Raw genomic sequence first — 144,179 nt, forward strand, 5'->3', positions numbered from 1 at the left:
ATGCTGAGGCAGGAAGATAACAAGCTTGAGGCTATCCAGGACTACATAGTGAGATGAAAGAAAGAAAAAATGAAGGAAGGAAGGAATGAACAAAGGAAGGAAGGAACGAATGAATGAATGAAGGTGAGGGGAGGGAGAAAAAGATTATTTCAGATCTTTCTCTGGACCTACTAAATCTAAGTCTCTAGGGTTGGAATCCAGGAATACATAATTTAAACAATCTCTCTAGGTTATTTTTGTGCACATAGGTTTGCATTTCATAGGCCAATATTATCCTACATATTTATTGGAATATTGTTTACTATGTTTTAACATGGCATAATAACATAATATACTTTCATTTGTGCAACATCTAATTTGTTTACAGTGAATTCTCAGGAGGGATACTCTGGAGTCCTGTGATGAAAATAGAAGGGCACTGAATTTGGTTTTCAATTTGGTTTTACTACCCTGCTATGTGGACCTTGGCAGGTTACTGAATTCTTAGAGCCTCCAATTTTTCTTCTTTAAAATAAGAATAATGCTATTCTTATAGGACTGCTGAGAGATAATGGATATAAAATACCTGGCAGGCATTCAGCCTGGCATAGCAAAAGACATGCAACTATTAATTACTGTCATTACCTAGACTAAGATAACTGTTATTTCCATGCCTCTCTCCCTTATCTTATAAAAAGTAGAAATACACTGAATTCTTTATTGTTTCAAGTCTGCTGGGTTGGTGAATTATTTCTGTCCTTTGCTCCTCCTGTTCTTCACTGTCACTTCCTGCCTACTCTTGGCCATGGTACCATTCAGTAGTCTCCTCCAAAAGGAGGAGGAAAGAGAAAAGAAGCAATGTATTTCAAAGCATCCAATTTCCTTGTATGCTATTAGTTTTAGAAAAAGATTTGGTTTGAAGGAAAGTGACTGAGTCACTGGCCAATATAACACTTTTCTGAAAAATTTGAGTTTAACTTACCTGTTTTTTTTTTTCTTGGTAATGGTTCCTCTTTCTGCTCTTATAAATGATAGTCATCCACTTGAAATGCTAACATGCAAAAGCAATGTTTTGTAATCAGATTGCTATAATAAAAGGATATTTATACATTTTTATTTTTGAATCTTGTTTCCTTCTTTTTAGGGAAACCAAGATTTGCTTTAAGGAAAATCATTAAAATCCTACCGAGAAAGAGCCCAAGTATGAAGTAGGTCAAATTCTACCTCTGTGGTCATGCCCTCCAGGCATGCTGGCATGAGTTTAACTCATAGGAGGTGGGTGTGTGGATGGATTCTTTGAGCGCAAAGCTCCTCAGTTTGTGCTCAAAACATAATGAGAAGGTGTCTGCCTAGAGACTACAGCTAGGAGTCTTGCTTTTCTTTTAACATGCTCTCAGCTTGGTATTCTTCCTTTTGAAAACATTATATCCTAGGTAATAGGCATCTTCTGGTTGGAAGGAAGGACAACTACAACTGAGCTGAACAGTGGGACTTGGAAGGTGGTAACAACTCAGAACATCACATAAAGGTGAGTGTGGCGAGAGGAAGATTTTATGTTTACCATTTTGGTGTGTAGTCAGATTCCAGAAGGAGGGTACAGAGCAGGGATGGAGGCTGTTTGGCCTGGTCCTTTTCTCTTCCACACTTTCCCTTGTTTTCACACCTGGGATTTCCAGTGTATCAACATTGGCACTCAGATGGACTAGAAAAGAGAAAAAAAGGAAGAAGAAAGTCATAGGATTATGTTTGGCTTGGTTGAATGAATTGCATTGTCTGAAAAGGGCTTTCTCTTCCATAAATGATTATTCTTTTCTTTTTATGGTACTGGCTATCAAACTCAGGGCCTCATACATGTTAGCAGGACCCTTATCACTGAGTTACATCCCAAATCCTTCTTAAACTTTGAGACAGTGTGCAATAACAGCGTATTTTTTTTTGTCCAAGTCTTCTGAGGTTCCTCCCACTGCTAGGATTCAGGATCTACCCTGGTGGTACTAATACTGGCTAATTGATTAGAATGGAACAACAATGATGATGATGAATAGTAAAAACAGAAAGAGCAACATCTCATATTTATATAGCATGTGTACCATGTGGATTATTTTTTCTAATGCACTTGCAAAAGTTAATAAATGAAAATAATAGTATGATGGCTCCTTGCCATGGCATTGTGAAGCTTGATGCATGGTATCAAGGACTTTCAGTCATAGGAATGTGATGTGAATAGGTCCTAAAGGCAGCTGACTAGGCTAGTTTCGCTAAATTAACCCTGTTTGTATGTGTGTGCATGCACATGCTTGTGTCTGTACGTGCATCCATATTAATTCATAAAGCCTACTCAAAATCATTTAGGTAATAATGTTGATTCTGGGAATTGGGTTGCTAGGTAGAACTGAGTGTAATTTTTACCTTAATATCACATCCTTTTATTCAGATCACAGCTTCCTGGGAAGTTTCCAAAACCAAAAATGCAAATTACATACACATCTCCAGAAATTTCTGTTGGCAGGGTACCAACAAAGGTGAACTAGAACATATTCTTTTAAGAAGTCCCAACCAATCCTGCATTTTATAGACCTGCTATATGACCCTTGTTTTCTCACTTCTGTTTTCTGCTTTAACATTTTATTTCTTGAAGGTAGTTTATTTAAAATCAGAGTTTTAGAGTTACTGTAATGTCCTTGAACATATCCTCTGTAGAAAGGCTATAGATTTTGGAGAAAAGCCTACTTTGCTGGTTTGTACTCCAGCTCTGCTAGTTATGATTTATATGACCTTAGTTAGATAATTCTCTCAACAAATAGAATCCTCTACAAAATGGACAGTGAAATCTCAGGGCCATTGTGAGAACCAACTGAGATATCTGTGTAAAAATTCTTAGTATAATATGGCATATAAAAGATGTATAGTCAGGTGCCAATCATGCCTATAATCATAGCTACTCAAAGTCAGCTGTGCAAAGCCAGCCCTTCCAGGAAAATCTGGGAGGCTCTTAATCTCCAGTTGTCTGGCAAAAAGCCAGAAGTGGAGGTATGGCTCAACTGGTGGGATTCTAGATGAGTAAAAGCACTCAGGGACAGTGCCCAGTCCCTGAATTCAAGCCCAATAGGGCAAACATATACACAAAAAGTGTATACAATTTCTTCTTTTATTACCTAGTCTTATTTACCCTTTCAGGATCCTGCATAGTACAGACAGCCTGAGTACCTGGATATCTCCAGAGTTAGCATCTCAGGACAGCTTTTTTTTTTCTCTCTCTCAGACTATTGTGGCTACAAGTAGACTATATGTTTGTCTGCTCTCTACGTTGCCACAAGCATATTCTCTCTCTCTCTCTGTTACACACACATACACACACAAACACACACAAACACACACACACACACACACACACACACACACACACACACACACACACACCCCTCTTTTATTCTACTCTTGTCTTAGTTTTCCACAGCCTGCAGAAGAAAACATAAGCTCCTTGTCAAAGTATGCAAACCTTCCTCATCTAGCTTTAGATCTGTTGACTCATTTCTTGCTGATCCTGAACTATTTCTTCAACCTTGCCATGCCCTTTTATTTCTCCATGTCTTTGCATATATTTTTCTCAACCCTTAGATTGCCCTTTCTGTCTTCTCCAGCCAGTGAATAATCATTATTTCTTCTTTCAAGGTAAATCTTAAATGCTACCTCATCCTGAAAACATCTCTGAACTACCTAATTCCAAGTTATTAACTCTCTTTTCTGTCTTTCTAGCTCCAATAGCTCTTTGTTTATATCCCTATCATATCAATATTATGTGATGATTAAAATACAAACACCTAGCAATGCCATTATTATTATTTTTTTCTCAGTCATGGGCCTGAACTCTGGGCCTGGGCGCAGTCCCTCAGCTCTTCAGCTCAAGGCTAGCGCTCTACCACTTGAGCCATAGCACCACTTCTGGCTTTTTCTACTTATGTGGTGCTGAAGAATCGAACCTAGGGCCTCATGCATGCAAGGCAAGCACTCTACCACTAAGCCACCTTCCCAGTCCCATCAGTGCCACTTGGTTGTGTGATCTTGGGTAAATACTTAACTTCTATCAGTCTTATTCTCTTTGTTTGGAAGATGAAGGCAGAACCTATGTTGCAGAGTTGTTTTAACTATTTAATGAGGTAATCTATGTAAAATACATAATATTGTGTCTCGAGCATGGTAACTGGGCTATCTGCTTACATATCTCCACTGTAATAGCTTTACAGCTCTGTCGATCTGTCTTTGTTTGACTGTGAGCTACTTTATTTTCATATCTCTAGTATCTAGCCCAAAGCCAGAACACAACAGAGATTTAATACATATTTGTTGGAAGAAGTGAACAAGCATGTTACCTTTCATCTTTACTGACAAAGAGAGATGCTAAAATGTATAGTATTTTGAATGATGATGTATTAGCTGTTCTTTCTGCCATCATTTAAATACTCTTACCAGCTGTAAAATACCAACTAGCTCCTTCCAATGCCTAGCAATTGTATTAGACACTATTTGCAAACATTATAAGGCATTTAGATCTCTGGGTATTTTGGCTATAGAGCTATTCCAATACTGTCTCCTTCTGTCCTCCTAAAAGGAAGAAAATAAGAGTATTTTTGAGGATGTCTATAAGTTGTGAAATTAAAGAAATTTTGCAAAATAGAGATCAAATAAGAAATCTGGGAACATTTTTTAAGTCCCCCAGTTTCTATATATACTTTAATGCTGCTGTTTTTAGGAAATTCAGTTATGCCATTTATAATTTTATTCTGAAGTAACTTTAAAAATGGTACTGTTAGCCAGGTACCAGTGGCTCATTCATATAATCCTAGCTACTCAAGAAGCTGAGATCTGAGGATCACAGTTTGAAGCCAGCCTGGTAAGAAGGTCCAGAGACCCTTACGTCCAGTTAATCACCCAAAAGAAGCCAGAAGTGGAGGTGTGGCTTAAGTGATAGAGCATTTGCTTTGAACAAAAAAGCTCAGGGGCAGTGTCCAGGCCCTGAGAGCAAGCCCAATATAGACACCAAACAAACAAAACAAAAAACAAAAAAAATACAGTGGTCTTTTTGTATTTGAAATTCAAAAGTCAAACCAAACACCATGTTTCTTTGTAATGAACTGTATGTGCCCCTTTATTTTTAAAGGTGAGCTTTAGTAACAGGTGTATGAATTTTGGGTTCTAGTCCTGGAGCAGGTATTGAAAAGCCATTTGTTATAGCTAAGCTTATAATTTAGCATCCTAATACCTTTGCTGATTATTTCTTTAGGTGCTCTGAGGTTTAAAAATTTTATTGTTATTATAAAGGTGATATACAGAGAGGTTACAGTTATATAAGTCAGGTACTAGAGTACATTTATTTTTGGATGATGTCACCCCTTCTGAGATTTTTTAACACTTCATTTTTTCTGCATTTCAAGTTAATCATTTGTAAATAGTGAGATAAAGACTAAATGTGATGGTTGAATAGTCTATGTACTTAAAATATGTAATGTAGTGATTGATGGGCAGTAGATGTCAAACAAATGTTATTTTATTTCTGATAAGAATTTTGTTTATAACATTATGTTTTGTTCAGATTCACTTGTTTATGTATGAGTCAAACACACTGTAATGTGAGCTCATCCAGGGCAGGGATCATATAAATCTCAGCTGTAGATTTGTAGCAAGGAACATACTTGAAATATAATTGATGTTTAGTGAATATTTATGGAAAGCAGGAAAGTGGACAGAAAGAAAAGGATTGAAAAACAAGTGAAAAGGGAAGAGAGAGAGTGAGAGAGAAAGAGAGAGAGGAAGCAGTAAGTACTAGGCAAACTGAGTACCATCAATCAAGCATCCCTGTACTTTAGGGATTTATTAATTTTAATATTTCTAAGAAGATCCAGTATTACAGAAGTATATTTGAATATGCCTTAACAGTTTTGAATGAAATGAAAAACCCCATAAATATCCTTTTAGTTTTATGCCAATGAATAAGCATCACTGAATGAAAATTGCTTGTCAAAAAAATGTAACAGATGTGAGATTGGGCTGTGATTTTGATGGTATGTGTCATTTCTGTCTGCAAAATGTGGAGTTCACCATGTTTCAGGACTCTGATGTGCCACTTAGAAAAAACTTTGCAGTCTGCAATCTACTTGTTCTGTGACCTAAAATGCATGTGTTTAATGTCTTTTTCTGTGACATACTTGACACTGTGTAAAAAGATACAATCTGTGTAGTCTAAAGTTGCAATGCATACCAATCAGAGGTGTTATGGTTTGGGATTATACAATTTGGTATCTGAAAATATCTGACATCAAGAAAAGAACAAGAAGGTGACACTGAGAGATACTTTTCGGCCTTCTCAAGTAAAGGAGTAGAGAGAGGAAAGATGGGCAAATGCAGTTATAATATTCGATGTATACATATGAGAAAATGGAGCTATGTAAATTGAGGGGGTGAATGGGGTTGGGAGAAATGGGGGAATTATGAAAGAGGTGACATAGATCAAAATTTGTTGTACTCACAAACTGACACGGTGAACTGAAATCCCTTTCTATTACCATTTAAGGATATATTTTTAAAATTAGGCTTCTAGTACCTCTTCCCTAATATGAACTATTGATCCAGACCATCTTTGTTTTGGAGTATTGATTGCTATTGTTATTCTTGTCCCTTGGTTAACAATTGGTGAATAATTAATGTGTGTGTGTATGTGTGTGTATATGGTTTTTTAATTCTATAAAATCTTTCATCATAAAAAATTTAAATAATATAAAAACAAGTGAAATAACAAAATTTTCTTTGCTATCTCTGTACCATTTTCTTTGGGTATACATCCTTCCAAACCTTTTCCCATATATTAAGTATATAAATATATATATATATATATATATATACACATATGCAGATATATATTTGTTCAGATAAATGTTCTCCAGCTACATATACTATTTATTATATTATTACTCAACATTCTTCTTTACATTTAGTCATATATTTGAATTTTTATGTTAGTACACATGAATAGAATTTGTTCTTTCTAATAGTTACATGCCATTCCATATTAGATATAACACAATTTATTTAACCCTTCCTCTTTCAATAAGAACTTTTCTTCTTCATCTTTTTCACTAATAAAAACAGTATAGTAATGGATAGTCTTGTCTATTTACCTTTCCACAGGATACAGTTATGGAAGTAGAACTGATTTGTTAAAGGGCTACCTAGAACAATCTATTTTATTACATCATGATAGCTCTTGTTTTGTTAATCTTTACTGTCTTTTATCAGTTGGTAATTCTGCTCTGCTTTAACTGCACCTTCAAACGTATTGAGATATCATTAAAAGGAGCCTTAGGGTCAACCTGTATCCCTATTTAAGCATTTTTTCCCTTTCCCTCCCCAAATTAGAGACCCATTGTAACAATGAAATGCACAAGGCACTATGTTGAAAAATGAACTTTACAATTTAGGTAGGTTGGAAGGGGGTGGGAGTGGGCAGTGGAGGGGAGTGTAATTGTGGAAGTGGGAGGGAAGGGATGGTAGGGGAAAAACAAAAGGAAGAGGTAACAATGCTGGATAGGAAATGTACTCATTACCTTGCTCATGTAACTGTAACCCCTCTGTACAGTATTTTTACAATAAAAATGTATAAAAAAAGAAGCCTTAGGTTCTTAAGCTGAAGATAGACAAAGGAAAAATTGTGTTTCATTTTTTAAAAACTATTATTATTATTGTTATAAAGGTTATGCACAAAGGGATTACAGTTACATAAGTCAGGTAATTAGTTTTTTTCTTTTTGGACCATCACACGTTTTCCTCATTCTCTCCCAGTTTTTCCCTACTATCTCCACCCACAAGTTGTATAGTTCATTTTCAACACAGTGTCCAGTGAGTATTGCTGCTGCATTTGTTCACCCTGTCCGTGCTCCTCACTAACTCTCCCAAAAATATAGAAACAAATAATTAAGACAAAATGAAAGAAAACAAAATCAACAGTAAAGAAAAAAATCTCTTGTTTCCATTTCTTGGAGTTGACTTTGATAACTATTATTTAATATAAGCAGAGGCACGTAGGCATTGTGCCTTTATGTGTCTCCCCTAGGAAAGTCCTCCTTTGGTCTCACTGTGTGTGTTTAGCATCTTATATAATTTATCATGTTCTAGTGTATTTTTAGATCTAGTTTCCACATATGAGAGAAAGCATGTGCCATTTGTCTCTCTGAGCTTAGCTTACCTCACTTAACATGATTTGTTCTAGTTCTATCCATTTACCTGCAAATGATGTAATATTATTCTTTCTAATGGCTGTGTAAATTTCCATTGTATATAGGTACCTCATTTTTTGATCCACTGTTGTAGGGCATCTGGGCCATTTCCACAATGGAGCTATTGTGAATAGTGTACTAATAAATATGGATGTGCAGGTGTCTTTATGATGCCCTGGCTTGTGATGTTCTGGGTGGACGCCCAGGAGTGGTATGGCTGGGTTGAAGGGAAGATCTATGTTTAGTTTTTTTGAGGAATCTCCAGACTGCAATCTAAAGTGATTGTGTTAGTTTATATTCTCACCAGCAATATAATAGAGTTTCTTTTTCTCCTTGTGTCACTTTTGTTAATTTAGCCAAAAAATTTAGTGGTATCTTAATATTTGGGGTTTTCTCATAAGATTTGTTCCAAAGTTGTGTTCAATTTCAGTTTATATCTATTCATCTTGTACCACATTCAAAGAGAAGTAAATTATTTAAATGAAGTATTCATTTAAACATTTTCAGCCTGGGGTTGGGAAGGTGGCTCAGTGGTAGAGTGCTTGCCTTGCATGCATACGGCCCTGGGTTTGATTCCTCAGCACCACATAAGCAGAAAAGGCCGGAAGTGGTGCTGTGGCTCAAGTGGTAGAACACTAGAGGGTCAGAGCCCAGGCCCAGAGTTCCGGCCCCATGACTGATGACAAAAAAAAAAAAAAAAATCAGCCTTAGTCAGATGCTGGTGGTACTCCCAGCTTCTTAGGAAGCTACAATCTGAGGATCACAGTTCAAAGCCAGACCATGTAGAATAGTATGTGAGACTCTTATCTCCAATTGACCACCAAAACACCAGAAGTAGAACTATGGCTCAAGTGGTAGAGTGCTAGCCTTGAGCAAAAAAGCTCAAGAACAGTGTCCAGGCCCTGAGTTCAATCTCCAGCACTGATACACACACCACCACCACCACCACCACCACCACAACTCAAATCAGACTGGTGCTAGTAGCTCACACTTGTAATCTTAGCTACACAGGAGGCTGAGATCTGAGGATTGCAGTTCAAAACCATCCTATGCGGAAAAGTGTGAGAGACTCTCCAATTAATCAGCAAAAGGCCATAAGTATTTTACAGAAAGGGATAGAGGAAACACTAGAGCTCCTTGGCAGGGATTGTAAGATCCAGAATCACAATATCAAAGAAAGACTGGATAAATGGGATTGTATCAAACTGAAGTTTCTGCATGGCAAAGGACATAGCTAGTGAGATAAATTGAAAGCCCACAGATTGAGAGATGATCTTTACTAGCTATGCATCAGACAAGGGCCTCATATCTAAATATACATAGAGCTTAAAAAAATTAACCCCCCCCAAAAAAAACATCCTCAAAGAAAGAACCACCCAACTAGTAAATGAGCTAAAGACTTAAAGAGAAACTTCTCGGAAGAAGAAGTAAAAATGGCCAATAGATACATGAAGAAATATCCAATGTGTGGCCATAAAAGAAATTCAAATCAAGACAACACTGAGATTCCACCTCATCTCAGATAGAATGGTAATTATCAAGAAAACTAACCATCACAGATGCTGGTAGGAATGTGGCCAAAAAAGAACACTACCTCACTGATGGAGAGAATGCCTACTTGTTCAACCACTCTGGAAAGCAGTATGGAAGCTCCTCAAAAGACTAAACTTAGAGCTTCCCTATGACCCAGCAATTCCACTCCTGGGCATTTATCCAACCAGGCTACACACTAAACCGTGTTCATTGCAGCATTGTTTAACATAGCTAAGATATGGAATCAGCCCCGATACCTCTCGGTGGTAGAGTGTTTGCCTACCATGCATGAAGCCCTAGTTTCAATTCCTCAGTACCACATAAACATAAAAATCTGGAAGTCTCACTGTGACTCAAGTGAGAGTGTGCTAGCCTTGAGCAAAAGAAGCTCAGGGACAGTGCCTAGGCCCTAAGTTCAAGCCCCAGGAATGGCAAAAAAGAAAAAAGAAAAAGAAAGAAAAGAAAATGTGGTATATATAAACAATAGTATTATACTGTGCTTCCATCAGAAAGAATGACATTACTCATTCATAAGGAAATGAAAGATTTGAGAAAATTATATTAAACAAAATAAGTCAGATTCAAAGAAATATAGGTTGCATGGTTTCCCTCATTTGTAATGATTAGAATGTGCCTATAAATCTACAAGTAGGGGCTCAGTGGTAGAGCGCTTGCCTTGCATGCCTGAGGCCCTGGGTTCGATTCCTCAGCACCACATAAGCAAAAAAAGAAAAAAGCCAGAGGTGGCGCTGTGGCTCAAGTGGTAGAGCGCTAGCCTTGAGGTGAAGAGCTGAGGGACAGCGCCCAGGCCCAGAGTTCAGGCCCCACAACCAGACCCAAAAATAAATAAATAAATAAATAATAAAAAATAAAAAATTGTTTAAAAAAGTCTACAAGTAAACCCAATGGATAGTAAAAGACAAAAAATTACACTTAGACATGATAAATTAAGCAGGATTCTAAACATTCATACAATAAGATCAAAGGAAGATATTCTTAGGAGAGGATCGCAAGGCTCAATAGCTAAGTGCATACGAAAATATATACAATAACGCATATGAAAATTAACTCCAAGACATGGAAACAAAAGGGACCCTTTTTCCACATTAAACTTTTCTGATTTTTGATACTGTAGCACGGGTTTAACAATAAATGTGATGAAGAAGGTCAACTCTCCTTTGTGGCCATAACAGACAGGATAGGATGGGAAAAGGCACAAAAATAATAGAAGAAATACAAGAGGCATTTCCAAATGACCCATGTTTAAGCCATCATCCAACAAGTCTTTCTCTGGCCTGCAGCAATAAAATTATGAGCAGCAGTCTAGTGTAGTCACAAGCCATTTGTCCTTTCTTTTACCTTTTTTTCATTTTTAAAGAAAATAGGAGATAATAAAACCAGAATGAAATAAAATAAAATCAGAATTCAAACAACCCCCATCCTCCTCACCTTATACACAAGTGCTTATTCTTTAGTCCTTACCTACTCTATTTGCTGTGATTGCTTCTTTCTCTTCCTTCAGCCTCTGGGTAGTCATAACTTCAAGGAAGTATATATTATTTTTTACGGCAGTGGACTGTATTCCTCCATGATGAATATAATGGTTGTCTGAAATTATCCACATTAAGCTATGTGGATGGGGATTAATTATCTTCATATATTTAGAACCAAGATCAACATGGAGCACCAAGTAACTAAATGATGGTTAAATAAATGGATCAATAAATAATTGACTGAACAAGAAGTTCTTACTTAGATATCATAAGTGTATTTTCATCTGGTGGAGAAAGGAAGGATTAAAGGTCCCAATCTACTTTCTAACTCTGTATTGAAACTATAGTTGTAATACTTAAATGTTTTGATGTGATTATGTAAAGGAGTGTTATAGTTGGCTTACATGCCTCATTTGGATCTTAAAGGTCCTTATACAAATAAAGGCTTGGTTGGTAGCTTGTGGTACTATTTGAGATGTGATGTATCTTTAAGGGGTGGGGCCTATTGGGAAGAAGTTTGGTCATTGGAGGTGTATTCTTAAAGAGGATTTTAGGACCTTGGCTCTTCCTTTTTCTCTGTTTTGCTTCCTCAGCATGAGATCAGATCTACCCTACCACACATTCTCCCTCTGATTTGATGAACTGTGCACCATTGGTTCAAAGTGATGAGGTCGAATGAGCTAAAACCTATGAAATGGTGTAAACTGAAATGAATCTTAACTCCTTTATTTTATTTGTTAGGATGAGTATAAGAATGATAAGACCTGTTTCAAAACCAAATATTCTGTTGAAATTGCTCAACAGTGGCATTTCGAAAATATAGTTGTGGGGGATTTTTTTTTAATCATTAAATTGAAATAGGATTAGTAAAAATTTGAGTTCGATTAGCATGAAATTAATTTCTGAACAAGGACATTATCTTGTTTCATTTAACTGTTTTTTGTGTGATTCTGTAAAGCTGAAATTAATTTCTAAATTTTTTTTCTTCTAGCCTTGAAAACTAGTAGTGCTTCTCAACTTTTTATTTGTATCTGTGACTAGAATTACTTTTGCTATCACCTTCATCATGCAGAAGCTAATCAAGGGCCTATTTATACCCTATGAGTTCCTGACTGGTTGCTTCTGACCCTAATTATCTCACACAGCACTTTCCAGTTTGGATCTGAACCATTTCCTACTCAGTGTATTTTTAGGAAGATCTTTCTCTGCTGACTCTGCCTAGCAATCCTGGGAGAGCTTTTGGAAGAGACTGCTCAGCATCCTTAATCTGCATGTGCTTAATCAGGATGCAAAACTATTCTACTGGTTTGAAGAGTCATTTTCTAAGAATGCATCGATCTCCACACAGCCAAGTGAACTGTGAAGGGAGTTGACCTCTTAATGTGGCTCAGTATTCCTGTTTCACTCAGGAACGAAACATAGAAGGAAGGCATGAGGTGACAGAGGTCATAGTACCACACTTCTGGTTGTGTGGAAGTTCTGGATTTAAGTTTCTCCTGTTTTATGCTCTGTTTTTCTCCTTCCCTGCCAGTGACCCCCTGGACCTTTGTCATGCTTGTCTCCTCATGACATAACTCCTTAGCTTCTTAATCAATACCTGTGTGAAATGCAAACATACTAAGCCCTTGTTAAGCTGGTATTGATTTAATCTAGAGTGTAGTTCTATTGTCTCAAATTGAAAGCACTGGGTGCTCAGTTGCTCTTAAAATACTGGCTATTCTATTTGTTGGCATGAAAATTTGTTCATCTTTACATGCTCAGTATTTTATTTCTTAATTTAAATTTAAATTTTATTGTCAAGGTGATATACATAGGGGTTACAGTTACATAAGGAAGGTAGTGAATACATTTCTTGTTGAATTTGTTACCCCCCCTCATTTTTTCTCCCACTTTCCCTCCCTCTCAACCCCGCAGCCCCAAGCTGTCCCAGTCATTTCCAACATATTGTCTTGTAAGTATCCCCGTTGCATAGCTTTCTCCTTTGCCCTTTAAAAAAATTCCTATAATTCAAGTTTATAATGATGGAATGTTTAGGAATAGAAATATTCTTGTGGTCACCTAAAATATCCACTCATGATTCAAAATGATTAATCAAAGGCATTTAGATATATATTATCTATTAGAGATTATATACATAGTTATATACATAGTAGTATATATTTGTGTGTAAAGTCATTAGTTTTTTTTATACAAAGTCACACGAAAACATGGTCAGAAGAGTAAAATAAAAGATGCTGATAACTCGGAAATCATGAGCTAACTAAGAAAAGTGAACATATAAAATAGGCCTATACATTAAAATTAAAATATGACTAATTATTATTGAAATTTCTAATAAAAATTTCTAAACATAAAATTTTTTTTGAAATTTCTTCTAATAATTTACCAGAATTTATTAAGAACAGCAGTTATTCTAATTTTACTAAATTCCTCAAACATGTTTCTGAAAGTGATATTTATATAAGTAATAATAAATTCATAATATTTTAAAGTATCAATAAAAAGTATATAAGAACCATGATACTAATGTATTACCATCTTATTTATAATCAAGTGGCCTAAACCACATGAATGCAAAATTAATAGTCATTGGAAATTAGGTGAATGGTAGTTTTGGAGAAAAAAATCACCTACAATTGCTATTTCAATAACTTACTCATTACTATGGAGAAAATATAAACAGGTTTTTAGTATGCTTTGTAAAAATTACCTATTAATGAGAAAACTGTTCTGATCTCTGTTGTTAATTTACTATGTTATTTATTAGAGAGATGTCAATGTTTTCATATTTCTGTTGTTTGTAAATTACCCAGACTGTGGTATCTTTATTGGATTAAGACATTGACTAAATGGAATATTAAAGATGGCATACTATCTATAACATATCCTAAACATATAAGATACAAATGTATAGATTGTTCTTGTTATTTGGTGGTGTTTTAAGACAGTTTCACTACATAGCCCAATCTGGCCTCAAGCAGATAAATTTTTTTCTCCTACCATGAAAAGCACATTTAAGTGAAGTAAGCCAGACCCAAAGAAACATAGGTCCCATGGTTTCCCTTATTTGTAATAATTAGTATAAATCTAGGATAATCTTAGCAGGTGAGCAGAATAGTTCAATAGGTATGTACTTATGACATATAAAATGATGCTGAGCAAAATGAATATCAAAACATGGACATAAGAGGTTTTTCTTTGTTGTTATTTTTTAGTGTACTATGTGATTTTTTTTCCTTTTGTTTTTCCCCGTATGGTTTATCCCGTTGTATTTGATTTTGGTACCCTGGCTCTTGTATATACGTTTATCTGAATTAGGGAAGGGAAGGGGAACAACAGAATGGTGAGACAAAGGACAAAGTGGGAACCAATGCAACAGCAATAGTCACAAGACAATATGTTGGAAATGATCTGTACAACTTGGGGGTTTGGGGTGGGAAAGTGGGAGAAAAATGAAGGAGTGGGTGACAAGTTTGACAAGAAATGTACTCACTACCTTACTTATATAACTAACCCCTATGTACATCACCTTGACAATAAAATTAAAATAATTAAAAATTTAGAAAAAGAAAAGCACATTAACATTGTTACACACTGACATTTAAATCCAGCTGTGGACTGTTGCTGAAGAAAGGACCCGATATAATTAAAGAAAATTTGAACCTCAAAGAAGTCGAAAAACTGGCTAGTCGAACCTTCTTAATTTTTAGATGAGAATATTAAGGTACTAAAATGATCAGCTCTAGTTAAATTTAACATGTGGGTTTAGAGCCCTTCAAGGACTGACTTGCGATGGAGCTTCCAGTATGCATACCAAGCATAGCGTGCAGACTTACAATATAGTCTCCCAAAGGTCCCGTTTTTCAAATATACATAGGTGCCATGAGATTTTTTTTTAAAGTCTCTGTGTGTGTGTGTGTGTGTGTGTGTGTGTGTGTGTGTGTGTGCATAGTTCGTGTGTGTGTGCACGTGCCAATATGGAGCGTGACCTGAACTCTTATTCAATAAACTTGCTAGACATCCACAGTCTGAATATTCTGTTCCCTTTGTAGGTTCCATTCCACTTGGACACATGTCTCTTTATCCCTATTAACTCTCATATTACAAGCATATCAAGAAACATATCTTCCATATGTAGAGAGCTGTCATGAGCTGTGTTCAGAAGCAAGATACAGCATGTCTTTGTTACATAAGAAAGTAGCCAGTATCTTCCTTCAGGCTGCCTCTCCAAAGTGGAATGTGCCCCTCTGGGGTTTTTGTTTTTGTCAGTTGTGGGGCTTGAACTTTGGGCTCAAGATGTTGTCTTCAAGCTCTAGCGCTTGAGCTACTGCGCCACTTCCGGTTTTCTGGTGGTTTATTGGACATAAGAGTTTCACAGACTTTCCTGCCCAGGCTGGCTTTGAACTATGATCCTTAGATCTCAGCCTCTTGAGAGCAGCTAGTATTACAGGCATGAGCCACCAGCACCCGGCCTCCACTCTGTTTTTCTTTGTATTTCGAGGGAATGAGTTCCAAGTCAGCCTCTGTATTTAAAAAAAAAAAAAAAAAAGATTTTTAGATTAAAAAAATTTAGCCACATAGAAAAACTTACTTTGGTTTCAATAGTTTTATATATAGCAATAGTTTTATATATAGTTATTAGTATTGAATCTAACTTAATTTTACGGCCAGAGTTTTCTAAATTCACCTAAGAGTGTTGATATTTTAAGTATTTAACTGTATCGTGATTTTTAAAAAATTTTTTCACTACTACTACTGCGGATTCTACAGCTACTTATGAATATAACCAGGAGGACTTGTTTGTGTAAAAATTCTGTGTTATGCTTGTCTTAAAACCCCTCCCTTTATCACTTTTCTTGGAATGTTCTCCTCAAAGCTGAGTTATATTGAAGAAAATGGAAACCGTATATGAAGGAGGCATGGCTTTTATGAAATGGAATTTGTGGAATGCCCTTATTTTGGATGAGTTGCAGACTTCCAAATTCCACAGAAACCGAAATAAAAACCGTTTTCTGCCAGTGAAAACAAGACCTCACTCAGTCTCAGAAAGGCCTCTATTTTACTTGGTGCCATGGCCCTAACTTGAAGACTATAGAAAACCAAAACTAAGAGATGACAAGCTTGACAATAGAAAAGAAAGATGACAATATTGATTCAAAGTATTTTTAACATTCAAAATATGATTTTGGTGATTCATAAAAGTGATGATTTGAGTGAATTGTTGTCACATCACAAATGTGATTTTAATAAGTCGTTGATCATTTTGATAAGAGAGAAATTATCAATTCAAATTTGTCCCTCTCCAGAAGACTATCTATCTATCTATCTATCTATCTGTCTGTCTATCTATTTATCTACCTATATATCTATCTATTCATCTATCTATCATATTTTCTGGCTATATTTTAATGAGAAATTGAAAAGATGTAGCTTTATGGTGTAACAGAAGTTGGAAGACTGTTCGTTTTTCACTAAAAGATGTAATCACTAGGCCTACTTCTTAGTTAAGTTCCAGTCCTAAAACAAGAAATGAGCTTGCTGCAGGCAAGAATCATGTCTTTCATCTTTCTATATCTGGCCTGAGCAGAGTCTTTGCACAAACTGGGTATAAATAGACAATTAGTAGATGAAAGAACATCTCAAAGAAGTAATTTGAGAAAATTTACTTAAGACTCAAAACTTGTATTGATGACATTGTCCCACTTAGTGTAATATTAAGGAATGTTTTGGATAAAAGATATAATGAGCACGAGTAATACCACATTTTTTAATTCTCAGGAATTAAATTCTCAGGAATTAAGCAACCCTCAGGAATATAACAAAATGCATAAAAGGAATAAATTAATTTTTGGAAAATTATCTGGAAATGGCTACTGTTAATAATTTAATGTGTTTTCTTCCAGGTTATTTATTTACATTTTTGTATTTGTAAAACTTGGGATCACAGTGAACTTTCAGAATATATAAAATCCTAAATATAGCCTATCTGTAAATATTCCACAGGAAGAAAGGAGTTAGTAGAAGTAGCTAAAGAGAGTTCTTGATTTGTGGGTTGTTAATATTCCTAAAATATTTCTATTTTGTATAAAGACTCCATTTTCAATTGAGGACATTTCCTCTTTAATTTACAGAGTATTCTCTATGTCTTAGGAAAAATCTAATAGCCAGGGTTCTAAGCTGGTAGTATATATAATGACAACTGATCAGAAAAGACATTTTTGCAAATATCCATTATTGTGATAATTTAGTTAAACAGGTTTATTCAAATGGTGGGTTTCAGCAGTAAATTATTATGAGTTAACTGCTGAGGTGATTGGGAAAGTGAAAAATTTTACCCTCTGGTGCATTCAAAGATTGTCAGCAGCCTGTTCCGTTACAAGGCAAACATAAAGAACACTGTGAAAGCCAGAGCTCTTTTATTAGAATTAGGATGACACTTGGGATGTGTACCACAGTAACAAAGCCACAGGCCACACTGTGGGCATACGTATAGTTAAATCAGAAGTGAGTATCCAAACGACAGTAACCTCTCTTCCTTCTAATCCCTAAATCACTGTGGCATATGATTTCTTTGGGGCCAACAAGTTGCTTTGTACTGAAAACATTAAACGGCAAGCCAGTATTCTGAGGCAACAAATGAAAGATCAGTTTGAACTGCTTGAAAATTATACTCTGTTGGCTTAAAAGAGTTAATTTTCCTTCAAAGACACTAACTGAAAATGAATTAGATTCTAAGGAGAAGGCTAGTCATAGTCACTCCCTTTTGACTGATAGGCCTCAAAAGTCTTGCTCAAGACTCATGTTATTGAGATAGTGATCCTAATTGTAAGTGGGCCAGGGAGCATATTGCATACTGTTTAATAGTTCTTCACTTTCACTTCAAATAGAAAAACTGGCAGTGTGCTCTCCTGTTTGAACAAGGAAAAATAGGAAAAGTCTAAACAACCAGTTATTGCCAAAGAAATGGAATGGCTCTAAAAATGCTTTTAAAAAGAGAGTATTCTATTCAATTACATTGTAACTTTTATATTATTTCTGCAAGTTAGGAGAAAGAAGTACTACTAACATACAAGGAAATGAATCTTGAGAGGTATTGCAGGGAATATTAAAGTTAATACTTAGTTTAAGAACAACTTTAATGATTTTTGAAAAATTAGCCCAAGAATTAAGATCTAAAGAGGGAGCTCAACTGGCCAGGTCCCTGGTGGAAAATGCTAATAATCCTAGCTACTTAGGAGGCTGAGATCTGAGGATCACAGTTCAAAGGCAGATCAGTCAGGCATGAAAGTCTAGGTCCTGGGAAGTGTGAGATCCAAAGAAACTCAATTCTAAGTCACAACTCCAATTCCATTTGAAAATTTGCAAAAGATTTAGGGGATATCAATGACTAATAAGCACAGAAGATGTGTAACATATCTTATCCTAAAAGGAAATGTGAGTTCAAACAGTAATGAGATTCCAATTTATACCTATAATAAAATAGACAATAAAGGTGTTGGGGAGAATTTTGAACATTCATACATTGCGGGTGGAAATATAAAATGGTATATGGCATTTTCTTGTAAGGTTAAACATAAATTTATCTTACAAGTTTTCAATTCTACACAAGAGAAATGAAAAGATACATCGATGTAAACATTTGTATATAATTATTCATAACAGCATTGCCCATAATGGCTAAAAAAAGATGAAAGTAATCTAAATGTCAATTAACCAGTGAATGGATAAACAAAAAAATAGCATATTCATGCAATGGAATGCTGTTCCACATTGAACAGGAAGTTCTAGCATGCTAAAACATATATGAATCTTACAAGTATTAGATTATGTAAAAGAAGCCAAATCCTTAAGATCACATATGGTATAATTTCATTCATATGAAATGTTCAGAATAGGCAAATTTGTAGAAAAAGAAAGTAGATTAGTGGTTGTCTGGACTAAGGATGGAAAGAAGACTGAAAACAAAGCAACAAAAGGGAGAATAAACATGGCCTGATTAGATTTACCAAAGAGGGTTATTAAGACCTTGAATGAGCTATTGCATGCTTTGGATTGTATTGCTTGGAGGGCAAAGGATGAATACATTTGTGGAGTTTTCAAAACTGTGGACTTAGACATATAAAGCACCCTTTGGCAAAGAAAGTACAGAGCAGATAACTTTATAACAGAATGGTACAAGAGGTCTGAGAAGTCTGGAAATCCAAATCCAATGAAAAATCGATTTTAGGAGTTTGAAAGAACATAAATTTACTTGGTTTCAGCAGAATGAAGGATTTCTCTTGGTCTGTGTTATTTTGTTTGTTTTTCATCTTTTGAGGAAGGCGTGGAGTAAGATCCCCAAACAAAACCAAAAGGGAAGCTGAAGCTAAGAGTAATGGCTTTGTCCTAGGTGAGGTATTGGGTGTGGGTGTGTTAAATTAAGTGCAACCTAGCAAGAAGTAAAGTCTGGTCTGTGGACTAGACTATACAAAAAACTTCAACTAAATAATGTTAGTTTGGCAAAAGGACTAGTTTCTGAATGAGGAAATTTCAGCTTAGGAAAATGCAATTACTTTTGAAGATCACAACAGTAAGTAGAACCACAGATAAAATTCAGGTATCCTGATTCCCCAGCTCAATGGTCTTTCCCATATAGACGAATTTGTACATGTAAACTCCTTTGCACTTCAGTGAGGCCATCTTCACCTTTTCTTTGAACTGGTCAGTAATTGTGCTGTGCTAAGGAATATGTGGAGGTAGAATAGCTCTATAATGCCCCAACTTGGAAAAGTTCAATTATTTGAGGTGGTAGAATGAAAAGGTAAAACAAGTGTCACCAAATCTAGGTGGGAAGTTATCCAAATGAAACGTATTTGACCCAAAGAGAAATAACAGCCTATAACACTATGAGCTTAGCTTTATCAATATTATTTATTGTCTATACCTAAACACATCATTTGCAATATTCACAGTGCTATTGATTGGCAGATTTACACATTTAAAAATAAAAAGAGCCATTAAACATAATAAAATGTATGTTGTTGGCTTGATATATTTTGGTCTTTAAGAACAATAGCAAATATTTTTTTAAAGAGAAAAAAAGAACAATAACAAAAAGTCACCAAAGACAATACAGTCTAGTGGTGGCAAAAATACCTTTACTTAGACTATTTTATTCCCATATATTAGAGATTGCTGTAAACAGAAGGTGATAATGCGCTAGGTGGCCTGTAAGTGTCCAAGAGATAAGGGGGGGGGGGAGGAAGGGAAGAATGGAGGAAGGGAGGGAAAAGGGGAAGGAAGGAGGGAAGAGAGAAAAAGAAAGAGAAAGAAAAGAAAGAAAAAGAAAGAGGGAAGGAGGGAAAAAAGAAAGAAGAAAGAATATAATAAACTAAAAGGAAACAAAAAAGGAATAAGAAAAAGAGGAAAAGGGTAGGCAAAGGAGAAGATAAACATATCTGTGCCAAGTAGTTCAGTTGCTTTAAGCAATTTACCTTATCCTGCTTTATGCTCAATTCTACCAAAATTCAAATGTATTGATAGAAGAAATAATATGCTCATTGCAGAAAATTAGGAAATACAGAAAAATAAAAAGAAAATAAACCTTATGTACAATTTCAACATCTAGCTTAAATCTCTATTAACATGTTGGTCAATAATATTGTCATCTTGTTTTCACACATTTTCATTTTACAAAATCATCTTGCCTTTATTGCTTTGTAGCCTGACTTTGCATTCTCTATTAAAAAAAAAACTATAGCTGTTTTTCTACTTCAAGGAATATATAGTTCTAAAACACCATTTTAAATAATTGCCTTTAGTGTTGGGGTTAGGACTTAATGATAAAAGGTTTGCCTAGTGTTTATAGGGCCCTGTGTTTTATCCCCACAACCACTAGCACACACACACACCCCACTTAAAAATTGTATAAAAATTGATTTGTAGGGTACATATAGCTCTATAAATGTGTACCACATCACTTTTATTTTTTCATATTTATAAAGTCTCAGAATTCCTAATAAATACTTTTGTGGCAGAGAATAAAAAGAAATTGTTTAATGTCCATTCCTATAGGGACTAGCACTAGAAACAAAGGAAGTTATTTAACATGAGCCAGTCTCATGTGCTCACAAAGGATGGGAAATCTAATTGGCGAAAAGAATATGACTGTTATTATCCTTTACTACCTAATAGATGTACATGAAGGAAGCTGTCCATCAGAAAAGTCACAATGTCCTTTGAGAAGTATAGAAGTATATGTTATTGAACCAGAAAAGTAGACATGATATTTTTGGAGAAAATGCAGAAGCATAGACTGGCACAGTAAATCTTTATCATCTATGTTAGTTTATAATAATTGGAAAAACTGACCTAGCCTTAATTGTAGAGTGATTAGCTATCTTATTGCTGATACATTCTTCTATTGTACCAGTGCTTTAGAATGTTCCCTGATGTTTCAGACCTACAGATATTTGTTAATAGTAACTCACATTTCCTTAGAGAGAGATATTATATGAAGAAGTGTTGGATGTTCTTGTGGTAAGACAGCCAACTCAACTTTCACAATTCAGCAATTTCTTTAAATGATTTGTTTTTCCAAAGTGATTATCTCAGCTGGTGCTTCAAAACATAATCTAAATCCTTCTGTTAGCAGTAAATCCACAGAAATCTATAAAACCTAAAGTGTTTCTGATTATTATCAAACATTTGTTGAGCTTTTGACTAATGATCTTCTATTTTAGTATTGTTTAGAGACAAACATTTATTTGAATTTCCTATCCAGAGAAACTCGTAATACAAATTTGGTTTAAAGAGTGAAAATAAGGGAATTTTACAAAAATTAAAATAATGTTCCTGTGGTTAAATACTCAAACAATACAAGTTTTTTCCTATTGAAATGATTTACAAATGACAATCGTAATAAAGTCAAAAGAAAAATTGAAGTCCTTCAGTTAGCAACCCTTGCAATTATTTTTTAGCTTTATAGGGTTAACCTTATTGGGTTGATTAAATTCAAGCTGCGATCTTTCATAAAAACCCAATGGAGGGTCCAGATGGCCCAACAATACCTCCTTTTGTGAGAGGAAATAACTTGAAGATTTTTGTCTAATTAAAGTATTTGTGCTGGTGGGACCTGAATGAATTGTTATTCTTTTAAGAGGAGTCTACATTACAAGTAATTTTTATAAAATAGTAATGGTTTCAAAAGAGAGTGCTGTTTTCACTGTTTTAGATATGTCCTAGAACTAGAGTAGTATGCACATGACATTTTGACGCTAGAGTCTGATACCATCTTCGGGATTTCAGTCTGAAAATACCATTCTGGAAAATCAACAGAACAAGGCTCTGTGGAACAAAATGCCAAGAAGGTCAATGCATTACTTTCCTCTTGTTCCAGTCCCATGCTTACGATTACCTTAACTCTTGTCAAAATATTTTCTACAGTAACAGCCAAAGCATAATTAGCACCTTTTCTTTATGTTGAAAATACCATTGGTAATCATAAAACAAATCTGAAGAAAGCCTTTAAGCACCTTAACTCAGCAAATGGCTACTAGGGGTGCTATTGGCACTGTTGTTTGTGCCCTCTAACCCCCTCCTCCCCCGACACCTGCAGTAGTAATACTTTATCTTAACTTTCCCACGCCAGTAGCTTTACCTGTATGAAATAGAATTCTAGACAAGAGATGATGATGTTAGGAAGGGTGGGGAATGAGTTGAGAAATGTAGTAGGAAATTAGACAATAATCTAGTAAGGCTTTGAGTAGTAGTATGCATCATTATTCTGTCTTTTGTGTTTTTCCTATAATCAAGATGATATTTTGAGGCAGTTCATTCTCCAGAAGCCCATCGACAGAAAAAATATATTGGCCAATTTTGTCATGATTGAAAACGTCCTCCATTTGCCTTTTCTTACGTTTTCTATTGGGGCTACAAAAACCAAAGTTGTTATGATCAAAGATTTCCAGCAGGGGGTGTAGCCGCTTCGGTAGGGTAAATTCTTTTGAAGTCGTATTACATTCATTCATTTGGATATTGCCATTACTGAGGGATTACTATAACATTTTTTGTATAACTGTCACCTCTTTTGATCCAAAAAAGATCGTGCATATTAATACTTTATTAGAATATGTTGAGCTAGAAATTTGTGGAGAATAAAATGCTTGACTGAAATCTTAATCCTTTGCCAAGTTTTTCAGGGTAAGTTGAAGAACAAAGCTTTGGGTGGTGATTTTAATTATCCAGCACAGCAGAACAAGTGCTTGTGCTTAAATTTTTTCTAGAGATGTTGATGTGAGAGGCCTTGGTATTATTTATTCCATCTCCCCTATGTTTGCACTCATGAATATAAAGAATAAATTCCTTATGTCTCAGAATATCTCCTTTAGGTGTGGGTGGGTGAATGTTCTAAAGCTTCTCTGAAGGAGTGGCTCCTGATCAAGTTTAAGAAATGACGTTTATTCCCTTTTTTCCATTCTGCATTGTAATGCTTTTTACTTGTAAATACACAAACATCAACACTCACAGCCTTTTGGCTCCCAATTCCCATTTTCAGATTTGTTGGTACAGGAAAACGCATGCTTTGATTTTTGGAGAAAATCGAGTAACATAAAAATGATTAAAAAATAATAGCTTAGTTTCCAGACCCTTTAAATCAGGATGATGTAGGACAAAAACGTCAGCTATGAATTTTTTTTTTTAAAAAAACAATTTTAGTGCCTTAACAAAATGAGATTTAAAATCTTTTTCTTCCTCAATGTCATGCCCTGTAACTGAAAATTATGCCTTTTTATGTTAATATTTCCTTTAAAGCCCCAATTTATTTGCCTTGATGAAGGTCCATGGTTAAAAATCATTTCAGGGTGGACATGCTATAGTGTTTAATATTTTACTAAGGTTATGACTTTTCATTGACCGTGTAATTTTTTCCTTTTTTACCCCTACTTCTGTTTTTTAATATTGTTATTTATTAGGGTGTTGTACAGAGAAGGGGGTTATCATTTCATAAAGTCAGGTAATGAGTAGACTTTATGTAATTTTAAAGGCTTTCAGTAGAGATTTTAAAAAGCATTTAAATATATTGGCTTTCCAGCTCATATGGTATGAGTAAAGGGTATCAGATTTTGCTGTTTGGGGCCCTTCTTCCCAATATCCTTTTCTCTTCCTCTTTTCCCTTAGTTTTTACTTTTACTGCAAGTTTTCTTCAGTGTCCTTTTCCTTTTCGGTTACATTGTAACTGAAGCAGCTACTTTTTTGCTTGACATCATTCGGATACAAGGAAGAGGCAGAAAAATGAATTTTAGTCTTTGGTGCTTTTGTCTGTTCAATTTACCTTTGAGAAATATGGACAGTGGAGGGACATGGGGGAAAGAACAAACGAACAGAATTTCTGCTGGAATATTGTGACAGATTTACTGACAAATATTTTCTAACAGATTCTTACCAACCGGCAGTTTTTGTTTTCTTTACTGACAGATCGTAAACGTACTTCTGGTTGGCAGCAGCTGCACCATTATAGCACTAAAAAGCAACCTTGGCCAACTTCAGTACCTTATGTAACACAGCATAAGAAATAGAGTAACATGAATTCTCTAGAATTACTTTTTTACATGTTAACTTTCTAAGATCAACTTTACAGTGCAAGAAATAAATTTTTTCCCAAAGAAAAATCCCCAATTAATTCTTTCAAATGTATAAAAAAAACCATTTAGAACAATGATGTGGGGGTGGATTGGTGGTTTTTCTTTCTTTTTTAATCTGGAGGCAATCATTTTGAAGAGTATTCTATGTAAGAATCTGATGACCTTGGAGGAGTCACAGTACTTAGTTTCTTCAATAGCAAAAAGATGGTACTTTGCACACGGTGTATACACTCTGCCATTCAGTGTCGATGCATAGAAGAGAAATACCCAGCGTACTCCAAAACTTGTGAAATTTCTGAAAATACACACACACACACACACACACACACACACACACATATGGCATAATGAAACCAGGTGACCGACAGACCGTAACGTGGAACTTATTAGAGGTGTGGGCAGGGGTGGTTTTGGGTCACCCTAAAACCCACCCCAAATCTGGACGTCTCGCTCAACTTCCAGAAGAATCTAGGGCCTACACAAGCCCAGTCCGGTGTGGATGGAGAAGTGGACTCCTCTGGCCGCTCCCGTGGAGTTCTGGCTTGTAGGTGAGGGTAGCACCAGGTCCTGGGCGGGTGAGGTCCCCGGTAGGCGACAGATTTCCCCGGGCACTCCCGCCGGAGAGCCCGTCCCCGCGGGCGGGCGCGGGCGCAGGTCACCCCCCGGAGCCCCCCGAGGACGCACCGACCGGCCATGCGCGCCCTGGCCATCTTTCGCAGCCGCGAACACATCCAGTTCCTTCGCGGGGTCGTGGCGTGCTCTTGAGTTACGGCCAAAAAGCCGGCACGAAAGAAAAGAAAAGGGAGAAAGCCGTGAGCGGCCGTCGGGCAGCCGGCGAAGAGTGGAGGAGGGGACGGAGGAGGAGCGGGAGCGCCGAGAAAGGAGAACGCGGAGCAGACACACTCACGCCAATGGGTAACCGGGAAAAGGTGAGAAGAAATGGAGTAGGAGAGCGAACCAATGGGCGGGAGAGGCGGAGGAAGACGGGGGAGGGGCGGGAGCCAATGGGGGAGTGGGGACGCGAGCGAGGACGCGGCCCCGCGCGCTCGCTCCCCTCCCTCCGGCGCGGTTGCTCGCGCCTTCCCGGGCTCCCGGGAGACGAGGGCAGGGGCGGGGCCCAGCCGTGCGCGCGGCGCGGGAGGGAGGGAGGGAGGCGTCGCGAGGTGAGGGCAGCGAGGACGGTAGTTGGGGAGCAGTAGGATTTGTGGGGCGGGGAGCGCGGGAGCGCGCAGGCGCGCACCCGACTCTGGACTGCGCCGCCGCTCCGCCCCCAGCCGGGTGTGAGTGTGTGTGTGTGTGTGTGTGTGTGTGTGTGTGTGTGTGTGTCTGTGCGCGCATGGCCGTGCGCGCGGCCGTGCGCGCGCGCGCGTGCGTTCCGGCGGTGCGCGCCGAGAAGAGATGCTGAGGTAAAGTTCGGGAGAGAGGGAGAAGAGAGCCGTCAGCGCGAGGGAACCCGAGTGGCCGCCATTACTGAGCCCGGCGCGGCCGCGGGCGCAGGGGGACGCGGCGGGGGAGGGTCGGGCCGCCGCTGGTGGCCGGGCCGAGCGGGCGGGAGGGCTCCCCGGCCGCGAGTGCCGCCGGGATCCGGGTTTCGGGGCGTGTGTGCCGGGGAGGGCGGGGGTGGAGGGGTGTGTGTGTGTGTGTGTGTGTGTGTGTGTGTGGAGGTGGCGGGAGGTTTCTCGGCGCTCGGTGAGCGCGCCGGGGACGAGAGGCGAGTCGAGAGTGGAGGAGGAGGAGGAGGCGGCGGCGGCGGGAGCGCTCCCCAGGAATGTCGCTGCTGCCGCCGCCAGCGCCGCGGCCGCTGCCGCCGAGGAGGAGACGGCGGAGACAGACGCTGTTAGGTAGGGACCTTGAGAGCCCGGCTCCCGGGGCCTTCCCGGCCCCCGCCCCGTCACGCCACGGACCCTCGCGCCGCCGCCGCCGCCGGCCGGCCGGAGCCAGTTCAGCCGGGCCGGGGCCCCCCGCGGCCGCCGAGGAGAAGCCTGGCGCCGTGCTCGGTCCTCAGGCCGGGCGGTCGCGGCGGGAAGACGGTCGGCGTGAAGGGCAGAGAGGCCGGGGAGGGGGCGCTTCTCTCTTTCTCTCCCTCTTTCTCTCTCTCTCTTCCCCCCCTCCTTCCCCTCCCCGTCCCCCCTCCCTCTCTCTCTCTCTCTCTACAGGTGACGGGGCTGGGGTCGGCCTCACGCCGGCCCCGCCAGGCGTCCGCTCCCCCTCGCCGCCCTCACTTGCCCGGGCCTGGAAAGGGCTGGCGGGGAAGGAAAGGTGGCGGGGCGCTCGTTGTGTTAACGAGTTCCACCTGGAAAAGGAAGGTTGGGGCGGGCGGGCCCGGGGGGGGGTGTTGGGGGAGACGACGGGTGGGCGCCGATCGGCGGAAACGCGACCTCGGCTGCAAACTTAAACCTCTAGCCTGGCCCGGGGATCGGCCCTTTCACTTTTTCCTTATCGGCCCGGCTCCTCCCTAGGTTCTTCTGGCCGCGGAATTCCCATCTGCTGCTCCGAAGCCGGGAGTGGGGTTGGCGAGAAGTTGCCCGGCGCCAGCTAAAACCTCCGGACCCACCCGATCGGTGGGGGTCTGTGACTTGGGTTGGGGCTTGGATCTCGAGTTTTCGCTGCAATAACCTCTAGATTCTTCTTCTCCCTCGGTCCACTAAAGAAAAGTATCGGGTGGGGGTGGGGAGCACCGCGGGAGCGCGCGTGCACTTATCCACACATAAATACGCTCCCTCCCTCCCTCGCACCCTCCCTCCAGCTTTATTAGAAATGCAAGGGAGGTGGAGGCTCTGCGTGCAGCCCGGGGCTGAGAGGTGCTCCGAAGTGAGGGCCAACTATACTAGGGCGCTTAGGAAAATTCCGAGAAAGTTGTAGGAGAGATGCTTATACTTTTTATCATGTGGTTGATAGGAAACCAGTTTGGACCAGTGTTTAATAAATGAGAATTTTAGTGTTTGTAAGTGTTAAAATACACACGGGCCTGTGTGCTTCTAAAATGAAAACTTAACATCGATAATTTGCTCTTTTCTTTTGTGATAAATCGGGCACAATGACATTTTTCAAAAGGTTCAAGTGTAACGCCGGGAGCTACTTTCCTGTATTTACTAGTTTTTACAAATATGCTCTCTTCGACAGGTGTTGGAGAATCCACTTAAGTCTCAAACCAGTGGCCAGTTAGGGGATGTTTCTTAGGACTGGTGATCTCACTTTGTGGGAGATTTCTCTAAAATCTCTAGCAGAAAATACATCTAGGTGTAACTGTTCGGAAAAATGTTTTGGATTAAGGATAAACTAGTAAGATGAGTTTGGAAATGTTTTTACTATCAATTCTAGTTCATTTACACTTTAATAGTAAAATGGAACTCTTAGAATTTTTCTGCATATACTTGTGGTGTATAGATACATATCGGTTCTTTATAATTAACCCACATACCTAGTTATCTGTTAAACAGAAGAGAGTAGCACGTGTGGGCCACCAAAAACGTGTGAAGACTACATTTTATAACTAAGCACATTATGTTCAAGAGCTGTTGATCGCGCTGACAGGGAGAATCAGTTAGATAGTACATATTATTATATATTATAGACAACTATGGGTTTGATTGGCTTGTATAGGTTACAATATTTAACCCCAGTCAGTGTGTCTTATTTTACCATTCTCTGTACATTAATTATTAAGAGCATTGGGAGTGGAATAGTGTCCTTCTGCCCATATAAAATGTTAGCAATTCTTAAAAATGTGCTGCAAAATAATCATCTTAATTCTGTCATGTGGCACCCTGAATATCTTGAAAATAGTCTCCTTTTTTATTCCGTTGGAGAAGACAGATTATTTTGACCTTGAAAAGTTACGGATTTGAAATACGGTACAGTATAAATTAAGTGTCATAATTCATTGTTTTTAAATTGAAGTACCCTTATTAAGTACTTTCATGAAGAGTACTAAAGTTTTTAGCATTATCAGGACATAGAGAAAACATTGCATTTGATGTTCACTTCTCAGATATGAAGTAGCACAATAAAGATGTTTTATCACAACTTAAAGAGATACGATTTTAACGTTCCCTGAGATATATGACCCATACTTATTCTTTGCAGATCACAAAGGCAATATAATATAATAAGGTAATATAATCGTGAATCATTATATAGTGTTCTGTTTTAGGTTTGTAAGATATATTTAAAGTATGCTAGGGAAATTAGGTTTCTGAAAGAATTGTGAAGGAATTTTTTTTGGGGGGGGGTGGTCAGTCATGGGGCCTGAACTCTAGGCCTGGGCATTGTCCCTCAGCTCTTCAGCTCAAGGCTAGCGCTTTACAATTTGAGCCTTTGCACCACTTCTGGCTTTTTCTGCTTATGTGGTGCTGAGGAATCGAACCCAGGGCCTCATGCATGCTAGGCAAGCACTCTACCACTGAGCCACCTTCCCAGCCCTTGTGAAGGAATTTTAATAAAATGTTCCATCATTTGGTAGTTGGAGTTGAGATGCTTTTTAAAAAAAAAATCATTTTATCAAATTAGGAAAAGTATTAGAAATTAAGAAAAATAGCATAATGCTAAGACAAATACGAATTTATTTCATTTTTCAAACTCACTTCCTAAAAAACGTACAGGTTTTTTTTCCCCCCAGGCTAGAGATGACTTGAGACAAGCATCTTGACAAGCCATGCTCTGCAACCAAGGCTGCTTTTTGTTTTTATCTGTGAAGATTATCCACATTAAGAAAAAAAGTTAAACCCATGATGTGTTATTCATTACCACTGTCCATGTACATGGCCCTGGGAATACAAAGATAAATAAAATACAAAAATTAAGGATAGCTTTAGTTAAGAGAGGTGGCAACTATAAAGGAGTAAATAGATAAAAGTACAATGAGATGTAGAAAAGAGAACAACTATTTCTATCATAGCCTTTTTGGCAGTTCTTCACAGAAGAAGAAACATTGTGAGTGTAAGAGGACTTTGAGTGTAAGAGAATCAAGGAGTGTCTTTCTTCATTCTTTGAAGCTGATTATCTGCAATGCGGTGAAACACATTGTGAACTTTTGACTTTATTTGTGGGTTTATTCCATAGAATTACAGGTATTACTTGGGGGGAAAAGTTATAACTTTGTGATTTCATGTCTAGAATATTGCTAAGATGTGTCACCTGGTTAGGTTCTCTAGCATTTATCATGAAGACTTAATAGTAAAAGTGAGTTTTTGTTTTTCTGGCTTCTTACTAGATTTATCCTATTTCATTATCCCTAGCAAATTTTTTATAAGTGAGCCAGCTAGGCACTATGAGTAGAATAAGAAAGTATAAAAGATTTCTTTTTTGCCTGTTGTGAGGCCTGAACTCTGGGCCTACGCACTGTCCCTCAGCTGTTCCAGCTAAGGGCTAGAGTTCTACCACTTGAGCCAAAGCACCACTTTGGGCTTTTTCTGCTTATGTGGTGCTGAGGAATCAAACCCTGGGCCTCATGCATGCAAGGCAAGCGCTCTACCACTGAGCCATCTTCCCAGCCTAGGTTTCTTTCTTAAAGCTCCTTTCAGAGCCTATAGCTTTGATGGAGAGACTATGACAAAATAGGAATACATTGCCAGTTCAATACAGAATAAATGAGCTATAATTTAAAATTAGGTGTAAGGTAACTTAAATAGGACTTGGAAGTAGCACAGGGTGAGGATAATAAGGGGGGCATAAGAAGTTTAGGTTTGTTAGTGACTGAATCAAAAGTACTGGAAAGTTCAGGGTGCTGGTGGTTCACGCCTATATTCCTAGCTACTCAGGAGGCTGAGATCTTAGAAATTGCAGTTGGAAGCCAGCCCAGCAGTTGGAAGCCAGCCTGGGCAGGAAAAATCCATGAGACTCATTTCCAATTAACCACCACAAAATCAGAATTGGAGCTGTGGCTTAAAGTGGTAGCTTGAGCACAAAAGCTCAGGGACAAGTACCCAGGCCCTCATTTCAAGCCCCGTGACTGACCAAAAAAAAAAAAAAAAAATTACTGCCAAGTGTTAGGGCAGATTGACAAATGAGAAAAAAATACAAGGTAAAAATGTAGGAGCAGAAGTTTGTACCTATGATCCAAATTGAAATATTTGAGGAAAACCTCACAAACCTGTATAACTGTCTATTCTAGCTCTATTTGAAATTGCTAGTCTTCGGAGGGAGGGGAAGCCTTAGCCTCTGATATGGGATATTATGTCTTCTTGTTAATCATGTCCTCTTAGTGTTTTAAGTATGTTTGTTGTTTATATGCTTATTTTTTCAGAGCCAAGATGATGCCTGTTTTTTCTTGTTGACTGTTCATGTAATGAGTAGAAAAGTAACATTTCTATGATCTGGAATTGGAAAATTCAGGTGTTTGTATTAACCAAGAATATAACATTTTACATGTTTCTAAGAGTATTAGTGATTTCTTAGGTAATTTTCTGAAGTATATGGTTTGTCTGTAGAAATAATACCTGAAACCCAGGTGATAGCACCATCTGTTGCTCAAACTGATTACTTTTTCATTAAGAAACATTCATTTTTCTTTTATCTTTTACGTCTTGCACCAGTCACTAAGCTCCATCTTAGATTGCTCTTTTCAATTCTTATGGCTTGCAGTATTTGTCTGTTTCTTACACTTTGTGCCCAACCAGATTTTTGTCTTATATTTTACTTTCAAACTAAGCCGTTGTTTATTACAGGTTCTAAACTCTTGTTTGTCCTTGAAGAGTATATATCTTACACAATTTATATCTAGCCATATTTCTTTCACAATTCTTTGCTTATTTGTTTTTGTGCTGATACTGGGGTATGAACTCAGAGCCTTGGTGATTGAGGCTTGAGCTTTGGACCTGGGCACTGTCTCTTTTTATGTTCAGCATTGGCTCGTTACCACATGAGTCACAGCTCCACTTCAGCTTTCTTTCCTTTTTGGTCATTAATTGGAGATGAGTCGCATAGATTTCTACCTGCCCAGCTGGCTTCAAACCTCAGTCCTCAGAACTCAGCCTCCTGAGTAACTAGGATTATAGGAGTGAGCTACCAGCACTGGAGGGTTTTGCTTGTTTGAGACAGGCTGTATGTAGTTCAGGCTGGCCTCAAACTCCTCATCCTCCTACCATAATCTCCAAAGTGCTGGGATTGCAGACATTTGTTACCATATCCAGCTTTCTTTCCAGTATGGCTACTGTGCTCCGTCAATACCCTGTTCACACAGTTGGAATGAATTCTCTTGAAAAAACCAAACCTAGTCAATTTTCAAGGTTCATTCCTTTCATTTATTGAAATTCAGTGTATTGCAGGGATTTGCAAACTATGGCCTGTGGGGCAAGCTGATATCTATTTTCATATAATGGCTTTTGCATTTTGAAATGTTTGGCAACAAAATTACAGGAATACTATTTTGTAAAGTGAGAAATTAAATGAAATTCAAGTATCTTATCCCTAAATAAAGTTTACACAGCCATATCCATTCATTTAAGTATTACTTTTACTTCAGTACTTTTACACTTTGATGTCCGAGTTAAGTTGTGTGACAGACCTCTATAGCAATACAAAGCCAAACTATTTATTGCCTATCCCTTTATAGAAAAAGTTTTTTTTTTAATTTTATTGTAAAGATGTTGTACAGAGGGGTTAGTTACATGAGTAAGGCAATGAGTGTATTACTTATCAATCATTGTTACCCCTTCCCTTGTTATTATCCCGCTATTCCTTCCATCCCCCACATCCCACACTACTCCTCACCCTGTCCGAAGTTGTAAAGTTCGTTTCCAATATACTGTCCTGTAGGTATCATTGTTGCAATGGGTCATTCTGTGTCCTTGTTTCACTGTTGTTATTCCCCTTCCCCTCCCCAGATTAGACCACTGTGTATACAAGATGCAGGGTACCAAAATCAAGTACAGCAACAACACGGGTATACCATTGGAGGAAGAACAAACAAAAGAACAACAACAAAAATCACATAGTACATTTCAAACAACTACAAAGACAGGTCTCCTGTGTCCATATCTTGGGGTTCATTTCACTTAGCATCATCTTTTCTTTTTTTTTTTTTTTTTGGTCCGGTCGTGGGTCCTGAACTCTGGGCCTGGGCACTGTCCCTCAGCTCTTCAGCTCAAGGCTAGCCCTCTACCACTTGAGCCACAACACCACTTCCGGCTTTTTTGTTTTTGCTTATGTGGTGCTGAGGAATTGAACCCAGGGCCTCATGCATGCAAGGCAAGCACTCTACCACTGAGCCACCTTCCCAGCCCCTTAGCATCATCTTATATGATCATAGCGTTTGAGCTTTTCAGCTCATCTGATAAGATTATCCTATATGTACACTAATTATTGCAAATAAGGAAAACCATGGGACCTAAATTTCTTTGAGACTGGCTTACTTCACTTAATATGATTTAGAAAAACAGTTTTCTAAAGCCTGATCTATTCCAGTTTGTACTTATCTCGCCTTTGAATTTGTAATGTGTTATCAGTGTAGCTTATTGCCTTTATCTCTTCAGCTGTGGTACTATATTCTTAAAAATACTGTGGGTAAGCCGGGCACTGGAGATTCATGCCTGTAATCCTAGCTACTCAGGAGGCTGAGATCTGAGGATCACAGTTCAAAGCCAGCCCAGGCAACAAAGTCTGTGAGATTCTTATCTCCAGTAAACTACTAGAAAACCAGAAGTGGTGCTGTGGCTCAAGTGGTAGAGCTGAAGAGTTGAGAGACACCGCCCCTCAACTGACCAAAAAAAAAAAATTGTGGGTAAAAATGCTGTTCAACCCCACCATCTATCTTTTAAAAAAAACTATGATTTTAATTCTATTCCCCTTCCTCTGATTATTTGACCTGTTAATATTTTTATCACCAAAAAGTTGTTAGGACCTACCCCAAGTCATTTACATAATAAAAATAATTCCTGTTCTGAATAGCAGTACAATATTAAATGACAAATTATGCCCATCTTCTACTTAGCTCTGCACAGTGATGGAGAGGACTCCGATTGAGGAAAGATGATGAGCTTATTCATAATATTATTTTAATGGACTTACCTCTACATGCCTTTGAACCTTTTAAAAATTGATATAAGCAGGCACTGGTGGTTCACACCTGTAATCCTAGCTACTCACGAGGCTGAAATCTGAGGATCATAGTTGGGAGGGAGCCAGAGCCAGCCTGGGCAGGAAAGTCTGAGACTCTTATCTCCAATTAACCACAAAAAAGCTGGAAATGGAGATGTGGCCCCCAAAAAGCTGGAAGTGGAGCTGTGATTCAAGGAGCATTATCCTTGAGCAAAAAAAAAAAAAAAAAAAAAAAAAAGCAAAACTGAAAGGATGGTCCCCAGGCCCTGAGTTCAAGCCCCAATACTGGAGTGCACATAACTGTGCACATACACAAACACATACACATTGATGTAAGGCTAAGCAGATAGTAGCTGAACATGTACATATTGTTTTCTAGGTGAAAATGACCTTTGGGTCTTAACGTTTTTACCACTAAATAAGATAGTGGACTAGGAAGAATTTGGAATATCTCATACCCAGGTCTAGGGATCATGTTATTAGAGGAAGGTATAGATGAGTAAATAATAGGCAGTAAAGCTGTATAACTTGATTGGGACATATTTTTGACAATGAAACTTTTCAAATGGTAATTTGAAATTTGAGGAGATAAAAATGGATAAAAAGAGCTTGGTAAGGTCCCAGAGTCCTGCCAGTTTGGAGCCTTCTGAAAGTATTTTCACAGAATCTTGAGGCTTATAAACATTATAAACTCATAATCTGTATTAATACACTGTAGATTTTAAAACTTGAACTTTTAATATTAACATATACTGTATTAGAGTTTATTGACCCATAACAGTATGTGCTTTTTATTAGTTATGTCTGTAATTGTGACTTTTAGGATTGTTGAATGGTTTTAGGACCAAGGGTTCTCATTTATTCATCAAATATTTGTTGAGCATTCATTGTGTATCAGGCCCTCTGGGTTCTGGAGATTCAGTACAAAAGGAAAACAAAATTCCTTTGCTTTCAGGTAATTTTATCACTACATAAATTGTGGAAATTTTTTATAGGTTCTTTTTATTCACATGACTGTAGTCTTATCTAAGAGTAGTTTATAGGAATGATGACTTAGATTCCTTTAAATCCAAATATTGTGTGCTTTTGTGGTAGGTATCTTGGTTTAAAGGTAAATATATGAATGTGATTATTGCCTTGTTGAATTACTTAGTTGTCATACATATGCTCAAATGTCAGTTTTTTTTTCTTACCACATTATTGATGAATTTGCCATTCTTAATAAGCAGTTAGAAAAGTAACATTTGAATTACCATATTCTTTTATTATACAAGGTCTTTATATGAATTCTTAAACTACTAAAAAAGTTTGCATTATATTGTGAAATATATATGATAATTTGAGTTTGTCTTTTTTGAGTGTTTGTTTATATAAAGGATATTTATTTTGACAAGACAATGGATAAGTTGAAAAGACCCCTTCAGTGTAATTATGTCTTAGAAATAGATTTTTTAAAAAGTCTTTATATTGCCAGATATTCTGAATAAACTATATTGGGGTTATATGTTCATTTTCTTAAAATAAAAATTTTATTCTGACTGAACACATCATTACAGATCAGAGTTTGTCTTCATTATGATGCCTTCATTTTTTAATATACTTTTTGTTTTAATATTAAGGATTTATACTTTATTGAGAACCATTATATATATCACTGCTCTGTAGGCTCTTAGATATAGAATAAATATAGATATGTGCCTTTCTGGCCCTTTTATTAAATCTACAGTGGCGTGAGGAGAGAGCGAGAGCTAATGAAGAATGATAAATAAGTTGTGTAGTATCTTTGGAGGTATGGGGGAAAGTAAGTACAAAGGCAAGAACGTGCTTAGCATGTGTTCCTCAGTGTGACAGTGGGGAAAATGGTATTAGACTAGACAAGAAAAGACTGGAAAGGGCAGACCTTGTAGTAGCAGGTCCTTGAAAAGACATCTTTTACTTTAAGAACACTGGAAAGTTGGGCTGGGAAGGTGGCTCAGTGGTAGAGCATGTGCCTTGCATGCATGAGGCCCTGGGTTTGATTCCTCAGCACCACATAAGCAAAAAGAAAAAAAGCCGGAAGTGGCACTGTGGCTCAAGTGGTAGAGCGCTAGCCTTGAGCTGAAGAGCTGAGGGACAGCGCCCAGGCCCAGAGTTCAGGCCCCAGGACCGGACCCCCCCCCCCAAAAAAAAAAAAAAAAAAAAACACTGGAAAGTTTAGGATGGAAGGTTCTACTTTCTGCTTTATAAAGAACATTTGGCTGCCCTGATTTGAATGAAGGAGAAGAGAGCAGGATGAAGCAGGAAAATTACAAAGCTTTCAGAGTAATTTTGAACCATACCTGATGATATATAGGATCAGGTATCACAGTAAAAGTAGGAAATTACAAAGGCTAGAAAATTACAAGTTTTGTTGTTTTTTTTTTTAAAGATAAGAATAGAAATTTCCTGACATAACATGATAACTTAAAAGCAAGAATTTAAAAAAATTATACTCTTTGTTAATGAATGCAACAATGTTTTGTGAAGGCACATTTTATTATTAAATTTTTATATCTTAAATTATAAATGAGATTCAGCAAAGACTTCTAGTACATGAATGCAATATATAATGCATGATTAGGTCAGAATAATTGGCACATCTATCTCTTCAAGCACTTTTTGTGTTGGGAACATACAAAGTTAGTTAATTTGAAATATTGTGGTTGTCTTTCTGTACTATAGAATACTAGAAGCTATTTCTACTATCTAGCTTCATCCTTTATAAACACCACCCTATCTAATTTTTCTTTCTCCATATCCTCTCCAGGCACTGGTAACTAGTATTCTGTCTCTAAAAACATTTAAGTTTAAATTGTGAATTACTAAGAATCTATTTTTTTTATTTTTCTGGATTCTTTGTGCAATTTTTTTAATTTTAGAAAGCTGCCTTGTGAGCATACAATATTTGAATAGTAAACTACCTTAGAAAACAGTTATTTTCATAAACTAATTTCAGTTGGTGAATATAAATTACTACCCAGTTAATGTATTATGCTTACTTTTCTGCAAACATAAATAGTGTAGTATAATTGTTCTTTTGCATATTTTGGGTAAAAAATGTTAAACTTGGTGCTAGATACAGTATTCAGATTAAAATTTTTTAAAATTTTAATAGAATTGGTTAAGACTGCTTCAGTTTCCTTCATCTTTTATTGTATTTATATTGTCAGATTGTACATTTTAATTACATCCTTTTCATAAGTTTTGTGCAGCTTCCCATAGTTCCAAGAACCAAATTAAGAAATGGAACCAGCATTTATTACATCCCTTTTATTTGCTAGGTACTTCACATTTTAAATAATTGTTTAGTTTGTGAAAATAAGTAAATACCCTTGTTTTATAGATGAGAGAACCATGTTTTAGGTTTTAGGGCTTTGCCATTGCCACCAAATAGTAAATAATAAATTTTGAAACCAGTTTACTAATGCTACACCTAGTGCTTGGTGCTGTGGTACATACATGTAATCCTAGCTTCTTTGGTGTTAGAGATTAGTAGGATCGTGGTTTGAAGTCAGCCTAGGCAAAAGGGGAGGCCTTCAACCTCAGCCAACATTGTGTGAATCAAGAGAATTTAAAAACAACTTTATAGTAATTTTAATTGTCTTGAATCTAAAAAAATTGAAGTATAGATGTGTGTGAGTGTGGGTGGGTGTTTGTGCCAGTGCCAGTTCTGGGCCTTGAATTCAAGGTTGGAGCTCTGTCCCTGAGATTTTGCTCTAAGCTAGTTCTCTATTCTTTGAGCCATAACCATGTTCAGCTTCTTTGGTAGTTTATTGAGATAAGAGTCTCTGACTTTCCTGCCCTGTCTAGCTTTAAACTGCGATCCTTAGATTTCAGCCTCCAGAGTAGCTAGGATTACTGGCATGAGCATGGATTTTTTTTTTTTAAAGTCCATGTATTGTGTTGTACACTTGGCCTTATAGATAGGAAATAAAAATCAGTCTTTTAGTATGAGATCTACTGACTTATTTAATAGCTGTCATTGTATCATTCTGTGTCTCCTCCTCTTTCTCTCTCTTTTTTTTTTATTCTGATGTTAGAAATCAAGCCTAGGAAATTGTGCATGCTAAACTTGTGCTCTACTATTGAACCATATCTACAGACCTTACCCATTTTTTCTGTTTCCTGTTAAAGTATTTGCATATCCTTAATAGATTTTGGTAGAAAATTTGATCGATTTTACAGAAATGTTGACACTTACTGAAAAGTTTTTCTTTTAAGTTTAGAAGTTTGTTAAATTTATACAGAATTCTGCTTTAGGGAATAAGTTTTAAGGAATTCAGAAAGCAGGTAGTACTTCATTTTTAAAAAGTAAGGAAAACAGGGATACAGTTTGGTGATAAAGTTCTTAATACTCATAAGACTTGGGTTTTAGTCCTTGGCATGGTTAAGCAAAATTGAGTGAAATTCGTAAAGGAATTGTTAAAATAACCAGTACATTTTAGCTATCAGCATCGCCTCATAGAAGGCAGTAATATTAAGAGTGGGAAGAATTAGTTGTTTGTCAACCCCATTGGAAGGAGCAGAGCTAAAATTCACATTTGATTACTATGAGTTCATTTTAAAGTTTGTGATCCATTACATTAAAGTTTTGTAGATTTGCCTTAAATTTTGAGGTTATTTTCATTTTATGAGTAAATTAAAACATTTCTTAAGATACATTGACATTAGAATTAGTAATTTTTTGTGGGGGGGGGGGCTGAACTCTGGGCCTGGGCGCTGTCCCTCAGCTCTTCAGCTCAAGGCTAGCGCTCTACCACTTGAGTCACAGAGCCACTTCCAGCTTTTTTTCTTTTTGCTTACGTGGTGCTGAGGACTCAAACCCAGGGCCTCATGCATGCAAGGCAAGCGCTCTACCACTGAGCCACCTTCCCAGTTCCTAGAATTATTAATTTTGCATGAGCATTTGTTATATGTAATTCCTGGTTAAAACTTGTCTTTTTTCCATCTTTCTAGGGAGATGATCCATCTGATTTTGAAGACCTTTCTGAGGAAATGAGGGAAATATGAAGAACCAAATATAATTTTGAAATTCAGGATCTGTATTTTGAGATGACTTTATTTTCAGAATGAAAAGCTTATGTGGTTACCTTTATGAATGTAGAGACATGAGAAGAAAGTTATGATGGCAAAAAACAAAGAGCCTCGTCCCCCATCCTATACTATCAGTGTAGTTGGACTCTCTGGAACTGAAAAAGACAAAGGTAACTGTGGAGTTGGAAAGTCTTGTTTGTGCAATAGATTTGTACGCTCAAAAGCAGATGAATATTATCCAGAGCATACTTCTGTGCTTAGCACCATTGACTTTGGAGGAAGAGTAGTAAACAATGATCACTTTTTATATTGGGGTGACATAATACAAAGTGGTGAAGATGGAGTAGAATGCAAAATTCATGTCATTGAACAGACAGAGTTCATTGATGACCAGACTTTCTTGCCTCATCGGAGTACAAATTTGCAACCATATATAAAACGTGCAGCTGCCACTAAATTACAGTCAGCAGAAAAACTGATGTATATTTGCACTGATCAACTTGGCTTGGAGCAAGACTTTGAGCAGAAGCAAATGCCAGAAGGGAAGCTCAATGTAGATGGATTTTTATTGTGCATTGATGTAAGTCAAGGATGTAATAGGAAATTTGATGATCAACTTAAATTTGTCAATAACCTTTTTGTCCAGCTATCAAAATCAAAAAAACCTGTAATAATAGCAGCAACTAAATGTGACGAATGTGTGGATCATTATCTTAGAGAAGTTCAAGCATTTGCTTCAAACAAAAAGAACCTTCTTGTAGTGGAAACATCAGCACGATTTAATGTCAACATTGAGACATGTTTCATTGCACTGGTACAAATGTTGGATAAAACTCGTGGCAAACCTAAAATTATTCCCTATCTGGATGCTTATAAAACACAGAGACAACTTGTTGTCACAGCAACAGATAAGTTTGAAAAACTTGTACAGACGGTGAGAGACTATCATGCAACTTGGAAAACTGTTAGTAATAAATTAAAAAATCATCCTGATTATGAAGAATACATCAACTTAGAGGGAACGAGAAAGGCCAGAAATACGTTCTCAAAACACATAGAACAACTTAAACAGGAACATATAAGAAAAAGAAGAGAAGAATATATAAATACCTTACCAAGAGCTTTTAATACTCTTTTGCCAAACTTGGAGGAGATAGAACATTTGAATTGGTCAGAAGCTTTGAAATTAATGGAGAAAAGAGCAGATTTCCAGTTATGTTTTGTGGTGCTAGAAAAAACACCTTGGGATGAAACTGACCATATAGACAAAATTAATGATAGACGAATCCCATTTGACCTCTTGGGCACTTTAGAAGCTGAAAAGGTCTATCAGAACCATGTACAACATCTAATATCAGAGAAAAGGCGAATTGAAATGAAGGAAAAATTTAAGAAGACTTTGGAAAAAATTCAGTTCATTTCACCTGGGCAGCCATGGGAGGAAGTTATGTGCTTTGTTATGGAGGATGAAGCCTTCAAATACATCACTGAGGCTGACAGCAAAGAGGTGTATGGTAGGCATCAGCGAGAGATAGTTGAAAAAGCCAAAGAAGAGTTCCAGGAAATGCTTTTTGAGCATTCTGAACTTTTTTATGATTTAGACCTTAATGCAACACCAAGTTCAGATAAAATGAGTGAAATTCATACAGTTCTGAGTGAAGAACCTAGGTACAAAGCTTTACAGAAACTTGCACCTGATAGGGAATCGCTTCTCCTTAAACACATAGGATTTGTTTATCATCCCACTAAAGAAACATGCCTTAGTGGCCAAAATTGTACAGACATTAAAGTGGAGCACTTACTTGCCAGTAGTCTCTTACAGTTGGATCATGGACGCTTACGCTTATATCATGATAGTACCAATATTGATAAAGTTAACCTTTTCATTTTAGGGAAAGATGGTCTTGCCCAAGAACTAGCAAATGAGATAAGGACGCAATCCACTGATGATGAATATGCCTTAGATGGAAAAATTTATGAACTTGATCTTCGGCCAGTTGATGCCAAATCGCCTTACATTTTGAGTCAATTATGGACTGCCGCCTTTAAACCACATGGGTGCTTCTGTGTATTTAATTCCATTGAGTCATTGAGTTTGATTGGGGAATTTATTGGAAAAGTGAGAACTGAAGCTTCTCAGATCAGAAAAGATACATATATGGCTAATCTTCCATTTACATTAATTTTGGCTAATCAGCGAGATTCCATTAGTAAGAATCTACCCATTCTCAGGCACCAAGGACAGCAGTTGGCAAACAAGTTACAGTGTCCTTTTGTAGATGTACCTGCTGGTACATATCCTCGTAAATTTAATGAATCCCAAATAAAGCAAGCTCTAAGAGGAGTCTTGGAATCAGTTAAACACAATTTAGATGTGGTAAGCCCAGTTCCTACCAATAAAGATGTATCAGAAGCTGACTTGAGAATTGTCATGTGTGCCATGTGTGGTGATCCATTTAGTGTAGACCTTATTTTATCACCCTTCCTTGATTCTCATTCTTGTAGCGCTGCTCAAGCTGGTCAGAATAATTCCCTAATGCTTGACAAAATTATTGGTGAAAAAAGAAGGCGGATACAGATCACAATATTATCGTACCACTCCTCAATTGGAGTAAGGAAAGATGAACTGGTTCATGGGTATATATTAGTTTACTCTGCAAAACGGAAAGCATCAATGGGAATGCTTAGAGCATTTCTGTCAGAAGTTCAGGACACCATTCCGGTACAACTGGTGGCAGTTACTGACAGCCAAGCAGATTTTTTTGAAAATGAGGCTATCAAAGAATTAATGACTGAAGGAGAACATATTGCAACTGAGATCACTGCTAAATTTACAGCATTATATTCTTTATCTCAGTATCATCGGCAGACAGAAGTCTTTACTCTGTTTTTCAGTGATGTCCTAGAGAAAAAAAATATGATAGAAAATTCCTATTTGTCTGATAATACAAGGGAATCAGCCCATCAAAGTGAGGATGTTTTTCTACCATCCCCCAGAGACTGTTTTCCCTATAACAACTACCCTGATTCAGATGATGACACCGAAGCACCACCTCCTTATAGTCCAATTGGGGATGATGTACAGTTGCTTCCAACACCTAGTGACCGTTCCAGATACAGGTTAGATTTGGAAGGAAATGAATATCCTATTCATAGCACCCCGAACTGTCATGATCATGAACGCAACCATAAAGTGCCTCCACCTATTAAACCTAAACCAGTTGTACCTAAGACAAATGTGAAGAAACTGGATCCAAACCTTTTAAAAACAATTGAAGCTGGTATTGGTAAAAATCCAAGAAAACAGATTTCTCGGGTTCCTTTGGCACATCCTGAAGATATGGATTCTTCAGATAACTATGCGGAACCTATTGACACCATTTTCAAACAGAAGGGCTACTCTGATGAGATTTATGTTGTCCCAGAAGATAGTCAAAATCGAATTATTAAAATTCGAAACTCATTTGTAAATAACACCCAAGGAGATGAAGAAAATGGGTTTTCAGATAGAACCTCAAAGGGTCATGGGGAACGGAGACCTTCAAAATACAAATATAAATCTAAAACTTTATTTAGCAAAGCCAAGTCATATTATAGAAGAACACATTCAGATGCAAGTGATGATGAGGCTTTCACTACTTCTAAAACAAAAAGAAAAGGAAGACATCGTGGAAGTGAAGAAGATCCACTACTTTCTCCTGTTGAAACTTGGAAAGGTGGAATTGATAATCCTGCTATCACTTCTGACCAGGAGGTAGATGATAAGAAGCTGAAGAAGAAAACCCACAAAGTAAAAGAGGATAAAAAGGTAAGTTCCTTAGATAAGTTTATAATTATGTTTATACTTGTGATCTTAGCTACTCAGGAGGTTGAGATCTGAGCATTGCGGTTCAAGATAGTACTGGCTGGACAGGAAAATCCTTGAGACTCTTAATCTCCAAATAACCATCAAAAGCTGATAGAGCTGTGGTTCAAGAAGTAGAGCACTAGCCTTAAAAATGAGATAGCTCAAGAACAGTGCCCACACTGTGAGTTCAAGCCCCAGAACCAGCACCAAGAAAAAAAAGTATATTTTAAGGATAAAAAAATCTGACAGGATTTGTTACAAAGCTATCTTATTTGGTAAATGTAATCCTTACATGTTGAGTTTTACAAATGTCTTCGGGAGAAAGTTATTTTCATAATTTCTGTGCCTTTTGTTATTTTACTTAGAGCAGGTTTGCCTTCATATACTTAAGCATAAAAAGTTGAAGTGAATGCTTGTTTCTGTAGAAGCTCAGATATGAAGTGACTTGTTCTTTTTCCTCGGTAATTCTGTTTTCCATTGTGACCACCAGTTTTGCAATATTAATTTGATATACCTGCTTCAGTCAGGGATACAATTAGAATAAAATACTAACAGTTTTATAGTTGTGGAGATTTACTAACACTTCTAGGAAGGTCTTTTGTGTTTTGAGGTGTAAGTTTCTGAAATTTCATTTGTAGAATTCTGGTTTAATTGGTTTCTGTCTTTTATATGTTTAATAGATGTTAAATCATCTGATAGTATTAAGTATTAAAAGTGTAAACATACATTTCTGTTAAACTTGTGTTTAGTACTTTTCATCAGTTAAGTGTATAGTCTTGTAAATTATCAATACATATTTCCTATAGCTGATTACTGTTAATCAGGCTCAAATAAGATATAAATATTTTGGAAAGCTTAGTCTGCACGTTTTTCCTATGTACAATAACTTAGCATTATAGTTGAATAAAATACATTTTATTTTCAAAGTTTGAGCTGTAGTATTTATTTTATCACTATTCCTTAGAGTAGGTATATAAATACTTTCAAGACTTACCTAGACATACTTGCTCATGATATATACTACTATTAGTCAATATCTCTGGCAACGCTCCCACTCCAAAAACGAGTGTTTTTTCTTTAGTTTGCATTTATAGGTTGAGCATGTTAAATCTGAAAATCCAAACTCTGAAATGCTCCAAAATCTGAACTCTTGAACCCCAACATGATGCATGCCATATGTGGAAAGCACCACATGTATAAAACTCTATACTTGACCTTACATAGTTAAAATAAAATGCAGGTACGCTAAAAATGTTGCAAAGAATTACTGTATATGTATGAGGCATTTATGAAACATAAGTGAATTTAGAGTTTATATTTATGCCTCATCCCTATGTGATACTGTATATGCAAATATACAGTAAAATTTTGTAAAAATGGGAAAAAATTAAAATCTGAAACACTTCAGGCATTTCAGATAAGGAATATTTAATTAAATCTATATTACTAAAACTATCAAACGCTAACAAAAATCGAGAATCTATAGTATTTCCCTTTTTAAATTACATGTATATGTGTTGCCAGTTTTGCTCACAAATCTAATTATTTTGGTGGGTTTTTTTTGCTTTAGGTATAATTTCAATGTAGATAATTTTAAGAATACTAAATGAACCTGACACCAGTGACTCACCCCTGTAATCCTAGCTACTCAGGAAACTGAGATCTGAAGATGGTAGTAAGCCAGCCTGGGCTCAAGTGGTAATCACCAGCCTGGAGGGAAGAAAGCTAAAAGACTGTGCCTTAGCTCTGAGTTCAAGCCCCAGTACTGGCACAAACACATGCACACAATCACTCCCCTCCCCCCCCACATACGTGTGCACGTGCATGCACACTCACACACAAAGCATAATAAAAGAGTTCACACACACACACACACACACACAGCATAGTAAAGGAGTTCCTATATATCCTTAATGCAGATTTATCAGTTGTTCACAGTTTGCCCCCCTGCTTATGTAGTGTGAGTGTATTTGTTTGAGATTCAGTTGCAGATACTGCATTCTCTGCCATTAAAAACTTCATTGAGTATTCCTTAAGCAAAAACGTTTTAATAACAGTATAGCCATGTTGTCCCAAGATACACAGGTAGTTAGGCACCATATAGTTTTTCAGGTTTTTAATAAAAATGGTTGATCAGATTTCCAGATTTTTCATTTTGCTGTCATTTTTTAAAAAATGTGATCTGTTTTCATGAAAGTTTGTTTCTTCAGAATTATTCTTTTAGGATAAATATACAACAGTGTAATTACTAGCTTGAAAGAACTTGAGTATTTCAGAGGTTCATTAGTACTACAGTTATTTAATGTTAACTGCTCAACTCTGATCACTTTGAGGGCAAGGAATGTGCCAGATTTATATTCTGGAATTTTTAGCATGACCTTTAATCCCAGTTAATGTATAGATAGTACTTTTCTTGAATTTAATGTTACTGTTCTTTGAATTGAACTCAGCTTCCTCAGACCTGATTTGTCCCATATAGTGACTTAACTATGTTTCATTGATTCTAAAGTCTTTATTTATTTATTTATTTATTTATTTATTTATTTATTTATTTTTGGTCTGGTTGTGGGGCCTGAACTCTGGGCCTGGGCACTGTCCCTCAGCTCTTCAGCTCAAGGCTAGCACTCTACCACTTGAGCCACAGCACCACTTCCGGCTTTTTTCTTTTTGCTTATGTGGTGCTGAGGAATCAAACCCAGGGCCTCATGCATGCAAGGCAAGCGCTCTACCACTGAGCCACCTTCCCAGCCCCTAAAGTCTTTATTTTTTTCAGATGTGAAATCTGGATGTATCAAAAGTTGATAGCATAGTCATAATTGAGATGATGTGTAGTTTTTTAAAATTCCTTTTCAGAGGCACATAAAATAACAGTGCTGTTTATAGTCATTGGCTTCTTAGATGAACCAAATAACATAAACGTTGTGTTTAATGTTTGTAACTATTTAATACCTTTGCACTTTGTGTCAGTCTTTTCATCATTTACACTAACATGGTAAATGCTTTCTTTTCTTTCCTTTTGTTCTCTTTTTAGTACTAGGATTTGAACTCGGGGACTTAATGCTTGTTGGGCTTGCTTGCTTAACTGGTACTCTACCCTTTGAGACACACTTCCAGTTCAGTTCTTTGCTGATTATTTTGGAGAGGAAGACTCTTGCCCTTTTCTGCCTGGGCTGGCTTTGAGCTTTAATCTTCCAGGACTCAACTTTCTGAGTAATGAAAATTTAAGATGTGAGCTACCAGCACCCAGCCATAAATTGGCTTTAAATCATACTTTTATTACTTTCAGTTGATTAAAGTCACATTCTCAGCTTTCTTTTTTCTCAGTTTTTTAGTTGCTTTGCACAAAAGTGTATGTGTCTATATATATATGTATGCATATAATATCTATCTTATAAAAAGAAGCTTCGTATAACATTGCTTTAACAGATTCATGTATTACATTTGTTTTTCCCTTTTTTGATAGTACTGGAGTTTAAACGTGTGGGACCTTATACTTGCTAGGCAGACAGCCACTAAGCCAGGCTTCCAATCTTCTTTTTTTTCCACTATTAGTTATGTTGAGAATAGGATCCCCTGGGCTCAGGCCTGAATTATGATTTGCTCGATTTATGCTTCCCATCATAGCCAAGATAGCAGGTGCATGCCACCATGTCCAGCTTCTTCCATTGATGAAATCCTCCCAATCTCAGCTTCTATTTGGTAGGATGGCACCATGCCTAGTTACTGACTGAAAAAAGTAGTCTTGTGTGTATGTCCGGGCTGCCCTCAAACCACAACCCTCCAGATTTCAGTCTCCCCAGAAGCTTAAAGGTCTGAGCCACTGGCCTTCAGCTTAGGCATTATATTTTGAATTCTAAGAACATTGAATAAATTGCTTTAAGTATATCTATATAGTTAACATCTCTCTATGACATTTTTTATTCATTGTAGAATGCCTAGAGAGCACTGTTATACCACTTAGTTTGCCTAAAAATCGCCCCCTGCCCCACCACCCCAACACACACATGGTAGTATGGAGCTAACATAGGGTCTGTGCATGCTTGCCAAATACTCTGCCACTGATCTACATCCCTAGCCCTGTAAAAATTGTTTCCATAGTGTAAACTGGACTTGAGTAATTGAACTTATATTTCAAGAAGCTAAAATGTTAACTTGGTAGACTGACCCTGTGCTTGGTCAAGATTAAGAAAATACTTTTAGAACAATTGAAAGATATGTGATTAAGATTATAACATGGTGGAGGCCCATTGTCTTAAAACCAGTCTTCTGGGGTTTGAATTCAGGTGAATCCACTTAACTGCCTATATTACTATATAATTTCTCCATACCTCCATCTAGGAAAGTGGAAGTAATCTTAAGGCTACTCTGAGAAATAAATTAATATTTGTTTAGAACAATGCTTTGAACATGGTAAATTTGTTGAATAAAAAATAATTCTTTTATAATAGTCTGTGGGTGTACATGTGTGTTTAAGGAACATTAAGGATAGGGAAAGTATGATTCTAGTTTTATAGAACATTATGAAAAAGAAAAGCATTTGTTTTTATTTTTTAAGGATATTTTATGTGGTGAAAGTCAATTGTATAGCGGCATAAAACTGACATGTAGTATGATAAGGAAGCTCTCCTAGTCATGAATAACTGAAATAGCATTACATTTATGAGGGTCTTTTCTAAACTGAAGAACTATTTAGAGAACTAAAATTGGTTGGTTACGCAGAGTTTGTGCCAAAAGGAATGCTGTTCTAGAATTCAAGTTGTAATGAAGGAAGAGATTAGTGTTATGTAATCTAGTTTCGAGGTAGATATAAACTTGTTAGAGAGTGATAGATTCAGAGGCTACATACATGAGCAAGCAAAAAAGCTTAAGTTGACTCTTTGAAGAGCGTAGACAAACTTGGCAACATTGATGACAAAACAAAAGACAAAGTCAAAGAGTGAATAATACAGTAATTCACTGGGAAATGTTCATGTTTGTATATGATGCATTGAAACTAGTTTGCTGAATTTGTTACATATTGTTCAGTTTTGGAACTATACATAATTGCTACTGTCAAAAAATGTTTGAATTCTGAAGCTTATGTTGCTCCGAGGGTTTTTGTTATATTTTACTTATATTTAACAAATTAGTTATATTCAACAAATTAGTTTCTAAGTGTAGTACATCTTGGTCAATGTCTTCCCTTCCATTTTTCTCCTTCATCCCATCTTTCCCAATCTTACTATCCCTACAATTTACATCGTTCCATTTTTGCTTCAAGGGTTTTTAAATAAGGGACTGTGGACTATTAATAGCCAAAAACATCCAACAGTATACACAGGGAAAAATCTTATCCAATTTGGATTTGTAACTACATATGCAAAAAAAATCACTTAATATTAGAAAATTGTATTTATTTTCCCTCAAAACACATTAAAGGTGAAATAATATGAAAATGACTGTAGAAGTCATGCTTATAAAATTAATAAAACTATAGGCAGACTACTAAATTAGGGACAGATTTTTTTTTTTTTCCTAATGAGTTTAAACTGCCACATGCTTACTTGGCTTGCTTGCTTACTTGGGGCTTGTGCTTTACCACTTGACCATGCCTGCCGCCCTGCTTTATGCTGGTTATTTTAGAGATGGAGTCTCACAGACTTTTGCCCTGGCTAGTTTTGAACCTGATCCTCTAGAAGGATCTATACAGGCAAATTCATGATCAATAATAGTTTGGTTAGCAGAATAAGCTAGCTGAAAGATGAATAACCAAAAAGTACTTGTATCTCTATACATCAACAACAGATAACTTGAAAAAGTAATTAAGGGTGATGCCCTTAGCAGAAGCATGGCAAATTATCAAATCACCAGGAGTGACTACACTATGTAAACTTCTGCCACAACAAAATCAAAAAAGCACTGTTGAAAGGCATGAAAGACATAACAAATGGTGGAGCTCTTGTCTTCCTGTATATAAATATATTGCATTATAGAGAACTTAATGTTCTCAGACTGAAGTATAGATTGTGCTGTTTCTTTGAAAGTTCCAAGAGTTCCTAAGAAACTTGGAACACTGACTTGCATTAGCATATTTAGACAGGATTCAGAGTTGCAAGGCCCCTTCTTCCTTCCTTCCTTCTTTCCTTCCTTCCTTCCTTCCTTCCTTCCTTCCTTCCTTCCTTCCTTCCTTCCTTCCTTCCTTCCTTCCTTCCTATCTTTCTTTCTTTCTTTTGCCAGTCCTGGCCCTTGATCTCAGGGCCTAGATACTCCCTGAGCTTTTTTGGTCAGGGCTACTACTCTATCACTTGAGCCACAGCTCCATTTCTAGCTTTTTGGTGGTTAATTGGGTGATAAAGAATATGACAGACTTCCCTGATAGACTGTCTTGGAACCACAGTTCTCAGACTTCAGTTAGGATTATATATGTGAGCCACTTGCACCTGGCTCTGGATAGATCTTAGCTACGAAGATCTATCAGGAGAGTGGACTTGAGATTATTTAATTCTGAATGAATAGCACACCCATTCTATTACCACATGTGGTGAAGAGAACATAGTATATCAAAGGAGGTCACTGTTCTGTTATTTGTCTAGGGTAGCAATATTCCTGTAAAGAGCCAGTAAATATCTTAGGCTTTAAGATTATACATTCTGCTTAATTGGTCAGATCTGATACTGTAGTGCTAAAATAGCCATCAATAACATGTAAACTAATAAGCATGTCTGTGTTCTAATAAAGTTTTTCCAAAACAGGTGACAGGCTGGATTTGGGCTCCAGGTTGTAAAATTTTCTGGCATTCTATTAGAATAAGTAGAATAAGAAGACCAAATTCTGAGTCCTGTTAACAGTGAATTTTTATTTAGCCTAAAAGTAATTTGAAGGTAGAGAGTAACTAGATTTATTTCTTGCGATGGCTTTATTGCAGTATGGAGAATGGGTTGAAGACTAGATAGGTTGAAGACCTAATTTAGTATATTAACAGTAGTCTTAGGAAAATTTATAAAAGCTTAGAGTAGGGCTGGGAAGGTGGCTCAGTGGTAGAGTGCTTGCCTTGCATGCCTGAGGCCCTGGGTTCGATTCCTCAGCATCACATAAGCAAAAAGAAAAAAGCCGAAGTGGCACTGTGGCTCAAGTGGTAGAGCGCTAGCCTTGAGCTGAAGAGCTGAGGGACAGCGCCCAGGCCCAGAGTTCAGGCCCCACGACTGGACCCCCCCCCAAAAAAAAAAAAGCTTAGAGTACTTGGAGTAAGGACAGGAGAATGGGATGGATTTGAAAGATAATTCAAATTTGTAAAGATTTGACAATGTATTGCATATAGGAGTAAGGATATTGAGAGGTCTGAAAGACACTTCTAACGTTTCTGTCTTGTTTATGACTTCCTCAATAATTATGCTATTCATGAAATAGAGCATTAGAAACTTGCCAGGTTTGACGTTGGTAAGTTGAGCTGTTTGGAGTCCAAGTGAAAATGTCAAATAGGCAGTTGAGTTAGAGATTCATATTTAGGAAACAATTAAATAGACATGTTAATGGATGAAAATCCCTTGGGAGTGAATGCAGATACTTGCCTAACCGTTTTTTTTAAACAATAATACAGGGTTTAAACCCAGGTTCTTATGCTTGCTTGGCAGGTGCTATGCCACTTGAGTCTACCTCCAACCCTAACTTAGATCTTTGAGGAAGTGCCAGTACTGATGGCTCAATAAAAGAGATAATCCTAAAGAAGCATACTAAGAATAAACCACAGGGACTTGGGTATGGCTCAGTGATGAGCATTTTTCTAGGATGAAAAAGCCCCTATTCTTCAGCTCTCTGTAAATTGAAAATAATATAACTGATCGTTTCTTAGCTTAACTCCTATAAAAATTAGGAGTTAATTATTTAGTTTTGAATTATGATAGAAATTGGGAATGTATTTCAAGTGTCTGGCATGTAGAATTGCTCAAGAAATGGTATTACAGTGTGAGGCAGGCTCGAAATAGTTCATTGTATTCTTTCTGTATTTCATAACAATCATTTATCCCATTTGTTGGATTCATTTGCTGACTCATTTTAAAATTAAATATGCCTATGACTTTTCATTCTGTTTATGAATTCCTTTGAGAGCATTATTTTTACTTTATTTTTTGAGTCTAAGGTGGGAACCATAGTCTATGAATCTTTGTCTCAGATTTCCTTATCTGGAAAATCATAACTTACAGGTATTACTGGCATCTAAAGATGATTTAGAGGTCCATTTCTTCTTTTTTATTTATTTATTTATTTATTTGCTGGTTGACCTGACCTCTGGGCCTGAGCGCTGTCCCTCAGCTCTTCAGCTCAAGGTGAGCTCTCTACCGCTTGAGCCACAGCGCCACATCTGACTTTTTCTGTTTATGTGGTGCTGAGGAATCGAACCCTGGGCCTCATGCATGCAAGGCAAGCACTCTACCACTGAGCTACCTTTCCAGTCCAGGTCCATTTCTTTTAAACTGAACATAGTTGCCATTTCTGCCAGAGAAAGATTTTCATGCTTAGCAGCCTGTTCTATATTCCAAAATGAGTTTTAGTGTTTCAGGAACAAATCTCTAAGACAATCATTGTTGCAACCAGCAGTAAGAAGTTTTTAAAAATCATAACTAATCATATATAAGCATTTCTGCATAACAAATGAAATTTCAAAATGCTGTGTGATTTATTTTGATTTTCTGTTAAACTAAAAAAAGAAATGCTGGCTGTGACCTATTGATTGGGTTTTATAAAAGAAAGAAGTGCTTTAAGAAAAATTGAATGAGGAAAGTTATGTCATGTTAAGAAATGGCCAGTTCTTAACTGGCTAGTGGAGATGAGAGTGGCATACCCACATATATATATATATATATATATATATATATATATATATATATATTTTTTTTTTTTTTTTTTCTTCAGTATCTACTCCACTTTTGTTAGCTTGATTAAGGTCCAGAGTAAAATACTTTGGAGGTCTATGGTAAGTGGATAAGCTAGTTTGTAAGTTAGATATTAATATGTAGGTCATGTAGAATGTAGTAAACCTTATGTTTAAAGTTATTTGGCTTGTGCCTTTTTTTTGTTTGATTTTGGTGCCATACTGGGGCTTGGACTCACAGCTTGGGTACTGTCCATTAGCTTTTTCTCTTAAGGCTAGTACTCTACCACTTGAGCCACACCTCCATTGTTGGCTTTTTAGGGTTAAGTAAAGATGAGTCTCATAGACTTCCTGCCCAGGCTGGCTTAGAATCATGATCCTTAGATCTCAGTCTTCTGAGTAGATAGGATTACAGGCATGAGCTATTAGTGCCCAGCTTGATTTGTGACTTCTAAAACCTGACAGTATTTATTAAGTAAAATATCATTTTAAAATAATTGATGTGCTATGTGCCAGTGGCTCACACCTATAATCCTACCTACTCAGGAGCTTGAGATCTGAGGATCACAGTTCAAAGCCAGCCCAGCAGGAAAATCCATGAGACTCTCATGGATTTTCTCTCTCCAATAAACCACAGTAAAATGGAAGTGGCTCTGTAGCTCAAGTAGTAGAGTGTTAGCCTTGAGCTGAAGACCTGAGGGACAGCGCCCAGGCCCAGAGTTCAAGTCCTATGACCAACAACAACAACAAAAAATTGCTGTGCCCAGCACTACTTGCTTACTGTAGAAAGACAAATTTTCCAGATCCAGTGGGGCAGGCTTACACTTTGATCAAGAAGTTCTCATTTAACAAAAACCTTATTTTCGGGGCATTACCATGCGTAAATTAGTTGGGAGTTGATTAAAGGTATTAATTGTAACTTAATAGGACAGAATGAGAGTCATTTCTATATAGAAAGTGCGCTAAGAAAAATGAGAAAATTTCAAATGTCATTCTTCAAATGTCATCTTTTCTAGTCTCTCTTTATCCTAAGCTCCGTCTAACCTCTGGTCAGAGAAATGGAATTATACTAATGAACTTAGTTCTGAGCTTTTATGTAGGTGAAGTTATCAGGATGAAGTTGGCTTTTTTCCAAATAGGGTAATTTCTAAAGAATGAGATCTATAGGATACTATGGGTAAGATTTATATCCTGTTTAAAGTTCATCCCCTTTCCCTAGCACAGTATTTTGTACTGTGGTCTTGGTTTTATACTGTTAATAATAGATCTAATAAAGGGTCTGTTGAATGTCAGTTTATTTTGTGTCAAAAAAACTCGTTCAATAAACTACTTAGGAGGCTGATGCAAGAAGATTACTTGAGCCCTAGAGTTTGAAACCAGCTTGGGCAGCATAGATATTGTGAATGAATAAATCAACGTATGGAAGAACAGATGGATGGAGTCTTAAATTTGGCTTCTTGAATAGCATTTCTGTGTACACAGCCACACCAATTTATGGTACTATATAAGTACAGATAGTGTACTTACTTGCACTTAGATCTATGCCTAAGTTTGCTGTTTCTACACAAAGCTTCACATATGCTAGGCAAGTGCTCTTTTTGCTTGAGCCACATCCTATTTATTTAGTAGTTATTTATGTAGGTTTTTTTTTTAAGCAGTGTTGAAGTTTAACCCAGCTCCTTGTGCTTGCTAGATTCTCTACCACTTAAGCCATACCCCAGCTCTCCAGTATGTTTCTGATGTAAGTGTTCTAATAGATTATTTTAATATGGATTACCAATTTTATGGACTAAAAAATCTGGTATACTACAAATTGTTCTACTCCAAGAAGAGTTATTTTAGATCATTTTATTTCTATTTTGTTTTACACACACACACGCGCGCGTGCGCACGCCAGCTGATCTCTCAAAGAGACAGGGTTTAATTTGTAACTTTTAGTGAAGAATTCTTGATGTTTCTAGTTCTTAGAACAGAATATAAGGATGTGACAAAGGAACTTTATGATTGTATCTTAATTTTGTCTATATAGTACACCTTGCATACTTTATATAAAATAATTGTTTTTAACTATTTTAGGATTTTTTAAACATAGTTGTTATTAAGGTATTATTTGGAGGAGTTACCACAACATAATTCGAAACTGTTTTAGCTTTTGAAAAATCTGAGGAAAAATTTGCATATACTCCCTGGAAAAATACACATGCACAAAGTTTTAACTAGAGCTTTAAAGATTGCACGTCCTTCCTAAAGACCAACTTATCAAACTTGGATTTGTTCTTGATCCAAGTCTTAACACAGTGGTTCTCTACCAGAGTCTGTATTGCCCTCCAGGGAATTCTGGAGGCAATGTCTGGAGACAGTGTTAGCTGTTACAAGTGGGTATAAGGAATGCATCTAGTCAATAAAAGTAAGGGTAGCTGCTAAACATTCAAAATTCACTGGCTATTTCCTACAATAAGATTATGCTACCCAAAATGCTGAAGTTATGATACCTTGGTATAGCAGAATATAGTCTTTTTAAAAAATTTTTTTTAATTGTGAGAATAGGAGTTACAATTACATGGGCAAGATAACGAGTACATTTCTTATCAAGCATTGTTGCCTCCTCTTTGTTTCCCCTTCCCATCCCTTCCCATAATCCCCCCCTCTCCCCACCTGATCCTCCCCCTCCACCAAAATTGTAAAATTCATTTTTCGACATAACGACTTGTACATCTCATTGTTGCAATGAGTCTACCTGTATCCCTAGTTAAACGATTTGTTTTTTTCCCTTCCCCTCCACAAATTATACCAACATCAAATTACACAGTGAAAGCAGGGGTTATACCGTGGGGGAGGGACATACAAAGCAACATAGAAACCATCTTATAAATATGTTAGAAACAATTGCATGAAAAGAAAAAAAAAACAAAAAAGATTTGAATACTTACCTTGGGATTCATTCCCCTAATATCAACTTATCTGACCTTTTCAGCAGAATATAGTCTTTAAGGAAATATTTAGTAGTTGGGTGTACATGGCTTGCTTGTACCTGTTAGTAGGAAAGCCAGATTTTTTTTCTCTCATAGATTGTAGCTTTTAATTCCCATGATTGAGTATGTATATGCCTTTAGGAAAGTAGATCAGAGCTACATACTATTGCTCTTTAACATATGACTTTTGTTGTTGTTTTTTGTTTCAAAATGTGTTGATTCTATCCTACTGTCAGAGTCCTATGGAGGTTGGCATTCTTGCCTGCATTATTGCATTGACCTTTGTTTTTTTTTCTTTTTTAACATTTTATTTTGAGATAATTGCAGACTTACAAATCTGCAGTTACTTACATATTACATATGTCTTTACGTATGACATAATACAAAGATCTCAATGCAATTTTCCTAGTTTCCCAAATGTTAGAACATCTTGTATCAATGCATTATTGCATTGACCTTTGTTTTTTTTCTTATTTAATGTTTTATTTTGAGATAATTGCAGACTTACAAATCTGCAGTTACTTACATATTACATATGTCTTTACGTATGACATAATACAAAGATCTCATGTGCTATTTTCCTAGTTTCCCAAATGTTAGAACATCTTGTATCAATACTGTGAGTGAGGTATGACAGTAGAATCCACAGGTGTAATTTAGAGTTTCTCAATTTTACTTGTATATGCGTATATTTAATTTGCTAAAGTTTCTCACACTTACATGTATCTATGCCACTACAGTAATAATGTAAAACCAATTCCATTAAATTATTGGAAGGCATAGGTTCCTGTCTCCAGCTTTTTTTTTTACACTTATGGATAAAGTTGCTGTGAACATTTAAGTATAGATTTTTGTGTGATAGTGGGGTTTTAGTTTACAGAAATGTCAAATAATAGCGATGTTGGAATGTTGTTAGGATAAATCTTGTGCACCATCCAAGTTCTTAATATGTAGTAAAATGTAAACAAATGGTAATTTTTAGTTTCTTGTGTTCTTATCCTTACATATAGTAGCCAGTCAAAAGTTTAGGTGAATAAATGGCTTATAGACCTTCTGACTTTCAGAAATGTTCCTAAATATTTCCCTTCTTACATGTAAAGTTTACAGGTTTTTTTTGTTTGTTTGTTTGTTTTGTTTTTTGTAGTCATGGGGCTTGTACTTTGGGCCTGGGCACTGTCCCTGAGCTCTTCAGCTCAAGGCAAGTGCTCTACCACTTGAGCCACAACGCCACTTCTGGTTTTCTGGTGGTTTATTGGAGTCTCACGGACTTTCCTGCCAAGGCTGGCTTTAAACCATGATCCTCAGATCTCAGCCTCCTGAGTAGCTAGGATTTCAGGTGTGAGCCACTGGCTCCCAACTAAGATTTACCTTTTAAACACTGGGCTTAAGCCTTACATTTAGTTATTTTGACATTTGCATACTAGTTTAGATTACATATTACATATGTCTTTGAATGACATAATACAAAGGTCTCATGTGCTGTTTTCCTAGTTTGTTTCCTACATATGTGTTACTACATATCTGGTAGTGAAGTGATGTTTCTTCATTATAAAGTGTATGTTACTTGAGGGCATTAATTTTCATTGTTTTTTGTATCTTTCATAGTAACCTAGCATGTTTTATACATACCAAATTTTCTTGTTCTTACACGTTGAAAATACCTAACTTTATCCAAATGAATTCACTGAGAAATGGCTATTTATTCTTGTAACTTCATAACAAGTGGAGTTTTGGTTTTGGTTTGTTTGTTTTTGGTGAATCCTGAAACAGTATGCCTAAGCTTGGACATATTATCTAGTGAATCTGAAGAGAATGAAAAAATAAGGTAAATGAAACTTTTTTTAAGCTGATAAATGAATTAGCAATACTTTAAGGATTCCTGAAGTTATTGCTTAGTTTGTTTACTTCTTTCAAAGATTACCAAGTATGTACTATGAGCTAGAGAGATACTGTGCCTGATCCTGGAACTTAAAAGAGAGAAAGTTAACTGTGTTCTAGATACTATTTTAGAAGTAGACATTGTCATGCTAATCTATCCCAGACTAGCTAGTAGCTTGAAGACTCAGGCTGGCCTCAGTCTCTAATATTGCTGGGATTACAAGCATGTGACACCATGCCCAGCTTCTTTTGTGTTTTCTTCTAGTATTTTCAGGACAAACATTTAGATCTTTGATGTGTTTTGTGATTTTTTTTTTTCTACAAGTGAAGAGATGGGGGTGAAATTTTTATCTTCTGATAGTAGAAATCAAATTTTCCCATTCCCATTTATTGAGGAAGTTTTCCTTTCTGTAGTATATGTTTTTTCTGTTGGTCTGAAGTCTCTATTCTATTCCATTGTTCCTTTGACTTTTATGCTAGGACCTTGCTGTTTTTATTGCTGTGGCTTAGTGAATCTCTTGGAATCAGGTATTGTAATGACTCGTTTTGTTTATTTTGCTGTAGATTGCTTTGGGTCTTCAGTATCTTGTGCTTTTATATAAATTTTTAATGCTTTTTTTTTCTAGCTCTATGGAAGAGGTCATTGGTTTTGTGTATGTGTGTTTGTGAGCGAGTGTGTGTGTATGAGTGTGTGTGTACATGCTCTACTATTAAGGCCTGAACTCTGAGCCTCATCTGTTGGATCTGCTTTTTTACTCATAGGGGTGCTTTACCACTTGAACAGCACCTCAAGTTTTAGCTTTTTTATGAGTTAGTTGGAGATAAGAGTCATCTGAATAGCTAGGATTATAAGCATTAACTACCAGCTGTCAAGGGGTAATTTTGTTGTTTTGTTTTCGGTTTTATGCCAGTGCTAATGAAGGCCTCGGGCTCTTGGCTTTTTCATTCAAGGCTGGCATTCTACCACTTGAGCCATACCGCCCCTTTCTCATTGCTATTTTTATAGGGATTACATTGAATCTCTAGATTCACTTTGAGTGGTTTGAGTGTTTCAACAATGTTTATTCTTCTGACCCATTAAACATGGCAGGTCTTTCCATCTTTTTCCTTCAATTACTTTTTCTTAAGTGTTTTTGTAATTTCTGTACTATATATCTTTGATTTTCTTCATTAATTTTACTCCTAGATATTTTATTTAATTGTGCCTATTGTGAATGGGATTACTCTAATGATTTTGTCCTCAGCAAATTTATTACTGATGTGTACAAAAGCTACTGATTTTTATATACCAAATATGTATCCTAGTCCTTAATTCTTGCAACACTTCTAAAAGCTTGTTGGAGTCTTTAAGTGTTTCTCTACATAAAATAATAATCAATGATATAATTTGACTTTTCTCCTTTCCTATTTGTGTGCCCTTTATTTCTTTCCCTTGCCAGATTGCTCTGGCTAAAAGTTTTAGTCCTGGATTGAATAAGGTTGAGGAGAGTATACACTGTTGTCTTGTTTCTGATCTTAGAAAATGTATTTAGCTAGTTTTGTGCTTTTTGTGGAAAGACAGTCCTTGTATTTTAAAGGCTGGTGCAATTTCACTAAACTATGCCTCCAAACATATTTTTGCTTCACTCCAGAGCACATGATTATTTTGGGCTTCCCATCATTTCTGGGATCATGGTTTCTCTCCATGAAGATAGAAAGTCTCAGACATTTTCACCTGGGCTGGCCTGGAATCAATGATCATCCCAATCTCAGTTCCCCATATGTCATGTGACATATGGGAGTTGAGTTGATATGCTGTGCCACTGTTCCCAGTTATAGATTGAGATGAGTCTTATTAACCTTTCTGCAATGCTGGCCTTGAACCACATTTTCCCCCTCTCCTGTTCTTAGCCTCCCTAAGTAGTTTGGATAATAGGTATGAGCCACCTGCACCTAGACCTTTCAGTTTTTTCCCATTCAATATGATATTTCTATGGGTCTGTTATTATAGCCTTTATTATGTTAAAAGGGAATCCTTCTACACCTAATTTGTTAAGTTGGGCATCATTTTATTCTTTGCACTGTCTTTAAGTAGCTTCTGGTTAGTTGGGTTTGTTTTTATACCAAGTCAGACTTTTATAGCTAATTTATTTCATTTGTATTTATTTTTATATACTTCAGTTTCTTTTTTCTCTTAATGTATTTATCATTAGCAAAGAAAAAGAAATATGCATTCACATATAGTTTTGTTTTTTATTTGCACCAGTAGTGGGGCTTGAACTAAGAGTCTGGGCATAGTTTTTTGCCACAAGGCTGGTGCTCTACCAGCTGAGCTACAGCTCCATTTCAGTTAATTGGAGATGAGTCCCATGAAATTCCTGTCCTGGCTGGCTTCAAACCACAATCCTCAGACCTCAGCCTCCTCAGTAGTTAGGACTACAGGTGTGAGCCACTGGAACCCTGCCAGTTTATTTTTAAGTACAAAGCCCTATTTCATTTTGTCATTTTTAACCCCTCCCCACAAACAGTATGTCACAATACCCTGTCATCATTCACTAACCTACATTATCTCATATACTACCCTGTATCACTCCACTTTTAAATAGGTCATAGCTTTTGGTTCTTTATAGTTTTTTGTTTTGTTTTTTTGTTTTGTCTGTCGTGGGGCTTGAACTCTGGGCTTGGGTGCTATCCCTCAGCTCTTCAGCTAGTGATCTACCGCTTGAGCCACAGCGCCACTTCCAGTTTTTTTTTCCTGGGGGTTTATTGGAGATAATAGTCTCACAGTTTCCTGCCCAGGCTGGCTTTGAACCATGATCCTCAGATCTCAGCCTCCTGAGTAGCTAGGATTACAGGTGTGAGCCACTGGCGCCTGGCTCTTAATATAAAGTTCTTATACATTGTAACTTGAAAAATTATATCATTTGTGAGTTTTCAGGTTTTCCAAGTCAGTTAGACTAAAGAAATTCAAGACATGATGAAGGTGGATGTTCATGCTTTCTTCAAAGCTCTCCTGTTTACCAGATTCATCAGCAAACAGCAACATCAGCACACAGCATAATAGCATCCTATTCGCTGACTCATCCCAGCAAAGACTCACGGACTCTGCATAGCTTCATTCTGTCCATAGGTTCACATTCTGCCCACCAGCACCATCATTCTGCCCCCCACCCCCTCCTGGGTCAGCACCATCGTCACATCCTGTTTTCTAGTGGTGTGGGTACTCTCCATAGGCGTCTGGTGAACAACTATGGTTCCATAAGGCAGTACGTGCATACTTAGTATCAAGGTTATTACCTAAGGTAGTGCATGCATACACGACTCAGTTCCATGAATATGTTGAATCAGCTGAATCCTACTCCTTTTAAAGTGCAGGCCCCAAATTCTCTGGAACTTATGGTAAAAGAAGGCTGACTTGCTCCATTTAAAGATTATATTTTATTTCATTGCCATACTGCAGTTATTTAAAATTAGTTTTATATTTAAGTGTATATAGTGTTCATTTTTATGTTTTTATAGCATAAATTCACCAAATACAAGTTCTTTTTTGATATTTATTTTGTTGCATATTTATGATTTTACATAATACTGTAACTAAATTTGTTGCATATTTGATAGCTTTCTAAAAATTTATAATTGGTAGTTACCTATGCCTAAATGACATTCTGAACTTTGGTATTTTTGTTGTTGTTTGGTTATTTTTGGAAGTGGGTTTGAACTTACTGCAAATACTCACACTTGAACTATATCCTCTATTTTTGCTTTTAATTTTTCTTATATGGTTTTGTGCTTTTGCTTGTGGACTTGATACTCCTACCTCTTTAGTAGCTGGCATTTCAGGTGTGCACCTGGCCCCATATAAAGAATTCTTGACCTGTCTTTTTCCTATGAATGTCCCTGTAGAGGAGTCTTCTAGCTTCTAATTTTACTGAGAACTCTGAAACTAGCCTGGTATTTTCTCTTGACTGTTGGTTGTTTGCTTCTTCTGATGATTCACTATTTGTTACTTGTCTTTCTTAGTACATAGTGAGTTCATCATTTAAGAAGAGACCTCAAATATCTTTTAGGACCATTTGTACTATTTGTTTCACATACTGTTCCAGATTTTTGGGAATACGTTGGATGTTGGTAATAGATAATGGAAGATAGATAAAAATTCCTTCCTTTGTGTGAAGCTTGTGGTACACCAGGAAGAGCCTCCTCTCCCCAAAGAAAAGATGAGACATGAGTGAATTATGTAGTGTGTGGGGAGAAAAAGCAAGAGGAACTGGAGCTAGAGAAGACATCAATATTGCTATTTCTAGTAGGCTGGTCATTCTGGGTATCATTAAGAAAATAAAGGGAACTGCCGTTGTGTAAGTCATGAGTAAAAAAACATTTTTGGCATGTTAAAATTGTAAGGAAGCATTGTGGTTCTTTGAAGTAAATGATGAAGTAGAATGAAGTCAGAATGTAAAGGGACACTGGAAGACATACAGATTATATGTAACATTGCAGACCATTAGTTGAAAAGTCAGTCTTTCTGATTGCTCTTGAGAATGGGCAATAGGGAATTAAGGTATAAGCAGTTAATGCAGTAATCAACATACATGAAGGGATGGTAGCTTTATGGACTAAGGAGTTTACAGTAAAGATAGTGGAAATGGAGTTTATATCTATCCACTTGCTTAACGGTTAGAAGGAATGGGATATGAGAGGAAAAGAAGAGACCAAGTATGACTCAAAAATCTTAAACCCATGTGACTTAAAAGGAATAAATTTTTAAAAATGAGATGAAAAGAGAAGACAGGAATTTTGGACACATTAAGAAAAAAAATCAGACTTTCAAATGAGTTTGTTTCATATTAATCTAGCATTTAGGAGAAAGAAGTAAACTCAGAGTATTAATTTGGCTTGGTGAGTAGATAATGTTTCCAAAGGGTTGAGTATAGATGGAAAAGAAAAGGCAAGAAGGGAATGGGGCTCCGATACTCACATTACAAAAGAGACTGAGAAAGTTAAAGAGGGGAGAGAAAAAGTTTCTTCCAAGTCCAGTGAAGAAAGATACTGCTAAAAGTCAAGTAAGATGAGAACAGAGAACCTAGTCATTGCCAAACAATAATTAGTGAACTTAATAAGATCAGGTTTAGAGTAATGTTGAGAGGGACAGACTCACTTTGAGTAAAAGAAAGGAGAAGAATTGAAACCAGTGTTGTCTACCAAAGATGATAGCATCTTGGAGCAACATCTAGCAAGGAGAGGAAACATTGCAACTTTTTCAAACCTCCTTGCAACCTTTTGCAAACCTCCACTTAATATATAAGTATATATTACTTATATATTTATATATATTTGATTATATACTTTGGTTATATTATGTATTACAATAGTGGTATAATAGAGTAATTTAGCTGTCTTTTCCATTTTATTCCTTTTAAAATACTGTGTTGTAAAGGTGATAACAGATAAGTTAATTATTGAGTACATTTCTTTTTGAACAGTGCCATCTCATCCTTCATTTCCTGTTTTTTCCCTCTTGATGCCCTTGCCCCCAAGTTGTATAGTTCAGTTCCAAAATAGTGTCTAGTGAGTATCACTGCTGAATTAGTTCACCCTTTGTCCCACTGTTTCTATGCTTCCCCTTCTGCTCCCCAATTAAACTTACATACAAGACAAGGGATGCAGAAATTTTAAAACAGTGCCAAAAAGGAAAAACAGAAAAAAAAAAGAAAACTGTACAGTATTCATTTTATTCTTAGTGATTTAATTATAGGTAAATGTTCTACATGCTATTTCTAAAGAGATTTTTATAGATAGATTTTTTTCAGGTACTTTACATTTCTTATTGTCCCATTTCTTTATTTTTTTTATTTCAAAAATTAATTTTCTTGGTTTGGTTTGCTGGGCTTAAGTTTTGTTTATGTTTTTTGGTTACCAGTGTGTGGACTTCAGAAACAAAACTTTTTTTTTTTTTAAGTACTAGAGATTTACCTTAGGGCCTCACATTTGCTAAAGTGGCACTGTACCACTTAAACCACTCCTCAAACCTTTTTCCAAATAATATCTTAACACTTTTTCCCCAGGTTGGCCTCAGACTATGATCCCCCCACTAGTGCCTCATCAGTACTGGAATTAAACATACCATCACACCAGATTTTTTTTTTTTTTTTAGTTGTAAAGATACTGTACAGAGGGCTTACAGTTACATGAGTAAGGCAATTGAGTACCTTTCCTATTGAGCATTGTTACCCCCTCCTTTGTTTATCCCCTCTATCCCTTCCCACCCCACCTTCCTAAAACCTTCCTCCTCCCCCTGCCCAAGTTGTAAAGTTCGTTTTCAACATAGTGTCTTGTACATCTCATTGTTGCAGTGGGTCAACCTGTGTCCTGTTTCAGCATTTTATTTCCCTTCCCTCCCCAAATTAGAAAAATGTATATACAAGATGCAAGGCACTGGAATGAAATACAGTGACTACAGGAGTTATACCATGGGGGAAGAACATACAAAAGAAAGAAAATCACCAAGTACATTAAAAACAACGGTGACAAAGAAAAAACCTCTTGTGTCCCTATGTTGGGGTTCATCTCACTTAGCATCATCTTATATGGTCATATATACATAGCTTTTGATCTTTTCTGCTTGTCTGATAAGATTATCTTAGACGTATACTATTAATTGAAGATAAGGGAAACCATGGGACCTGTGTTTCTTTGGGTCTGGCATACTTAATAGAATTTTTTCCAAGTCTTTCCATTTCCTAACATGGGGCAGTGCCATTCTTTCTGATGGAAGCATAGAATACACACACACACACACACACACACACACACACACACACACACACACTCTCTCTCTCTCTCTCTCTCTCTCTCTCTCTCTCTCTCTCTCTCTTGATAGAATTTTTTCCAAGTCCATTTCCTACCATTCTTTCTGATGGAAGCATAGAATACACACACACACACACACACACACACACACACACACTCTCTCTCTCTCTCTCTCTCTCTCTCTCTCTCTCTCTCTCTCTCTCTCTCTCTCTCTCTCTCTCTCTCTCTTGATAGAATTTTTTCCAAGTCCATTTCCTAACAAATGGGGCAGTGCCATTCTTTATACACACACACACACCATTTCCTAACAAATGGGGCAGTGCCATTCTTTCTGATGGAAGCATAGAATTCGATTACTTACACACACACACACACACACACACACACACACACACACACATTCTCTTGATCCATTCATCTACTGAGAGGCATCTGGGTTGGTTCCATATCTTCGCTATGGTGAATAATGCTGTGATAAACATGGTTGTGCTGGTAGCTTTAGTATGGCCTTGTTTGTGATCATTTGAGTAAATACCCAGAAGTGGGATTGCTGGGTCATAGGGGAGCTCTATGTGGAGTCTTTTGAGGAACTTCGATACTGCTTTCCAGAGTGGTTGAACAAGTTTACTCCCACCAGCAATGCAGTAGGGTTCCCTCTTGGCCACATCCCCTCCAGCATCTGTGGTTAGGTTTCTTGATCATAGCCATTCTAACTGGGGTGAGGTGAAATCTCACTGTTGTTTTGGTTTGCATTTCTTTTATGGCTAGAGAGGTTGAGCATTTCTTCATGTGTCTATTGGCCATTCTTAATTCCTCTTCAGAAAAGTCTCTCTTTACCCCACTTATTAATGGGGCAGTTGTTTCTTTGAGGACTTGTTTTTTGGGGATTTAATTTTTTGAGTTCTAGGTATATTTTAGATATGAGGCCCTTGTCTGTTGTATGACTAGTGGAGATCTCCCAATTTGTGGGCTTTCTGTTGATCTTGCTAGCTATGTTCTTTGCCATGCAGAAGCCTACTTTCCCTAAAATCTCACATAGATTTAGATTGTTTTTTGAGATAGGATCTTACCAACTTTTTCTTAGGGCTTGTTAATGCTGCTCTCCTCCCCATTTCTGCCTCCAGAGAAACTGGAGGTGAGAGCTACTACATATAGCTATGCTTTATAATGTTACCAATTACAATATTATTTGAGGATATTTCTGATATTACTGAAGTAACAGGAGCATTTTCATATTCTGGAATGAGCTATTTATATTCCTCTTCCTGATCCTATTTACATTTACTGAGAATTATATCTGCTGGACACTTAATTGATAATATTGTTTATATTGTTTGCAAATGAGATGTTTATTTTACTTTGGGTATGCTTTTGAAGACATAAGATTTGCTTAAGTTTCTAGAAAAAAAGACTGGATATTTATATTTAAGCAGAAATTAAGATGAACTCATGAAAGTAGTAAGTAAATAAAAAGTGGATTATTGTTGATAAGTGAGATCTTGTTTTCAAAAGATAAGTATTTGATTATAGACATTCCTGACTGAAGGTTTGTCAGAAATCATCTGTGTAAGCAATACATCGTACTACTCATTTTTCTTTTGCGTTTCAGAGAAACTTAGTAACCAACTAGTCTCAATTTATAAAAGAGGTTATGAATTACATCAATCATTTTGAGTTGATATAAGTTTATAACTTGTAGTAGTTGGCAACTGTTGGCTGAGGGATGGATCACAGAATGACTCATTCCTGACTCATAGTCCTATGTTTGAAAGAACTACCTGAAGTGAGTTGAGAACTATGGGTTACAGGGTTAGAGTCATGTCTCAAGTGGTAAACACTAGCCCAGCAAGCAAGCTGGTAAGCAAGCACAGATAGCCAGTATTCGTGGTTTCCTAGGTAAGGTTTAGGTATCACTTTTTTTCTTCTTTATCCCAAAGGGTAAGGATAGAATAGTGTCATTAATTCCAGAGTTTTGATTGATTTCCAGAAATAGTACTAAAAAGGTTTCTAAGATTTGGTTGACAAAGTTACAACTAAGTAACTAGTTAGCTTTTCTTATAACTTTGTGGTGCTTGAGTCATTTTTGCCTTAGATTTCACTTTTCCAATAAAAAATGATGCAGTTTGTAGTTTGCAAATTGTGAAGCAGGCTTCCAAGGGAAAAGAAAAAGTGTCAGCCATTTTACCCTCTGCTTTGAAGTTATAGACGCTTCCTTTCTATTCTTACACATGGTTCTATTTTGGTGATGTGATGATCATTTATAAAGAATAAGGATCCAGAGCATTTGACTAGGTGGGTTAGATTTTGAGCCAACACTCCAATATCCTGTTGATAATATTCAAAGCACCTACATATACTGTGTTTAGTCTGTGTATATAAGCTAAACCAGATAATGTTGTATATGAGGGTTTAGAAGTTAAGATTTCATGAGCTCTGTGCTGGAAGGAACAATCTGAAATGGAAAGGGCTTTGGTTCAAGGTAACTGCTCGTGAACATGAAAGCACTTAAGTATTGAAGATACCCTAAAAAAGAATATTAAATGAACTATCCAAAGGAAAAAAACTCCTAGAAAAAAATGGGAAACTTAAGATGAGAACTTTTTTAAACCTTGGATGGTGTGCTTGTTTGCCCTCTCTTGTTCTTTCCTCTCTACTTCTATGACTAGAAATAGTGTTTTTTGTAAGTAATGATACTTTATACCAGAGACAATAAAAGTTTCCAGAAAAACTAAACTTTTTGAAAAGGGAACCAGAGGTATCAATAAAAATGCTCTCACATCCTCCTAAACTTTCTGACAACTGGACTGGGAATGTGGCTTTGCGGTAGAGTGCTTGTCTAGCAGGCATGAAGCCTTGGGTTTGATTCCTCAGTATCACATAAACAGAAAAGCCAGAAGTGGCACTGTGGCTCAAGTGGTAGAGCACTAGCCTTGAGCACAGACAGGCTCAGGGACGGTGCCCAAGCCCTGAGTTTAAGCCCCAGATCTAGCCCCCCCCCCCCCCCCAAAAAAAAAAAATTCTGACAACTTTCTCATTTCCCTATACTTCCTTCAGAGACTTTTGTTGGTGGTGGTAGTCTTGGGGCTTGAACTCTGGGCCTGGGCACTGTCCCTGCGCTCTTCAGCTCAAGGTTAGCACTCTACCTCTTTAGCCACAGCACCACTTCCAGTTTTCTAGTGGTTTATTGGAGATCAGAATCTCACGGACTTTTCTACCCAGGCTGGCTTTGAACCATGATCCTCAGATCTCCAGTCTCCTGAGTAGCTAGGATTACAAGCGTGAGCCACAGCACCCAGCTTCAGAGATTTCTTAAACTGATTGTATACAATGAAATATCTATACTGATGTCTGATACACTTTACTTCAGAAAAGATTAACACAGACTTAGCAATTTGTATTCAGACAATTCAAATTAATCCATTTTCTCTCTAATACTAACTTAAATTCTGAAAATTCTTAATTTTGTTTTTTACTATTGTGAAAATGTTTTATGCATTCTTGCAAAAATTATGTTGGCATTTAAGAAATAGTAGATAGGAAAAAATTAGAAAAAAGGATAAACTGGGGGTACTAAATAGAGTTATTTAGCTTCACTATATAATCAATCATAATGTATTTGTTCTTACAAATGTAATTTACACAAAAGCTCATTGTATGTACTTCAAAGGCCAGATTAACAGACCACACAAACTGAACTGGACATTGCTTACTCCTAATTTGTCCTTTGAGTTGGCATTGAAAAAATGATGCTTTCTACTGTCCCCCTACATTATCTTTCTAGTCTCTACCTATCTAGTCTTACTAGTTGCAAAAGAGCTTTTCCTTCTAGTCAGCTGTTCATCCCCCTACCCTTGTTGGCTTTCGTGTGTCCATTGTTCAGAATTTAATCAAGCCTTTATTGATGGACATTGATTGGATGTGTCTTTTAAATATTTCTTTTGATCCAAAAGTGTGTATTTATATTGCTTGATAATCTGAAGGAAATTAATACTAATAGTTTTAACTTGAATATGTTTTCTTATAGCAGAAAAAGAAAATTAAGAACTTCAATCCACCAACACGTAGAAATTGGGAAAGTAATTACTTTGGGATGCCCCTCCAGGATCTGGTTACAGCTGAGAAGCCCATACCACTATTTGTTGAAAAATGTGTGGAATTTATTGAAGATACAGGTAGGATAGAAGTACCAACACAAGAGAATTGATTTGAAAATTTGTTTCACCAACAGTTTGTCTCATGTTTGGGAGTTGATAGGCTAAAATTTGAAGGAGATTTATATTTGTCATTAGCATAGTCTTGAGTATTTACTCTTATATAACCATCTGATATTTGAAAGAAGTTTTGTGGTCTTCTCATGAGTCTAATAAATGGCTAAGTTGAAAACTAAAATTTTAAACTTACCTAATTCTAGAATTTAGAATGACTTCATTACTATCTTAAGCTATTCTTAGGTCATTTGATTTGAACCATTAATTTTTAAAGTTTTCAGTATTTTCAATCTAATACTAGTTAACTGTTTCACACAAGAAATTTTTTTTCCTCTAAAAATTTAAGTCAAGCCAGGCACTGGTGGCTCACACCTATAATCCTAGCTTCTTGGGAGGCTGAGATCTGAGGATTACGGTTCAAAGCCAGCCAGGGCAGGAAACTCTGAGACTCATCTCCAGTTAACCACCAGAAAACCAGAAGTGGCTCTGTGGCTCAAGTGGTAGAGCGCTTGCCTTGAGCTGAAGAGCTCAGGGACAGTGCCCAGGCCCAAAGTTCAAGACCCACTACCAACACCAAAACAAAAACACAAACAAAAAAACTTATAGGTACACAAAAAGCAGCTCACTGTATTTGTGACATTACTGTTTATTTAGTCCCAGCTATTGTGGTTTTTACATGGTTTGAGTTAAAATATTGAGAATGTGCAGATATCGTTTTAATAATAAACTTGTTTTTAGGATTATTTTGCATGATATAAATTAAAATGAAAAACAGTTTGACAGTCAAAGGTAAGGAATGAGGTCAAAGATTGTTATGCTTGGGTATATTTAAAATGAATGCAGGTTAACTTTGAAACTAGTGATTGAACAAACTACAGATTTTAAATGATGTAAAAAATATGAGCTGTCAGTTTTAGCTTTATTTGTACTTAATGAACTTTTTTTTGATAAATAAGCATTGTTTTGTCTAAAAATAGTATACCCATGTGTGAACTAAATAATCAAGCTCATTTTTGCTCCTCTGAGTGCCTTGCCCTTTCAATTATCAATTGAGTTCTACACTCACTGGTTTGTCTATTTGGTGAGGAACTTATAGATTCAATAAGGATGTGGAATTAGTATTCTAGTTGAATTCATTAGTATTCTAGTATTCATTAGTATTCTAGTTGAAATAGCAAGTATCCTCTTCCTTGAGTTATTAAGTGTTATAGAGCCTACATTGTATATATTGTTATTCTTTTTCATTCAGTTAATACTTGAGAGATGTGTTTTGGGCAAATTTCTTTTTTGTATTTTTGTTACTTTTGTGTGTGTGTGCTGGTACTAGAGCTTGAACACAGAGCCTCATGGTCTTGCCTAGCTTTTTCCTCAAGGGTGGTACTCTACTATTTGAATCACGCTTCCATTTCTGGCTTTTTGTTGGGTAATTTAAATTAGAGTTAATGGACTTTTCTGCCTGGGTTGTCTTTGAACCTCACTCCTCAGGTTTAACCTCCAAAGGTGTTAGGATTACAGTGTGAGCCACTAGCACCTGACTGTTCATCTTTAGTACAGAAGAAATACAAAGATTCTTCTTGTTTTTTGTTATTGTTGTTTTTGGGGTTTTTTTTCTTTTTGTTTTGCTGGTCCTGGGGCTTGAACTCAGGGCTTGGGCTCTGTCCCTGAGCCTCTCCCTACTCAAGGCTAGCGCTCTACCACTTGAGACACTATACCACTTCTGGCTTTTTCTTTTTTCTTTCTTTTTTTTGCTGTCCCTGCACTCTTCAGCTCAAGCCGAGCGCTCTACGGCTTGAGCCATAATGCCACTTCCGGTTTTCTAGTGGTTTATTGGAGATAAGAGTCTCATGGACTTTCCTGCCCAGGCTGGCTTTGAACTGTGATCCTCAGATCTTAGCTTCCTGAGTAGCTAGGATTACAGGCATGAGGCACCAGCACCCAACTAACTTCTGGCTTTTTCTGAATAGTTTATTAGAGATAAGAGTCTCATGGACTTTCCTCCCGGGCTGGCTTTGAACCATGATTCTCAGATCTCAGCCTCCTGAATAGCTAGAATTACAGGCATGAACCACTGGCACCCAGCTCAAAGATTCTTATAGTATTAGTTTTCCTGGTTTGGATTTGAATAATTCTCATTTTCTTCAGCAGTGTAATTAAGCCTAGTGGATATGAATGAATGGTTGTAAAATAACTTTAGGGATTGAAAATAACTATGAATTACTACTTATTAATATAATTGAAATTTCTATTACTATATTTAAGAATTTTGGTTTCTTGAATATTTTCATAATGATTGAAAGATTTGGCTCGATGAAAATCAATTTCAGGTGCAAGATAAAATGAAATTCTGATCTAACTCTTACTACAGCTTAAATTAGTCCAGGTCAGCTAATAAGTAGTTCATTCATTTAAGTGCTTTGATAGAAATATACTGAGGTACTGTAAGACTAAGAATAGAAAAAAAATAGTACCAATGCTCTTGTAGTATTATAACTTGATTCTATTACTAATTTTAAAGCTGCTGGGCAGTTTTAGCACAAATTTTCCAAGTGCTTAAGAGTTCCATTTATGTGCTGAATATGGTGATACATTCTGACTGAACTGAAGAAGCAAGAATTGAATCCCAGACTGGACTGCATTGCAAAGTTGTCTTTAAAAAACAAAACATACCAGTTTTCAATTGGCAACTCGCAATGTGGACTGTATATATAGCATAGCCATCTTTAGGCTTAATTTGTAGTCATGGAAATACCTTGCAGTTGCCCTTTTTTATTGTCAAGGTGATGTACAGAGGGATTACAGTTACATAAGTAGGGTAATAAGTACATTTCTTGTCAAACTTGTTACCCTTTCCCTCATTTTTCTCCTGCTTTCCCATTATTTTAAAATTGTACTTTGCTTCTTTATGTGGTACTGTAGTTTGAATTCAGAACCTCATACTTGTTAGGCAGACACTCTTGTGCTGAACCAGGTCTTCTGGCCTGTTGTTCAGTTTATATTTTTTGTTTGTTTGTTTTTTGCACCAGTCCTGGGGCTTGAATTCAAGGCCTAGGCCCTAAACCTGAGCTTCTTTTAATCAAGGCTAGCACTCTACCACTTGAGTCACAGCACCACTTCTGGTTTTTCTGTTTATGAGGAATTGAACCCAAGGCTTCATTTGCTAGGCAAGCACTCTACCACTAAGACACATTTCTAGCTTCAGTTTATATTTTTGAGATAAGGTCTTACTTACTGTTATTATATATACACCTGGATGGCAGACTGCTTATTTTAGGCTTCCTGTCATTGCTAGGATGGCAGGAGTGCATCATCATATCTAGTTACCTCCATTGACATAGATTCTTCTTTGCTCAGGATGGCCTTTAACCTCAGTTCAACCCTCCAAAACAGTTGTATGCTGAGTTGGCCTCAAAACAGTAGTCTTTCTATTCTTATCCTCCCAAGTAGCTAAATGTGAGCAGTATCTAGATGCCCAGCAATATTTTTTTCTTTTTATAAATTCTGAAATACAATGATATAAATGACATTGTTCTTGTTATAATGAAGTTCAAAAAGCTAAACTTTTTTGAACAACCTTAAAATAGAGTGGTAGTTTTAAGTCAGTTTATTACTTTTTATTGTAATTTATATATAATAACTTTTATATACTTTAATTGTACAGTATGAGGTTTGATAGCTTTATGGCCCTGTAACCACCATTTCACACTTAAGATATAGACTATTGGTAGCACCTAATTTTTTTAACTTTATTTTTTTAGAAATTATTCTTGTAAAGGTGATTTACAGAGGGGTTAGTTACATAAGTACATTTGGTTTTGAACAGTCACCCCTTCCCTAGCTTTCTCCCAAGTTTTTCCTTCCTGTCCCTTCACAATTTCTATAGTTTCTTTTCAATATGTCTAGTCGGTATGACTCCTGCATTTGTTTACCCTTTGTCCCACCATTTCTGTACTCCCCCTTACCCTCCCCAAAACAGATACACTTGCATACAAGTGTATCTTGTATAGATAGATATAGAAAGGTATAGAAAACAAAAACAGCAACAAAGGAGGAAAAAAATAACACAAAAGCTCTTGTTACCATTTCTTGGAGTTCATTTTGATAAGCATAATTTTATATGATCATCTGCATATAGCTTTTGGGCCTTGAATGTCTAGAGTTCTGTATAATTTATTATGTCCATGTGTATTTCTTCTCTTTTACCATCCAGTGTGTTTAATTGTACATTTATAGGCACTTTCTAGTTACAAAAATGAGGGAAACCATGGAAACTATGTTTCTTTGGCATCAAAGAAAATGATGCTATCTACTGTCTCCCTACATAATCTTTCTCTCTGACATTGTCAATATATATCTATATTAATAAAAACTTCATGTTTATAGAATTTAGGGACAGCATTAGAGTGAGAAGAAAAGTAACATGCTGTACAAGAGAGGGGCCTTAAAACACTAATGAGCACAAAAAATTTAACAAAGAGGCATAGATAGCAACATTAAATGACTTGCAGCGATTTTTTTTCACATTTTTACATGTACAGGTCTTTGGGTCTGACTTCACTTAATCTGATTTTTTTCCAAGTCGTTCCATTTCCTTATGAATGGTACGATATCATTCTTTCTGGTGGAAGCAGATAATTTCTTCTGTGTATATATACCACATTTTCTTGATCTGTTCGTCCACACCATTGGCTTTGGTAAACAATGTTGTAATGAACATGATTGTGCTGGTAGCTTTAGTGTAGTCTTTTTTGTGGTTTATGGGATAAATTGCTAGTTCATAGGAAGCTCTATGTTTAGTCTTTTGAGGAACCTCCTCCATACTGCTTTCTAGAGTGGTTGAACAAGTTTACATTCCCACCAACAGTGTGTATCAGTGTTCTCTTTTGGCCACATCCTCGCCAGCATCTGTAATAGTTTTTTTGATAATTGACATTCTAACTAGGATGGGGGAAGTACCTAATTTTTATAATAAAGTATATGTGTAAGGTTAGCTATTGGGTTGTTGTTGTGTGTGTTTGGGTTTTTTTTAACAGTGCTTGTCCCTTGTCACATGCTGAGGAAGCCCTCTGCCACTGAATTATACTCAGTCTTGTTGTTATTTTTAGGCATTTTGTTGGCTTGAGAAAATACTCTTTAACATTCCTAATTTGCTGAGTTTTTCTCCCACATGAGTACTGATTTTGTGATGTGGTCTTTCTGCATTTGTTGATATTACTGTAATAGTTTTTTTTGTATATATTTTTTATTGTAAAAATACTGTACAGAAGGGTTACAGTTACATAGGTAGGGTAATGAGTACATTTCCTATCGAGTGTTGTTACCTCCTCCTTTGTTTTTCCCCTACCATCCCTTCCCTCCACACCTCTCCAACTCCTCCCTCCACCCCCCCCCCAACTAAGTTGTTGTAATAGGGTTTTTTTTTACCTTTTTTTTTTTTTTTAGCAATGGGTCATCCTGTGCTTTTTACAGTTTATATAGAGAATTGTGTCAGTTGATTTTCAAATGTCAAACACCATTTGATCATAGTGTTTTATCCTTTTTATATGTTGCTATTGGATACACTTCGCTAAAATGTTCACGATTTCGAGTGGCCTTTATTCTGAAACTTACTTAGACCTACAGTAATGCAGCAAATTTTACTTATTGCCCTATTACTAAAAGATATTTCAAGAATAATTTTCAGCTTCTGGGTTCAGGAACTGTATGTGCAACACTCAACAAAAATTCCAGGGGCTTTTCTACATGCCTACATGTATCTGAGGCTTTTTGTATATGTCTCCCCCCTCTACCCCATTTTGTATTCTGTGCCGCAAATTCTAGCCTTCTTAGCCTTTCCACACTGGTGATCTGCCGGGTTTTCATCTCCCTTTTACTATCACTTAAACACTCCAGGCGAGAAGTTGGATCATTCAGACAGCTTTCCTCATTTGTTTTTCCTTATGGATCATAGTTTCAAGCTACCTGTTCAGTACCTAAAATATGTTACGTATGGTTTTTCTAGTGTTTAGTTGTTTACTGCTGAAGGACAATTTTTATAGCAGTTAATCCTTCATGGTAGAAGCTTATGTCCCTCTATGTATAATAATAGTGCTAAGCTCCAGTCAGGAAATACTGCTGTAAGTTTTAAAGTAGTAGTAGTAGTAGTAGTAGTAGTAATAGTAGTAGTAGTAGTAGTAGTATAGAAAAGAGAAACTGAAAATGGAATAATTGACTTTCAGGAATTAAGATTTAAAAAAAAAAAAAAAACCAGGTAAGTGTAGGATTAAAAGAGGACTCAAAAATGCCTCAGATTATTAGGGTAATCGTAGTTGGTATTCCGTTAAGAAGTTAGAGTGTGAAAACAGATTTGGCAATTTCATGATGAATTTGTTTTAGGCCTATTGAATCTTACGATGCCTTTAGAATATATAAAAGGCTAGTAGTATTGCACATATGACCACAATGCCCTGACATTGTCAATGTGTAGATAATAAGCTTTATGTTTATAAAACTTAGGGACAACATTAGAGTGAGAAGGAAAGTTCATAATCTTTAACATGCTATACAAAAGAGAGGGGCCCCAAAACGCTAACAAGCACAAAAATTTCATACAGAAGCGTAGTTAGCAACATGTAATAATTATTCTGCCATGGTTCTAAAAGCTAGAAGTCTAAAATTAAGATGTCAGCAGGATCTGTCCTTTCTGTGAAACTGAGTAGAATCCTTCCTTGTTCTTGATTCTAGTCCTATTCCTTGCTTTGTGGCTATATCACTCCACTGCCTTTAGCATGTGGTTTTTATGGATACCGGTTACATTGGGTTTAAATAATACCAATAGGGCTGGGAAGTTGGCTCTGTAGTAGAGTGCTTACCTCGCATGCGTGCGGCTCTGGGTTCAATTCCTCAACACCACATAAGCAGAAAAAAGATGGAAGTGGCACTGTGGCTCTAGTGGTAGACCGCTAGCCTTGAGCTGAAGAGCTGAGGGACAGTGCCCAGGCCCAACAAAAATAAAAATAAAAAAATAACATCAATATCAGCTGGTAGGATCTTATCTTGACTTACTATATCGTCAAAGAGCTTATATCCAAATAGTTAACCTTCTGAGGTTTTGGAGGCTGAGATAATTCAACCCATAGTATGTTTTATACCTGTTTTATAATGGTTTTGGGTAGTGTGTGTGTGTGTGTGTGTGTGTGTGTGTGTGTGTGTGTGTGTGTGTGTGTGTGTGTGTGTGTGTGTGTGTGTGTGTGTGTGTGTGTGTGTGTGTGTGTGTGTGTGTGTGTGTGTGGCATGAAGATGTTGCTTTTATTGAATTTTCTGTATCAACTGAGATAATTGTGTGGATATTTTTTCTTCTATTAATGTGTGTTACATATAAAATCTGTTGGATTCATTTTCCTAGCATTTTGTTGGGGAGCTTTAGGTTTATTGTTGTTGACATTGATTTTGTTTTGTCTTTTAGCTTTTCTATGTTTTTGTCTGACTTTAGTGTTAATGCCTTATAGAGTTTAGAAGTGTTTCCTCCTTCAGAATGGTCGTTTATTTATGTGCTGGTCCTTGGGCTTGAACACAGGACCTAAATGCTGTACCCTAGTTTTTTCTACTCAAAGCTACCATTCTACCACTTCAGCCACAGCTCCACTTGTAGCTTTGGGGTGATTAGTTGGAGATAAAAATCTTACAGACTTTACTGCCTGGGCTGGCTTTAATCCATGATTCTCAGATCTCAGCCACCTGAGTAGCTAAGATTACAGAATGGTATTTTAATGATACATTTACTGGCTTTATAAGTGTGCCTTCTTCAGAATTCAAGACATTCTTACGTTACACTTAAACTCTCTAGTTTATTTTCCTGCATTTTATAGTTTTCAGTATCCTGTTTTGTTACCAGACATACCTCTCACTGCTGCTAATCTCATTTTTTAAAAAATTTGAAGTTTCTGATGAGCTTTGGGTTAGCAAAAATTGTGCTGAATCTAGAAAATTGAGGTGTTTCTCCTCTAAAGAAATTATATATGTTATTGTTAGGGTATTATGATATCTTTTGACAGTGGCCACTTGTAGTTCTTTGTATTCAATTTTTTTTCTTTATAATATGTGATCACATACATGATCAGGCTAAGTAGATGTGGCATTCTTCTACTTACCTAAATTTATATTTCCATATGAACATAACTCATCTGGAATGCCCCACTATTGCAATTGCATTATAAAGAAGTAGAGACTTTTTTTTTTTAATTCTGTATTTCTGGTAAACTGAATTGGAAGAATAAATACTAATAGCCTTTTCTATATATTGGTCTGAATATCATGTGTTGTTTCAACACATCAGTAGTGGGTGAAATAACTAAAGTAAAGTAAGTAGATGCTTGTATCTTTGTGTGTTTTTTTCAGGGACCAGATGGAAGGACACTGCTAATGTATTTACCATTGCGTAGAACATACTCTGTTAAGTACATTATGGAAAGTAGTTATTGGTAATACTGTAGTTACAGATAAAGTGTTGATGCTTCTAAAAAAGAAGAAATTAGAGTTGGAGGGAAAGTGTCACTGAGACATGGGTGTTTTTTGTATGCATTAAGAACTAATAATAGAATTCACAAAAGGAAGAAAAACTTTATGTAGAGAATAATGAGATGTAGTTCATTTTGTAGGTAACATAGATAGGTAATATAAATGACATAGAGGGAAAAGGACACTTTGGAACTAGGCTATAACTCTTTAACAAAACATAGTGTTATAAACACAGGAGGAATTTCTTCTTCCTCCAGGAAACCCTAGTTTTGTTACTTAATGTTGTGTTTTTTTAAAAAATTTATTGTGAAGGTGATGAACAGGGGTTACAGTTACATAAGTAAGTAAATGAATACATTTCTTTCAAACACTGTTACCCCCTCCCTCATTTTTTCCCGATTACCATTCCCCACTCCCCTCCCATTCCTGTTGTTTTTTAACTGATTAAGTCAGTCCACTGTTAGATTAACTGTTGACTAACTGTTGTCACTTAACTATATGACATATAAAATTGACCATTATGCTATCTATACTTAACAAAATTAGTAAATCAGTATATGAGCCAGGCACTGGTGGCTTATGCCTATACTCCTAGCTTCTAAGGATGCTGAGATCTGAGGATCACAGTTCAAAGCTAGCCTGGTCAGGAAAGTTCATGAGGCTCTATTAATCTTCAACTCTGGAAATGGAGCTGTGGCTTAAGTGATATTACCCAGGGACAATACCCAGTCCCTGAGTTCAGGCCACAGGACACACACACATACATACATACATACACACAAAATCAACATATTTGAATTTTTTTGTTTTTTTATTGTAAAAATAGTGTACAGGGGGGTTACAGTTACATGAATAAGGTAATGAGTACATTTCCTATCCAGCATTGTTACTTCTGCCCTTGTTTTTCCCCTCCTGTCCTGTCCCTTCCCTCCTCACCTGCCTATTTCCCCCTCCCCATATTTTAATTTTTTAAAATTTCTTTAATTGTATAAAGGAGTTGTTATTCACCAAAGTTTTCACTTCTTTTATAAATAGATCTGTGAACTGCCTAGTTTCAAACTAATAAAATGTTTGGATTTATGGAAGCTCTCAGATAAAGAACTGACTATAAGAACTAAAAAAAAAACAAACCTTACTTGCTGGGTGCTGGTGGCTCAGGCCTGTAATCTGAGCTACTTAGAAAAATTGTGGTTTGAAGCCAGTCAGACAGGAAAGGCCCTTCTTTCTTTTTGGGGGGCGTCTGGTCGTGGGGCCTGACCTCTGTCTGGGCCTGGGCGCTGTCCCCCATTCTTCAGCTCAAGGCTAGCACTCTACCACTTGAGCCACAGCGCCACTTCCGGCTTTTTTCTTTTTTTTGCCTATGTGGTGCTGAGGAATCGAACCCAGGGCCTCATTCATGCCAGGCAAGCACTCTACCACTGAGCCACCTTCCCAGCCCCTGGAAAGGCCCTTATTTCTAATTAACCATCAGAGAACCAGAAATGAAGCTGTGGCTTGGGTTGGTAGTATACTGGCCTTGACCAAAAGAACTCAAGAACAGGGCCCAGGCCCTGAATTTAAGCCTCATAATCCACCCAGCAAAAAACAAACAACAACAACAAAAAACTTATAGAGTGTGTGTGTGTGTGTATGTGTAATGTTATTTGCTTGGTTTTAAAGTAATTTCATCTCAAAAAGTCATGTGTATGTGTGTGTGTTTTTTTCCCCTCAGGGTTTTGAGTTATACTTAGTGGGAGGAGGAATAGGTATAAATTATCTCATCTTGTTTTTGTTTGAAGCTGGATATCTTAAATGGTTTCAAATAAGAAATGGTCCATTGAGAGCTTATTTTAAAATAATCAAAAATATTTTGAAAAATATTTTATCTTGTTTTTGGTAAGTTATTAAGGATTTAAGGTTAAGTGCATTCTTTGTTATACCAGTATTTAGAATTAAATACATTGTGGACATATGTGTATTTGTAGAAACGTGTGTATTTCTTTTTTTCTCATAGGATTATGTACTGAAGGACTGTATCGTGTTAGTGGAAACAAAACTGATCAAGACAATATTCAAAAGCAGTTTGATCAAGGTAAGATGACTATTGTGTAAAGTTAAATCATTGTTTAGATGTTTCCCTTATTGGAGTTTTGTGGTTTGTATTTAAAACTAATGAAATAAATGGCTAAGAAGAGAGTTTCAAAGTACTATCTGCCACAGTAAAGGACAGGAGAGGTAGGAAAGTTGTCTTTACATTAGGATTCTAGGCAATTACAAGAAGTTGAAATACGAAACTTTTATAACACAATAGGATAAAAATGAAAGGCAGAAACAGTTTGAGAAAATATAGTATTCTTCTTACACATATATATGAGAGAGAGAGATCTCAGTATGGAACATCACAAGTTCAGGCTAATCTTGAACTTGCAGTTCTCCTTTTCAGTCCTCCTGTCTTCACCTCTCAAGTGCTAAGATTGTATTCCTCTTATTTGTAATGTAAGAATGAAGGCAAAAGAGAGACCTTCTAGGGCTGGGAAAGTGGCTCGATGGTAGAGTGCTTGCCTTGCATTCATGAGGCCTTGGGTTTGAATCCTCAGCACCACATAAGCAAAAAAAGGTGGAAATGGCTCCATGGCTCAGGTAGCAGAGTGCTAGCCTTGAGCTGAAGAGCTGAGGGAACACCGTCCAGGCCCAGAGTTCAGGCCCCACAACCAACCAAAAAAAAAAAAAAAAGGAGAGAAAGAGAGACCATCTTCTTTCTTCCATAAAAAAGGAAATACTTAAAAGCACTGTATTGGAACAGAGTCTGTCATAAGCCCAGAATAAATAGTATGAAGGCAAATATATAGGTTTTGTTTTAGGAATAATCAGAATCTATTTCATGTCCTAAGACTGCAAGGAATACTATAAAACACTGTTTTGAGGAAGGATAAGGGATATGATGGCTCAGGTACTCTCCATTTTTCCTCATGTTTTATACTCTTATCCCAATAATCAATTCACATATAAATATAAAAGGTTATATAATCTATCAACACAATTAGGAAGGCAGTAAACTGACTTACAATGGATTAGCGTCTTTGTATATCAAAGGCCTGTGAGAAAATTTTTTTCATAATGTTGGAGAATTTAACATTAAGAGTAAAAACAACTGATTTGCCTATTCATAAATAAATTACATATACAGTCAAGGATTTACATGTAGAAGAATGAAAAACAAAAACACTTGAATGAAAATGAGCATTTTTATAGTGTTGAGTAGGAAAAGCCTAAACTTGATAGGAAACCAAAAATGCCTGAACTACCCAAAGATGCAGAAATTCTGTAAGAGGATATAAATAAAGCATAGATAAAATCCATGACAAATGCACTCTTGGGGAGGATGTGGAATAACTATACTAAAGCAGTTTATTGCAGAAAAAAGCTATTAGTAAATATTTGAAAAAGTCCTTAGCCTTAAGATTGTATTTATTATCAGAGTGAAAAAGGTTATTAGTAGACTGTAGGCAAATAGGTATCATATACACTGGTTATGAATACCTTTTGAGAGGCAGTTTTTGAATATCTATTAAAATTCAAGTAACTTTGTTAGAGACATTCTACTTCAAGGAGTTTATGTTAGAGAAGACTTTGCTTAAGCTTATAAAGAGCATTTGCTGTAGCATTGTTTGTAGTTGGGACAGGGGAAGGTAGAGGCAAATCTCCTGAGTATTAATGTTTAATTTTGTTAGTCATGTAAAATAATATATGTTTGATACCATGGTAAAATATCAAGTTGTTGAGTGGTATATATATATATATATATATATATATATATATATATGGCGCTATATGGTGGTATGTATGTATGTATATACTCTTTAGCTGTGTTGTCAAAGAATGCTATAGCCCATTTTTTAGTTTTAAATCTTCATTAGAGAAACTGTAGAATTTATAATTTATATATTTCACTTCTGGTAATGAAGGCCAGGATAGTGGTTAATTCCAAAGCTCTTGAATTTGACTCTTTGATTTTGTTTTCTAATTTTTTCACTTTCTTTCTTTGTGTATCAGGTACGTTTATCTTTCTAAATTTCAATTTCTTCATCTGTGCAAAGGGTTGGGACACATTAAGTGTGAATAATGCATGTGAAGAATTTTAAGAGAGGTTGAGATACAGGAAGATTTTCCCTAGCTAGTCAGGGAAAAGGTTTGTGAGATCTTCATTTCAACTCATAGTCAATTAGCTACACAGGGGTAAGGTTGGGCAGATCAAAGCTGGTTGGAGGCAGGGCTTGAGCAATAGACTGCCTACCTAATAATGTTGACTAGTTAATCACTAATACTATGTAAGTTAATCAATCTGAGGAAACATTTTTAACTATTGAAATCATTTATGTATAGGAGCACTCCTGTAATCCCAACTTTTCAAGAGGCAGGGTTTGAAGCATTGTAGTTCAAGTTCATCACAGGCAAAAAGTTAGCATGACTTTATCTCAGCCAATAAGTTGGGTCTATAATTTTAGCTACTTGGAGGCATAATTAGGCATAAAAAGGAGAGTCAGTTTAAGCTGCCTGTACAAAAAGTGAAATCTCATGCCTGCAATCCTAGTTACTCAGGAGGCTGAGATGAGAGAATCTTGGTTCAAAGCTAACTTGGGCAAAAAAATCTAAGAGACTCTGTCTCCAATGAACCTGCAAAGTAGCAGACTGGAGGTAATGGCCAAGTGGTGGAGCAACAGCCTTGAGCAAGAAAGCCAAGCAAGAATGTGAACTCCTGAGTTTAAGAGACACATACACACCAAAAAACCTGGATGGGAGTATAGCTCAAGTGGTACACACACACACACACACACACACACACACATGCATGCACGCACGCACGCGCGCTTGCACGAGCATAGCTCAAGTGGTAGAGTACTTACCTATAATCACAAGGCCCTGAGTTCAAACCTCAATACTGATGGGTCAAAAATAAACCTGCTTGGGCTGAGAAGGTGGCTCAGTGGTAGAGTGCTTAACTTGCATGCATGAGGCCCTGTTTTCGATTCCTCAGCACTACATAAGCAGAAAAAGCTGGAAGTGGTGCTGTGGCTCAACTGGTAGAGAGCTAGCCTTGAGTTGAAGAGCTGAGGGACAGCGCCCAGGTCCAGAGTTCAGGCCCCGCGACTGGCAAAAAAATAAATAAATAAACCTGCTTATATGAAGTATAGTGTTAATTGATGATTCTGGGTTACATACATGAACTTTGTTTGCCAGTTTTCCAGTATAAACAAAATGTTTTTTAAAGCTTGGATAATACCTTAAAAATGAAATAAAGTATAGAATATATAGAATAGGTATTTGTTTTTTCCTTTAAGTGATGGAAAAACTAAAGGAATTATAAACATGATTGTTTCTAGGTGATAGGAATTTTTTCTATTTTCTAGTCTATCTTAGATTTAAATGATTTATTAATCTCAGATACATTTTATGACACACCTTTAGTATGTTCCATTCTTTTTTTCTCTTTTAGTTCAGTATACTGATAAGACAATTACTTAAATTTAGACTTTTTAGAAAATTGTTAAATAGTTTCTTTCTGGTTTCTTATGGATTCTTTAAAAGATGCCTGTGGAAGCAGAAGAAATTAAGATAGGTATTTTTAAAAAGAAAACAACAATTTCTTGCTTGGTTTTCTTTTCCCTGATCAATATAGTCTTGTCAACCTCTGAAGAACAGGATGTAGTGAGAAATTTCAAATCTTTTAATCTAGAGGTACCTATTGAGCTTAACTTCTACAATAAATTAAAATTTCATTATATAAGGTAAAATTTTACTTTTGTCTTATAGATCATAATATCAGTCTAGTATCAATGGAAGTGACAGTAAATGCTGTAGCTGGAGCTCTTAAAGCTTTCTTTGCAGATCTACCAGATCCTTTAATTCCATATCCACTCCATCCAGAGCTATTGGCAGCAGCAAGTAAGTATAAATTTACTTTCTTGAGAAGGATGATATAGTAATTTTTGAGTAGTAATTGAAGTCAGTCATGCACTAGGATTTTAACTATGAAAATTCAGCTGTCACCTGGTGTCAGTGGCTCACGCCTGAGCTACTCAGGAGATCTGGAGATTGCAGTTTATTTTTTTTTGTCGGTCGTGGGGCTTGAACTCTGGGCCTGGGCGTTGTCCCTTAGCTCTTCAGCTCAAGGCGAGCGCTCTACCACTTGAGCTACAGCGCCACTTCCGGTTTTCTGGTGGTTTTATTGGAGATAGGAGTCTCACGGTCTCTCCTGCCCGGGCTGGCTTTGAACCGCGATCCTCAGATCTCAGCCTCCTGAGTAGCTAGGATTACAGGCGTGAGCCACCAGTGCCTGGCTGCAGGCAGATTCTTATCTCCAGAAGTGGATCTGTGCTTGAAGTGGTAGAGCACAAAAGCTCAGGGATACTGCCCCAGGCCCTGAATTCAAGCCCCAGGATATGGGGGGGGTGGGGTGGGGGAAATCAGCTGTCTTAGAGGTAAAATTAGAATCCCCGTGGATGGAACCCAGGAATATGCAGTTTTAGATATCCTGCCAGATCAGTACTCTGAGAAGTTAATTAAATGTATACATGGAGGTATTTATATTTTTTAGGTATTTTTACTTTTTAGCATTTTTTATTTATTAGCTTACAATAGTTACACATTATTTATATTCCGTGTGTTTATAATCTATTCTCAATCTCATTGTCTTTTTGCTTTCCTATTCCCCTTCCCAAAACGATTTCAGTAGCTTTCCTTGTATTTTCATAGTTGCAAACAATCTATTTCAACCATAATTACCTTCTTTCAAAATTATTCTCCCAAATTTGAAGTATTTTTAATTCTAACTCAAAAGTATTACAAGAAAAATGTTTCAAATAAATGTATGTTATGGACTTCAGTAAAATACTATCCTATATTTGGTCAACATATATGTATCTTTACTTTTTTTAATCAAATTTATGTTTGCTTTACATCTGAAGTAATTTTTGGAAAACAATAAGCCAGGAACATATAGAGTACATAACAATAGAAGTAAATTGTGGACAAATGAGAATTTTAAGTACTTGATTATACTCCCATGATGATGTAATGTCCACATTAACCTCAAATGAAAAAGAATAGGAAAGCAGTCTTTTATTTCCATTATTTCAGGAAGAAGTTTCAGATTCCATGATATAATGTGCCTAAACTGGGAGAGTAACTAACTATATTAAATGTTTATACTGTTTATAAAGGACATTTATTTTTTTGATAGACAGATTACAAGAGAGCCATATATATTCAGCCTACCACTGTTTTTGAAGGGCTGTTGAACTGAGAATTATTTTTACATCAATTTCATTGGTACACTAAAAATACATAAAATTCTAATTTAAAAGGCTTATTGTAGAAGACAGCCTATGCTCATAAGTTAAATATTGTCTTTTGTTCTCACTACTGAGTAATTGTATAGTCTGAAATAATATACTCTTTGTACCAGGACTATTAAAAGACTTACCAATCCATTTCTCAGATTGATTAACTTACATAATATCAGTGATTAACTAATATTAGTGAACATTAGTAATAGTTTTATAAAATACATAAAGTCAGTTACTAATACACTTTTATCAGTGCTGAATCACTTTGGTCTTTAGTAAATAGCTTTACTTATAGTAGGGCTGTTGGAATAGATGGTGTAATTGGGAATGTTCATTGAAATGATTTCTTAATTTAGATTAGTGGGTCTTTTGGCATTATGTTTTGTTGCTGTTTACTTAATATGCTTCAAGAACATCCTTAATTTTTTTATAGTGTTAGCAAGAAGCTTTTATCAAGTATTTTAAATATATGAGTATCATGCAGATTTTTGCTACTTTCACAGAAATTCCAGATAAAATAGAACGCCTTCATGTCTTGAAAGAAATTGTTAAGAAATTTCATCCTGTAAACTATGAGGTATTCAGATACGTGATAACACATCTGAACAGGTACTTGTTTTGTTTTTGCAGTATAAAATTCACTGTAGATTTCAAACATGTTAATTTCATTAATTGGGTAATTAGAAGATTTTTTTTCAAAAAAGCAACATTCGAAGCATGGTTCAGTTTTGGCTTTCCTTAATGATTATCTGTATTTTCTTATTTATATCTAAAAAGCTATATGATTATGGTTTTATGCGTGTAATAGTTATATGTGATAACCTGATATAATTTTGTCTTTAGTATTGACTTCTATAGACTCTTAGAATTTTTATTATAAAATAAGTTAAATAACCACATCAATCTATTTGGAGTTGGAAAAACTAGAATCAATCCAAGTTTTAAGTAATTCATTTTGCCTCTTCTATTTTGTTTAGCTGTTGTATAAAGTTTTGTTTAGGTATTACACAAAAATATTTTACTACAAACCTACCCAGTTACTTGAAATACAGGGCACAAGTTTTTGTATTATCACTAGATTTGTTAAGTTTATGTTTGAATGTAAAAAGGTACTTCTAGGATTAAGTGACACTGTTGCATTAATGATTGGAAGTTTCAGGCAATGGAATCAAGCAAGGGTCTACTTGTAATATTAATAGTTCTGTTACATTGGAGAGAATTACCTTCCTATCTTTATTTTTGTCTACTATATAACAAGTGGGAAAGATAGCACTTCACAAAATTGCTCTGGCAACTTAGTATTTACAACATGGAATTGCAAATGTATATTTTGTAATATTTTCTGGTTAATGGTAGAGCTTTACCTAGCATGTATGAGACCCTGGGTTCAGTCTCTAGTGCGAAAAAACTAAACTGCAGTTTATTTTAACTAATAATATCAAGGCTCAATCGAGCACATTTTAGTTCATGCTATTTAAAAGAGTATTAACCAATGTTTGAAGCTTTATTATTACTTTAGTGTCTTAATGTAAATTTGCATTCTCATTATTTATATTCCTCTTAAGAAAATACTACTCAGCATATAGTATTTAGACTTAGAATTTCCCTTTTTGAAAAGTTGGGTGTTTGATGTTATGACAATAGTGTGCATGGATATTGTAGGATACCTTACTTGTGAAATATAGGAATAATTTGCAAATATATTATTTGACTGAAATAAGAATTCAACCTCATTAAGATGATTTGGGGAAAAGAGGGCATATTCAGTATTTGTCCACTATCAAAATTTTCTAAATTACTTACTATTCCCCAGCACTGCTCTTAGCTCTGGTGATAACCATAACAAGCAATGTAGTCAAAATATATCTGATGCATTGAGGAGCAGCAAAGAAGCTAAAAACTGGGGCCATACTTTATTTTTTTAAAAAGCTGCATGATTTACACCGAGATTCACTGGAGGTATAGCAGAATAATACAATCAGATCTAAGTCTGTATAAAAGGAATGCTTGGGGCTGGGAAGGTGGCTCAGTGGTAGAGCGCTTGCCTTGCATGCTCGAGGCCCTGGGTTCGATCCCTCAGCACCACATAAGCAAAAAGAAAAAAGCCGGAAGTGGCGCTGTGGCTCATAGTGGTAGAGCGCTAGCCTTGAGCTGAAGAGCTGAGGGACAGCGCCCAGGCTCAGAGTTCAGGCCCCACGACCGGACCCAAAAAAAAAAAAAAAAAAAAAAAGGAATGCTTAATTAAACATCAGTGTTGTTGTTCACACAGGGAGACCTGGGAACATGGTGTCTGGTAGGCAGAAAGGGACCATACCATGCGGGTGTAGACAAAGATTATTAAAACATCATATGCTTATATAGGGCATAGGGGCATAGAAGGTAAGTCTGTAGTCATGGGACAGTCACGGGACAGAAAGTTGACCTTAAACAGTTCTTGGGGAATGTGGACAATTAGCAACTTTTAATCAGTGAAAGGTGCAGGTGGGGCTCCATTAAGAAACACAAAAGGAATCTTGAGGCATAAGTCTACACAATTAACTAGGCGGAGCACGAATAGCACTTCTGGAAAACCAACACCTGAATCTGGCACTGCCATCGGACCTTTGCCCCACATGGAGGAAAGGGTGTCCTCCTCCTCCCCCAGAGGAATGCATGCCAGCACGTACCCTCACGGCACACAGGAGCTTAGATGGGGCCTTGGGAGTCAATGCTTCCAACACTACAATAAGCGTGGTTTTTCCTATTCTCCATTTTCTTTCCCTTACCACTGCTTTATTACTGTTTCTTGTTTAGGAAACTAGCTTTGTTACAGTTGTTCTTGTAGCTTTTATTATAATTGCCAATTTTTCCTCCTCTTGATTTTGATGCCAGAGGATATTTTTTAAGTATTCTATAAAGACCACTTATGATTGAATATCTGGGCTTCAGTTGGTGGCTCATGCCTGTAATCTTAGCTGTTCAGGAGGCTGGGATTTGAGGATAGTAGTTCAAAGCCAGCTGGAGCAGGAACGTCTGTGAGATTATTTTTATTTAAACACCAAAAGCCAGAAGTGAAACTTTTTCTCAAGTAGTAGAGCACCAGCCTTGAGCGAAAAGTTGAGGGACAAGCACCCAGGCCCTGATTTAATACTTTAAGCCCCAAATACTCTTCCTACCCCATACACAAAAGAATCCAAGCCGTTTAACAATAGTGATTCAAATTTCTTTTGCCCCATACATGAACTAAGTGTTGCTGTATTGAATTTAATAGTAGTTGACTAAGGGTATCAAGATCATATATTGACATGACTACCTCAGATAGTTCTCAAAGTATGGCTCCAAAACAGAAGCAGCAGCATTACCTGGGAATTTGTTAGGAATGCAGGTAACTACTAGTTACCCCAGAATCAGAAACAACAAATATTTTTTAGCAGTTTATACAGGCCTGCTAAGAGGTTTTCATAAATGCTAAAATTAACTGTGTTTTAACTGAATTTTCCTACCTATATACCATTCATCCCACATCCATCACCTTTGATGTAACTAAAACATCATCTCTTGCCCTCTTTGAAGCATTCTCTAGCCACCCTCATTTCAAACTGACATAGTAGCTTTCCTCAGATATTTCCAGTGCCTGTTACTTGCCTACTACATGAATGCCAAACTGCCTTTAATAGCTCCTACCATCTATTAACAAAAGTTGACTTTATTCTGATTTTCCAGTAAGTCTCTCAATGAATATAATAGCTTTTAACACAGAACATTTTTTCCCACCCAGTGCTCAGTATCAAAACCATGGCCTCACACATGCTTGGCAAACATTCTACTACCACTTTGCTATTTCCTTAGCCCCACAGCTTGTGAACTTATTTTGGTCATTACTGGCTCTGTATTACTTGAGCAATGCCTCCAGTCTAGCATTTTGCTAGATAAATGGCAATGGAGTCTTGAGGCCTTTTTTCTACCTGGTCATACTTTGAACCTCAGTTCTCCAGGTTTCAGCCTCCTGAGATTGCAGGCATAAGCCCAGGAGTCTGGCTCAGAACATTTTTTTAGGCCACTTACTTTACTGCAGAGAAACTTTAGTATTCCAAGAATGTTTGTTTTGTATGTGCTAGTACTAGTTTTTAGCTCCTCACATTCTAGCTTAACTTTTTTGCTCGTAGCTGACCTTTTACCACTTGAGCCCTGGCTTTTGTTGGTAATTTGGAAATGAGTCTTGAATTTGTCCGCCCAAGCTGGCTTCAAAATAACTCTCAGATCTCAGCCTCTTGAGTAGCAAGGATTCTAAGTATGAGCCACTGGCACCTGGCCAGGAGTTTCTTTTGCTTCTGATTTATTTTTTTTTTAATATACAAATTTAAGGGTTTTCTCCTGTCCTTTATGTTTCTGGACTGTTTGTTTATATCTGAAAAAAGGAGATTGTATAGACTCCCAATAATCTCCTCCAATTTAATAATTTTGAATTACAGTGTGAGATTTGCCTTGTATTTCTTGATATGAAAGATAATGATGGGGCTGGGAAGTTGGCTCAGTGGTAAAGCGCTTGCCTTGCATGCCTGAGGCCCTGGGTTCGATTCCTCAGCACCACATAAGCAAAAAGAAAAAAGCCGGAAGTGGTGCTGTGGCTCAAGTGGTAGAGCGCTAGCCTTGAGCTGAAGAGCTGAGGGATAGCACCCAGGCCCAGAGTTCAGGCGCCGCAACCGGACCCAAAAAAAAAAAAAAAAAAGAAAGATAATGATGTATGGCCATTTGTAAATTATTAACTCAAGTAATTTAAAGATAGAGTGTATTACAAACTGAGTTATTTTTCAAATAGTCTATAATACTATACAAGGTAATGATTTAAAATGGTTTTATGGACTACTAGAAATAATTTTAAAAGTAAAATATTTTTGGTTAAGTGGATTATGGTAAAGTGATTTACCCAAATCTGGTTTAAAGACATGGCATACTATGTTTATTTTAATATCTCCAGTAGTCTAAGAATTCAAATGAACTATTTGGAAACCTACTAGTTTTTGTCTTCTGGCCCTCTTACCCTGGAGGGAAATGTTTGAATTTCCCAGGCAAATTAAAACTTCTATATGTTAAATTTTAATGGGATGCTAAAAGACTGGCAATCTCATTTTTAAAAAAATCAAGAGTTTTATTGCTCTCTTCTATTTTAAAATGTAGTTGAATGTAGAAACCAAGAAAAACAAGGTTCTAAGTGTAAAGGTTAAAAAAAAGGTAACACTAAATAAAATGAAATATTTTCTAAATAATCTAAAATCTTTCCTAGTTTTGGGATTCTGTTATTTACGTAATGAGTTCTGATTTGTATTTTTTCCTTTCATAATTTTCAGGGTCAGTCAGCAAAATAAAATCAACCTAATGACAGCAGACAACTTATCCATCTGTTTTTGGCCAACGTTGATGAGACCTGATTTTGAAAATCGAGAGTTTCTGTCTACTACTAAGATCCATCAATCTGTTGTTGAAACATTCATTCAACAGTGTCAGTTTTTCTTTTATAATGGAGAAATTATAGAAACTGTGAATGCTGTGGCTCCTCTACCACCTACAAACCCTGGACAATTAGTGGAATCAATGGTGCCACTTCAGTTACCACCACCATTGCAACCTCAGCTGATTCAACCACAATTACAGACAGATCCTCTTGGTATTATATAAGTAGAAACTGATTGCATACAGCCTGAAATTGGACAAAAAAGTCTAGACATGCATGTTTCAGGGTTCAGTAGTATACTTCATATTTCATAAAAATAATTCACATTTAAAATGAGATTTTCTCTTTGAACTATATTATATTCCTTATTCACTTCCATTACAAATCAAAGACCATATGGTAAGCATGACTGGAGAGGTTTAATTTTTATAAACAAAAATAGCTATAAAATACAAAGCTGCTGCTGCATGCAACCTTATTGCAATCAGTATATCATTCCTGTGGCAATTTCTGTCACATTATATTGTGAATAAAATTTTTCTATAGAAATTAAATGATTTAAAGACTCACATATATGAAACATTTAATGCTTCTCAGCCTGCTTTATGGCTGGTTTTGTTACTCAATGTGCTAATTTGGGTATCTTAATTTACATTCTAGCAGTCTGTAGATAACTAAAAGCCCAGTTAAGTATTTTATAATTTCAGGCTACTTATGCCATGCTTGGGATGTTGTTTGAAAGAAAGAAAGAAAGAAAAAAATGTAACATTTCATATTTCTGCACCTTCATTTGTACTTCTAAGTAAACCTGTGGATAATTTGATGAGGTATAAATGAGCCTTTTTCTTTTACACATATACCAAGGACATGCTTGTGGCTAAAGTGAGTTGATAATGTGGTACAAAGGGTAGTTATCACCAACCCATTTCTTTATGGTCTATAATAAAAGAACCATTTTGTATACTGTTAATTCTGTAAACAGATGCATGTTCAAAAGATCTATGATGGTCTTATAATCTTAATCTAATATATTTTAGATGTTTTAATTTTTTCCCTCTTAGGGAATACATTTAGTATAGTGTAGAAAATGCTTCATGACATTTTCATATAAGGTTATATAACTTTTCATACATAAACATAAAATTTGTTGTAGAAAATTCTTTAAACCAAATTTTAATCTAGGACTTCAATTTAATCTGTTCCCTGAATCTATTTTTATGTGGCCCTTAAGAACATATCCAAAATATCCATTGCTAATATAGCAATAAAAATACTTTGGGTACTGACAGACTCATTGGAGTGTGTATATATAAAATCACAAACTTGCATTCATATCTTTTCTGTGATCTGTTGTGTTAAAATCCAAAATGGCTTTTGCACCATTTTTTAAACCAGTTGTTTTCTTTTGATGTTGGTACCGGATTTGCTATAAATGACTGCTGCTTTTAGAGTTACGTTTGTTAATGAAGATACAACCAGAGCACTAAGTTACAGGAAAATTTTTTCAGTACTGGTAGCACAGGTAAATTTTGTTTGACTTCATTTAAAATTCTTTCATTATCAAGCCACCAATTTTTTTTCTGGTAAGGGAAAATAAGGTTTTTCCATTACTAGATATGTAATGAAGAAGAAATTAACTGGTTATTGTTATAATCTTCATACTGCAGTTTTTAAAGTTACCGTGTGTGTAAATAGATGATTTTGAGATTCAAGGCTCCTAACAGTTTGATTTACTTCATTTTTTCCCTAAAATAAATATTTCCTAGAATTGTACTTCCAGTTTTCACTTCAGAACCAAGATGTCAATATGAACCAGGCTGCTGTTGAAATACATGTATATTATAAATTATCTTATTTGTGTTATAATCTTACATGTTATATTATCTTTTCTAAGAAAACAAAGTCCCTATTATTCCTATTGCAAAGCACACAGGAATTAAGAAAGTACAGTAATTTTTAAAAAAAATATCCGGTAAATGTAGTATTCTTAACTTGTTCTATATTACTTATGCCTATTGTCTATATAGCTTTAATTTATAGCTGTCAGTTTAACATTGGCATGTCTGGCAAAGAAAATTAAAACTTTAAGAGTTTTATAAACTGTTTCTAGGTTGCTAAAGAATTTATTTTTCTACTATATATGGTATAGACAAAGCATCAAACTATGTACAGGGAAAAAAAAGCCTGACTATTTCTATTGGAAGTAGGCTGAAAAGAGAATTTTCAGAACTGTTCTTGTCTTTGGTTCAGTCTATCATAACTTGGCTATTGTAATATGTGAATTCAGTTTATTTAAGCTGTTCTCTTTTTATACCATGTTAATTTAACATTCATTTGCATTTAGTACCATTTTGTTACTACAATTAGTATTTATCCTTTTCCACATTTAACCACCTTACACCTTTCCTAAAACTTTTTCTGCTTTCTATGCATTCTATCATTGATTTGACACACTTCATAGTGAGTCGTTTAAATGTTCTACATTTGGTTCAATTAATAGGTTACAGTTATTAAAAATTAAAGTCCAATTTAAAGCTCAGTCTGTTACACTGAATTGTGTTTGTTTTTGCCAAGGGTTTAGCAATGTTTTTAAATACTAGAAAAAATAATTCTAAGAACAGAGTAACAATTATTTTCCGATGAGTTACTGAAACATTTCACATTTTAGGGGGACATACTATATATGAGACTAATTAAAAGATTAAACGAATAGTCTCATGGATAAACATTAAGTCATTTTACAATAGTAAATAAAATTCCATCTACATACATTGCCATTGTTTAATTTAAAGTTCAGTGCTTAGAGTTATTACAATATTGGACTTAACAATATCTAGATTTAACAGTATAAAATTCATAGTGGTACTGTTTCAAACTTTCAGTAGCATTTTAGAGGTCAAATTCTATTCAACAGACACTTAGGAAATACAAATAATTTACAGACAAAATGCAGGCAGAATATTTTTGTTTCATACTATATTTTTAGTAGTGCTTTTCCCCTTTAACATTAACAAAATTGTAAATACTTTAGGTAACAGCAATCTAATTTAGCCAAAAAGCATCTTTTATTTTCCACATTGTTTATAAATAATATAGATCTTTTTAGAATTTTTTTTGAGGTACTAGAATCTAATTTCTAATATCTCTTAGATATAAATAAAAGGGAGCGATTGAAATAAGAACTTAGGCCTTAGGTTCCATAGTGACTTTTAGTTTTTTTATACGGTAATAATTGTGATGCTATTTGTCAACTGAATATAAATATATATATAATTTTAAAGTCAAAAGTGGTTTGTTTCTTTGTTATAACAGATATGCTTCACCCAGAGGATGCTGCAGTAAATTGTCAGTGAAGCCTCTTAATGTAGAATACTATGAATAAGACATTAAGAAAGCACATAAATTTTAATTTATAATTGCCTCTATTTAGTTTTTTTATAAAAGGCAAACATTAATTTTTCAAGTAAAATATGAAAAATAAGTTTAGTCAATATAATGAGAATTTTATTAGCGAACCCTTTCATCATTAGCTTTCACTTCACAATGAAAGGAGATTAAAATTCATTCTGATGTCTATGAAAATTGGATATAAGTCATCAGGAAAATGAGAATGTATAATTTCTAAGATTTTTACCTAAATCTGAATTTTTGAGGTGTGGCTAAGCATTATTTTGAACCATTGGAAATATTTTTAAGCTTGTTCTACTTACAGCAGAGCTCCTAATGTCAAAGAATGTAAATTTTTTTTTCTCTTCATGGTTTGGAAATTCTAAGCCAAACTTCATGGGTATATGCTAGACCTGTCAGATTATATGGATTTGATGAGGTCTTTTTAGCTTGAATTTTTTTATTTTGCTTTTAATTATGTAATTTATTTTTTTTTTGTCAGTGTTTAGTACTTGAATTCAGGACTTCATGCTTGTTAGGCAGGCATTCTACCATCTGAGCCATTCCATTCTTCCAGCCCAAATAATTTTTAGAGGAAAATGTTTGTTTTAATACATTATGGGAGATGTTTACTTTTTATTATATTTGAGTTCTTGAAATTCTTTGCCTTTCTAGGTTGCCAAATATTTGAAAATAAATGTTCTGGAGGTATCATAAGGCAAAGGAATACTCTTAAATCATTTTTTATTAGGTAGCATCTGTATGTACGTTTTTGAAGACTATGCATTAATATCTCATTCTAACATCCTATAGTTGATGTGATCAACATGTACATAGAGCAGTTCATATCTACTTGGGAGCTTTCACTAGTTGAACCTAATCATCATCCTTTGAACATGACCCCCAGACAAAACACAGTTTGTCTTTCAGGAGGAAAGAGGAGTGGAGAGCCATAGAATCTCATGTTCATGTCTTAGTTAAATGGTGTAATATGAGTCATTTGTGGAATTTGCCCACACAGTAAGAATGAGTTTTTAAAAGCTAATCTATAACAGTGAAACTTAACATTTTTATTTCACATGGTTATTCTGAAAAAATTAATAATAGCCTTAATAGTTACTTAACATATAGTTTTTAACTCTTAGTGTTTCAGTCAATTTTTTTCTAATTTCTGTATTGTTTTATTTCAATATAAGTAATTAGGATTTATACCCAAGTTGGTTTTAAATATGTGTCAGTCTTTTCTCATCAGATCATTTTCTTGTGTCCTTAACTGTAAATGGTTTGTCCTATATTCTAAATACTTGCTGTGATTTTTTTTTTTTTTTAAGATTTTACCAGTTTTAGATTTGGAGCTCTGATGTTCCTTTTCTCCAGATATTTGGTATCTTTTTATCCAAATAAATGTATTAGGTGTTCAAGAAGCAGGCTTATAGTATTTGATTTCCTAAAATAATAAGTAAAATAAGAATCAATATACACTATCCAACACTTATTCTGTATAACTCAGATTATTTTCAAATACATAAATGAAGTAAGAGTACCTGTCTGGAAGGACTTGTTCTTAGATATCTTCCCAGAAACAGTTCTTAGAGGTTTCATTGCTAGACTTTTCATTTGTTGGAAACTAGGCATAGCTACTGAATATTTTTTAATTATAATACTTGAAGGGGAATACTTTTTTTTAATCCCTTCAGTACTGTGGTTTGAATACTTCGTAGGCAAGTATTCTACACTTGAGCAACACTTCCAGCTTCAGCTACCATGGTCTTTCCCTATACCTCCCATGAAGCTAGGATTACAGTCCTGAACCACCATACCCAATTTATTTGTTGAGATGGATCTCACTGTTTGCCTTGGCTGGTATCAAACCATAATCCTCCCTATATCAGCTTCTGTAGGACTGGAGTCACAGACAGATATGAGCCACCATTACTTTAGCAATGTACTTTAAAAATAAAAGCTCACCTTTTGTTGAATTACAAAATGACTGTTGGATTGCCTTAAAATTTTTCTAAAGTATTCATAATGTACATCAGAATTTAGCAAACTTGTCCAGGCACTGATGGCTCACACATGTTAAGCCTACCTTCTCATGAAGCTGAGATCTAAGAATTAAGGTTTGAAAGCCAACTTGAGTATGAATGTGAGGCTTTTGTCTCCATTTAAACACCAAAAAGCTGCAAGCAGAGTTGTGACTCAAGTGCTAGAGTACCATCCCTGAGCAAAAAAGGGACAATGCCCAGGCCCTGATTTTAAGCCCTGGTACTGCACTCCACAAACCCCCTTGCCCCAAAAAAGCAAACTTGGGAAATGTCAGCCAGTAAAGATTTAATATTTTACAGGCCATAAGATTGTTGTGGTACTACATAGAACTGCTGTTGTGTAAAGTGCCATAAACAACATAGAAATTATGAGTATGATCAATTGACTTGGATCACAGATCGTAGTCTGCTGGTCCCTGGCAGGTTTAGTATACTTGAAAGCTAATTTTATCAACATGGGATAGTTTTAACATAATTCAAGATGGTACGTGGTGGACTAAAATTTGACAAAACCATAGTACCCTTTATTCTGACACTTCTCCAAAGGACATTTTGTTTTGTTAAGAAATCACTATTTGGAAGGTTTTGTTTGATTGTTTAAGATCTTAGCTGAGTGCTGGTGGCTCATGCCTACTGTAGTCCTGGCTACTGGGGAGGCTAAGATTCGAGGATCACAGTTTGAAGCGAGCTCAGGCTGGAAAGTCTGTGAGGCCCTTATCTCCAATTAACTACCAAAAAGCTGAAAGTGGAGCTGTGGTTTAAGTGATACAGTGCAAGCCTTGAGCAAAATGGACAAAGAGTTCAAGGCCTTGAATTTAAGCGCCCCCAGTACTTGGGACTTAAAAAAGCTGAGCCCTGGTGGCTCATGTGTGTAATCATAGATGGACCAGGAGGCAAAACCCTAGAGGATTAATTTGAAGTCACCTTGTGCAGAAAAATCCAACTAACCAGCAAAAAGCTGAAACTGGAGGCATGATTCTGGTTGTGAGCAAAAAAGTCAAGCAAGAGTGCAGCCCTGACTGCAATGAAACCCTGGAAGCACAATAAAGTTCAAACTATTAATGCATATATGTTAGAATATATGACATGCACAATTGTATGTATTAGTATTTATTGAATTATTTTCACAGGCTATTTCTAAAGGATGGGTTAAAAATCTTTGAAGGTAGTTGCATCTTCATATACTATACATGATTCTTTCCTACAGCGTATTTCTGTGAATTCTACATAGATTAATGAAGCCACAAACACGTTACCCTAAAAGTCAAAAGTCATGCTCATAGTGAGTCTAAAAGTCTGACAGTTACTTAATGAATACTCTTTCCCACATGTTGGCCTTACATAAAAAGTACGTGGGTTCCTTTGAAAAGTTCATATGGAGAGAAATAGTGTCACAGTGGTGATCAGGACTTCTTTCAGAAGGCATGTATTGTTGAGAATTCCTAAAGTTACACCTGTTACTTGCCCTAAGTATAGAAAGTGTTAAATACAGAGTGTCACTAAAGAATCAGATTGGTCTGCCCACCATAATGTCAGCCTTGGAGTTTGTACATCTGAGATTCACTGGCTATATGAATGGACTGACCATGGAATACATGGAAGATCTTGTTTTCATATCCTTAAATACTCCCTACTTCATTTTACCAAGATTGATCTGTGTGTACACAAGCATATTCTAACATTAAGCGCCAATGTAATTAAAATTAAGCCAGCAGTTTCACAACTTCTTTAACAAAATCTAAACCCAAGTTTCCTAGGATTCTATACCCTTCTTGAACTACTGATATCTTAATAGAAAGCCAGATGCTTGTACAGTTAACAATTTTAAATGACTTTAACAGGAAGAGATTTTTCCTTGTTAAATAATCTGGGCCAACCTTCCAACTGAGACATCTAGAGGGGGGGGGGGGGGGGAAGGAGAATTGCTTGGAAAAGTCAATTTGGAAACCATCACAAAGCTAGTAAGATAGTACAGAATTACAGCCAGGGTATGGAGAAGAATTAAAAGGCCCAGGTAGAGGAACTTGGTTTTGGGAACACTTTCCTTGGGTTCCTATTTTTAAATTGAGACTTGACAATTCTGGAAGAGAGCTCAAGTATATCTTCACATACAGGTGGACAAGAATTAGCGTTTAAGGCCTTGCAAATTGTTTAGTTTTTCAGTTTAGATATGTACCATAAGGCATACTTCCAGTGAAGTTTCAGAGCCAACGTATTAGCTGAAATTAGAATACAGTGCATAGTGAAGGAAACAATACAGTGAAAGGCCTCAGAAGAAGGAGAAATACTTCAAAATATGACCAGTTAATACCCAGAAAATACAAGGAACTCTTAAAAACAAAAGCCCAGCTCTGGTGGCTCATGCTTATAATCCTAGTTAAACAAGAAGCTGAGTTCTGAGGATCATAGTTTGAAACCAGCTCAGCTAATGAAGTCCAAGAGACATCTGCAATTAACCATCCAAAATCTGGAAGTGGAGTTAATGGCCAATTTGAACAAAAAAGCTAAGGGCACCCAGCTGGGCCCCTGAGTTCAAGCCCCAGTACAGGCACACAGACACAAATGTTGAACAATAGAAAAACATTTCTAATGAAATCAAACCAGTTTGTCAAACATTGGCATCTCATGTTCATTGTACCACCACTCAGAATTAACAAGAAATTGGAGTGTTAAAAGATGATGGAGTACCTTTCTCTTACCTGATTGTGAAAGAGAAGAGACTGGGTAATGAGACAACATTCAGAAAAGCAAAGCTGAAGATCTTGCACTGAGAACCACATGAAAGAAGTAAGGTAGCTGAAAAGAGGCAAAACAAAAAGCAACAGAATTAGTGAACAGTTTTCAGCTTCAACCCTGGCACTCCTGGTAGAGGAGGAGAAATTGAAACCACTACCCCTAGGTAAGCCTGGTGGCCTCCGTAACAGACAAACAAAGCTAACTATGAGACAAATCTGCACCTGCAAGTATTGGAATAAGAATAACGAATTGCTTCCCTATTTCTTGAAGATGTAGTGAGCTGCCATCTTGAGAGAGGGTTTCCTTCTGGATATGGAGCTGCTTGGGAGATAGATTACATTAGCTGCATGCCAGGCCTTGAGACAGATACAACCATGAGCATGGAAACAAATAATTGGTGATTGGTGTTTCCTGGTATACCAGCAGCCACCATAGTCATACATGGAGAGATAGTCTTCAGATGGGACTCAGCAGTGGGTGGTCTCATCCTGCCTATGACAGCAACTTCACTGCCTGAGGGCCATTTCTGTTTTCAAGAGCTGCTATACCCTGGGAGTTTGGAAAATAAGGAATAGTCATCAAAGCATAGCTACAAAAAGTAGTCAAGGAGAGGAGGGAAGTTTAGACTTAGGCAAGCTGAGATTCCAAACGAATTCAAGTAGTAAAGGGACTGGAAGTTGCTATTATGTGGGGCTGAAATCTGTAACATAAGATACACCCCAACCTCAGCTTTCCCATACAATGACTGTTGTGCAGGGTCTAAAGAACTGAGATATGCAGATGGAATGGCTGAGTCAGTTCTCCACAAGAACTCAGTGAGTTATTCCTCCAACTTTCAGGCACAGTAAGAGGACCTGCTAAATGGTCCATACCCTACCTCAGTTGGCACAACAGAATGACCTGTGCAGCAAGTGGGAGAGTGACCAGTCAACAGATTAAAAAGAACTGTGCTACCAGCAGTGGCTTCTAGATGCAAACAAAAAAGGTAATCTCCCAAAGTGGAAGAACAAAAGTAGAAAACTGACTCGACTCAAAAGAACTCAAACACAAGGATAAACAAGAGACCCCAACCAGTTCTCTATTCAAGTGGTGCTGAGGGAACAGGCCTGGTGCCCTAAGCATATGGGCAGAAGCTTACATATACTCTTGGTTCTGTGGGGAGAAGATACACTGAAATCCTCCCAGTACACAATCCTGCCTCCGAATTGTAAACACTTTGACTGCAAATCTTCAAATGATTACAATCTCCAACAAACAAATTGGCCTCAGATGCATAAATCTCAAGAAATATGATAAAACAAGGCAGAATGACATCTCCAAAGACCAAACAATGCCACAGTAGATGTTAAGGATAGCCAAGTAAGGCCACAGAACTCAAAAACATGATTATAAAATGATGAATGAAATGAAAGAAGACATGAATAAAATGATGAATTAGTCTAAAGACACTAGAAATAAACAGCTATAGAATTCAAAGAAAATACAAGTTTAACACCGGACGAAATAAGACAATTCAAACTATGAAAGAGGAATTCAATAAAGATGTGGGTGAAAAAGAATCAATCTAAAATTCTCAAAATGTAAAGCTCAATTTAAAAATAACAGTAGAAATTCTCTTCAATAAATTGGATCAAATTGAAGACAGATGATTAGGGCTCAAGGAAAAGGTAGTTGAATTAGAACAGGCAAAATACTAGTAAAATATGTAAAACGTCTAGGACATTATGAAAAGACCGAACCCAAGAATCATGGCACTAAGAAGAAGTCTTGCAAGTTAAAGAGATAGAAAACATTTGATAAAATAAGAGAAAAAAGTAAAATATATTGAGAAGGAAGCAGCTTTTAGTATGCCAAATACACTAGAACAGCAAAGAATTACCACATCATGATTTAACATCATAGTTAAAACATGAAGTGTCCAGAATAAGGAAAGAATGAAAAGTGCTAAATTACATATCATGGCAAACCTATCAGAATAACAGCTGACTACTTACCAAAAAACTTAAAAGCAAAGAAGGCATAAGGTGATGTATTTCAAGTGCTAAATGAAAACAGTTACCAACTCAGATTAGTCTAACCTACAAAGCTATGGTTAATACTAAAGGACAAATAAAAACCTTCTGTGATAACCAAAAACTAAATTATGACTACTAAGCCAGCATTGCCAAAGGTACTTAAAGGTATCCTTCACACAGAAAAGGAAGATAAATGTAATCATTAAAATAAGGAAGAAGATGGTTGGGTAATAGTGGTTCACACCTGTGATCCTAGCTCAGGAGGCTAAGATCTGAAGATCATGGTTTGAAGTCAGTCCAGGCAGAAATGTCCATGTGGCTCTTATCTCTAAATTAGACAAGAAAAAGCCAGTAGTATAAAACAAGCAAGAACACTCTGACCCCGAGTGTGCCCCAGTATCGGCACAAAAACAGAAAACAAACACAAAGAAGATAAATCTCACCAGACAAGAATGTAAATTTTAAAAAAGAAAAAAAAAGCCTTTCAATAATAACAGTGAATTTTAATAATTTCAATCTCCAATCAAAAGACATAGAATAGCAAGTTGAATTAAAATTTAAGACCCAAGGGCTGGGAAAGTGGCTCAATGGTAGAGTGCTTGCCTTGCATACATGAGGCCCTGGGTTTGATTCCTCAGCACCACGTAAGCAAAAAAAAAAAAAAAAAACACGCCGGAAGTGGTGCTATGGCTCAGTGGTAGAGTGCTTGCCTTGAGCTGAAGAGCTGAGGGACAGTGCCCAGGCCCAGAGTTCAAGCCCTACGACAGATTTAAAAAAAAAAAATTAAGAGCCAATCATTTATTGTCTACAAAAAAAAAACACATCTTTCTGACAAAAATAAACATTAGGACAGAAGTGTAGAAAAAGGTGTCTGATAAAGTGCACTCCAAAAGTATGCTGGTATAGCTATACTAATATCTGATAGACTTAAAATCAAAATTAGAAGAAACAAAGTCATTTCATATTAATAAAGGAAACAGTCCTTCAAGAGAAAATAGAAAAAAAGGAAATAACAATTGTTAACATATATTCCGAATGATGATGTACCCACCTTCCTTAACATACTACTAAAATTAAAAGTACTCATAGACCACAACACAACAATAGTGGGAAGTTTCAAAACTCCATTCTTACCACTAGATAGGCCATGTAGGCCATGCAGACAAAATGTCAACAAATAAAACCTCACAATTAAATGACACCACTGAACAACTCTATTAACAGACATACAGAGGATTTCATTCAGCAGCTGCACAATAAACATTCTTCTCAGCTCACCAAAGAACTTTCTCCAAAATAGATTATAATTTAGGATATAAAGCAAGTCTCAGAAATTGTACAAAAAATACCCTCTATTCTAGATGACCACAATTGAGATATAATACATCAGCAAAACAAATCACAGAATATAAATAAGTTAATAATATAATCCAGCTTAGAAAGAGACGAAGTACAAAAATCAGATGATCATCTCAATTGATGCAGAAAAATCTTTGACAAAACTCAACATTCTTCTATGGTAAAAGCGCTGAAGAAATTAGAAATAGATTTAATGTGCTTTAACATAATAAAAACTATAAAGTTAAACCTATAGCCTAATAAACCCCTCTTTAAAGAGGGAAAAATTGGAATCATTTCCACTAAAGTCAAGAACAAAACCAGGGCATCTACTTGCCTCACTCCTATTCAACATACTACTAGAATTATGACAAATATAACAACTGAAAGAATTTTTTAATGTCCAATAAGGAAGATACCAAATTATCCCTATTCATAGATTATAGGATTCTATATTTAAAGATCCCTAAAGATTTCACCAAAAAAATTAGATCTGGTAAACACAAGCAAGATACAAGTAACATACAAAAAATAATTAACTTTTCTATTTACTGAATTTGAACAGGCTGAAACAAATTAGGAAAACAATTTCATAATAGCCTCAAAAGAAAAATAAAATTAGATATAAACATAATCAAAGATGTGAAAGATTTCTACAACTAAAACCTTGAAGAAAGAAAGATGACATCAGCAGTTGGCAAGACACCCCCCATGTTCAGATTAGCAGAATGAATATCATGAAAATGACCATACTGAGGCTGGGAAGGTGCCTCAGTGGTAGAGCGCTTGCCTTGCATGCCTGAGGCCCTGGGTCCGATTCCTCAGCACCACATAAGCAAAAAGAAAAAAAAGCCGGAAGTGATGCTGTGCCTCAAGTGGTAGAGCGCTAGCCTTGAGCTGAAGAGCTGAGCTGAGGGACAGCGCCCAGGCCCAGAGTTCAGGCCCCACGACCGGACCCCCCCCCCAAAAAAAAAAAAGAAAAAAAGAAAATGACCATACTACCAAAGCAACTTATAGATTCAAAGCAATGCCTATCAAAGTTCCAGTTCCATTCTTTGTAGAAATAGGAAAATCAATCCTAAAAATCATATGAAAACATAAAAATTCTGAATAGTAAAAGCAATCCTGAACAAAATGTATTGCTGGAGGTAACACAATACCAGACTTAAAATTATATTAATATATAATTATATGTAATATATAATTAACATAGTACTGGCACAAAAACAGACATGAATACCATTGAAATAAAATATTAGATCCAGAAATATAACTACTACAACCACCTGAACTTTGACAAAATAGCTAAAAGCATACCCTGGAGAAAAGACAGTCTCTTCAACAATGGTTCTGGGAAAACTGATCATGTAAATGTAGTAGACTGAAACTAAGAGTCTTATCTCTTATCCTGAACAAAAATTAACTCCCAAGTACATCAAAGTGCAGGCATTTTGAGGTGATACCTAGGGAAGATGCACTTAGAGAGATAGAATGATTATAAGTAGTGATCTGATGAAGCAGGTCATACAGATTTCTCCGAAAGGATGAAGCCACTGGTCTGAGATTCAGGAATATGATTCTAGTACTTTAGAGCATTAATGAGGATAAGACTCAAGCCACAAAATAGGAGAAGAAAAAAAAGGAAGCAAATGATGCAACAGTTACGTAGATCTGAAAGTCGGGATTTAGGCAGAGAATTCATCACAATGGACAGTGCATTGCCCTAATTTCTAGAAACAGTGGAGTTTAGGATAGGACAATTTGGTTTAATTCAGAGCTCCCGTACATCTGTTGATAAGATTCCTTTATTCGCTTGTCCTTGGGTGTGATGTAACATTAAACCTGCAGGAAAAAGCTAACTGACCCTGGACATATCTTTAATAAACACTAATGACAAATATTGCAGTTTTCTTTCATTGTTACAAGAACTAATCACACCTATTCTATGACAGTAGAAGCTGAGACACTTCTAGGAAAATCAATTCTGGATTCTAGGACACAAGTTTATAAGGAACTCAATTCAAAATTCATCTACAGCAGTGAAGCTGTGGCCAAATCAGAATGAATTTTCAGTCTTGCGTTTGGAAAGCAGAGTATCTCTTTACAACCATCTGCTTTCTAACAGGAAATATCAACCAGACTGGAGTGTTGGCAGAGTTTTCCTTCATCTTTTTTGCTTGTATCTCCACCCCTTTTAGCCTTTCCAATTTCTTCTAACAGAAAATTTCAAATCTTTATACCTGGCACTTTAATGTTCATTTTCTCAAACCAGAACCATTCTAGTCAAATACAAATAAATGTATAAGCCCCAATACCTCCAAAAGTATATCATAGTATTTTGGCAAAATTGATTCTTCTGTTTGGCAGTATGTTTTTTGGAGTCAGAGATACATTTTATTTTGGCCCTAAAAAAAAAAAAAACCTCAGGATTTTTCTGGAATAATAAAAAGTGAAGAGAGTAGGAGTGTATGTAAAAGTGCCTCGTAGCTAATATAGTAAGTAAGCCAGTGTTCTGCCTTCAACCCACACTCCTTAATCCATTGTGAGGACAATGATAGGACAATAAAGGGAGAGATGAGACCATCATACTACGAAGTTTGATGAAACCTTAAAGATTCTCTTCATTTCATCCCTGAGGTATCTCAGACTAGAGATGTGACACCTTAACTAAAATCATTGGAAGGTCAGTTATTCCTATGGAATATGATTATACATGGTTCTAGGAGTATTGAGTACTATTGGGACAGTACATTAGAGGCTTTTACAGACTATTTTCATATGTATGAAAAAGTGACTTACAAACTTGAACAATGGTAACATTGGAAACCACCCACTTTGTGGAGGAATGTGTTATGGGCTGTCACATTTTGTAAACATTGGAGACAATTGCCTCTCTGGTCCCATACTGAACAGTACTAGTTTTTCTACAAGGAACAACAGCTTTCATTCTTATTTGAACAGAACCCACAGTAAAAAATATTGTTTTCCAATATTTTCTCTAGACTTTTTTTTGTTTAGTATTCCTCATAATTGTCTGGTGATAGTTGTAGCTCCTCAGCAGATTTCAGAACTCAGTAACAGCTTAGATCCTACAATATATATATATTTATATATATATAAATTTTTATATATTTATCTATATAAATTGTAGGATATATATATATATAATTTGAGAATTATAGGCCTAATAAATTCTCAAGTCTAAAAGTGGTTTGATAGCCATATGAACATTTGAGATTAATTTTCAAAATATGAACTATTTATTACAAGATAATTGGTCAGGGTAAAAATATATTTCTCACTGGGGGAAATATATCTTTAAAGGTATAAAGCAGGCCAGTCTATGAAAGTATCTTTCCACACATTGATTCACTAGATGGGCAGATATTTGGGAGCTGGCAGCCAATCATCTTCACTGATGGTCTGTCTTCTTATATTGTCTTCTTCTATAATCCCAAAGGCAAATCTCCTAAAACTGAAGCATTTGGTCCTCATAGTAGGATTATTACATATGTGAGGTTTGGAACTTCCTAGTTTCCTAACTTCTAGACCTTAGGAGAATCATTTCCATTACGTGTGATTTTGACACACTGAGAAGGAGCAGGGGACAGGAACTTACTATAGAATAACTCCTTCCGGCTATTTTCTGTATTGAACTTAGTAATTCTGTGAACATTCTTGTCTCATAGATTTCAAACCCACTACACAAAACACACAGTGGGTGAAATCTTGTTTTTCTGATTCCAAATCCTGTGGTGTTTTTTTTTTTTTTTTTTTTTGGTTGGTCATGGGGCCTGAACTCTGGGCCTGGGCGCTGTCCCTCAGCTCTTCAGCTCAAGGCGAGCGCTCTACCACTTGAGCTACAGCACCACTTCCGGTTTTCTGGTGGTTTATTGGAGATAGGAATCTCACGGTCTCTCCTGCCTGGGCTGGCTTTGAACCGCGATCCTCAGATCTCAGCCTCCTGAGTAGCTAGGATTACAGGCGTGAGCCACCAGCGCCAGGCTCCAAATCCTGTGTTCTTGGAGGTAAACCACTGCTGTTCTTTCAGTTTTGATCAAATTGGTAAAAGTCTAACCCCCAAACCCAAAATTGCTGGATTTCTGAGGTTGTATAAAATAATAAAAATGAGAGGTGCTCTTCCATGACATATATGGCCTACTATGGTTGAGAAAGGTGCTATTTGTAAACATTCCTTTTTTTACATCACTCCTCAGATATTTTCCTTTTACTATACCATTAGAACTAAGTTTCATATGACATTTGGTAATTCAGCCAATTCTCCTTGGAAGATTCCTTTGATTGAGTGTGGAAACTCTTAGTGAACTTACAATGTAACATTCTGTAATATATTAATCTGATGTGATTGGTAATATTTTCTATGAATTTCTATCACCTATGTTTTCAAATTTATTGGCAAAAAGTAGTTCGAAGTTTCTATTTTCCATTTGATTTTTGCATTTATTCTCTTTGTCTTGATTCATTTTGCCAGGCATTTGTATATTTTATTAATATTTAAAAAATCAATCTTTTACTGTATTGGGTCTTTCTACTAGTCTTTGTTTGCTGCTTCATTCATTTCTATTTTTATCCCTGGTGTTTTCTTCTTTCTACTTGATTTGAGTTTCTGTGTTATTTTTCTACTTCTTCATTGTTTGTTCTCTTCATTAATGTTTAGCATCTCATTTTATTTTGTTTATTTCTCTGTGCCAGTATTGATGCTTGAAGTTAGGGCCCTGAACTCTTGCTTGGCTGGCTGGCAATTTACCACTTGAGTCACTTTTGCTATTTGATGATTAATTGTAGACAAGAATCTCAAGGATTTGTCATCCTGGGCTTGCTTCAAACCATAGTTCACAGATCTCAGCTTCTGAAGTAGCTAGGGTTATAAATGTGAGCCACTGATACCTGGCTGGGTTCCCTAAAATTCTTAGGAGTGATATATACATACTTACCTCTGAATAGAGGGTGGATATGGTCAAATAATGAAATTTTCATGTATGAAATCTATTATTTTTGTTACATATAACATAAATAGATATAGATATGCTATCACAATAATAAAGATATGTTGTGAGAAATATATTGATTTTATTGTGCAAACATCACAGTGTGCACTGGATGGTATAGCCTACTACACATCTGGCTATATTGTATATGCTATTGCTTATAGGCTACAAACTTGTTATATTTCTGAAGACTGTAACACTGACCAGTATTTGTTGTCAGAAAAATGTACTTGTGAAAATACATTGTAAAAAAGAAATAGCAGTAACCTCTCTAGGGCACGTCCCATGAATGAAGCTCTCAGGGTATGCTGTGGGCTTGCTGTAAGTGAGTGAATTGTGAGTGAATGTGATGGTGAAGGACATTATTCTACAATAGTGTGGAATTTTTATAAACAATGTTCACTGCATTTAATTTATTCATCTTTTTTGCTCTTCAAAAGCTATAGCTTTCATAACTCTTTTACTTTATAAGTTTTTTCTTTGCTCTTTTGGAATATGGTTAGCTTAAAGCCAACACATTGTACACCTGTCCAAAAATATTTTCTTCCTTTAGGTCCTGATTCTATAATTAAATTCTCTTTATTGCCACGTGCCAGTGGCTCATGCATATAATCTTAGCCACTCAGAAGGCTGAGATCTGAGGATTGTAGTTCAAAGCCATCCTGGAGAGATTCTTCTCTCCAATTAGCCAGCAAAAAGCTGTAAATGGAGGTGTGACTCAAGTGGTAGAGGTATGATTCATGAGCAAAGAAGCTAAGTAAGAGTGCAAAGCCCCTAATTCAAGCCCTACACTTGCATGAAATAATAAATTAATTCTTTGTGCATTTTAACCTGCTTTTGTTAAAAATGACAAGAAATATACATATTAACATAGGCCTATACAGAATCCGGATTATTAGTTTCACTGTATTCCACCTCTGTGGAATACAGAAGTGTTCAGTGTAATATCATGCTGTCATCTCCTGTGACAAGACCTTTGGTAATACTCCCTGAAGGACCAGCCTGAAGCTCTTGCTAAGGAGGTGTCACTTCAGAAATATGTCCCCTGGGGTTTTCTTGGGGACATATTGTTTTTCCATTATAGATTGCTTGTAAGAAGATAATACTCCAATATCCTTCTTTATTAGTGAAAACCTCTTAAAAGTTGGAATCATATTTTCTAACTTTTTAAAGGAGCTCCCTGAGGAAAAGCTTCTGTTAAACTGTTCTCAGAATTTTCTTGGGAGTTCCTCTTTTTTCTTCTTTTGCAGTTTTCTCATCCTTGGTTCTTCTTTAGCCATGTGTCCTCTTCCAGTTCCACTTTGGTCTTCTAAGATCACCATTGTTTTTGTGGCCTGCCATTGACTGGAATGTGAAGTCACATGACTGGACAATATATTCTAGAAATCTGTTGTTACTTGTAATAGATGCCCAGTTCACAGATGGTAGGAAAATGTGGCTGCTTTTTCCCTGGGCTCATCTAAACACACATGTCACAAACTAATTCAGAACAAAAGCAAAGCCTCAGCAGAATCATGAAAACAGACTAATCAATCCTGCTGACGGAAAAGGACATCAGTTTCAGTGAATGTTCCAGAATGACACTTCTAAAAATAAAAGCAGCCAATTTATTGGAGTAAGGAGATATTACTGAGCATTTCATTTCACTAAATTGCTACATGTATGCTGAGTTACAAGAAATAATATTCAATACATTGTTTCCAAGTGCCTACTCAGTCTAGAGCACCATGTCTGGAGGGTTCCTGGAGATAATAAATGAATAAACAAACACATAAGTGAGCTACCATTTTAATCATTATAGAAGTAGTCTAATGAGGGGCAAAGATAAAACATACCCAGAAAACTAATGATACCAGGCACTGCATGATAAGAACTATGAGAAAGAAGTGGTGGGGAAGAGAAATAATAGTTATTTGAGTATCTTTCATGAGCCAGGGATGTTTCATCCTAACTTTTCATCAATATTATTAAGTAGGTTTGATTCTTAGTTCAAGGAATGGTGAGCAAGAACAAAGAACTCAGGATTATAGTAGTTAAGATCCCACTCCAGGTATGTCTTGTTCCCAAACATGTTTCCAACAACCTCACAGTAGAAAAAGTCATGTGAGCTGAAGGAAAGAGGTATTTTTGTTGCTGTTGTTATTTGTTTGTTGGTGCTCCAGATTGAATATAGGATTTCACATGTATTAGGCAAACACTCTACCATTGAGCTACATTTCCAACTCAGGAGATCATTACTGATTTTCTGAGAGTGATGAAGGAAAAAAAAGGTAAAACTTTTTTTTTTTTTCTTTTGACCTGCACGTCTTTATTCTAGAAAAAACTTTTTTTTTTTTTTTGGCTTGTCCTGAGGCGTGAACTCCACCTGGGCGTTGTCCTTTTGCTCAAGAATAGCACTCTACCACTCTACCACTTGAGCAACTTCTAGCTTTTTCTGTGATTTAATTGGAAATAAGAATCTCACCGACTTTCCTACTGGGACTGGCTTCAAACCGCAATCCTCAGATCTCAGACTCCCAAGTTGCTAGGACTACAGGTGTGAGCCACCAGCTCCCAGCTAAAATGATTTTAAATATCAGTGTATTTGTGTAACATCCAATGGTGAAGTGGAATTCTTTTCCTAAGCTGGAGTGAGACTTTTCTTAGCTTGACATAGGACAACAGGCATTTCTCTACCCTTCTTATCAGCCTCAAACTCTGGCTTTAAATGGTACAAGCCAGTAATCCTAGCTTCTGGTTCAAAGCCAGCCTGGATAGAACAGTCTGTGAGATTCTTATCTCCAATTAACCACCAGCCAGCATTGAGCAAAAAAGCTAAGAGACAGTGCCCAGGCCCTGATTTCAAGCCCTAGACCCAGCAAGGACAAAACCCAAGAAACAAAAGATACAACTAATTGAGTTTTATTATTCACATGAGTACCAAGTCTTTTAATACATTTTCATGAAACAGAAGAAAATAAAACAGCCTTACAGTATAAAGTAATAGGGGGCCATTTTTCTTATTAGTATTATAATTTAAATAAATGAACATTTTGTTCTTAGTTTCCTTTTTCTTTTTCTTTTTGCTCAAATGACTATGTAGCTCCAGTCCTCAATTTGAACTGCTTTCTTTCATTTGTCTACTGGTTCCATGGTTTCTCTAGTGCTACCATCACTATTTTCACCATTATTTTCCAAGGCAAATGAACAGGAATATAGACTTTCCTCATAAATAGACTCAGCTAACATCAGCATATGGTGTAGAGGAGATAGTTGATTCCTTCAGACAGGGCAATTTAGTACTCTTTGGCTTAATTTCTATTCTCCTTTGCAAAATCTGTTGCCTGCTTACAGGGTTTCTGTTTCCAAGCAGGCAATGACTCATGCCTGTTACTTGTGTCATCCTTGGAGTGCTAAGGAAAAAAAAGGTTACTAATGAAAGACAGTACTCATTTCTCAAAATGGTATATTCCAGAGTAGGAACAAAAATTATAGGAAATAATTTCATTTGTGTCTCATGTTTTACCTTGTAGGGTTCTTCTTGGCCATGAGGACACCGTTTTTGTCAATATTTGAGATTGCTACAATTTTAGCTTTTTGTTGATGCCAAATATAGATAATACTAATGGCTAGAATCTACTTTCGTCCCTCTACTGATGAGAACCAACATAAACATTGTGTACTAACAGATGCTTAAAAGCTGGTGAAATAGTGTTAATTATATGGCTTAAAGAATTCCATACAAGGTGCTTACAAGAGTTTTAATCTAGAACTTTTGCTTCCTGTGTTGTGCATGATATGACTAATGAGGGGATGATATATAGCCTGATTTTCATGAGTCAATTCTCAGTCAGTGACTGATATTCAAGCCTTGAGGAAAAAGCGAGAATTCCAGTGACACTGAGTGATCATGGTAGATCTTAACAGGTTAGTATACTTTTTTAAAACATACTCTTAATTTGTGTGTAATGATCTGGCATATGTCAATCTCGGTTTTTTTTAAAATAATAATAGGTTTATAAATGTGCATGGGTGAAATATGACTTTATGTTCTCATGTTTTCAATTTTGTTGTTATTGTTGTTTGGTGCATATATTAGGACTTGGGTCAAAGGTGGTACTTTGCCACTTAAACCAGAGCTCCATTTCTGATTTTTTTTTTAATTTTTTTTTTTTATCCGGTCGTGGGGCCTGAACTCTGGGCCTGGGCGCTGTCCCTCAGCTCTTCAGCTCAAGGCTAGCGCTCTACCACTTGAGCCACAGCACCACTTCCGGCTTTTTTCTTTTTGCTTATGTGGTGCTGAGGAATCGAACCCAGGGCCTCAGGCATGCAAGGCAAGCGCTCTACCACTGAGCCACCTTCCCAGCCCATCCATTTCTGATTTTTTGGTGGTTTATTGGAGATAAGTATCTCATGGACTTTCTTGCTTGGTTGGCTTCAAACCGAGATCTTTATATCTCAGCCTATTTAGTAGCTAAAGGATGATAGGTATGAGCCACCAGTACCAGATCAAATGGTTTTTTAATCATGTAGTAAAAACAAAAATATGTGAGAATTAATCTTGAAATCATAGTGGAGTTGAATATAATGTAATTTAACATGTGTGATTCACACATCCATTCTTAGAAGTGAGTAAAATGTTGTTGCATATTTTATTTTCTAAATATTTACTTTTTATTGGTCACCATCTTAAGATGATCTTTTATTTGGACACCTTTGCCTTTTCTCTACTCAAGTAAAACTTTGTGAGACCAAGGGTATAAAGTTTTGGTTATTGCTGTACATCTGGTGCCAAGACCCTTTCCTTGTATGTATATAGTTGGTCAGTACTTACTAAACAAAATAATTAACATAAATTGAAATATATTTAGTAACTTCTACAAGTGCAACATTTACCAGCTAAAATGACTTGTTTGTCAAACAGGATAACTGTGTAATAAAAGAGTAGAAATGTGTATAAAGTTCCAGAAAACATGGTACACTGGCTAGAAACAGCAAATTCTTCATTATTAGACTTGAGCAGTTGTTTTATTATTTTTTTCCTCGGGCCTTCTTCTTTTTATTTAATAATTCTTTTTTGCAGTATAATTTACAATGGTGATACTAAGATATCAAATATATACTTGGTGTATTTTGACAAATAAATACAACTTAGATGCAATCTACATGCTGATCAATATATAGAATTTTATGACATTCTAGAAAGTTATTTTACCATTTTCTATTCAAGTCTCCATTTTACCCTTCCAGGCATTGCTGTTCTGATTTCTGTCACCATTAGATTAACATTGCTGTTGATAACTTATAACAATGGAGCTATAGTTTATGTACTTTTAAAATTTTGACTCCTTTTGGGCAGTATCTATGAAGTTCATTCATGCCATATATGCCAGTAATATATTTCTTTTCATTTCTATGTAATAATCTTGTAGGTAAACTGTGTAGTAATCTTGCAGGTAAAATGCTTATTAAGTAGTCAGTTCTTGATAAATATTAGTTCTTGCTATTTCCTCCCCACACAACATTTTAAAATTGTTATTGTAAAGGTGATGTACAGAGAGGTTACAGTTACATAAATCAGATAGAGTACATTTCCCTCACTCTTGCCCACTTTTTCCTTCCTGTCCCCACCCACAAGTTATATAGTTCATTTTCAACATAGTGTCTAGTGAGTATCACTGCTGCATTTGTTCACCCTTTGTCCCACCATTTCTGTGCCCTCCCCTAGCCCTTCCAAATGATGAATGAACAAACAAGACAAAAAGAAAAGGAGACAAAAACAGCAACAAAGAAAAAAAACCCTGTGCCCTCCCCTAACCCTTCCAAATGATGAATGAACAAATAAGACAAAAAGAAAAGGAGACAAAAACAGCAACAAAGAAAAAAAAAACCCTCTTGTTTCCATTTCTTGGAGTTCATTTTCATAAATATTATTTTATATGATCAGATACACATAGTTATTGTGCCTTTGTGGTCCTGTTCTAAGAAAATACTCCTCAGATCTCACTGTGCCATACAACTTTTTTTCTGTTTTTAATTCTTGAGCCATTCTTTTCAGAAAAGAATATATATGTATATATGCATATATATATATACATACATAAACACTGAAATTAAATTTTTTTATATCAGCTCATAGAGTATTTCTCAATCCAGGACCTGAAACCCATTGAAGTGTTCAGATAAATTCTTAAGGGACACATATATACACACAGGGTGTATGCATACTGTGTGTATATGTACTGGAGCTTGAACTCAGGAAGTTGTTCCCTGAGTTCTCACTTCCCTTTTTTGCTCACAGCTGGCACTTTATCACTTAAGCAACACATCCAGTTCCATTAAGGGATGTTTTTAGAGTTTTTATTGGGATAATAATCTTAAAGATATTAAGACATTTAGGGCTTTGTTGTGATTTATGTGGTAGAGCACTTGCTTAGCATGTTTGACTTCAAATCATAGTACCACCAAGAGAAAAAAAAGTGTGTATGTGAAACGGAATCTGAAACATCTGGATATATAACTCTCATGATAAGATTTCCATATGAGTCTGTTTGTATACTTTCTAGGTCATCATACTGAACTAAAGGACAAAAATGGGACAGTTCTTTTTTTTAACAGGTTGTTAGTATATCCTACTATCTAAAGGATAGCAATAGTCACTGTCTGCCAGTCCTCATGTTGAATGACTTGTCCATAGAGGCAAAACTTCTTTTCTTTGTCAAAATGACTTGTGTTTCTTATATTTTTAACAACTCAAACCTCTGATTTTACACCATGAAAACTGCATTCAACCAAGTCAGGTAGTACTTCCCAGGGGCGAATGAGCACTGTGCAGAGGCAAATAGAATGATGTAAATAATGTATCAGCACTAAGCAAAACCCAAATGCTTTCAGATCATGCTGTACAAATGAAAGCTTAACTAATTTGAATACTCAAAATTGGAAATAGAATGAAAACAAAAGTAATAAAATTTTGTCTATAATTAACTTTGAAACATTGTAAATGACTTACTTTCAATATCAAATTGAGTATCTAATTGTCTTCATGAATTTCTGCTTTTTCTAGACTCATTCAGAGATGTGACACTGAGCTTATTTTAAAAAAACAGAAGATGATGCCTATGTAAAAACTAGTTTCACTACAGGAACCTGTCTGCCTTGTTTTGGGGCTAAGAGGGAATTTTTGAGTACACAGACTCAGTCTGGTAATCCTTTTTTTCTCTTGCCAATAATTGTTGAAATATAGCCAAATTGAGAAACTCTGCTCCTGTTTTGCCTTTGACAGTTGACTCAGGTTTGAAACTAAAACAAAAAATCTTTCCTAATTCAAATTTCAGCAAAACTCTATTGGCTCTATTTAGTACTAATTTCAATTATATTGTTATGCTAATTCCATGTTGAGTTAAATCTAGCTTTCAAAGTTGTAAATAATATATTGGCACTTAGAGGCTTTCTTATGGCAGTTTTAAGTTAGAGGCTTGATCTTCTCTTTTCTCCTTCCCTTCTTTCACCTCTTTATTTTTTTTCCTGCTCTCCTTTTTCTTTGTAACTCTATGTTTTTTTTTATCTAGTCATTTGTTTCTTATCCAAACACTCATACAGACTAGCTTGTAAAGATCTGACCACTGGAATCCAAGTCATTGGGTTTTTCTTAGTAATTAAGAAATTTTTAAAAATAATTCTAAATAAGAAAATCATTAATTTAAGATTCATTTCTTAAACTTCTTTATATCATAGACTCTCAGATCCCATTATTGTGTGCACTATCCAGAGACTATTATCTTTCTGCTAGCAAGCTCAGTAGTGGTGATTTCATTAGGCCAAACTACAATAAATTGTTACTAATTTGAATTTGTTGTATTCTAGTTTTGCATTCAATTTGTAAATCTACTTTGCTTTTAGAGTTGTATAACAGCTATAAACAAATAAGGAGCATATGGGGGGGTCTGTTTATATATGTAAGTAATTATTTAAGTCATTTCTGTAATCTAAGGGGAATTTCTTGCTTTACAGGGGGTCATGTATAGATCATTTGTGAAAATTTCTGTTCTAGTTCTTTGAACATTTTATTGTTCATCAGTTCCATGTCTCTAAATTTAATGTTCTCTCATTATTTCTCCGAACATTTGGTCATTTAAAATCATTTGTAAAGATTGCTCATTCCTCAATAAACATGACCTCCTGCTAATCTACTTGACCTTTTTGTGCATATGGTAATTTTTTTCTTTTTTCAGAATACAAAGGGTTTATAAGTGACTTTGGAAAGTGTAGTCTGATTCTAAAGGAGTTTACAATTTGTATGAATATCAAGGGCATAACCCTGACCATCATCCTAAATAGTTTTTAAACTATGTATCATTCAACAAAGTGTCTAGCTGTTAAGATTTTTAGAGAGTAAGTATGAAGAGGTTTTATATATTTCTCAAATCATAAAATTGAATGCCAACCTACTATTTTTTTTAATAGCTTTGCCTAATTTTTTTTAGGGGGAGGGGACGGGTAGGTCATGTTGTTACTACTTTTCAAGAGCTGTGGAAGGAAATAATTACGACCATAAACACAGAGAAAGAAAGGTGTAGCATTAGTCCTTTTGGGTTTGCTGTTCTCTTGTGTCTTTGTCTCAGCAATACCAGGAATTCTTATATGATTTGACGCATTTTCTTTTTGTAATAAGGGAAATTGGATTTTAAAAATTGAGTGGATATTGTTTCAAACAATTGTTTCACCGTTGGGGTTAGGGCGGGACAACAGGAAGGAGAAAAAAGCAGCAAACTTCTAGCTGTCTTATGGACATGCCATTTCGTCATCAATGGTGTCATTTTCAAGCAGCTCAGGCAAACCTTTGACCTCACTTCAATCCGTTGGATACAGTAGCCACCTCAATATGAAGCTTTTGATCTTTAGCCCTCATTTCACAAGACGGGTAAGGCTATATACTTTTCACAACGGTTTTGTGATCATAAAACTGTGAATATCTGATATTAATTTATACTTCCTGCAGGTAAGTCTGTCCAGCACCTTTGTCTTGTGTGTGTATATATATATATATATACATAAAACTATATATATAACTATACATATATAAATATATATATATATATAACTATATATACACACACACACACACAGGGTACACTGTTGACAACATACTGAGTGAACTGCTTCCTTTAAATAGGGAGGTAGAAGAAAGTACAAGAATGATTGTGCCTTTCAACTTTTAGTGAACTGTATAACTCCTCAATCCACCTTTCTGGCCAGCGAGCTGGGCTTCACCTGGCTCTCTTTGGCGTGGTGGACGTTCGGTGGCTGGGTACCTGGCTGGTGATGGGGAGGAAAAGACACCAACGAGGAGGCGTGGCCGCCAGGTCCGGGATTCCCCGCCTTCGACCCCGCCCCCTGCGCCTGCGCAGAAGGACACAGGTGACCTGAGGAGAGGGGGCGTAGTCGCTCCACGTTTCTCCACCTGGCGCCTGCGTAGAAAGGGCAGGTCAAAGCGGTTCTAGACCAGTCTGTGTGCCCAGACTCTGACTTGAGAGCCTGCGTCTCAGTGACATATCAATAACGAGTTAGCTCTTCTGGGAGGAGCGTGCTCGACCCAGAACCACAGTGACCCAACAGCAGGTCAGCAGATTCCCAAGCTCCTGCCCCCGGGAGCAGGCGAGGCTCCCGGCATGCTCCGCGGCGGACCGGCGCGCGACCGCTTCGGTTTTCTCGGCCAGGGGCCCGCGGACAGGACTCTTACCCAACGTGCTCTGGGCTTCATTTACATGTCTCACCCGACAGGTGAGGGTCACAGGTCTGTCACCGCAAGGCACAACCTGTCAATCGACACACCAGACTTAACTCCTCCCGGCTTGTTCAGACGTGCTCACCAACGTCCCTAAGCCGTAGGAGGCAGATACAAAGGCATGTGATGTAGTCACCCTAAGTAGAAGAGGAGGGAGGCTCTCAGCCTTTATAGGGGCTGTGGCCGGCTATGGAAGCGTGCTCGCTTCGGCAGCACATATACTAAAATTGGAACGATACAGAGAAGATTAGCATGGCCCCTGCGCAAGGATGACACGCAAATTCGTGAAGCGTTCCATATTTTGCTCAGTCCACAGCCAAAGATCGAAAACATCCTGGGTTTCTGGGTTCAAAGCTCTCTACCACTTGAACCACAGCGCCGCTCCCGGCTTTTGGTGGGTGCATTGGAGAGAAGAGTCGCACGGGGACTTTCCTGACCGACTTTCCTACGATGGGAAAAGGAGATGTTGCGGGGCCTCCAGGGCGTGTAGTTTCAGGAGCAACGAGACCAGCCCCGCTTCCAAGTTCAGAGTCGGGATACGCATTCCATCTCTTACTAGACTTTTTACCGGAACCTCCCAAAATATGGAACGCTTCACGAATTTGCGTGTCATCCTTGCGCAGGGGCCATGCTAATCTTCTCTGTATCGTTCCAATTTTAGTATATGTGCTGCCGAAGCGAGCACGCTACTACGCCTGGCCACAGGCCTATATAAGGTGTCAACAGCCCCACACCTCTTCTACTCAGGGTGACTAAGCCACCGCCTTTGTATCTATTTCAGACAGTTTAGGAAACATTGTGAGACCTTCCTGACGACACCAGTAGGTGTGGTGTCTGGTGTCCCGATCGATAGGCCCTGCCTGTGGAGCTTGCCTATCGATCGGGTGGTGTATGCAAATGAAGCCCGGAGCACGTTGGGTACGGGGCCCCGAGCAGGCTGAGGGCTCCAGGCTCCGCCGCGGAGCATGCCGGGACGGCGGGCTCGCGCCTCCAGTCGCTGGCTCTGGAGCCTGAGCCCTGTCCAGGCTGCCGCGGCGACCCGAGGATCTGTGTGCGGCGCGGCGTTCCCGCGCCCAGACGTCTGTGATGAGAGTAGAGAAGCGCCATCACGTCGTCATTACGTCATGTAGAAGAATTAGCGTAACTCTCTCTTGTCACGTCATTCTCCGATGGCATTTATCCCTGAATTGCAGTAAGAACCCAAACAAGGCCTCACGTTGCACTCAGGACGGTGACTCTTAGGTCTCTATTGTCCCCCGCCGGTCCGACCTCTGCGTGTGAGCCAGTTACTCCTTATGTTGTCATTTAATTTATTACTCCCTTCATTCCTTGAAAATTTATCCTTGGGTGTTAGGGATTGGGTTTTGGAAATTACATATATAATATATGTAATATCATATAATATATGTATAATATGATAAACATATATAATATAACATATAATATAATGTTATACCATATATACATATATAATATACTATATACTATATAATATATGATATATATCATATATCATATATACATAATATATATATATGAGAGAGCGCCAAATTAATAAATTACTTCATGCACCCCTTATTAGTGGGGTAACTTTGATTAGGTGTTAAGGGTTAGAGCTTCTGGTTATTTACATATATATGTATTTAATGCACACATTACTGGCAGGAGGTACTTCCCCTCACATTTTAACGGTAGATGTGTAACGTGTAGCTGGCAAGAGGATGGTGACAAACTCTGACCTTGAGTTCTATGGCATCAGCCTGACCCCTATCTTAATAAAAGCTTCACTTAGCCTTAGCCAGGTTCTGGTTGCTCATGTCTGTAATCCTAACTACTCAGGAGGCTGGGATCTGAGGACTGCAGTTGGAAGTCAGTCTGGGTAGTAAAGCCTCCATGAGACTTTATCTCCAATAAAACGTTCAAAATCTGGAAGTGGAGTTGTGGCTCAAACTGGCTCAAACTAGCCTTGAGTGAAAGAGCTGAGGGACAGCACCCAGGCCTTGAGTTCAAGCCTTACAACAGGAAAAAAAAAATGCTTCCAGGAACCCAGGGGCAGTGACTCCCATTTGTAATCTCAGCTACTCCGGAGGTTGAGATCTAAGGAATGTAGTTCAAAGCCAACTTGGGAAGAAAAGTACTACAACCCTTATGTCCAATTAACCAGCAAAAACCTGGAAATACAGCTGTGGCTCCATGGTAGAGTTACTAACCTCGAACCTCGAATTCAACCCCCAGGAGACCAGCATTCCCCTCCCCCCAATTTTCCAGAAGTCTTTGACTCAGTGGTTTTAGAATATAATAACGAACATTGGGGCTGGGAAGGTGGCTCAGTGGTAGAACGCTTGCCTTGCATGCTCAAGGCCCTGGGTTCGATTCCTCAGCACCACGTAAGCAAAAAGAAAAAGCCGGAAGTGGCGCTGTGGCTCAAGTGGTAGAGCGCTATCCTTGAGCTGAAGAGCTGAGGGACAGCGCCCAGGCCCAGAGTTCAGGCCCCACGACCGGACCCAAAAAAAAAAAAAAAATAACGAACATTGTCCAGGTAGAGGTTCTAATAGTGTGTTTTAACTCTTGGTTTATGACTTTCAAGAAGATAATCCTTAAGACCTCTGTATTCCATGTCAAAGAATTAAGAGGATAGGATGAAGAAAAAACAAGAGGAATTAATGTTGCATCCCTGGATCTTTTCATCCTGCAACCAGATGCTTTTCATAATGGGATTACTTAAATTAACAAATTATCTTTCTTATTAAGGCTACTGTGAAGTTGTGTGCAAGTCTCTTCACTGTAGAGGAGACTCTTCTGAAATCTGATCAGGTTATCATTGAGAGCCAGACCAGGTGGCCAGAGGAAGAGGGCTTCTAGGTCACACCCTTTGACTCTGCTGTTCTTAAAATTTTTTTTTTTTATTGTGAAAATACTGTACAGAGGGGTTACAATTACATGGGCAAGGTAATGAGTACATTTCTTATCAAGCATTGTGGCCTCCTCCTTTGTTTCCCCTTCCCAGCCCTTCTCATCTTCCTTCTTAAACTTTTTGTAGACTCTTGTGAATAAGCAAAAGTAGCTTCTCCTCTCCTTTGCACTATCTCAGTTTGAATGTAGGGTTTTTGAATATTTTCTGCATGTCAATGAAGTTGTATGTGTCTTAAGAGCCTCATTCATTAGACAGTGGCCATTCAAACTTAACATTTTGGGTTTTGTTACTCTATTCTCTCCTATCTGTTACACAGGTGTCTTTTTTTCAAATCCTCCTCTGCAGTTATTTCCTCCTGTTTTTCTTTTCCCATGTTGCACCTTTCCCATTCATAGTTCATATCTCACAAACTGAACATGTTTATCCAGTTTTTGTTAGGCCTTTATTATCCTATATCATACTCATATCTTTATGTATTTGCAACAGCAAAACTATACTGGCTTCTGTTACACTCAGAAATATTTAAAATTCTTTATTTGCATTTTGACGAAACAATTATTTTTACTTTGGTTAAATATATGAGAATTTGCAATCTCTTAAGAAGGAAATACAGTACTACTTATTTTATTTTGTGCCTCTCCTGGGGCTGGAACTCAGTACCCTGGCTTTTTTGCTCAAGGCTAATGATACACCTCTTGAGCCACAGCTCCATTAACAGCTTTTTAAAAAAATTAATTTTATTGCCAAGGTGATGTACAGAGGGGTTATAGTTACATATGTAATGGAATGATAACATTTCTTGTCGAACATTGTTATCCCTCTCGTTTCTCTCCCACTTTCCCTCCTCCCAACTCCTTCCCTCAAGTTGTAAAGTTCATTTCCAACATATTGTCTTGTGAGTATCCCTGTGGCATTGGTTCACAATTTGTCTTTTGGCCAGTTTCATAATGTTGGTTGTTGTGAAGAGATCTTTGATAAACATGCACAAGCACAAGCAAGTATATTTCTTGTATATTGATTTACACTTCTTTAGATATATTTCCAAGGGTGGTATGGTGGGGTCATATGTGGGTATCTGTACATGTGTATATACATGCATATATATACACATATGTATATATGCACTCAAGGATATATGGGTGTATATGTACACACATAGACATGTGTATACATACACATCCATTTGTACACATATACAAATAGATGTGTATATATGTGTATGTATATGTGTGAGAGAGAGAGAGAGAGAGAGAAAGCCAGAGATAGAGAGAGGAGCTGCCATTTTGATTTCTATCATGGTTGCATGAGTTTACTTTCCCACCAGCAATTTCCTTTTCTCTGCATCCTCACCAGCATTTATTATTTATTACCTTTCTTTCTAGTACTGGGGCTTGAAATTAATCAGGGCCTCACATTCACTCTGCTTGGTTTGCTCATTGCTGACACTCTATCACTTAAACCATGTCTCTTGATGGATTTGTTGACTTCTTCTAAGAACTGTGTTTAATTCATTTGCTCATTCATTAATTCAATGGTTGTTTGAATTGTCTATTCTAGATATTAATTATTCATCTGTTTAATAACTGGAAAATATTTCTCCCATTCGGTGGGTTAAGTCTTGGTTGTGGTGTTTCTTTTGCTGAGCTGAAACTTTTTTGATGCAGTCGCATTTGTCAATTATAGCTCTTATTTTCTGGGCATTAGAGGTTCTATTCAGAAAAATTACCTTGACTATGTGTTCCAGAGTTTTCCTGTACTACTTTCAAAGTTTCAGATCTTATGTTAAGATTTTTGATCCATTTGGAGCTGATGTTTGGTACAGAGTGAGAAGAATTTAGTTTCAATCTCTTAATGCTAAATAAAATTCCTAGAGAACTAAATTTGTATGGGCCTTGCTATAGAGGTTATCAAACCCCTTGTAAAACAGATTCTATGATGGTTGGTGATCCATTTAAACCACAGAAATCAAATGTAGGTATGTAGATGCTATTGGTATTGTGGAAGGAGATGTAGTAATTACACATAAGAAGTAGGGAGCAGAGAGTGTGCATTACTGCATTTAGAGAATAGAATGGGGGAATTTGTAGGTAGATTATAGACTCTAGGTTGAGAAAGTAATCTGAGAAGGTTTTCATGTGGCAACTAGGGTGCTAAGAAACTGGATTCTAGAAAATGTTTCTACAAAGTGCTCATGGTATAGTCCACATCCGTTTTTCTTCTTCTAGTTTGCTACCGGTCTTCCTTCTTCTTCTACCATTTTACCACTTATTTACAGTTATATGCTGCCTAAAAGATCCTGCATCTACCTCCTCTAAGATCTTTCCCTCTCACTGGGAGAGATAAATAAGATGCTGTACTTTGTATATTTTACCTGTATCATCTTATCTCATAATACCAGTAATTCTATGATACAGTATTATGAGAGATCTTTCAAAAATCTCTAAGGATGTTTCCAGAATACTAGCAAATTATGATTTTTTTTTTTGGGTCAGTCATGGAGCCTGAACTCTGGGCCTGGGCACTGTCCCTCAGCTCTTCAGCTCAAGGTTATCACTCTACCACATAAGCGACAGTGCCACTTGCAGCTTTTTCTGCTTATGTGGTGCTGAGGAATTGAACCCAGGGCCTCATGCATGCTCTTCCCAGTCCCTTTTGTTTTGAGACAGATTTTTACTCTACAGCTTTGTAGTTCAGGCTGGCCTTAAACTCACGATCCTCCTGCCTCTTATTCCTGAGTGCTGAGATTATAAGTGTGCACTACCATGCCCACCATTTTAAAACCATGTTGATAAGGGTGGTTGCAGAAGATCTCTTAAGATCTTCTGTCATTAATGGAAAATGAGTAATACATGCTTTGCTTTGGTTGTTTGGAATAAATAAGCATGTCTGAGAGTCAGATTTGACTTAATGAATGTCAGTAGCAAGTCTGGTAATATCAATATCTTTCTTTTTTTGGGGGCGGGGGTCCGGTCGTGGGGCCTGAACTCTGGGCCTGGGCGCTGTCCCTCAGCTCTTCAGCTCAAGGCTAGCGCTCTACCACTTGAGCCACAGTGCCACTTCCGGTTTTTTTCTTTTTGCTTATGTGGTGCTGAGGAATCGAACCCAGGGCCTCAGGCATGCAAGGCAAGCGCTCTACCACTGAGCCACCTTCCCAGCCCTAGTAATATCAATATCTTTCTAGGCAAGCATAATGAACATTCCTTGCCAAGGAGAACTGGGGGATGAAACTGCTGAATCCATTAAACATGCACTAGCTCAGGTGAGTCATGGAAGGCTTAAGAGCAATTGCTTTCTCAATGGTGTACCTGGCTAATATATAGTAAGCTTGGTTCTTCAAACCTTGTTTTTCTATCTTCAAATGGAATCTTAGATATGAGGTGTTTTGCTATGCTGAGAGCCCGTAGCCAGTGCGTAGCCAGGCATTGTGAGCAGAGACAGTTTTCATATACTGTTATCCTAGTGGAGTCCTATATTCTAAAGCATCAGATTCAGGGCAAGATAGAAGCAGTCAAGAGAGATTTAAGATTCTGTTTGGCATGTTAGAAGATAACTAGTAGTATGTAGGCATTATGAATGGAATGAACCATTCTTCTTGATGGGCTGATGGGAGAAAGGAGTTTTCCCTGACCAAATGAGCCTTCCAGAGCCTCAGTGATAGGAGGAGTTAATAGCAAACAAATTCTTAATTGCACGGATGAGAAATTGAGGCTCTAAAGGATTTGTCTAAAGCTACACAGCGAGGACCAGAGTAGGAATCTAGTCACTCCCTTCAGTTAGTCATACAATTAAACTTATTTACTTATTTATTTATTATTGTGCCAGTCTCGGGGCTTGAACTCAGGGCCTGGGTGCTGTCCTTAAGCTTTATGCTCAAGATTAGTATTCTGCCATTTGAGCCACAGTTCCACCTCTGGCTTTTGTGGTTGTTAATTGGAGGTAAGAGTCTCACAGACTTTCCTACCTGGGCTGGCTTTGAATTGTGATCCTCAGATCTCAGCCTCCTGAATAGCTAGAATTTCAGGCATGAGCAACTGTTGCCTGACTGTAGTTGAACTTATTTTTAAGGCTCCTAATTCAGTCTTGTATCTAATGTGAACTTAATAGGAGAAGCCTATAGATCTATTAAATCCTTTATTAGCAATTAGGCCAGATAATCACAAGTTTATATACTAGATAATAAACTTCCAGTTATGGTCTGAGAGAAAAGTTAAAAATGCTTTACATAAATATACAACATATGAAAAAATTACAATCTCACTCTAACGACAAATTCAGTTCTTCCTAATGTTCTTTTCTTTTTCCTACTTCATTTTTGTGATGACTTTGGGTTTCCTGGCATGAATGATATGTGTGAGGAGCAAAATAGAATTTTCTTTGGTGTCCTGCTAATGTAAACTCTATGCTAAATGGAAATAGATAAAAGTTTTAGGAATAAATCAGACTGCTTACATAAAAACAGGCACATAATTCACTCCTTTCTTTGATAAGAGGTATTTTACTGTGCTAAGAGCTCATAGCTAGTGTATAGCCAGGCTTTGTGAGCAGAGACAGTTTTCATTTACTATTTCCCTAGAGGAATTCCATATTCCAAAACATCAAATTCAGGGAATGAAAAATCTATAGGTTTAAAAATCGATCTCCTTTTGTATATGTGGGACCTTTTCAAATTATTTGTTTTTCTTTTTAAAAAATTGTAGTAAAATAGGGGCTTCTTCTGTTCTTTCTCTTCATTATTATTTGTTCTTTTATTCTTTGGTAACTTGATGAAAGAGGAAGAAGGTCTGCAAGCCCATTAGTCTACTGAAGCCCTACTATGAAAGATGTCAGGTATTAATAATGATGCAAAGATGATATAGGTGGTGTCCTTCTGAGACTCTGAAGGACTAGAAAGTTTATTGGAACTTCCCTTCCTTAGAGATAAAGCCATGGCACTTTAGAAAAAAACATGAGTAGAAGAAATAATGGAGACATGGAAGACTAGAGAGAAAAGGACTTCCCAAACCAGACCCCAAACAAGTTCTGCCAGGAATGAGGAATCACTTGATGGGGAAGGTACAGGGGCCCATGTACATTTGTGATACTTATATCAGTAAAAGCTATTGTTTTGGAAATACCAAAGGTAAAATACAATTTGACATCAAAACTGATATTTCTTTTCAAATGAAAGATACCATTACTGATTATGCTGATGTAAAGTTGCCAAACTATCCGGAAAATCTGGATTATAGTCACATGCTAAACCCATATATTCTCTGACTAATTGGTCTGAAAAGGTTTATTAGTTCACTCATTCAAAATACAGTTGTTTTTTTTGGGATCTGGTCGTGGGGCCTGATCTCTGGGCCTGGGCGCTGTCCCTCAGCTCTTCAGCTCAAGGCTAGTACTCTACCACTTAAGCCATAGTGCCACTTCTGGCTTTTTTCTTTTTGCTTATGTGGTGCTGGGGAATTGAACCCAGCGCCTCATGCATGCAAGGCAAGCACTCTACCACTGAGCCACCTTCCCAGCCCCCAAAATATAGTTTTTAAGCATCAATGTGTCTGGCACTGTATTAGGTGCTGAGGATATCAAATTGACCTCTTTTATCTTTATATCAGGATGAGCTGATCTTTTTTTAGCCTATCTTTTCATAACACTGAAGAGCAAGGTTCAACCTTCACAGGCTACTTCACCAACTGTGATACTTCTTACCAGGGCTGTGCATCTGGTCTTGCCCACATGATGGTGGTTGGACGTGAGGAGTCAGAGTAGTGGGCTTTTCTTCTTCCTCTGCCTTCATATCTTGGTTTTAAGCAAGTGAATGCCTAATCCTATAGTGAATCTTATTAAGTCCTTTACCCTTACTCATTCCGTCTGTTCTGTGTTTCATTCTCTGTCTCTCAAATGGCATACACTATATATTTTTCTCAGATTTTTTTTTCTTTCTCTCATCTCTTTCCGAGATACGCCTAGAGTCAAGAATTCTGTTCTGACTAAGGATTTTCCAGGACGCTGAGTTACTTTCTCTAGTGTGCCACTTCTCTTATCAGCATTTTTAAATGTTGTGTACTTGGGAGCTTGCAGTTGGTTTCACAGATCTTCCTGCTAGGGCCATAATTAGTGTTTTCCCAGGGTGCAAAATACCGATAGAGCCTTGGAGGCATGAAGACATGATGGCATTCTTTGGGTCACTAGGAGTGTCACTCTCAGCTTTTCTGCAGAATCCAGGTACTTGTCTGTCAATGTGTCATAATTTTGGCTCAGTGGGTCTTCATTAATTAGTTTACTCTCTTACTAACCAAACCACTCACATGCATTAGACCAATTCAATTTGACATGAGGTCTTGGAGCTTCTGTTGAGGGAATAGCAAAACTATAGTCTTCCCCAAGGCATATATTTTTGTTTATTGTAGTATATCTCCCTGGTAGGTACAGTAAGGTTTTTAACTCTAGAAGAATAAAAATATTTTAAAAAGTATGAAGAGTATGGTCAGTTCCAAATTTTGTCCTCTCTCAAGACACCTGGGTTTTCTGTCCGTCTTTTCTATTCGTTATTTGTATTGGCACCTCTCTTCCCCCTTTGTAAGATCCTTTGCAGGGAAGGTTCTTGTGTCCTTGTCATCTTTTGAGCTCTTCCACATCCTAGTGTTAAACTCATTGTTTTGCAAAGAGAAAATAATTAAAAAATGTTTCAAAACTCATTATCTTTGGCTTGTAAACTATAGTTCCCTTATTTGATACTTTCTTTACACTAAAAGATTCACTGCAAGTTTCTTAGATGGAACATATATAGCTACTCAAACATCTTTTGAGCTGTGAGATAATGTCAAGGGTGTAGAAAATATACAAGTCACTCTATCTAAAGTTTTCTGGAGATAGTTACCTTAGATGCAGAACCTTTAGTCCCCTAGAGATATAGGTAAAATGTGGGGTTACTGCTACATTCAGATGTGTCTTTTCTTGTTTATTGTTTACACACACACAACATTGTAGTCAGTGAAGGAAAGTTGTCTTAGAGTTAGGAATACTCTCGTAACTTAGCATCTAGGTTTGTCTTATAAGATGTCTAGAATCCTCAGTTACTCCTAAACAAATTAGGATAGTATCTACCATCTTGAACGGGATAGGGACTAATTAAATGCCAAAATACAAAGGAATACTATCATAGGAAGAATGCCCACTTGATACTCTACGATAGTATACTGTTACATTTTGACATATTTTTGTTGCTTCTCTTCATTAACAGTCTTTGTTTTGCTTATGGGACTTGAACTCAGGGCCTGGATACTGTCCCTGAGCATTTTTTGCTCAAGCGTAGAGCTCTATCACTTGAATCACAATTCTGTTTGTGGCTTTTTTGATGCTTAATTGGAGATAAGAATCTCAGGGATTTGCCTGCCTGGGGTGTCTTTGAACCGTGATCCTCTGTTCTCAACCTCCTGAATACGGTATGAGCCACCAGTGCCCATCAATCATTGGGTTTTAATCAATCAGTATCTATTATACTTCATTAACATCTGGATTAGCTCTAGTTGCCAGGATTTCTACTTCTGTTAAGCTTGAGAACAAGCCAAGTTTCTGCTTTGCTGTTGGTGGGTGTTGATAGAGGGATTGGTCATTCTGAACAGAGAAGTTTCAAACATTAAGGGACTTAATTGAGAATAAATACACAAAAATGTCTTATATCTCCTTCCTCTGTTTGGAAAGTACTTCAGGGATGGGTGGTGGGAAACATGACGTCCTACTATTATGCAGTAAAATCTTATAGGCCAATTGTGTGTAGGTATGCAGCCCTCACACGGCCTGCCTCCAGCTACCAACTGTTCGGCCCTACCAACAGTAGTCAGGAGGAAGGGGAGACCTTTTTTTTTTGTCATTAAAAAAAATAATTTTCTGCTCATCTACCTACCAAAAAGAAGGAAAGCTTTCGCCAAGATCAATGTCTTCATGATCAAGCCTCATTCTTGAATCAGTGAGGACACAGAATATAGTTGTTGATTTCAGAGGATATTCTTTGCCTATTTCTATCATTTTGTTTTGTTTGTCACAAGGAGCAATCCAGAAATACTGGTTATTAAATTTCTGGATGAGTCTTTTCTCTACTCCCTTTATGGGACCACATGATATTAATTGAAAAATCCTCTCCAGCTCTGATTGATATAATATCATATGTAGCCACTAAATCAGAGTTTCTGTTTTCTGGTCATCAGCTTAGGTTATAAGCTAGGTATAAACAGGCAGGCTGTAGTAGAAGGCTTCCTTGAAATTAGGAGGTGATAGGTGGGCTCTGCATTGACAGAAAAGGGTATGGCATTTCCCAACAAAGCTTAAGTATAAACCTTTGTGTCAGGGACAAGTAGTTTCTTGCTGTGGCTTGAAATATTTTAGGAACTTTTCTTTTGGGTAGAGTTTTATTTTATAGCCAGATGGACATGGAACTTGTGCTTCTCCTCTTCTAGCCTCGGAAGTACCGGGAATACAGGTATATACCAACACACTTAGAACTTGAACTTTTTTTTTTTTTTTTTGGATACAGTTGTGGGGCCTGAACTCTGGGCCTGGATGCTGTCCCTCAGCTCTTCAGCTCAAGGCTAGCACTCTACCACTTGAGCCACAGGGCCACTTCCGGCTTTTTTCTTTTTGCTTATGTGGTGCTGAGGAATTGAACCCAGGGCCTCAGGCATGCAAGGCAAGCGCTCTACCACTGAGCTACCTTCCCAGCCCCAGAACTTGAACTTTTGAACACAGGTTTAAGGAAAGCAATGAGACTCCACAGATATGAATTGTATATTGTTGATTAAGTGTCTTTGCAGCTACTTATGTTTTTCCCCCTTAGTAGACATAAATAAATAATCAATAGAATTGAGTTTTCTGAAGGTATAAGAATGAAGTTCTTAGAAATGAAGTTGGTAGAAAGCTCTGATTTTAGTATATTTAGTCCTTCTGTAAAACTGTATGATTCTAGGAAGGCCAAGAGGCAAAAAGAGAAAACAGCAGGCTTGAAAAATCTGAGAAAGACTCAATATGGCTTAAATATGGAAGGAGAATAAATTGTAGTGATAAATGAATTTGGAGAGGTGTGAATGGGGACAAAGTTATATAGAATATTTTCATTCAGGGCATTTGGACTTCATCCTAAAGCAGACAGAATTTTTAGTGAGGAATGTGGCATGTTTAGATATTGATTAGAAAGATCATTGAGTGCATTATAAATAATGATTGGGATAGAAGAACTGGTGGAGAGGCTCTTATAGCAGCTTGAGGAAATTATGGTCTGAACTAGGCTGGTGACCAATGAGACTAGAGAAAACTAGGTTGATTCAAGTCCTTAGTACTGGTTGTATATCAATATGGGTTAGGTGAAGAGGAGTGAAGTGTGCAGCATGACTCCCGGGATCATTTGAACAATGATAGAAGATGGTGCTATCAAAAAGACTGGGGATATAGAAAGAGAAACGAGTGTGGGAGGTGGTAGAGATGCGACATTCAGCATCTGTCACATGTGAGAAGCTTGTGGGACATTCTTCATATGTATAGTTGGCAGTTGGATGAATGAGTCCAAAATTCTGAACAAAACTGCCAAATAAAGTACAGATTTGGATGTTTATGATATAAGTAGGAAAATTGCCTTTGAGGGAAATGCCAATATTTAAAGACTTGACATACAGAGAGAAAAAACCTAATCATGAAGAAATCAGAGTTTAAACAAAAGGGAACTTTAAGTCATCAAGTATCTGTCATCAAATATTTCAAATTACTTATGATCAATAAGTCCTAGATTGGGGGGTAGCATTGAGGGGAGAAGTGTGTGTGTGTGTGTGTGTGTGTGTGTGTGTGTGTGTGTGTGTGTGTGTATAAAGGCATATTTACCCCATTCTCTGTGAATGACTTAAGTCAAGGTCACAGACTTATTTTTTTAAGTATCTCTGGGTTCTGTTGTCTCTAAGGATTTTACATAAAGCTAAAGAGGATGAGAAGAAATCCTTTTTATTCATTATACAAGTACACTAATACTAGCTAGCTGGAAAATTGACCTATAAATATTGTGAGTATGAAGTACTTTAAAAAAAAGTTATATCCTTTGACTCTGGTCTGATATGATGAATGGTGAAAATATACCTGAAGAGTGACAGGAAATATTAATGGAAGCAGTATACTGTCCTTCAGCCTTAGAAAAAGCAGTGGGCTGTATCTGTTCTGAGAGAGAATATTTGATGAGTAATGACCTTGATATACATTTTAAGTGCTCTGACAGGCAATGAGTGCTACTGTTACTCTATGACTATCAGATACTTCTTTGGGTGAGTAGGTCTACTAATAAAGTCTATTTAGAGGCCACCTAATGGTGCAAAGGCAGAAGCATCTTGACAGCTATCTTTGTCCCTGTTACAGGCAATGGGTGCTATAAAAGTCATGCCATAAGAGGATGCAAGTGGGTGATGTCACATTGGGGCCCACTTTCCTGATAGTGGGAGAGCGAACCCAAGTTCTCAAGAAGGTATACTTTCCCAACCCTCGCCCTCCTAGGTTGCTGATTAAGAGCTGAATATTCACAGTTAGATGCCTCTCTACTCCCACACTCTTCCTAATAACACAAATTTGAGTCAGGCTTGAACCTTGTTAAGAAAACAGATTTGTTCTTTTTAGTCTTTGGAGTCTAAAGACAGAGTCTGTGGGAAGGCAGATCCTTGGTTACCTTCTCCTCAAGCTGTTGCAGAAATTTCAATTCTCTGCTTGCTAAAGCACTTTTATGGCGCTCAGAATTTGGGGGAATAGGGAGTATAAAAGGGTAAGAAAATGGCAGTGTTGACTGGCTCACTCCCCTATCTGCCTTTTCTCCCTTCCTAACAAAGGAATCTGTATTGGAGGTCCTGTGGATCGCTTGTCTATGGCCCCACAAACTGGCTCCACCAGCACAGCGTGCCCTGATCCAGGTCTTTCCCTTGTAAGCTCAGCTGACTCAAGAATGATGCTCTATATCTGGACAAGGCAAATCACAATATGTCAGTCTGCAGAGAAGAATCTTGTTTACAGCGAGAACACCACAGGAAGAGGCTTCCAAGTTGAAAATGTACATATCCCTCTGGGGATTGGAAAAAGATAAATAATTCCAATTACTTCTGTGAGGAAAGTCACAATTGAACTCTCCCTTGTACAACTAATGTTCACTAATAAAAATCTTAAAAAGAGCCCTAAATGCTTCCAAGGGGTCTAGAGATTAGAATGGTTGGATTCTGCCTGGCCCTCTCAATGCTTGCCTCATCCGTTTGTGGACCTGTGTGAAAAGGTTCCAGGTTTAGAGAATGGGTATCTGACACAGATGACATAACAACCCCAGGTCTGTCACTTGGTCATGCCAGACTTGTTCTGGAAGTTCTCATTTCCATTACCTGTTAAATAAAGATGCTTCATAGGCTTGCAGAAGGATTAAATGAGATAATACAGACACAAGAGCAGTAAAATGAATGGCATAGGAGAATCTACCACCATAACCAATACTCTTTATGTATGTTTGTTTGCATGTTATTGCTACTACATGAAACTTACCTTTAGTATTTAATGAGGTCCTCCTTCCTTTCCCAGGGCTGAGTCTCTTTAGTACAATACCTGGCTTCACCTTCTGGGGACTGCCTTCTTATACTGTTTTGCTGATTTTGCCCAAGTAGGTTACTGATACCTGAGGAAAGGAACCTATCAAATACTGGTTCTACCACAAAGCTGGTAAGATGTTAGATGCACAGTAGGAGCCTAAGAAATATTTGAATGGATGAGCATAGTAAGAATTAAGTTACACAGAGTAAAAGGAGGCAATACATGATGTGGTAACGCCTAGATGTGCTCTTAAACCTGCTGGTTTGGGTGTGAATCCTAGTGCTGCCAATTTAGAGCTTTGCAAGTTTAAGATATGTGCAACCTTCCTATTCTTTAGGGCTTTTTACATCTGTATAATGGCAGTGAGAAAAATAGAACTTCTTTCCTAGGGCTGTTGTGAATATTAAATATTTTCGTGTTTGTAGAGTATTTAGACCAATGCCTGGCATATGGTACTATATAAGAAGCCACCATTATTATAAAGAAGATGGGCTGAAGATTAGACAAACCCAAGTTCAAAGTCATCTCTGTTGCTTAGTTAATTATCTGACCTTGGGCAGAAATGATCTAATTTCTCTGTGCCCCAATTTCCTTCTCTGTAAATAGGGATAATATGCCTCCATTATCAATTTTTGTGAAAGTGAAAATGAGATAAGAACCCAAAACATAGTATGTGCTTGATAACTGGTGGCTATTAAAGCCTGCTTGACATTCCCAGTAGCAAGAGTTTGAGGATGACTACAAGGAAGAATTATTGTGCTAGCCCAGCTCCCATGGAAGGAAACAGAAAACCTGGAAATTGACGGAAAAGAGGTTAAAGAAGAATTAAGCCAGAGAGGTTGTTGGTCCATTGCAAGAAGGGATGGGGATGTTACTTGGTGCTAGTTGCTAAGCTGTATCACCAAAGTCTTGACCCAATTAGGGCATTAAAATTTAATTTGGATGGAGCCAGCCTTTTGACTGGGTGAAATTCCAAGACAGGTTTATACATATTCCCTTCTTGTATTTTCCCTGTATCTGTCATCATATAACATAGTTCTCATATTTTGTCCTATGTAGCTAACTAAAGTACTATCATGGCAGTGCTGCAGGTGTGTGTGAGTGGAGATGTGCTATCCTCTGCAAGTGGGTCTGTGAATCTCATTCATAGAGAAGATGAGGTTTTCAGGGCTTGTGTATCTGAGGAGTGCCACTGGCTTACTTGTATTGAAGCTATGCTGGAACTCATAGATTCCTGGTTTCTGTGGTAAAGACTATTGATTATTACTTTAAGTTCTGATTTGGTACTGAGCCATGCTTTTGGGCCTTGGGGGGGGGGTATATGTTCTCTTCTAAGCTGTCAGCGGTGAGGAGCCAACTGCTTTCTACTTTTCAGGGCAAAGATATTTAGGGTGTGGTCTCTTTCAGGAACCCCTCTAGGCTTATCAGTCTTTCAGAGAATATGGGAGAAGAAACGAAAGCCAGGAAGCCCTTGGTGCTGCTGGTTCATTTCCAGATGACTGTGCTGTATTGGACCAACAGGACTGGAAGTTTGAACCCCTCTTCCACCATCCTCTAGGTCTGTTTTTAGACTGCATGGTCCAGTCTTCTTATACCATCTCTCTCTGTCCCTTTACTGCTTCTTTGTTTGAATTACATGTTAAATTCTACAACACAATCAATTCTTTGGTGAGAAGATTTAATATATATCTCCTTCAGAATTAAAGATTCACTACATATTTGTTGTATAAGCTCATATGTCATGTTTTCAATGTCAGCAATACGAACAATTGGTTTCAAATATCAAGATAGCAATAACAACTTTCTTTTTTTCATTACCTCAAAGTTCTTTATGATTGTAGTCTTACCTTCACTATATTCCAGCAGGAGAAAGGACTATAATTAACTTTGTTTTGCAGAATAAAATTCAAAGGTGGGAGAATATAAAAATGGTAGTTGTGTTTAGGTGGTTTGGTTAACACCAGTTCAGTTATACTCAACTTAGCTCTGTGATTAAGGACTTAAAAAAAATCCCAATACTCAGATGTCACTTCCAAGCCATTGACATGGTATCAGGACAAGAGTAGTTTAGTCTTGCTAGGTGAACTTCAGGGGCAAACACAGTTGAAAGTCACTGCTGGATTTACTATAGAAACTAGCCTCTTTATTTTTACTATTTGGGTTAAAAAATCACATTATTGGCTATAAAACAAAATTTAAAATATATAGCTGCTATTAGTTTTTGAGTCAATCAACATCTGGCATATGAAGGTTTCCAAACATCACTAACTACAAGGCTTTGTCTTTAAAAATGGAAATGCCCACTTTTATCATTTGTGTACTCCCTTTAGTGTATGGTTGGGTTAATTTTACTTATGTTCCCAATGAAATCAAACAGAGTGAGTGTGTGTGTGGGGGGGCATTGTTAGTTTGTGTGTGTGTGTTTTCAGAGTAGGACTTTTTTGTGTGTCAATACTGGGGCTTGATACTGGGGCTTGAACTCAAAGCTGTCACTCAACCACTTGAGCTCTACCAGTTTTGCTGGTTTGTTGGAGATAAGAGTCTCTTGATTTGTTTGCCAGGACTGGCTTTGAACCACAATCCTTAGATTTAAGCCTGTTGAGTAGTTAGGATTACAGCCGTGAGCCTGGTTTAGGATTTTTGAAGACTGCATGCCCAAGCACACTTTACAACTTCCTCCATTCTAATCTGCTCTCTAGGTTACAGTTATTTTGTTGCAGTAGTTAGCCTTGGTTATACATTTGGGTATGTGAGGTACATTTGGGTTATACATTTGGGTATGTGAGGTACATTTGGGTTATACATTTGGGTATGAGCCGGGCGCCGGTGGCTCACTCCTGTAATCCTAGCTACTCAGGAGGCTGAGATCTGAAGATCATGGTTCAAAGCCAGCCTGGGCAGCAAAGTCCATGAGACTCTTATCTCCAATAAACCACTCAGAAACCGGAAGTGGTGCTGTGGCTTAAGTGGTAGAGTGCTTGCCTTGAGCTGAAGAGTGTAGGGACAGCACCCAAGCCCAGAGTTCAAGCCCCATGACTGACAAAAAAAAAAATTATATTATGAAACACTTCATAAAAAGTTCCTTCTATGGTCTATTAACTGTGGTATAGTCATCTTCATCCTTTATTTTCTTTCTTTTTATTTTTTTTGGTTGGTTGTGGGGCTTGAACTCTGGGCCTGGGCGCTGTCCCTCAGCTCTTCAGCTCAAGGCAAGTGCTCTATCACTTGAGCCACAGCCCCATTTCCTGTTTTCTTGTGGTTTATTGGAGATAAGAGTTTCATGGACTTTTCCTTCCCTGGGCTAGCTTTGAACCATGATCCTCAGATCTCAGCCTCCTAAATAGCTAGGATTATAGGTGCCCACCTCATCCTTTATTTTCTTTTCATTTGGTGGTATAGGTTTGAACTCAGGGCCTTGCACAGACTCTCAGTTCTTTGATTTAGTTTATTTATTTAATTTAATGTATTTTGGTGCCATTTCTGGAACTGAAACTCAGGGCCAACCTACTTCTTTCGGAGGCTTTTTGTTGTTGTTTTTTGCTCAAGACTAGTGCTTCTACCATATGAGGCACAGCTCCACTTCTGGCTTTTTGGTGGTTATTTGGAATAAGAGTCTCACAGACTTTTCTGATCAGGTAAGCTTCAAATTGTGATCCTTGGGTCTCATCTTTCTAAGTAGTTAGGGTTACAGGGTTGAGCCACTGGCACCTGGCCATTGGTTTATTTGCTTATTTATTTGCTTATTTATTTATTTATTACAGATAGTCTCACACTTCTGCCCAGGCTAACCTTGGACCACAGTCTTTCTTCTTTCATCTACTGGGAGCCAGAGTTACCGGTGTGTGCCTTTATACCTGAGTCAACCATGTCTTTATAACTTTTTGTGGAAATGCCAAACTAGTAGTTGCAAAACACTTGTAACTAGAAACTCTTTGTATTTCATCTAAATGTATGATGCATTGATAACTGAGGTTCTTTCCCCTTAGTTCAGGACAAAAAGGAAGGAAATCATTCTGTAGAAGATTTTCCCTTAAGTGCCATCTGCAGCCAAGTCCCTCTTGAGCTACTTTGAGATTTTTTTTTTTTTTGTTTCTACTTTGCTAGATTTCTTTTAGCGCCAAAGAGACCTTAATCATTAGCATTAGTGAGTGGTTGCTCATTAGGATTCATGAGGAGTACCCAAATCACACCAACAAAGAATGTGGAGCCCTCAAGAGGGGCCGTCCCCAGGAGATTGTTTCTTTTTGAATTAATATTAGAGTTACTTTCATTGTTTCTCTGTGCAGTAATGTTTAATTCATATAACTAGATAAACATTGTAACTGAATTTCTAAAAAAGTTAATATGAAATAAACCTACCTTAAAAAAATTCACAAGCCCAACAAAATACTTCCTTTGTCATGATCACTTGCTTAGAAGTTTGAAAGGCCTTTCTGATGTATGAGGGCTTTCTATGACATGCCCAGTAATCAGTTATTCAGGAAAGTGTTCATTGAAGCCAGGGAGGTGTCTCTGGAAGCCTATACTCTTTGTCTAATAGCTAACCTGGGGGCTGATAGGAGCTGACATTCAATTGTTTGTGCACACAGACTTAATTAGAAAAGTCTGAAGAAGGAAAGGAAAAGGAAAGAAAGGAAAAGAAGATTGTAAAAGGAAAGAAAGGAAGGAAAGAAGATTGTGAAAAGCGGGGACAAAATCAAGTGTTTCTGGGCTATTCTGGTTACATTTGATAGATTGAATTCTGCCTGACAGTACTTACCTTGTTGAAACAGAATTTTCCTTTCCTTTTTTAGCAAGTAAGGATTCATGTCTAGTAGTCATTATAATGATGGCTGTAGATGCCCGTGTAACTAGATGTGTCTTACAATACAACCTGTTACTTTCATGTCTTCTGCTCTCCCTTTTTATTACACTGTTTTCAAGCTTTGTCCCAGAATTATGTGGCTCAGTGAGATGTTTTAAGGATGTTGAAAAACTGTGTAAGGGGGCTAAGTTAGAAATGTTTACTGTGTAGAGAAAGCCTAATTAGAACGCTTCCCTTTTCTATTTTTAAGATCCTTGAGTTGATATGGCAACAACACCCCCTAGTGTCTAGCAGGGAGAAAAAGGGCTCTTCACTGATAAGATGGTCTGGCTTCCTAGAGAAGGATAGAGAAGGATAGGATAGGGGAATTTATTAAACTTTGTAGCTCAGTTTAAATATGCAATAGCAGCATTTATTCTTGGTTTTGACATCTGGGAAAGGATGATAAAGATGGAAGAAAGACAGGAGTTTAGATTACTTTACAAAGTTATGGTATCTATGAGTCACAGGAAGGAATCAGAGGTCATTAATGAGGGGAGCTGTTCCTATAAACAATTTGCCATTCTTTGGCTATAATCAAGAACTCTAATAACAACAGATGCTAGAGGGGATGTGGACAGAAGAGAACCTTACTGCATTGTTGGTGATAGTGTAAGCTTGTTCAACCACTTTGGAAAGCAGTATGGAGGTTCCTCAAAAGACTCCACATAGAGCTCCCCTATAACCCAACAATCCCACTTTTGGGCATTTACCCAAATGTTCACAAACAAGGCCATACTAAAGCTACCAGCACAACTATGTTTATTGCAGCATTATTTACCATAGCTAAGATATGGAACCAACCCAGATGCCCCTCAGTAGATGAATGGATCAAGAAAATGTGGTATATATACACAATGGAATTCTATGCCTCTATCAGAAAGAATGACGTTGCCCCATTTGTTAGGAACTGGAAAGACTTGGAAAAAATTATATTAAGGGAAGTAAGCCAGGCCCAAAGAAACATAGGTCACATGGTCTCCCTTATTCGCAATAACTAGTATATGTCTGAAACAAGCAGAAATGGTCAGATAAGTTGATGTTAGGGGAATGAACACCAAGATAAGTATTCAAATGTTTTTTTGTTTTTTTTCTTTCATGCAATTGTTTCTAACATATTTATAAGATGATTTCTTTGTTGCTTTGTATGTCCCTCCCCCACAGTATAACCCATGCTTTCACTGTATTTGTGGAGGGGAAGGGAAAAAACAAATCGTTTAACTAGGGATACAGGTGGACCCATTGCAACAATGAGACGTACAAATCGTCATGTCGAGAAATGAACTTTACAACTTTGGTGGGGGGTGAGGGGAGTATGGGAAGGGATGGGATGGGGAAACAAAAAGGAGGCAATAATGATAAGAAATGTACTCATTATCTTGCCTATGTAATTGTAACTCCTCTGTACAGTAGTCTCACAATAAAAATAAATAAATAAAATTAAAAAGAAAACCAAAAACCAAAAACCAAAAACCAATTTGCCATTCTTCCAAAGAATCCAAAGCTTGTCCATAAGCACAGAAAGGAGGATGGGTAAGGTCTGGTTGCAAAGGCCTTCATTGCTGCTTGGAATTAGATGTCTACATCCAATGGATGGGGACCCACTTCTCTCCCCACCCCCTCCCCCGTTTGTGAATTAACTGAGATTCTAAATTACACAGTGACTTAAAGGGTCTTAAAGTGTGAATGACTGATATTTACCTGATAGTATGGCATTGGTTAAAAGGATTAGAAGGAAGAGTACAGATGTGCATAAAATAGAGTTCCTGCTATCATGAACCTTAATTCATTCATTTATTCTTTCTTTCTTGCTTGCTTTTGCCTAGGATCAGGTCACTGTAGCTCAGATCTCCTTTATATTTTTAAAATATGAGTTATTTCTAGGCAGAATGTGATTTAAGAACATAGGAAGTATCTATAGATGAACATTGTGTCTTCTTCCTACCACCCATCTTAACTGAAAAATTAAAACTCAAACCCTTTGCTTAGTAGGATCTTTTTGCTCCTGTGAGAAATAACAATGAAAATTTTACTTTGGCTCTGTACTTATTTTTATTTTTATATTTTTTTGTCAGTCATGGGGATTAAACTCTGGGCCTGGGCATTATCCCTCAGCTCTTCAGTTCAAGGCGAGCACTCTACTACTTGAGCCATTGTTTCCGCTTCCCATTTTTTGAGTGGTTTACTGGAGATAAGAGTCTCACAGTTTCCTTCCCTGACTGGCTTTGAACAGCAATTCTCAGATCTCAGCCTCCTGAGTAGTTAGGATTACAGGTGTGAGCCATCAATGCCCAGCCGGCTCTGTACTTATTAATTGGTGAAAATGAACATGACAGGCTCCACAGGGATGGAGAATTTGGGTTATAATATTGGGACTGGCAAGGTGTAGCCTTGGACAATTTGTTTCTCAGGCATATGCTTTCTTTATATAGAAAAGCATTTGTATTAATTCCTGTTGAGTTTCTTGTAACTCTTAATATTCTATATCGTGACAGATACCATTTAAGAAGGTGTAGATGAAAATAAAGGGTAGTCAGGTATAGGAATGAAGAGAGAAAGGGGGCAGAGAGTGCAGTCATGTTACAATAATAGTAGTCAATCTATATCCTTTCTATGAAAGTAGGAAAATTGAGGGAAGGGCTTGGGAGAGATGGGGAAGATTGTTGAAAGGGGTGACATTGATAGAACTGCATTATGATTATAAGCTGATTTGTTGACTGGCAACCCCTTTATGCAACTACTTAATGATAATAAAAATATAAAAAATGACTTGTAAATACAATAAAAAAGAGAAAAAAACTACTTGTAAATGTCACACACAGAGAAGTGTGGAGTGTAGGGCATCTCTGAGAACTCTGTCTAATTTAGGGGCTAGGACAGGAATAGTTTGGATACTGAAAAACAAAAGGGGAAACATTGAGAAGGAAATCACATTTAGGCTGCTTAAAAATGTAGGACATGTATTCTTGGATTCCATTTCTGACTAGAAATTGATTAGAAAAAAGGGTGGTAGTGTTAGTATGGTTGTGATAGATTTTGGATGGAAATGCAATTAGTTGTATTTTTGTAGGTCAGATTAGTTTTCAGAATTATCTGCAAATCTTATAATTGTAGACCTGACCTCCAAACTGCAGCTGCTATGTGGTATGTATTTCCTTGTAGAAAATGTTTTCCCTTTAACTTTTCTGTTCTGGGCAGAAATGGAGAACTGAAGGCTGATAGTCTTTGAGTCCTAGAAAGCAACCAACCTACTTTCTTTTATGCCTGAAACTTTCAGTCAAAGTGTATTTTAGGAAATACTTTTTCACCTTGAAACGAGTTTGCTTTTGTGAATAACCACTACAATAGAGAGACACACAGCTTGTATTCTCTGTTGTTCTACTGACCTCTTGTGTAACTTTGGATGCTGCTTGGCTTTTTTTTTTGGCAGTACCTCTTTGGAAAGAGGTAATGTAAAATCCATGAGCTTTTACACCCTTATTTTTAGAAAGGACATTTCATAACTATATCTTTATTGGTACATGTGATAAAGATTAGTAAAATCTTTGATTAGGTTTAGGGTATTTTTATTTTTTTGTTTTGTTTTTGGGTCCGGTCGTGGGGCCTGAACTCTGGGCCTGGGCGCTGTCCCTCAGCTCTTCAGCTCAAGGCCAGTGCTCTGCCACTTGAGCCAAAGCGCCACTTCCGGCTTTTTTCTTTTTGCTTATGTGGTGCTGGGGAATCGAACCCAGGGCCTCATGCATGCAAGGCAAGCGCTCTACCACTGAGCCACCTTCCCAGTCCTAGAGTATTTTTAATGAAGGAATTATTTGCTAGGTTCTTTAATAGTTATAGGTTCTTGATTTTGGTCTTTGAAGTTTATTGGCTAGGCGTTTTTTGCTTTGTGGTTCTTTATATAGTTTGTGCCTGTCTGTGAAAACCAAAGTGTTGTGTAGTTGTAAACATGATTTTAGGTTGGGATGTGTGTTGTATGTGTGCGTGTGGTGTGTGTTTGCTTAATTTGCAAAATTTCTTCCTACATATGGCTTCCCCTTCCTCCCCTACCCCATACTGGGGATTGAACTCATGGCCTTATACATGCTGAAAACACACTCCACCACCAAGCTACATCCTAGCCCAGGCAGGCTTTTAAAGAAGTAATACTAAGGACCAACTGAGGAACAGAAACCTGGATGGTCTTGGAATTTTCTATGTGTGTGTTCTGCCATCTGCTGGAAAATAAGAGCCCAGCTTGGAAAGCTGACTGGCAAAGTAAGAGTGTGTAGTCTTGACCTCCTCATCTTCTTCTAGGGCTTAGAAGAGTATAGCAAAGATCATGAAATGCCATGGTGTGTTTGCTTTTCTGTTGAATTTCCTTAACTGACAGTCATTCCACAGGTATGTCCCCTCCAACCTGTTGCGCTCAGTCCCCGACCTGAGGCTCTGTCTCTGTGAGGAGTCTGCCTTCCATCATCCCCTGGCAACATTCCTTTGGGGGACATAGTAATGTTGATTGGGTTGCTCTAACTTAATCTTCACTAATTTAAAAGTGAGGCAAAACAAAGGAAAGCAGAATAGTACATCTAAAGGACTGGGCAGAGTGTCTGATTTATGGTGACATTAGTACAAGAAAACCAATGATCTAGTAAGGAAAGAAATGTCTATTTTTCTCTTTGTGAGATTATTGCCTCTGTACTTTTTAAGTGTTAAAATGTACTTCTTCAAAATTTGTCAGTGAAAGTTAGCATTAAAAATGTATTTGCTTGGCAAAAGAAACAGTCAGCAATTGTACATTAGTTTCCCACCGATGAAATCCTCAAATTTGGGCAAATGTAGTTTTCGATTTCCTGTTTCTCACCTTTCCTTTCAGGTGACAACTTGAGAACAGCGGGGTCAATAATCCTCAGTTGTAACTTCCATATTTTCCCTGGCAGATTCTCCATGGATTTTTCTGTGCCGTGACCCACATAGAAACACAAAAATAATGTTGTGGTGGGAGAATGAGGGTAATGTTCTTTCAGGAACTGGGTCGCTGCTTTATAAATGAATTTTGGTCTGTAGTAAATGATTGGCCTGGTTTCATATCCCTTTGGATCACTTTCTTCCTCTGGAGTTCTGGCTGGAATGTGACCTTCCTGGCTGGATGTGTATCTGGGACTCCCATGGGAAAAATGAGCTTTATGGCAGCCAGACCTCCAAGACAACCAAGGCAGGATGTGGAGGCCTGGTCCTCTTGTTTCTGGAAAATTTTCAGCAATACAATACTTTGGTAAAATTTAAAATAGGAGAATGACATTTTACTATCTATGATTAGTTGATAAATGATAGCAACTGAAATAAAGTGACTGACTCCTTTTTAAGGTGTATAATTAAAGAAGTGTGCTTTAAAATGTTTTGGTGCTTTAATTCAATTAAAATTATGAAAATTAAAAGAAAACAATAACACATCTACTATAACGGAGGCAAGTTTAGTAGTTAACTTAATGGACAATGTACTGAAAATAGTGTAGAAAACCTGAGTTGAAATTTATGTTTGAGAAGATATTTAGTTCAAGAGGACAGATAGTAGTGATCTGAGTAGGTGGAGTCTGGGAAAATATGCTTGCACTGAAGCCAGAACACATGGTGTCTTCATTGGAAATAGATGTTCCCAAAAGTGAAAAAAAAAGAATTTTTTTGTTTATTTATCAGTAACAACAACTTCTGAACAAGCAAGGGTATTCTTGCTTGCAGGATGTGGGTTTCTTATGGACACACACAAAGTTGTGACCTAAAAGTTATGTGAAGAAGGTGGAAAAAGTCTCCTTACTGAATTTCCATGGGCCAGATTGTAAGAATTATGTCCACGAAGTGATTTCATAAAACTTTTGAAACTTGGCTGAAAACCCTGGCGGAACTATGTCATCTGGTAAATATTTAGGACTTTGTGTATATTGTTTTCAAGGCAAGGCAAGGCAAACTGGAGAAATTTTTTTTCAACAAAAACCAAGGCATTGCATGGCTGTTCGAATCAACTTTGGTAAGAAAACGAGGTGGTGTTTCTATTCCCCATGAAAAAAAGAGGTCTTATACCTGAAAAAAGTCAACTGAATTTTTTTCATTAACAGTGACTAGACCAGTATTGCTATACTTTGCCTGTGAATGAAGTCTTGCCATATGGAAGTTTCATTTTTCACTAACGGGAAGTTTTTTCCTTTTCTTAAAAAATTCCTTGCCTTAGAGAGATGATGAGATTTCAACATTACTCACATCTTAAAAATCTCAATGAGATTCAACAGTGACTGAAAATGTGAATTCTATACAGTAGGAGAATTAGGAAACAAATACCAAAGCCATGCACTGATTTCTTTAGGTCACAGCCTTTTGTTACTGACACCATCTTTCATTTCTTTCTCAGTGGGGTCATTCTATCATCTTATTTGTCTTTCAAACTATCTGTTAAGATAAATAGGTAGCTTAATCATCTCTGTAATTTAAAACTTGTAAAACGGCAGAGCAGGAGAGAAATCAGGTTCTTCTCTTCATTTTTCTCAATCCATTGTTCTATTGGTTAAGAAAGATAACATAGATGACAGCAACTTTTTATCAAACACTTTGCATGTATTAACATTTTTTTTTCTTGTAAGGTCAATATATTTCTATATTTTTAAGGTGAGGAAAGAGTGGTCTAAAGAGATTTAAAAACTTGCTGGAAGCCAGGCACCAGTGGGTCACATCTCTAATCCTAGCTGCTCAAGAGGCTAAATTCTGAGGATCATAGTATGAAGCCAGCCTGGACAGACAGATTAGAGAGGCTCTTCTCTCCAATTAACCAGCAAAAGGATGAAATTTGAGGTGTGGTGTCAAGTGGTAGTGAGCCAGCTGTGAGGAGAAAAAGTCTAGTGAGAGTGCAAGGCCCTGAATTCAAGCCCCAGTAATGGCACAGAACAACAAGAACAACCAAAAAACCTTATGCAACTAGCAAGTGGAATTGATCATTGGCATACCTTTGACTTCTTGACTTGTCTTGGGAAACATTACTCAATATAGTACATTCAGTAACATACTACAGAAAAAGCAGTTTTTCACTGGCAAGTTGAACTCAGCTGGTTGTTATTGGGTTTCCAGCTGATTACCCTTCTCTATTTTTTATATATGTTCTTTATTATAAAAATACTGTACAGAGGAGTTACAGTTACATGAGTAAGGTTGTAAGTACATTTCTATTGGGCGTTGTTACCTCCTCCTTTGTTTTTCCCCTACCACCCCTTCCTTCCACACCTCCCCAACTCCTCCCTCTCCCCCCCCCCCCGAAACTGTAACATTCGTTTTCAACATAGTGTCTTGTACATCTCATTGTTACAATAGGTCAACCTGTATCCTTATTTAAGCATTTTGTTATTTCCCTTCCCCTCCCCAAATTAGAAAAATGTACATACAAGATGCAGGGCATCGGAATCAAATACAGTGAAAAATGGGTTATACCGTGGGGGAAGAACATACAAAAGAAACAAAAAAAAATCACATAGTACATTATAATACATTAAAAACACCAGCAAGAAAGAAAAACTACTTGTGTCCCTATCTTGGGGTTCATTTCGCTTAACATCATCTTATATGGTCATATGTACATAGCTTTTGACCTTTTCTGCATGTTCTAGACATATACTAGTTATTGCAAATAAGAGAAACCATGGGACCTATGTTTCTTTGGGCCTGGCTTACTTCACTTAATATAATTTTTTCCAAGTCTTTCCATTTCTTAACAAATGGGGCGATCCCATTCTTTCTGATGGTGCATAGAATTCAGAAAGCAGTATGGAGGTTCCTCAAAAGACTACACATGGAGCTCCCCTAAGACCCAGCAATCCCACTTTTGGGCATTTACCCAAATGATCAGAAACAAGGCTATACTAAAGCTACCAGCTACTATGTTTATTGCAGCATTATTTACCATAGCTAAGATATGATGCCCCTCAGTAGATGAATGGATCAAGAAAATGTGGTATATATATATACCCTTCTATATTTTTACCAGTGAGAGAAGAGATAGTTTAGACATCCAGAAAAGGGTTCTAGAAAGACAACAGGATCAGGTTGGGAACGTGGCTTAGTGGTAGAGTGCTTGCTTAGCATGCATGAAGCCCTGGGTTCAATTCCTCAGTACCACAGAAACAGAAAAAGCCAGAAGTGGTGCTGTGGCTCAAGTGGTAAGAGTGCTAACCTTGAGTAAAAGAGAAGCTCAGGGAAAGTGCCCAAGCCCTGAGTTCAAGCTCCAGGACTGGCAAAAAAACAACACAACAGGAATATCTGTCACTTGTAAAGACCCTTCTCTAAGTAGTCTTAAAGTAACAAAATATTGGGACTCTGCCAGCAAGAAGACCATCATTAGATGTAGTTCTATGACCTGGGGCCAGAAACATTACACAAATTAAAGCTCTTTTCTTTATAAATTTCAAGGAGAACATGAAATAGACATTGTAAATAGTAAAGAGAAATGATCAGCAGCTTAATAACTACCAAGGCATAGGCGGGCAAACAAGAAGCTTCAAAATGGATATGCTTGTCCAGTTTATATGCAGTTAGGCACTGTTTCTATCATGACCTCTTTCTTTTTCTGTTGACTTGGGCAGATTCTCAACTTTCTACAGAAGATCAAAATGAAAGTTTCTTGGCTGTCCAAGTATGATCGCCACTAAGGTTTGGATATCACAGTTTGGGCTGTCCTGAGTTCTCCAAGAAATTTTAACTCTGAAGATACCTATAGTGTGATCTTTGACTAAAATTCTTAATTTAGCCAGGTATGTATGTTAAGGTATACCTGTATTTCTAGCATTTGGGCAGAGCCAAAAGGATCAGAAGTTTGAGGCTAGCATGTACTACATAGCAACACTGTGTTAAAAAAAACCATAAAGGAAGTGGCGCTGTAGCTCAAGTGGTAGAGCGCTCGCTCGCCTTGAGCTGAAGAGCTGAGGGACAGCGCCCAAGCCCAGAGTTCAAGCCCCACGACCGACCAAAAACAAAAAAACAAAACCCCCCCCATAAAAACCAATATGACAATATAAAAAATTTAATGTACTTGACACTAAGCAAATGACATCTTGGGAGATGACATCCAGAATTCCCAATGTTTAACTTGTTTTTGTTTAGAAACTTACCTCTTCTCTTTCAAAGTCTAGACCTGAAATCTATCTATCTATCTATCTATTTATTTGGTATGGTCGTGGGGCCTGAACTCTGGGCCTGGGTGCTGTCCCTCAGCTCTTCAGCTCAAGGCTCTACCACTTGAGCCACAGCGCCACTTCCAGCTTTTTTCTTTTTGCTTATGTGGTGCTGAGGAATCGAACTCAGGACCTCAGGCATGCAAGACAAGAGCTCTACCACTGAGTCACCTTTCCAGCCCTGTAAAGCTTATTTTAATAAGGAGTACCTTTTGGACTGTCTCTATTTTAGTGATTATCATAACTTTGTTGACTATGAATTTAATAGAATACCCATATTTTATGTACAAAATTTACCTTAAGGGAAGGTATCTTAAATGTCTGGCTTTTGGAAGGACACAAGAAACCATGATACTACCAAAAGAATACAGTTATTTTTCAGTTACTGATTCCCCAATGGAACTCTAAACTTACCTAACAAAAAATTCAACACAACTGGTGGTTACTTTCTAGTAACTCAGGTAGATAACAACAAAATAAGGAGAAAAACCATTCATGAACAAATGAGAGTTTTACCTGCACCTTTGTCTAGCAAATGAATCAGTGAACTTTGAGGTCAGAGAATTTGTAATAATGCAGTCCAGTCAGAGGAACCAAAAGAAAACA

At 37.0% G+C, this 144,179-nt stretch overlaps 1 protein-coding gene, 1 long non-coding RNA gene and 2 other non-coding genes across 8 annotated transcripts; 2 read left to right on the plus strand and 2 right to left on the minus strand.

Moving 5' to 3' along the window:
* Positions 1-1,490: 1,490 nt before the first annotated feature.
* Arhgap5 (Rho GTPase activating protein 5) lies at positions 1,491-91,309 on the plus strand. 5 transcript variants are annotated; one of them, XM_070026451.1, is made up of 7 exons: positions 1,491-1,507; positions 38,905-42,790; positions 67,338-67,485; positions 78,008-78,085; positions 81,805-81,936; positions 83,843-83,948; positions 88,667-91,309. In XM_070026451.1, the coding sequence occupies exons 2-7, from the start codon at positions 39,071-39,073 to the stop codon at positions 88,992-88,994; spliced, it is 4,512 nt and encodes a 1,503-aa protein (XP_069882552.1). In that variant the 5' UTR covers positions 1,491-1,507; positions 38,905-39,070; the 3' UTR covers positions 88,995-91,309. The 5 variants fall into 5 exon arrangements, with proteins under 5 accessions (XP_069882552.1, XP_069882556.1, XP_069882547.1 ...); XM_070026455.1 differs by lacking the exon at positions 1,491-1,507 and adding an exon at positions 26,140-26,300 and having other exon boundaries at positions 67,341-67,485; XM_070026446.1 differs by lacking the exon at positions 1,491-1,507 and adding an exon at positions 26,141-26,300.
* Positions 24,974-25,825, minus strand: LOC138803458 (uncharacterized). Its single transcript, XR_011364949.1, has 2 exons — positions 25,326-25,825; positions 24,974-25,189 (listed from the first exon to the last, which is right to left on the minus strand). It is a non-coding gene; the product is annotated as an uncharacterized lncRNA (long non-coding RNA).
* A 23,954-nt stretch (positions 91,310-115,263) lies between the features above and the next one.
* Positions 115,264-115,370, plus strand: LOC138835628 (U6 spliceosomal RNA). Its single transcript, XR_011374672.1, has one exon. It is a non-coding gene; the product is annotated as a U6 spliceosomal RNA (small nuclear RNA).
* Positions 115,371-115,644: 274 nt separating this feature from the next.
* On the minus strand, positions 115,645-115,751 carry LOC138835635 (U6 spliceosomal RNA). Its single transcript, XR_011374674.1, has one exon. It is a non-coding gene; the product is annotated as a U6 spliceosomal RNA (small nuclear RNA).
* Positions 115,752-144,179: the final 28,428 nt, after the last annotated feature.

The sequence above is a fragment of the Dipodomys merriami genome, unplaced genomic scaffold, assembly GCF_024711535.1.
Source record: "Dipodomys merriami isolate MVZ:Mamm:240054 unplaced genomic scaffold, mDipMer1.0.p SCAF_1, whole genome shotgun sequence".
Taxonomy (NCBI): Eukaryota; Metazoa; Chordata; class Mammalia; order Rodentia; family Heteromyidae; genus Dipodomys; species Dipodomys merriami.

Excerpts from the sequence above, each read along its gene's own strand:
- Arhgap5 (XM_070026451.1), top strand. The coding sequence starts at position 39,071 with ATGATGGCAAAAAACAAAGAGCCTCGTCCCCCATCCTATACTATCAGT. Across the intron at positions 42,791-67,337 it reads AAGTAAAAGAGGATAAAAAG|CAGAAAAAGAAAATTAAGAA; the intron begins GTAAGTTCCTTA and ends GTTTTCTTATAG. Across the intron at positions 81,937-83,842 it reads AGAGCTATTGGCAGCAGCAA|AAATTCCAGATAAAATAGAA; the intron begins GTAAGTATAAAT and ends CTACTTTCACAG.